Genomic DNA, 125,319 nt, shown 5'->3' with positions numbered 1-125,319 from the left:
CAGACCTGCTGTTTTTCAACTCTTAATGATCGGCTATGAAAAGCCAACTGAGATTTATTCCTGATTATTATTTGACCATGCTTGTCACTTAAGAACATTTTTGAACATCTTGGCATGGTTCTGTTATAATCTCCACCCGGCACAGCCAGAAGAGGACTGGCCACCCCTCATAGCCTGGTTCCTCTCTAGGTTTCTTCCTAGGTTTTCGCCTTTCTAGGGAGTTTTTCCTAGCCACCGTGCTTCTACACCTGCATTACTAGCTGTTTGGGGTTTTAGGCTGGGTTTCTGTACAGCACTTCGAGATATTAGCTGATGTAAGAAGGGCTATATAAAATAAAATTGATTGATTGATTGATCCAGCCAACTTGACACAACTGTGGGAAATATTGGAGTCAACATGGGCCAGCATCCCTGTGAAACGCTTTCGACACCATATAGAGTACATGCCCCGACGAATTGAGGCTGTTCTGATGGCAAAAGGGGGTGCAACTCAATATTAGGAAGGTGTTCCTAATGTTTTGTACCCTCAGTAGAGTCTATATAGAGTCTTCAACATGTGTCAGGTTACAATAACATGATATTAGGCCTACATGTTACATGATACACCACAGTCCTGTAGTAACAGCAGAGTGAAAGCTGTGTGTGTGTGTGTGTGTGTGTAACTCCCTGTCCTTCTCGGTCCTGTCTCTCCCAGGTTGGAGAGGCGTAACGAGGCCCTCCAGGGGGAGGTGGTGGGACTGCGGACCAGCCTGGAGCAGCAGCGCCGCTGGTACAGCGTGGCCGAGATCAAGATCCGCAACGTGGAGCGTGCCCGGGCCGACGCCGACCGCCGCAACGCCACTCTACAGAGGGAGATGGAGCAGTTCTTTGACACCTTCGGAGAGCTGAGCGCTGAGGCCCTGAAGAGCGAGGGTTAGGGTTAGCACCTTCGGAGAGCTGAGCACTGAGGCCCAGAAGAGCGAAGGTTAGGGTTAGCACCTTCGAAGAGCTGAGCGCTAAAGACAGGAAGAGCAAGCACATTTTACAGAGCTTCTGATGGCCAGTCAGATTAGAGAAAGATGACACTAACAGAGCACTAAAACAGCAGTATCAGGAGCAAACACCATCCATCTGAATGGAAAATAGAGAGAACTGTCTGTCGCCATGATTAATCCATATTGGATTTGTCTCATAATGAGTAGTACATGTTTGAGGATGGTTCTAAGAAAGCTTTGCGATGGAACCAGCTGGGATGGACAGCTCTGCTCTGATGCCTTGGGCATTGTTCAACCAGACATATTGACAACCAGACCAGACCAGAACAGAATGAGGTGGACTGGAGACGATGGAGACAGATGAGAAACACAAGCTACTGAGCTCACTAAATGTTTATATGACTGAAATGAGCCCTATAATATACAGAATCAAAGCTTGGAGACTTAATGTATGGCTGGCAGCTGGCCTGACCGTTGGGATAACAGACAGGCCCAGACCCAGCCAGTCTGTCCTGAGCCACACAGGAAAAGTTCTGAAAGAGATCTGGGAAGTAACATAACAGTCCCATAGAATCTGACCCTATGAGATCCGGAGTACTGCTGGTTTTCAGTTCTACCTGATAATGAATTAGACCCACCTGGTGTCCCAGGTCTAAATATGTCCCTGCTTAGAAGGGAAGAGTGGGGTAAAAAGCATTGGAACTGGCTTCAAGGTCCAGATTTGAATGTGAAGCCCAAAGAAGGTGTTGAAACGCAGAGAAGATGTACTATTCCCAGTCTGTGACAAGATCCCACATCCATTTAGACACCGTGTGAAAGCTGATCTTAAATAGGATTTGATTTAGTGCTTCCAAGTATTGAGGTCATGTTCTGAGTTTGTCTATGGGGGTGTCTAAGGACAGACTCATATTACTGATGCAGGTATTTCACACCGTAATAAATATGAAGGATTATAATGTGGGACCCATCTGAACACTATTTCACCTCGTTATGACAGCGCGGTGTGAGTAACAGCTTTTAACAGTACACGACTTAAAAATACAATGTAGCTTTTCCACGAAACCAATATGTATAGCGCAATATTAATGTTCTGAATTCTCATTATAAAACATACTTTTACTAAATAATTTAGCAGAGGAACGTGCGCGCACACGCACAGAAACACGCACGCACGCAAACACACACCCACACACACTTGTATGAAATAAAATAACCAAAGACTTAAGCAATAGATCCTGTCTACTGTTCAAGCATTTTATTTAGCAGAATTAATTTTGTCCTCCTTTGATGTCAAATGATAATCATCTCTTGAGTTTTTGCATATTTTTCAGACAGGATGAATATTGTCGAACATATTAAAGGTGCTACACATAGGATTTATTTTTGCATTTTTGCATTGTAATTTCAGAAAAATGTCCATAATATATCCGGCACTAGTGGAATGATGGTGTTTCACAATATTACTGACCCGCCAGTGTTTTGATTGGCTGTGATATTCGCCTATTGATTTCTCCTGCTGGAGCGGCATCTGTTTTCAAACTGGGAAAGCTGTTCTGACTTTGTGGCTGGGTTATCTAGTGGAACTAGCTCTGTCATTTTCTAGTTGCTAAAATTCTACACTGTTCGCTCAATTTCAGTTTATGTGAGAAAACAAGCACTGAACAGTGTATGGATCATTGTACCATCAAAATCACTGTGAAATATATTTTCAAAAACAAAAAATATCATTTTTACAGCTGTTTGAAGCTGGTGGACCAAAACATAAGCTACTTTTGGTTTTGGTCCAAAGGTTTTGGTCACTATTCAGTGCTTGTAATTTCACATCAACTTAAATTGAGCGAACAGTGTAGAATTTTCGCAACGAGCGAGTTCCACTAGATAACCCAGCCACAAAGTCAGAACAGTTTTCCCAGTTTGACAACAGATGCCGCTCCAGCAGGAGAAATCAATAAGGGCGAATATCACAGCCAATCACAACACTGGCGGGTAAGTAATACTGTGAAACACCATCATTCCACTATTACCGCCAGATATATTATAGACATTTTCTGAAATTACAATGCAAAAAATGTAGGAAAAAAATCCTATGTGTAGCACCTTTAAGGAGTCATCAGAGTGATGCATCTCTGAATAAGACCACCGGTAGACGCCCATACATGGCATTGCACAGCAGAGAACACACAAGCAGTACAGACAGGCCCATCTAACATATTCTACCTAGAGTTTATAGCCCTGACTATGTATCTATGTATTGAAAAAATGTATTAAACAAGTTTGATTGCGTTAAACAGCAAACCAGACAAAGTGTCTGTATTGATTGTTTGATAACAAAATGAGCGATAAAGATAAAGACATAAGGTAACATAGACCAGATCAGTATGACTGGGACATAGACCAGATCAGTATGACTGGGACATAGACCAGATCAGTATGACTGGGACATAGACCAGATCAGTATGACTGGGACATAGACCAGATCAGTGTGACTGGGACATAGACCAGATCAGTGTGACTGGGACATAGACCAGATCAGTGTGACTGGGACATAGACCAGATCAGTATGACTGGGACATAGACCAGATCAGTATGACTGGGACATAGACCAGATCAGTATGACTGGGACATAGACCAGATCAGTATGACTGGGACATAGACCAGATCAGTGTGACTGGGACATAGACCAGATCAGTATGACTGGGACATAGACCAGATCAGTATGACTGGGACATAGACCAGATCAGTATGACTGGGACATAGACCAGTAGGGTTTGGTCAGTATGACTGGGACATAGACCAGTAGGGTTTGGTCAGTATGACTGGGACATAGACCAGTAGGGTTTGGTCAGTATGACTGGGACATAGACCAGTAGGGTTTGGTCAGTATGACTGGGACATAGACCAGTAGGGTTTGGTCAGTATGACTGGGACATAGACCAGTAGGGTTTGGTCAGTATGACTGGGACCAGTGGACTGTAAACACAGTAAACACAGTTTACCCACCTTTTGCGGAAAAATGCATTGAAAGGGAGCATTACTTTTTTCACCGCGGCCGGCGATCAGAGTTTCAGATTTTCAGCCTTGTAGATAGTACACTAGATAGATAGTACACTGCACAAACCACAGAGACACACAACCCCACTCAATGTCCCTCACACATTAGATTCACTCACTGAAAAACAATAACACAGAGAAAAAAGCCCTTCGGAGGTTGGGAGGTATTGTTGTGTGCTCCATGGCGTTTATCTAGATATCTTTCTCAGATTGTTTTATTGAAAAAAAAAACCCAACCTGTTTTCGCTTTGTCATTATGGGGTATTGTGTGTAGATTGATGAGGGAAAAAATGGTATTTCATCCATTTTAGAATAAGGCTGTAACGTAACAACATTTTGAAAAAGTGAAGGGGTCTGAATACTTTCCAAATGCACTGTATCTTTCTCAGGGCTACTGTGAACACTGCTCCAGTCCAGTCTGTCCCCAGCAGGCCTGAGGCAAAGACATCAGCATGGATCTGTCGGTCCAATTCTCTCTGGTCAAATAAGAAAAGCCAACAGGGTCAAATAAGAGAGGAGTAAAACAGACAGAGTAGACAGTGTGCTTTACTATTCAGAGAGGAGAAGCACCTTCAGACAGTTATCCTCCTTCTTTACTTTACTATTGGATGAAAAAGCAGAATAAACTTAAAGGCCAATATGGTTGAATCTGAGTTTGTTCTGAAACGGCACACAAAAGAACAGGACAGGTAGACGGGCATAAAACCAACAAATCAACAGCAGTCACTCAAAGTAAAACACTGATCGCTGCACCTTAGTTGTGAAGATGAAGTTCATGACACGCAGGGTGGATTGCTTAAGGCAAGATGAGTACATATTGAGTAAGGTCGGATGGTTTCCCGTAAATCTGCCCCCAGCAGAGTTCCACTGTGAACACCGCTCCAGTCCAGTTTGTCCCCAGCAGATCTGTCAGTCAGGTACAAGGCTCTTTCTCAGGACATCAAGGTCCAGAATTATCAAGATTCCCAAGTCAATGTGGGTGTTGCCAGTGTTGATTTTCAAGTCCCAAGGACCATGTCCACTGTACTCTCAAAAAATACATGACGTACTGTATCAGCCGAGGAGCGTTGCTCTGAGTTACACACACATGTTCAGTTAATGGTCCAGCACTGAGAGTGCTCTGGACACCAGTAATGGGGTGGAAAAAAAACAAAATGAAAGAAAGCTACCTATCAGTGGTGAGACCTGTCTTTGGTTTCCCCTTGAACATTTCTCCTGTCACCACACTGAGGTTCGACAGAGGTTCCAAACAGACGTATCGGTATAACGTCAATCAACACACAGTAAAGCATTAGAGGATAGATTCAACATTGCCCCATTGAAGGATTGAGAATGAGCGGGTATCTTAAATGTTTCTTGAGTACAGAGACTCAAGACTGATGGGAAGATTACACAGTTGCATGTTGCTTGTGTTTAGGGGTAGTTTGGATAGTCATACGATTTTTAGAAACAATCTGAAAAAGAACTGAATGCATGATTGTATCCCTCTTTTATCAATATTATTATTGGAATGACTTTAAGGTGAAATTGTCTAGAAAGTGCAATGTATCCACCGTTTGTCTTTTCCCCTTAAGTTTCATCATAATTCATAATACATCTTTCAACACCAACACATTTCTGAAATGTTTCCCATTGCATTTCAACAATAGTTTGTTCCAAAATAAATGGATGTATTTTGTACAGTTTTTATGCCTCAGCATATTTGGAGCAGCTGTAAAACCCAGTCTCAGCGTCACAACAATCAATACATTTAAACACACAATATCAGTATAGATAGATACTTATGTACATGAACACACATAACATGCATAAAATGTATCACTCTTTACCCTCCTTTGGAACGACCCTAACCAGAGAGCCAAGTACTGTTTCTTCACACAGAGGAGGTTAATGTCCTCTGGATGGAAATACATGAAGATCTTGCATCACAGTTGTTTCTATGTGTAATCAAGTATTCATTTCTAGTAACATGCAGCAATGTCTTTTGTTCATCATTAGATATTTCTGATGACAAAATAGTCATAAGACATTATAACCTAGCCCTAGTTTAATACATATACAGTACTTTATACTGACACTGTAGGTGGTCAAGCTACACATTGAACAGTATGTGCTCTTGGCTTGGACAACAAGTGGTGCATGACTTAGCTATGTGATCCATGGTACATTATGAATTTGCTATTTACAAGAGAGATAGGGAAAGAGTGACAGAGAAAGAGAGATCAATTTAAAAGTGAATCATTTTCAGTTTACAAAAAAAAGTGGTTGTATGATTTACTATCCAGGGGGACACAAAGTAAAAATAGACAGTATTAATTCATACGAAAAGTGCTACCTAAGAAGATGGAGAGTTAGTGATGATTGAAAAAGAAACAGAGATGTCAGGTTGGAAAGAGGCTCACAGTCACTCCTCTAGCGCCCCCGTGAGGGTGTCAACACAGCTGCTGTCTGTGTCAGAGGCCAAGGTCTGCTCAGTGGACATGGAGGAGAAGTCACTCGTAGAGGACGACTGGGAAGCTGTAGCACTGTGGTTCACCACTTCATCTACAGCACAGAGAGAGAGAGAGAGAGAGAGAGAGAGAGAGAGAGAGAGAGAGAGAGAGAGAGAGAGAGAGAGAGAGAGAGAGAGAGAGAGAGAGAGAGAGAGAGAGAGAGAGAGAGAGACAGAGAGAGACAGAGAGAGAGAGAGAGAGAGAGAGAGAGAGAGAGAGACAGAGAGAGAGAGAGACAGAGAGAGAGAGAGAGAGATAGAGACAGAGACAGAGAGAGAGAGAGAGACAGAGAGAGAGACAGAGAGAGAGAGAGAGAGAGAGAGAGAGAGAGAGAGAGAGAGAGAGAGAGAGAGAGAGACAGAGAGAGACAGAGAGACAGAGAGAGGGAGAGAGAGAGAGAGAGAGACAGAGACAGAGAGAGAGAGAGAGAGAGAGAGAGAGATAGAGAGACAGATAGAGAGAGAGAGACAGAGAGAGAGAGAGAGAGAGAGAGAGAGAGAGAGAGAGAGAGAGAGAGAGAGAGAGAGAGATTATGGCCCATATAATGATACACAGTATGACATCATCAAAACATGACAGTATGACATCATCAAAACATATGAAAGTATGACGCACCCTGACTTGAGCTCACTTGAGAACAAAAACATGTGTCTTAATTTTGGGGCTTAGAGAAAGTGAGTAAGGATTATGAGTCACTGTACAAGGAAGGACAAAGATGATCTCACCACCAGTGAACATCGGGAAGGTATACTGTAAATGTCATTTCTAAAGCCCCTCAAGAACAGGCAGTGCAGCAAGGGAGATACTTTAAAAACAAAAGTGTCAGAAGCACATAGTATCCATGGTCATTCACCTGCGCAGTCCTCCTTTGTCACTCCATTCTGGTTCCTCTCCTCCCAGTCCATCAACTCGTCATAGATCAGCTCTGGAAGAAATGAAACGAGAGGTGTCCTTGACTCACAGTGATGGAAGGCAGGCTATGGGCTAGGCAGGTTATGGGCTGATGGAAGGCAGACTATGGGCTGATGGAAGGCAGGTTATGGGCTGATAGAAGGCAGGTTATGGGCTGACGGAAGGCAGGCTATGGGCTGACGGAAGGCAGGCTATGGGCTGATGGAAGGCAGGTTATGGGCTGATGGAAGGCAGGATATGGGCTGATGGAAGGCAGGTTATGGGCTGATAGATGGCAGGCTATGGGCTGATGGAAGGCAGACTATGGGCTGATAGAAGGCAGGTTATGGGCTGATGGAAGGCAGGCTATGGGCTTATGGAAGGCAGACTATGGGCTGATGGAAGGCAGGCTATGGGCTTATGGAAGGCAGACTATGGGCTGATGGAAGGCAGGCTATGGGCTGATGGAAGGCAGACTATGGGCTGATAGAAGGCAGGCTATGGGCTGATGGAAGGCAGGCTATGGGCTGATGGAAGGCAGGCTATGGGCTGATGGAAGGCAGACTATCAGCTGCCAGAACAAGTACTGTATTCTTTGCCACACATAAACCATCCTTGTAGCTCAATTGGTAGAGCGCGGCGCTTGTAACGCCAGGGTAGTGGGTTCGATCCCCGGGACCACCCATACGTAAAAAATGTATGCACACATGACTGTAAGTCGCTTTGGATAAAAGCGTCTGCGAAATGGCATATTATTATTATTATTATTATTATTATTATTATAGATAGCAGAAGCTCTATAATGGCTGTGGGGGAAGGGACAGTAAGGTAAAAAAGTAACAACAGAGTTGTCATACCTTTCCACTGTTCGATGCTGTGTTCTCGCTCCTCCAGCTGTTTATCAGATATCTGTGGTGGTGGCTACAGATGGAATCACAGCATACGCAGACAGTTATAGACAGTTGGACCGTGTGAGCCCAAACAAGTGTTACATTTGTGAAGCAGTTGACACAAACAGAGGGATAGCAAATCAAATTGTACATAAACAACAGGTGTAGACTAACAGTGAAATGCTTCCCAACAATGCAGATAACTTTTGTTGTTGTTGTTGAAATAATAGAAAAATAAAAATAGAATAACACAAGGAATAAATACACAATGAGTAAGGATGTGCAGGGGTACGAGGTAATTGAGGTAGATGTGTACATATAGGTAGAGATAAAGTGACTAGGCAACAGGATAGATAATAAACAGTAGCAGCAGCGTATGTGATGAGTCAAAAGAGTTAGTGCAAAAAGGGTAAATGCAGATAGTTAAATAGTTAACCAAATAGCTATCCAGACTAAATATTTAGCAGTCTTATGGCTTGGGGGTAAAAGCTGTTCAGGGTCCTGTTGGTTCCCGACTTGGTGCATCGGTACCGCTTGCCGTGTGGTAGCAGAGGGAACAGTCTATGACTTGGGTGGCTGGAGTCTTTGACAATTTTTAGGGCCTTCCTCTGACACCGCCTGGTATAGAAGTCTTGGATGGCAGGTAACTTGGCCCCAGTGATGTACTAGGCCGTACACACTACCCTCTGTAGCACCTTGCAGTCGGATGTCAAGCAGTTGCCATTCCAAGCGGTGATGCAGCCAGTCAAGATACTGTCAATTGTACAGCTGTAGAACTTCTTGAGGATCTGAGTGCCCATGCCAAATCTTTTCAGCCTCCTGACGGGGAAGAGGCGTTGTCGTGCCCTCTTCACGACTGTGTTGGTGTGTTTGGACCATGATAGATCCTTAGTGATGTGGACACCGAGGAACTTGAAGCTCTCGACCCGCTCCACTGCTCGGCCCTCCATTTCCTGTAGTCCACAATTAGCTCATTTTCCTTGCTTACGGTGAGGGAGAGGTTGTTGTCCTGGCACCACACTGCCAGGTCTCTGACCTCCTCCCTGTAGGCTGTCTCATCATCGTCTGTGATCAGGCCTACCACCGTCGTGTCACCTGCAAACATAAATGATGGTGTTGGAGTAGTGCTTGGCCACGCAGTCGTGGGTGATCAGGGAGTACAGGAGGGGACTAAGCACGCACCCGAGGGGCCCTGTGTTGAGGGTCAGCGTGGCGGAGGGGTTGTTTCCTACCCTTACCACCTGGGGGCCCGTCAGGAAGTCCAGGATCCAGTTGCAGAGGGATGTGTTAAATCTCAGGGTCTTTAGTTTAGTGATGAGCTTGGAGAGCACTATGGTGTTGAACGCTGTGTTGTAGTTAGTGAACAGAATTCTCACGTTGATGTTCCTTTTGTCCAAGTGGGAAAGAGCAGTGTGGAGTGCAATAGAGATTGCGTCATCTGTGGATCTGTTGGGGCGGTATATGAATTGGAGTGGGTCCAGTGTGTCTGGGATGATGGTGTTGATGTGAGCCATAACCAGCCTTTCAAAGCATTCCATGGCTACAGATGTGAGTGCTACGGGCGATAGTCATTTAGACAGGTTACCTTGGCGTTCTTGGGCACAGGGACTATGGTGGTCAGCTTGAAACATGTAGGTATTACAGACTGGGTCAGGGAGAGTTTGACAATGTCAGTGAAGACACTTGCCAGCAGGTCAGCGCATGCTCTGAGTACGCGTCCTGCTAATCCGTCTGGCCCTGCGGTTGTGATTGTTAACTTGTTTAAAAGTCTTACTCACATCGGCTACGGAGAGCGTGATCACACAGTCAGCTGGTGCTCTCATGCATGGTTCAGTGTTGCTAGCCTTGAAGCGAGCATAGAAGGTATTTAGTTCGTCACTGGACAGCTCGCGACTGGGTTTCCCTTTGTAATCTGTGATGGTTTGCAAGCACTGGAACATCCGACGAGTGTAAGAGCCGGTGTAGTTGGATTCGATCTTGGTCCTGTATTGATGCTTTGCCTGTTTGATGGTTCGTCTGAGGGCATAGAGGGATTTGTTATAAACGTCCGAATTATTGTCCTGCTCCTTGAAAGCGGCATCTCTAGCCTTTATCTCAGTGTGGATGTTGCCAGTAATCCATGGCGTCTGGTTGGGATATGTACGTACGGTCACTGTGGGGACAACGTCATCGATGCACTTATCGATGAAGCTTGGTGACTGATGTGGTATACTCCTCAATGCCATCGGATGAATCCCGGAACATATTCCAGTCTGTGGTAGCAAAACACTCCTGTAGCTTAGCATCCGCTTCTTATATACGTCTCTGTGTGTGGAGTAAAGATCATCTAGAGTTTTTTCGCCTCTAGTTGCACAGGTGACATGCTGGTAGAACGGATTTCAGTTTTCCTGCCATTTCGCAGACCACTACTCGGAGAAACATAGGATATTACATTTCTTCAGATCACATTGATAGGATATTACAGTTCTTCAGATCACGTTGATAGGATAGTCTCTCTCTCTCTTCTCTCTCTCTCTCTCTCTCTCTCTCTCTCTCTCTCTCTCTCTCTCTCTCTCTCTCTCTCTCTCTCTCTCTCTCTCTCTCTCTCTCTCTCTCTCTCTCTCTCTCTCTCTCAATATTTTAACTTTTCAGTGATGAGCACCTTCCTATCTTATATGCTTCTGACTGAAGTATGTTGATATGCGCTGTAGCTCAGTTGGTAAAGCATGGCTCTTGCCATGCCAGGATAGTGGGTTTGATTCCCAGGACCACCCATACATAACAAATGTACGCATGCATGATAGTCTGTTAAATGGCATATCTTATTATTATATTACAGCCAGACTCACCGCATCAGCCTCTCCTGGGTCATACCACATGTGGATGTAGGGGTGGTCCAGGGCGTCCTCCACTGAAATACGGCTCTCTGGGTCAATCACCAGCATCTTGGACAGCAGGTCCCGCGCTTGACTGGCTGCAGTGATAAGAAGGCAGAAAAGCTGCCAATGTCATGTCCACATCAGATAGGAAGGTGCTCATCAATGAAAAGTGAGCGAGAGAGAGAGAGAGAGAGAGAGAGAGAGAGAGAGAGAGAGAGAGAGAGAGAGAGAGAGAGAGAGAGAGAGCGAGAGAGAGAGAGAGAGAGAGAGAGATCTGTGTAGACATCTGTAGGTGGTATAAGTCTTACTCTTGAGTTGATCCTGCTCTGTCTCTGCCGGGAAGGCCCAGTCAGGGAAGAGTTGAGAGAAGCTGACCCCTGGGTACTGGGGCTTGTTCATCACATAGTTCCTCACAGTCTCCATCAAACGGTTCATAAACTCCATGGGGGGCGTGCCCAGAACCTCAATCACCTTGTTCCACTGGTCAATGTCTGATACGGAGCTGGTTCAGGACACACATACAAACTAATGCAAAACACCTAGTTATACCTCATGGGAGGTTCAGGAACATATGGGATATTGAATATTGCACCATACACAGCAGTAGCAAGAGGCTTTAGCAGTTAGGATCCAGACTTTTCGAGTCTATTTCCAGTTAGTACGGACCATCAATTCATCACTTTGAATTAAATGCATGTAAGCTAAGGAAGTAGCTAGCTGATGTTGTTGTTTCAATTGAATGTGGAAAGAAAGGAAGGACATCCTGACATGCCTGACCTTGTGATGGGGAGGTCAACCTGGCAGACACATTATACAACATCTCTAATAGTGACCCAAATACAGTTTAAACACACAGACACATTACATTTACATTTTAGTCATTTAGCAGATGCTCTTATCCAGAGCGACTTACACAATGGTCATATTATAGATGTAAAGACAGCATATAGGGAGTTATAGATTGACTGGGTAAGGATACGATCCGTGCCCTGGAATATAACGCTACCCTTCACCATCTCTCCCATGATGCATCCCACTGACCAGATGTCCACTTGGAGGAAAACAAACATAGAGGTTACACACACATCACACACATTCATCTCACACACACATTCATCTCACACAGCATCATAACCAGCCATATGTGGACCCTTGCTGCTGGTAAAAGGAGAACAGCCATAGATTATCAACAGTGCAAGATAGACATGTATAATCAAGTAACTAATAGTGTTTTATCCTGTTGGTGAGATTGAGAATAGAAGGTAACATCCTTGAGCATTTCTTACCATTCTCTTTGTACTTCATGCCCAGGATGACTTCTGGTGCTCTGTAGTATCGGGTCACAACGTAAGGGGTCATCATGAAGTTAGTGCAGGCTGTTCTGGCCAGCCCAAAGTCCAGGATCTTCAGAGTACAGTCAGACTTCACCACTATGTTACTGGGCTTCAGGTCCTGGAGAAGATACAAACAAAGTGAATAAGTTGATGGTGTTGATGATGATGATGATGATGATGGTTATGATGGTGATGGTGGTGGTGATGATGATGGTGGTGATGGTTATGATGGTGGTGGTGATGATGATGATGGTGGTCATGGTTATGATGGTGATGGTGGTGATGATGGGGCGGCAGGTAGCTTAGTGGGTAAGAGCGTTGTGCCAGTAACCGAAAAGTCGCTGGTTCTAATCCCCGAGCCGACTAGGTGAAAAATCTGTCGATGTGCCCTTAAGCAAGGCACTTAACCCTAATTGCTCCTGTAAGTCGCTCTGGATAAGAGCGTCTGCTAAATGACTAAAATGTAAATGTGGTGGTGATGATGGTTATGATGGTGGTGATGATGGTTATGATGGTAGTGATGGTGATGATGGATTACACACTCAAATCAACATGTTAGGAAAGTACAGTAGATGTCCATAAATGTAATGTCCTACATGGCTTATGTTATCACTCTGCATACAACACATATTCACGATCAGCCAATGACTGACCCTGTGGATGATGCCAGCAGAGTGCAGGTGTCTGATGCCACAGAGGATCTGGTAGAGCAGGTAGGACATCCTCTCATGGTCCAGGTCCATGTGGATGACCTGGCACAGACTGGCATCCATCAGTTCCATCACCAGGTAGCTGGCAGACAGACAGAGGGGACCACCCATAGAGTTAGATCGACCTCCCCATTAGGGCTGTCCCGACTAAACAAAAATGTTGGTTGACCAAGAGTCGTCTTTTCTAATCTTTTCAATCGATTGGTCGAAATTGTAAAACGTGTATTTTTCCATATATACACACCATATGTGTTTTAATAAAATCAACTACTGTATATGTACTGAACTTGCTTTAAGCACACAGTTTGATTAAATAATTAAGATACACAAATGACTCAAGAGGGAGCCAGAGATCACGATAGCCTAAAAATAAGAAAATAACTGGTTCCCGACCCTCCTCCTGCTGGCCTTTGCAGATTCTGCCGTTATGCTCCTGAAGTTTCCGGTAATAGGCTACACCAGCGGTCCATTTGGAGTGCCAATTTATCTTACCATTTCTACCGATCTGCGTGCCAGTTATGATTTTCATATGCACATTTTCGTGGAACAGTTTAATTTCATTTATAATAGTCTTTGTATCTCAAAATCATTGTCTGTGGTTAATCTACATACTAACTCAATCTAAATGAAAATTATACAAATCTAAAAGTTACTTTTATTGCCATTGCCAACTATGTAAAAAATAGCCTACATAAAGCCAACAAATAAAGACTTTGCAGCCTGCAGTTAGAAAATATCCTGATAAAAATAAATATCCTATAAATCACATTGGCTACGCATGACCTGTTTGCAACAAACGTACAAATTTACAACTATCAACTTGGTCAGCCCGAAACTCGCGCTAGCAAACTTGCAACATTAGATAAAATATTCTGGACCCTCAAGAGTTTCCCCCGCCAGTGAGCTCGGGCTAGACACAGTTGTACACTATTTGTGCAAGGAATAAGAAGTAAACATGTATTTAATGACGTTTCCACTGGATAAGAGCATTACATTTTTCGCTTTCATGCCGAGTGGTTATCGAAAGGGAGAGAGCTGGAATTAAACTAATCAGACCAATCAGGCCAGGTAGCCTAGGCCTACTTCTGTATGCGTAATCAGGTATGTGTCCTTACTCAACATTGACAGTAGTGTTGCAAACAAAAGACAATCAATACATTTACAAAACTCCTATATGGAATGTAATAAACAAAAACTTGTTTCTCACAAGAGTAGCATAGGTCGTGAGCTCTGCAATGAGAACAGTAAATGACTGTAATAATAATATGTTGAATGCATTAGCCTAACAGAAATTACCGTAACCAAACAAACATTACAGATTAGAAATTATGGGAATTAACGGTAAACGTAGGCTACTACTGGTGATATATGTAATGGGGAATTGATAGACACAGCAAACAATGCACACAATGAAGTTATGAAACAATAAATACGCACGAAATGGTGGGAGAGTGCATTCTGGAGAGAGAGACGTGCCTTGTGCATCTTAGCCACACTCCCCTTATTCTTGGACCGTGGCATCCCTGCCGCCTCCTCAATGGATTAGTCCACTGAGACACAGGCTTAAATCAGACAGGTGTCTCGTGTGCTCGACTAAAAAAATGTTGGTCGACCAACAGCCTATCAACTAAACAATCGACCAGTCGACTAAATGGGGTCAGCCCCACTCCCCATCAAAGTCCATGCTAAAACCACTTATATCCACCTAGAGTCCTCTTTCTAACTCCATGGGACAACCACTCCTTAGATCCTAGTACTTACATCTGGTCCAGCCAACCATGACCCCCCTATTATGTAGCCCCGCCCACTGACATCTAGAGTTTTCTAACATATACAGTACCAGTCAAAAGTTTTAGAACACCTACTCATTCAAGGGTTTTTCTTTATATTTTAAACTATTTTCTACATTGTAGAATAATAGTGAAGACATCAAAACTATGAAATAACACATATGGAATCATGTAGTAACCAAAAAAGTGTTGAACAAATCAAAATACATATTATATTTGAGATTCTTCAAAGTAGCCCTCTTTGCCTTGATGACAGCTTTGCACACTCTTGGCATTCTCTCAACCAGCTTAATGAGGAATGCTTTTCCAACAGTCTTGAAGGAGTTCCCACATATGCTAAGCACTTGTTGGCTGCTTTTCCTTCACTCTGCGGTCCAACTCATCCCAAACCATCTCAATACGGTTGAGGTCAGGGGATTGTGGAGGCAAGGTCATCTGATGCGGCACTCCATCACTCTCCTTCTTGGTCAAATAGCCCTTACACAGCCTATAGGTTTGTTTTGGGCCATTGTCCTGTTGAAAAACAAATGATAGTTCCACTAAGCCCAAACCAGATGGGATGGCGTATCGCTACAGAATGCTGTGGTAGCCATGCTGGTTAAGTGTGCCTTGAATTCTAAATAAATCACAGACAGTGTCACCAGCAAAGCACCCCCACACCATCACACCTCCTCCTCCATGCTTCACGGTGGGAACCACACATGCGGAGATCATCCGTTCACCTATTTTGCGTCTCACAAAGACACAGCGGTTGGAACCAAAAATCTCTAATTTGGACCAAAGGACAGATTTCCACCGGTCTAATGTCCATTGCTCGTGTTTCTTGGCCCAAGCAAGTCTCTTCTTCTTATTGGTGTCCTTTAGTAGTGGTTTCTTTGTAGCAATTTGACCATGAAGGCCTGATTCACGCAGTCTCCTCTGAACAGTTGATGTTGAGATGTTTCTGTTACTTGAATTCTGTGAAGCATTTATTTGGGCTGCAATCTGAGGTGCAGTTAACTCTAATGAATTTATCCTCTGCAGCAGAGGTAACTCTGGGTCTTCCTTTCCTGTGGCGGTCCTCATGAGAGCCAGTTTCATCATAGTGCTTGATGGTTTTTGCGACTGCACTTGAAGAAACTTTTAAAGTTCTTGAAAATTTCCAGATTGACTGACCTTCATGTCTTAATGTAATGATGGACTGTCGTTTCTCTTTGCTTATTTGAGCTGTTCTTGCCATAATACGGACTTGGTCTTTCACCAAATAGGGCTATCTTCTGTATACCCCCCTACCTTGTCACAACACAACTGACTGGCTCAAATGCATTAAGAAGGAAATAAATTCCACAAATTAACTTTTAACAAGGCACACCTGTTAATTGAAATGCTTTTTTGGTTACTACATGGTTCCATAAGTGTTATTTCATCGTTTTGATGTCTTCACTATTATTCTACAATGTAGAAAATAGTAAAATAAAGAAAAACCCTGTGTCCAAACCTTTGACTGGTCCTGTACATAATGGAGGTCGTAATATGAGCTCTTTTATTCCGAAAAACTATTTCAACTTTCATTTTAAGGTATCCCTCTATATATTACTCTGAGCTTATTTCTCTGTTATTTCCTGTCTCCTGCTATAGGGTAATGTAGATCTTTTTTATGTATAATAATGTGATGAAATGTGTATGCGCTTTGAAGGTCACTACTAAGCTTGTGATTACATTGCATCCTCTCTCTCAAGCAACAGACCCTCATAGGAAGGAGCCAGTGCAGCCCCGCAGCAGTCATGAGGAGAATACTGCTTACCATAGAAGGATAAGCAAAAACGTATGAGCCTGCAGCAGACTTACAGGTCCTGGAACTCCTCCAGTGAATTCTGTGGTGTGAAGACATTCAGCAGCCTAATAATCTAGAAAGGAGAAGAAACTCAGTATATCAGGAGACTGAAACATGACACTCATTTGGTGAAATAAGACTAAATCAATCATTTCACACACGCAGTATAGTGAGTCGATGATGTCACACACAAAGGAATTCGCCAAAATGATGAGGGCTAAAAGATCCACATACGTGGACAGCTGAGCATGTCCACAGTGACGTACATTTTTGTGATTGACGCACTTGAGCAGCACCAGCTCCCTGTAGGCCCGCTTGGCATGGGTCTGATTCTGGAAGGGCCGGCTCAGTTTCTTCACCGCCACAGGGACCCCAAGGACACTGTCCAGGGCCGAGCTACATAGACAGACACACAGAGGAGTGGGAGGAGAGGAGACGCCATCATATTTATCACTGTTATTACTGTTTTCCATGAAAATAGGACACCACACCTTTGATTACAGAGGAACAAAGTATTCCATCGTCTATTGAAGAAATGACTCATCATGTTCACAGTCAATGCAACAGCAGGATGAATGTGAGGAGTTTAAATAACAGTGTGGCAGCGCCATGCCCACTCACCAGACAATGCCCTGGGCACCAGACCCGATGGCGCGGAGCTGCTGATAGCGGGTCAGCACAGTGAAGGTGGAGTCACCCACCTGCACGCTGTGGAAGAGCCCCTCCCCCTCACTCATGGCTCCTCCCACCAGGCTGCCACTAACGAATAGGATACAACCTGAGGAGAGAGAAAACAGAGGAATTTGAATATCATGATAATATCATCCAATATCATATCAGATTATGTTGTTGGGCCCATGTTATAGCACTACTGTGATTACAACTACTTCTAGAGTAGAGAGGGAAAGAACTATACATTAGGAAAGATTCACAAATAACAGACCAATTCATGTGGAACCATTATTTCATTATAGTTGCATGACTGCGTGTAATAAATGATAATGTAGTCATGGGACATACTGTCTGTTATTAGCTGGCAAACACACACACACACACACACACACACACATACACACACACACGCACACACATAGACCCACACACACAGGCACACACACACGCACACACACACAACAAACACAACGCTGTTCCAGGGCCCACACAATCTCTCTTCGGAGTGCCTGAAGGCCATAACAGTAATCTCTATGATGCTGGATGACATAGAGGAACCTTGGGCGATACGACGCTATCTTGTTTCCTCCCTTAGCATGGTTCCCAGAACCGGTCAGCCATAACATGGACAGGGCAGGGGCATGCTGAATGTGACTCAGGGTGAGCAGTACCCTCTTAGTGGGCTGCAGCAGAACTCTACCCAGAGCAGCAGATGTATTGCTTGGGCATACAGCACCACATCTGCATAAGAATCTTAAATGCAAGTTATAAAGCTGTGCTGTTCTGGGTGAATAAAACAAAGAAGAAAACAGCAACGTCACCATGATTAATCTCCCCTGGAACATTCACAGTTAAATTAGCTTATTTCTTGTTGTGACTGAAGGACAAGGCTGTTTTTCACCTGATCCTTGTCAGGTAGAGCTCAGATCGGCAGCAACTAACAGCATGCAGACCTGTTACAGTTTTTTTTCAATTGCTAACATCCATTGGTCAAAACTGAAGTCAAATGGTCAAAACTCTTCACAGAGTCAGCAAAACAGAAGTGTATGTGGACCAAACTGTGAATCATTTTTCATTGCTTTCACACAATATGCATTCAATGACCACATTCTCCGAAATCCATGAACTATTTTCTCATTCATACTCCACCACCTGCAAAACTATATATTTGCAGCACATGTTTTCAAATGCTAAGTTTCCAAAACTGTTAAAAACACATTCAAAACAGAATGATGGCAAATGTTGTGCATTTCTGCAGTAACCAGATTGAAACATATAGAAAATGTCAGCAGAATATTTCATCATTCCAAACACAGCTGATTGCAATTTCAGCTGAAAGCCTACCCAAGTGTCCTGTTTTTAGTCTCGTTACCAAACAGACGAAAGAGGACGGCTTCGGAATGATTTAGTTTGGAAACATGGATCAAGGAAGACAGGTTGGTGGGGAAAGAAGAGTGGCAGGGAGAGGGAGAGGGAGAAGGAGAATGCGTGGAGGACAAAGGAGAGGAAGACCAAGAGCGGTGGTCTCTGATGAGATAAGGGCCACAATTATTGACCATGTTGTAAACCATGGTCTCTCTTTGAGAGAGGCCGGTTTAAGGATGCAACCAAATCTTCAGTGTTCAACAGTTGCACCAATAGTACGAATTTTCCAGAAAATCAACAGGTGAGATGTGCACAGGGGCGGCCTGTTCAATAGGGCGATATGGGCGACGCACTGCCAAACGGGAAAAGGAAGGGATTTTTTTTCTAATCAATTATATCACGGCAACAGTAGTTATCAGTGTTGTAATCTATACGTCTGATCTGCCACAGTGCCACACTGCCACTAAATGTCGAATCAGGCTAAAGTCGTGCTTCAAATGGCTCCCCCCCCTTTTGGGGCGATTTCAGTCAGGTTGAAAATCGCCCAGAAGTCTGTAATAGACTCCCATGTAAAATCTATTTTTTTCAAATTTCAGAGCCTTCAATACAATCTCAATGGGTGTCTGTGGGCTTGCACTTACGCGCTTCGTCATACGTTACGTAACCATGAACGTAACTGAGAAAAGAGTGGATTGTTTGAAAGAAGTTCCTTTTTGTCGGCGAACAAATGGAGATAAATTGGCAACGAAACAATTAGGACCTCCCAGACCAAATTTAATAATTCAACAGGTTTCTACTAAAGGCGGAAAGTCCTACACCCGAGGATTTTCCAAAAATTGGTACGAACGAAAAAGACATTGCCACTCACTCAACTGGATGACGAGGGATACAGGCTAGCTGTCCGCCGCCACAACGATGAGGTTAGTGTTGATAATCACAAGTTTACTGGATGTGGATATGGTGTAATAAAGGCAGTTTATTCAGAGGTAAATATATCTGGAATCGCGTTCACGGACCCGTTCGTCAAACTCTTAGGGAGCTATAAATTAAGCCCCATTACTTACCATATCAGATAAGAGAAATTGCTGCAGCTACATATATTTTACATCCTGGCCCTACATAGTTCACTATTTGCATCACTTACCAAAATATTACATGTGGTCATATATGCTTGGAAAGTGGAGATGCCATAGAACGTCAAAAAAGTAAACATTGCTGGAGACACATTGCCGTTTTGGAGAAGACATCGCGTTTGCTAGCGAAGAGATTTGTTGTGGCAAATGAACTTGGGCTGGGAATTGCCAGGAACCTCACGATAAGATATATGCATCAGCATTGCGAGTCTCATGATTCTATAGTTATTGCAATTCGATACTGTGATTTTATTGCGCACCATATGTCTGTTGCAGAGGGATCAGAAAGCCATGAGAACGAGTTTTGATCAGTCATGGAAATAAAAGTGCTGAAAACAAATTTGCTCCCAATGTGAAAAGATTGAGAACAAGCTATGAAGGAACAATAATGGTGTTTTGGTGCAGGTACAGCCAACTAGCGCTAAAATATTGCGATATTGTCAATACAGTATATCGTAAAGTATCACTATGTAACTCGATTTCTTTCACCCCAATCCCTCAAATTAACGGTAAATAACTGAATTGTTTGCCCCACATTTAGCTAAGATGATTAGCTAGCCAGCTAAAATGTTTTATTTAGTTAGCAGTCGCATCTACAATAGTTTACTGTCAATAACATGTCTCCAAAAATGACGTGGTGTCTCCAATTGTGTTGACATTTTACAATTGCAATGCGCATCCATGAGTATCCACTTTCTGTAGCTCAGCTGGTAGAGCATGGTGCTTGTAACGCCAAGGTAGTGGGTTCGATCCCGGGACCACCCATACACAAAAATGTATGCACGCATGACTGTAAGTCGCTGGATAAAAGCGTCTGCTAAATGGCATATTATTATTATTATTATCTGAAGAGAGCCCCGAAACATTGTGTGCAGACATTTTATGCAATAAATGAAGTAGGTTCAATCTAGTAGTTCTGATCTTCTGATTGGTCCTGATGAGTTGGGCGAGGTCCCCTGCAGGCTACTGTCACTGTTGCATTGGCTCTGAGTCGGGTTCTCTGTCTTCAAATGTTCAGCCTAAGAGAGGGGATTTTTGTGTGTGTGTGTGTGTGTGTGTTTAACAGTGATGATGTGTGTGTGTGTGTGTGTGTTTAACAGTGATGATGTGTGTGTGTGTGTGTTTGTGTGTGTGTGTGTCCTCAGAGCAAGAACTCGTGAGTTGGAAGAACTGAGAGGCCTATGGCGTGGGTGTTGTCCTTGGCCACCTGCTGACAAGGCTGACAAGATAGGACCCTTTTGTCCATTGTTATTGGATAGGAACAGAACTTATAACCAGCTCCTGACCTAAATAGATCTTAGCACAACATTTTACTCAACATATCATATTCCATATTCACTATAACAAATATATTTACTACGACATTAGCAAGAACCGCCACATCCTCAGCCGGCTAATCCAGTGTGTGAAGTTTTGCGGAGTGTTTGAGTTAGCTTTGCGAGGCAAAGATGAAACTGAGGGCTCCACCAACCCTGGTAAGCCAACACTTTTGAGATCAGTCAATAAATGCTTCTGGTATTGACTTATATGCTGCCCCTGTCTTCATGTTGTTGCTGGACATATCTTTTTTTAAATGTGTGTAGGTCACCTAAATCATCAGAAAAATTGCCCCTCCTGAGAATTTTTTCAGGAGCCGCCACTGGATGTGCATCCTTCAATGATAATTGAACTACAAATTACAGTACAATACAGTATGTTCACATTTTTACATGTACTGACATTTTGAAACATATTGATTGTTTTGTGTTTTTCAGTAGGATCCAAAGGTTGCCTCCCACAGGAGGGAGAGACAGAATATTATCAGATGTGCAGGAAATTGCCATTGTTGACATGGTAATTGGCAACAATGCAATAGAACTGCGGGAAATTCGGGAAAGAGTGGTGGCAGACAATATCACTTTTGGGAATGTGAATACGGTCAGCACAACGACAATTGCCAGAGAAACATAAAATAAGGATGAAGCAGGGGAAGAAATGTGATTGGACAGAGAGCAACCGTGGATGTCCCAGGCCAGAGAGGAGCTAACATCACAATGTGTGCAGCACTGTCCAATGATGGTTTGCTGTTACACAAACCACTCATTGGCCCCTACAATACAGAGAGGCTCATTTCTTTTCTGGATGACCTGCATAATCGACTTGTGCCAGCGGAGGAGAGAGGGGCAAGAAACTCCCCTACCTTCGTTGCTGTGTGGGATAATGTGGAATTCCACCACTCTGCTGCAGTCATAGACTGGTTTGCTGCACATCCCAGGATGTCAGTACTATTCCTGCCTCCATACTCCGCCTTCCTAAACCCCATAGAGGAGTTTTTCTCTGCGTGGAGGTGGAAGGTTTATGACCACCATCCACATGACCAGACGTCCTTACTGGATGCCATGAATGTGGGGTGTGGAGACACTTCTCCTGAAGACTGCCAGGACTGGATTAGACATTCCAGAAGATACTTTCCAAGATGCATCGCCAGAGAAGAAATAAGATGTGATGTTGATGAGAACTTGTGGCCAAATGCAGGAGAGGGGGAGAACTAGAACCCCCACAGTACTGTACAGTATGAGTGATTATACTATACATGTTGTTGATGGGGTTTTTGTAATTATTATTGCAGCCCTGGAATTTCAGGAATTTGTTTTTTGTTTCAACTTTTTATTTTTCACAAGTAAATTACTATATGCAAAGATATAGAAAGAATAAAGGCTAATGAAGCAAATTGCTGCATTTCTGAATCATTCTTGTTACATATACTTTAGTACACTCAATAAAGTGAAATGGTGTCATTTTTATTCTATAATGAAATACTGATTTATGTGAAAAATCATTCAAACTTCAAAGAGGAAAGTTCATCATTTATGTAATGCTCCCTGTTGTTAGTGTTTTTAGGTCAGTGTGTTATGAGTGACAATGTATGCTTTCTGAGTGAGAATTGTTGCCAGTGTTATGGTCGAACAAGCTTATTTTGAGACATGTTTGAAGTGTTTTGGTGGTTTTAGTGTATTTTGGAGGTGAGATTAACTGTTTGGCCAAGATGCATGTTGGTAATGCAGACTGTGTGAAGAGTTTTGAAAAAGTGGCTTCAGTATTGACCGATGCTTGTTAGCAATTGAAAAAAACTGTAAGAGATGCGTACATACAGGAATAATATTGCAGTCAACCCTATGTTAGACACGCGAATGCATGCACTCCTCTCTCTCTCTCTCTCTCTCTCTCTCTCTCTCTCTCTCTCTCTCTCTCTCTCTCTCTCTCACACACACACATTGGTAAGGGCAGACAGCTCCACTGGTATGCCGAGAGTCTTGTGGCTAGTTAGTAGATAGATGGTGACCTACAAACGCCTCATGGTCCCTCAGCAATGGCGCAATGGGCAGCTGCCAACTGTAACCCACAGGTTCATTCCACGGGTCAGATATGACCCCGCAGTGGCCAACTGCGTAAATAATACGATCTAGTGGTCAGAACTGATTATAGGGCATCTGTGTTGTGGAAGATGACATGGGTGAGCTAAACAACTGTAGGCCTAGCTCGGATTGGTCAGGCTTTTCAGTAGGCCTAATAACCAAATATTATTTGAAGCTGAACGTCATAATGCTTTACTTTCTCGCATTTACATAATGCAAATATTTAAAATATTTTGCTAATTAGCTACAAAACATTCGAGCACACATTACTGTACACCAGACCACTGTAGTAATAATAATAACCTATGTAATAACTCTGTAGTTACAATTTAGCCTACTTTGGACTATAACTATGATTCTACCTGAATTTGTAGACAAAGTATTCTACACCCTACTAATAATTACCCTAGGACAAAATCTGTGTAAGTGTTGCCAAACATTTTATACCTCAGGCACACAGTCACTGTACATTGAGGAATTTGACTTCGTCCTCAATAGGCTACCTGGATGCATTGCACAGACTGATTGTAGTCTAATGAATGACTCAGTATGCGTGCTTTACCGACATCATGACACGTCCAACCCAGGTAGCCAGCTACAAAGGCCAAACCTATTCAGATGTACAGTATTCTCTATAAGTTAGACTAACAGGTTTTGTATCTTATTCACATATTCAATGCTATCGGTATCAGAATTTTGTATTTCATTCCTGTAATTTCTTTCTCGATAGAAAAGCTAAAGTGACAGTAAATGTACCAGTCACAGGAGACAGTGCGCCAAAGAACAATCTGGATGAAAACGATATCCTGATTTACCTTCTGCCTTTGCTTTTGCCGGATCACTCCCATGCGTACACCCGCTAACCAGCGGAAATGTCGCGCCACCAGATGTGTCTAGAAGAAGAATCGTTCAACTTGGTATGTTCAGTGAAATTGGCGACTTTGCGTTTATGTTTCCTTGTAGTTTGGCTGAAAATGTTGCAGCCCTGTCCGTAGCATGACTTGTGGGCGGAGGCAGACGGAGTGGTGCTGCTGGGACAATTCCACCCAGTACCACGAGTGGCCACGATCGAGCGTGCATGACGTAATCGCGTAGCAGTAAACACGTTAATTGATACAATGTAGCTACAGTAGTTTGTTATATTGTAACTACAAATCGCGACAGACGGTTCACAAACTCACACAAACAACAGTGCCAAAATAGATGATGCTGTCTGCGAGTACGAACCAATGATTTATATATACACTAGAAGACTAATAGGGGGTGCTGTGTTGAAGCCACCGCGCGTCCATCTTAGCACTCCCTCACCTTTGTAAAACATATTTTGGAAGCTATAGAAATGCATTTATCAATGTCTACATTCGTTTTTGCCACGTTTGTTCTATTACAGACACTTTAATGCATACTTTTAAATTATATTATGTGAGCTAAACATAAAAAAAGTACAATATTAAAATGTTCCTTAATATATTTTTTGAGATTACTAATGTTTCTGTCCCCACTACATCAAGAAAATACTAAATACATGTAATTTTTCCCTTAAAACATTTAATTGAAATACTGTATAATTTCATTAATACCTATGGAGGTCTGCTCCTACTGGGGAGTGACAATATGGCCGACAGGTGGGTTCAAAGCCTCTCAATGGCCAATCCATAGCATTTGCAATCCAGGGTTTATATACATCATTGGTGCAAACACTTCATGTTGCATACTAAAGATTTCAAAATAAAACACATTAACAAAAATAATGTGAATAATTGTTTATTTTTTTATAAATATTTGTTACATATTATTCATGGGGATATCCACTACCAGTCAAAAGTTTGGACACACCTACTCATTCAAGGGTTTTTCTTTATTTTTACTATGTTTACATTGTAGAATAATAGTGAAGACATCAAAACTATGAAATAACACATATGGAATCATGTAGTAACCAAAAAAGTGTTAAACTAATCAAATTATATTTTATATTTGAGATTCTTCAAATAGCCAACCTTTGCCTTGATGACAACTTTGCACACTGTTGGCATTCTCTCAACCAGCTTCATGAGGTAGTCACCTGGAATGCATTTAAATTAACAGGTGTGCCTTCTTAAAAGTTAATTTGTGGAATGTCTTTCCTTCTTAATGCGTTTGAGCAAATCATTTTTTAAAAAGTTTTTCTATTTTTTAGTCATTTAGCAGACGCTCTTATCCAGTGCGACTTACAGTTAATGAGCACATACATGTTTTTGTTTTGTTTATCATACTGGCCCCCCGTGGGAATCAAACCCACAACCCTGGCGTTGCAAGCACCATGCTCTACCAACTGAGCTACACAGGGCCCGTTGTGTTGTGACAAGGTAGGAGGGGGTATACAGAAAATAGCCCTATTTGGTAAAAGACCAAGTCCATATTATGGCAAGAACAGCTCAAATAAGCAAAGAGAAACGACAGTCCATCATTACTTTAAGACATGAAGGTCAGTCAATTACGGAACATTTCAAGAACTTTTAAAGTTTCTTCAAGTGCAGTCGCAAAAACCATCAAGCGCTATGATGAAACTGGCACTCATGAGGACTGCCACAGAAATAGAAGACCCAGAGTTACCTCTGCTACCGAGGATAAGTTCATTAGAGTTACCAGCCTCAGAAATTGCATCCCCCAAAAATTATTCACAGAGTTCAAGTCACAGACACATCTCAACATCAACTGTTCAGAATGGACTGTGTAAATCAGGCCTTCATGGTCGAATTGCTGCAAAGAAACCACTACTAAAGGACACCAATAAGAAGAAGATACCTGCTTGGGCAAAAAAAACAAGAGCAATGGATATTAGACCGGTGGAAATGTGTCCTTTGGTCTGGAGTCGAAATGTGAGATTTTTGGTTCCAACCGCCGTGTCTTTGTGAGACGCGGTGTTGGTGAACGGATGATCTCCACATGTGTAGTTCCCACCGTAAAGCATGGAGGAGGAGGTGTTATGGTGTGAGGGTGCTTTGCCGGTGACATTGTCTGTGTCTGGGCGGCAGGTAGCTTAGTGGTTAAGAGCGTTGTGCCAGTAATCAAAAGGTTGCTGGTTCTAATCCCCGAGCCGACTAGGTGAAAAATCTGTTGATGTGCCCTTGAGCAAGGCACTTAACCCTAATTTATTGTGTAAGTTGCTCTGGATAAGAGCGTCTGCTAAATGACTAGAATGTTATTTATTTAGAATTCAAGGGACACTTAACCAGCATGGCTACCACAGCATTCTGCAGCGATATGCCATCCCATCTGGTTTGGGCTTAGTGGGACTATCATTTGTTTTTCAACAGGACAATGACCCAACACACCTCCAGGCTGTTTAAGGGCTATTTTACCAAAAAGGAGTGTGATGGAGTGCTGCATCAGATGACCTGGCCTCCACAATCCCCCGACCTCAACCAAATTGAGTTTGTTTGGGATGATTCGGACCGCAGAGTGAAGGAAAAGCAGCCAACAAGTGCTCAGCATATGTGGGAACTCCTTCAAGACTGTTGGAAAAGTATTCCAGGTGAAGCTAGTTGAGAGAATGCCAAGTGTGCAAAGCTGTCATCAAGGCAAAGGGTAGCTATTTGAAGAATCTCAAATCTCAAATACATTTTTATTTGTTTAACACTTTTTTGGTTACTACATTATTCCATATGTGTTATTTAATAGTTGTGATGTTATTCTACAATGTAGAAAATAGTAAAAATAAAGAAAACCCTTGAATGAGTAGGTGTGTCCAAATATTTTGACTGGTACTGTATATATAGATGAAATCAAATCAAGAGTATATCGGACTTAATTCAGCTAGCACTATCTGAGGTGGAATCCATCACACAACATAAAGGGTAAAAAATAATTGTATTTAAAAAAGTAATATACATAGCGAAAGATTAGGGGACAGATTCTGGCCTATTCAAAATTAGACAAGTAAGACTTCACCTAAATAATCAGATATAAAATACAATAAATATCTACAATTTTAAAAAATATATTGCAATGTACATGTCCAAGTGATTGGTCTAACATAGTTTGCATATGATAAGGGTGTTATACAGTAACAGCCTCAAAAGTACTCAGATATTTTCCCGTTGTAAAGAGAACTTCTAATGACAACTTGTCCATGTAGCCAACAGCAGTCTGTGTATTATCTCTCTACCTTCTGTAATGTTAAGAGTCATTGTTCCTTCACTGTTTAAAAAGGTATAGTAAGCTTCATGCAAATTAAAATGATGTGGGCGCTATCACAAACAAACACCAAGTCCCTGTCAGTCTACATATTGCACAACTATAAACATTTCTAGACAAAATGTTAACAATAGGCTCTGACATTGTTCCTTTGGTTCAGTGCAGAGCAGTAAACAGAATATAATATAGATGTCCCTTCCTTATGTATATAAAAAAAAAAAAAAAAAAAAAAAACATTCACAAGGCACTTATTGAGTAAACGTCATTGAATTTAACTCACTGATAGAACTCCAACATACCACTTTAGTCACGACAAATTTCATCTTCAGAGTTTAACATCTATCATAAATACCAGGGTTGGGGTCAATTCAAATTGAAGTCAGTAAATTCAGGATTTGAATTTAAAATCCCCAAATGTTAAAACTTTTGACATAAATAGCTCTTCCTTTTAAGTTGATTGAAAAGTCATTGAAAATAGATGCAACATTTTCTCTCATTTAATTGGAATTTCAGTTGACTGCCTTCAATTCAAATTGACCCCAACCCTGATAAATACGGCGCGAAAAGTACAAATTCAGTACCTGCCAACACACAGACACACACACAGTACAGAGAAAGACGTGTGACTGCACTACGGTATTTTGACTGGTTTGAAACTAGTAGTTGCAGTAGTTACTCCACTGTCACAGACTTGGCTAGGTTCCTGGGGCAGTCCACCTGAGAAGAAGACGGAAAGAAAATCAACATTAGTGTTAAGGTCTCACACACACACACACAGCATGCACACAGCTTTTTTTAAAACACCCTCAGACACAACACATGCTATGATTGCTGTCGGCTGTAACAGAGGACAATTGGGGCCTGGTGACTTACATCGTATCCTCGAAGCACAGCCAAGTGGAAGGACATGAGCTGGAGAGGTATGACACTGAGGATGCCCTGAAGGCAGTCCACTGTCTGTGGCAACTCAATGGTCTTGTAAGCATTCTTAGTGATCTCAGGGTCGTCCTGGCAACACAGGATAATGGGCCGCCCCTGAGAGGAAAGGGGAAAATAGCATCAATAATGATATAATCATTAAACTATTTCTGTCCATTGTGATATTCCGTCAGGTGAATTATTTTTGAATAGCAGGGGTACAAAAGCTACTTTAATGTCAAAGTCAGAGAGAGGGAGAGAGTCCCCCCCCCCCCCTCTCTGTGTGTATACTCTATGTGTTTGTCTCACCTGGCGTGCAGTGACCTGCTGCAGAGCGTTGTGACACTTGGTGTAGCAGGCGTCTTTCATGATGATCATGATGACAGGCATGTGTTTGTCAATGAGAGCCAGGGGACCGTGCTTCAGCTCCCCAGCCAGGATGCCCTCTGAGTGCATGTACGTGATCTCTTTGATTTTCTGTAACAGGAAGATATAAACGATAGTTGATGAAGCCATCTGATTCCCCGAGAGTTATTTGAAATGTGAAAGCCATCTCCCTACCCCGAGGCTCCCCAACCCTGTTCCTGGAGAGCTACCCTCCTGTAGGTTTTAACTCCAACCCTGTTCCTGGACAGCTACCCTCCTGTAGGTTTGAACTCCAACCCTGTTCCTGGACAGCTACCCTCCTGTAGGTTTTAACTCCAACCCTGTTCCTGGAGAGATACCCTGTAGGTTTTAACTCCAACCCAGTTCCTGGAGAGATACCCTGTAGGTTTTAACTCCAACCCTGTTCCTGGAGAGATACCCTGTAGGTTTTAACTCCAACCCTGTTCCTGGAGAGATACCCTGTAGGTTTTAACTCCAACCCTGTTCCTGGAGAGATGCCCTGTAGGTTTTCACTCCAACCCTGTTCCTGGAGAGATACCCTGTAGGTTTTAACTCCAACCCAGTTCCTGGAGAGATACCCTGTAGGTTTTAACTCCAACCCTGTTCCTGGAGAGATACCCTGTAGGTTTTAACTCCAACCCTGTTCCTGGAGAGATACCCTGTAGGTTTTAACTCCAACCCTGTTCCTGGAGAGATACCCTGTAGGTTTTAACTCCAACCCTGTTCCTGGAGAGATACCCTGTAGGTTTTAACTCCAACCCAGTTCCTGGAGAGATACCCTGTAGGTTTTAATTCCAACCCTGTTCCTGGAGAGATACCCTGTAGGTTTTAACTCCAACCCAGTTCCTGGAGAGATACCCTGTAGGTTTTAACTCCAACCCTGTTCCTGGAGAGATACCCTCCTGTAGGTTTTAACTCCAACCCTGTTCCTGGAGAGATACCCTCCTGTAGGTTTTAACTCCAACCCTGTTCCTGGAGAGCTACCCTCCTGTAGGTTTTAACTCCAACCCTGTTCCTGGAGAGCTACTGTACTGTAGGTTTTCACTCCAACCCTAATCTAGCGCACCTGATTCTAATAATTAGCTGGGTGCAGCGGTCTAAGGCACTGCCTCTCAGTGCTAGAGGCGTCACTACAGACCCTGGTTCGATTCCAGGCTGTATCACATGATTGGAAGTCCCATAGGGCGGCGCACAATTGGCCCAGCGTCGTCCGGGTTTGGCCAGGGTAGGCCATCATTGTTCTTAACTGACTTGCCTAGTTAAATAAAGGTTAAATAAAATCTGGTTAAGCTGGCGTACACTACATGATTTTGGCCCCGATTTAGCTGTCCCAGACAAGTTTTAGAGATCGGAGACAAAATCCCCATGTGGTTGGCTACTCGTGGCACCCGGCCGTCACCGACGCTTGTTTAATGTGAATGGGTCAGAGACGCAATCTGAGAGGTACCGATCACGTCTTTGAGCCGTCCCGATATTTTCAAATAATAATAAAATAAATCTGCAATGCGCTTGTAGTGTAAGATGTGCAAGGACACGTTTTGAGAACAGTGATCAGCTATAGACAATGAGAGCTCGCCAGAGAAGAAACCAAAGAGGATGACGTATCGCATCACACAGACTGTGTAGAGTCTCCAGCCGGAGAGATGACTACTACTAGTGTGCGTTTGTACTTGTCCTTAGCCAAAGCATCAAATCGTTACAGCTCTGAAGTTCACAAGCAATATTATTCAATTCAAAATGTCTTGGCTAGATATTTAAACTCTGTATGGCAAGTGTGAATGTCTGACTGAAGACGTTTATGAGGCTGCTTTGAGCCACAGCTCATTCTAGCTACGTAAACAATCTGTTCACATCATCACATCATTGTTTTGGCGAGACAGCGTTGTATGGAGAATCCTCACGACCAAGTGAAGAATCTTACAGTGTGTGACTACATCGTTTAGCGTGTAGTCAGAAAACTACAGGAAAGACGGTTGTTTAATGTGAGAGGCTCAGCAATGTTAGGATTTTCAAAGTCATGTGGCGCACGCCCGGCATAAGTTACAACTGGGGTTGGAGTTAAAACCTACAGGAGGGTGCTCTCCAGGAACAGGGTTGGAGTGAAAACCCACAGGAGGGTAGCTCTCCAGGAACAGGGTTGGAGAGAAAACCTACAGGAGGGTCGCTCTCCAGGAACAGGGTTGGAGTTAAAACCTACAGGAGGGTAGCTCTCCAGAAACAGGGTTGGAGTTAAAACCTACAGGAGGGTCGCTCTCCAGGAACAGGGTTGGAGTTAAAACCTACAGGAGGGTAGCTCTCCAGAAACAGGGTTGGAGTTAAAACCTACAGGAGGGTAGCTCTCCAGGAACAGGGTTGGAGTTAAAACCTACAGGAGGGTTGCTCTCCAGGAACAGGGTTGGAGTTAAAACCTACAGGAGGGTTGCTCTCCAGGAACAGGGTTGGAGTGAAAACCTACAGGAGGGTATCTCTCCAGGAACAGGGTTGGAGAGAAAACCTACAGGAGTGTTGCTCTCCAGGAACAGGGTTGGAGTTAAAACCTACAGGAGGGTAGCTCTCCAGGAACAGGGTTGGAGTGAAAACCTACAGGAGGGTAGCTCTCCAGGAACAGGGTTGGAGAGAAAACCTACAGGAGGGTTGCTCTCCAGGAACAGGGTTGGAGTGAAAACCTACAGGAGGGTAGCTCTCCAGGAACAGGGTTGGAGAGAAAACCTACAGGAGTGTTGCTCTCCAGGAACAGGGTTGGAGTTAAAACCTACAGGAGGGTAGCTCTCCAGGAACAGGGTTGGAGAGAAAACCTACAGGAGGGTTGCTCTCCAGGAACAGGGTTGGAGTTAAAACCTACAGGAGGGTAGCTGTCCAGGAACAGGGTTGGAGTTAAAACCTACAGGAGGGTAGCTCTCCAGGAACAGGGTTGGAGTGAAAACCTACAGGAGGGTAGCTGTCCAGGAACAGGGTTGGAGTTAAAACCTACAGGAGGGTGCTCTCCAGGAACAGGGTTGGAGTGAAAACCCACAGGAGGGTATCTCTCCAGGAACAGGGTTGGAGAGAAAACCTACAGGAGGGTCGCTCTCCAGGAACAGGGTTGGAGTTAAAACCTACAGGAGGGTAGCTCTCCAGAAACAGGGTTGGAGTTAAAACCTACAGGAGGGTCGCTCTCCAGGAACAGGGTTGGAGTTAAAACCTACAGGAGGGTAGCTCTCCAGAAACAGGGTTGGAGTTAAAACCTACAGGAGGGTAGCTCTCCAGGAACAGGGTTGGAGTTAAAACCTACAGGAGGGTAGCTCTCCAGGAACAGGGTTGGAGAGAAAACCTACAGGAGTGTTGCTCTCCAGGAACAGGGTTGGAGTTAAAACCTACAGGAGGGTAGCTCTCCAGGAACAGGGTTGGAGTGAAAACCTACAGGAGGGTAGCTCTCCAGGAACAGGGTTGGAGAGAAAACCTACAGGAGGGTTGCTCTCCAGGAACAGGGTTGGAGTTAAAACCTACAGGAGGGTAGCTGTCCAGGAACAGGGTTGGAGTTAAAACCTACAGGAGGGTAGCTCTCCAGGAACAGGGTTGGAGTGAAAACCTACAGGAGGGTAGCTCTCCAGGAACAGGGTTGGAGTTAAAACCTACAGGAGGGTAGCTCTCCAGGAACAGGGTTGGAGAGCCCTGCTCTACCCTGCTGAAGAGTGCAGTGCTCACCAGTGCCCCTTCCATACAAGTGGCATAGTTGTATCCCCGGCCCATAACCAGCAGGGACCTCTGCTGGTACAGCTCGTTTGCAATGCTTCTGATCTGGTCGTCCAGAGTCAGAACCTCCTTAATCAACCCTAAGGAGATGAACATAACGCACATGAATAATATAATATATGCACTTTAACCCAAACCATAAGGAGAGGAACACAATACACATTAATAATATAATATATGCACTTTAACCCGAACCCTAACGAGAGGAACACAATACACATGAATAATATAATATATGCACTTTAACCCGAACCCTAACGAGAGGAACACAATACACATGAATAATATAATATATGCACTTTAACCCGAACCCTAACGAGAGGAACACAATACACATGAATAATATAATATATGCACTTTAACCTGAACCCTAACGAGAGGAACACAATACACATTCTGCATTAGCTCACAAGAATGTCACAGTGAGGGAATTCATTGGAGATAGACAGATAAGGAGTGTAAAATGAGAGGGGTCGCTAGAGGTTATAGACAGACAGACAGACAGACAGACAGACAGATAGGAGAGTTGAAAATGAGAGGGGTGGATAGAGGTTGATAGATAAGGAGTTGACAGGGGCTATGAGAGGGGTGGAGGTTATAAGTGGGGTAACTAGAGGCACAGAGAGTGAGGCTGACCTGGCAGCATCCTCATGCCATTGATGATCTCCAGTCTCCTCTTCTGCAGGGAGATCCTGTCCTCACTCATCATCAGACCAAACATGGTGAGGGCCACAAACTGACTAGTGTACGCCTGGAGAACGTATGGGGCACTGTGAGCAGTCATACACAAACTCTAGTCTACCAGGCACTCACATAAACACAGTACACCATCTCCTAGGTACACATGTGAATCATTATATCAATATAGTCGCCGTGCTCAGTCCAACACCACTGAGCTCACATTAACTGAGGCTATCCTGTGTGGTGGTGGTGTTGTACCTTGGTGCTGGCCACGCCGATCTCAGGGCCGGCGTTGATGTGAACGCCACAGTCTGTCTCCCTGGAGATGGAGCTGCCCACTGTGTTGGTGACGCCCACCGTCAGAGCCCCGCGGCCCTGACAGTAACGCAGCGCCATCAGGGTGTCTGCTGTCTCACCTGGAGGGGGTGGAGTCGTAGCATCTTGTGAAATAAAGCACAATCGATCGCAGCAAGCACCATATCTGACCAGATAATGTGCAGTCTCACGTACCAGACTGGCTGATGAAGAAGCAGACGTCATCTCTAAAGACAGGAGTGATGCGGTCCAGGAAGTCAGAGGCCAGTTCCACCATCACAGGCAGTTCAGTCAGCTCCTCCAGAATCTGTCTGGTCTAGAGGCATTAAGGAAGGGTTTCATTTATCCACAGTGGGTATCATCAATCACTCTATTTTAATCTAAGAAGAACCAACTGTTCAGCCTGGAGTCTGGATAATTTTTGGAGTCCTTTGTCTTAATATAAGCCATTTAGCAGATGCTTTTATCCAAAATGACCCAAAGTTAAGTGTGCGTACATTTTTTACGTATGGGTGGGCTCGGGAATCGAACCCACAATCGTGACGTTGCAAGCGCCATGCTCTACCAAATAAAATGAAACATTTATTTGTCACATGCTTGGTAAACAACAGGTGTAGACTAACAGTGAAATGCTTAATTACGGCCCCTACCAACAATGCTGAGAGAAAAATATAGAAAAATAATAACACAAGGAATAAATACACAATGAGTAACGATAACTTGGCTATATACACATGGTACCAGTACTGACTCGATGTGCAGGGGTACGAGGTAATTGAGGTAGATACAATATATATATACACAAAAGTATGTGGACATTCAAATGAGTGGATTCGGCTATTTCAGCCACACCTGTTGCTGACAGGTGTATAAAATCGAGCACACAGCCATGCAATCTCCAGAGACAAACATTGTCAGTAGAATGGCCTTACTGAAGAGCTCAGTGACTTTCAACGTGGCACCGTCATAGGATGCCACGTTTCGTACAAGTCAGTTCGTCAACTGTAAGTGTTGTTATTGTGAAGTGGAAACGTCTAGGAGCAACAACGGCTCAGCCGCAAAGTGGTAGGCCACACAAGCTCACAGAACGGGACCGCCGGGTGCTGAAGTATGTACGGCATAAAAATTGTCTGTCCTCGGTTGCAACACTCACTACCGAGTTCCAAACTGCCTCTGGAAGCAACGTCAGCACCATCTGGCAGTCAGACGGACAAATCTGGGTTTGGCGGATGCAAAGACAACGCTAACTGCCACAATGCATAGTGCCAACTGTAAAGTTTGGTGGAGGAGGAATAATGGTCTGGAGCTGTTTATCATGGCCCCTTAGTTCCAGGGAAGGGAAATATTAACACTACAGCATACAATGACATTCTAGATGATTCTGTGCTTCCAACTTTGTGGCAACCGTTTGGGGAACGCCCTTTCCTGTTTCAGCATGACAATGCCCCTGTGTACAAAGCGAGGTCTGTACAGGAATGGTTTGTCGAGATCAGTGTGAAAGAACTTGACTAGCCTGCACAGAGCCCTGACCTCCACCCCATCGAACACCTTTGGGATGAATTGGAATGTGGACTGCGAGCCAGGCCTAATCGCCCAACATTAAGTGCCCGACCTCACTAATGCTCTTGTGGCTGAATGGAAGCAAGTCCCCGCAGCGTCATTTCAACATCTAGTTGAAAGCCTTGCCAGAAGAGTGGAGGCTGTTATAGCAGCAAAGGGGGGACCAACCCCATATTAATGTCCATGATTTTAGAATGAGATGTTCGACGAGTAAGTGTCCACATATCTTTGGTCATGTAGTGTATGTAGGGGTAAAGTGACTAGGCAACAGGATAGATAATAAACAGTAGCAGCAGCGTAAAAAGAGTTAGTGCAAAAAGGGTGAATGCAGATAGTCCGGGTAGCTATTTGGTTAACTATTTCTAGTCTTATGGCTTGGGGGTAGAAGCCGTTCAGGGTCCTGTTGGTTCCAGACTTGGTGCATCGGTACCGCTTGCTGTGCGGTAGCAGAGAGAACAGTCTATGACTTGGGTGGCTGGAGTCTTTGACAATTTTTAGGGCCTTCCTGACACCGCCTGGTATATATGTCCTGGATGGCAGGGAGCTTGACCCCAGTGATTTACTTATGCACTACCCTCTGTAGCGGTCGAATACCAAGCAGTGATGAAATCAAATCAAATCAAATTATTTTTGTCACATGCGCCAAATACAACAGGTGTAGACCTTACAGTGAAATGCTTACTTACAAGCCCTTAACTAACAATGCAGTTTTAAGAAAGAATATAACAAAAATTAAAAAATTAAAAAATAAAAAATAAAATAATGAGAAATAAAAGTAAAAAATACTTAAAGAGCAGCAGTAAAATAACAACAGCGAGGCTATATACAGGGGGTACCGGTACCGAGTCAATGTATTTGTTACTTCTAGGTTAGACTACTGCAATGCTCTATTTTCCGGCTACCCGGATAAAGCACTAAATAAACTTCAGTTAGTGCTAAATACGGCTGCTAGAATCCTGACTAGAACCAAGAAATTTGATCATATTACTCCAGTGCTAGCTTCCCTACACTGGCTTCCTGTTAAGGCAAGGGCTGATTTCAAGGTTTTACTGTTAACCTATAAAGCGTTACATGGGCTTGCTCCTACCTATCTTTCCGAGTTGGTCCTGCCGTACATACCAATACGTACGCTACGGTCACAAGACGCAGGCCTCCTAATTGTCCCTAGAATTTCTAAGCAAACAGCGGGAGGCAGGGCTTTCTCCTATAGATCTCCATTTTTATGGAACAGTCTGCCTACCCATGTGAGAGACGCAGACTCGGTCTCAACCTTTAAGTCTTTACTGAAGACTTATCTCTTCAGTAGGTCATATGATTGAGTGTAGTCTGGCCCAGGAGTGTGAAGGTGAACGGAAAGGCTGGAGCAACGAACAGCCCTTGCTGTCTCTGCCGGGCCGGTTCCCCTCTCCACTGGGGTTCTCTGCCTCTAACCCTGTTGCAGGGGCTGAGTCACTGGCTTGCTGGTGCTCTTTCATGCCGTCCCTGGGAGGGGTGCGTCACTTGAGTGGGTTGAGTTACTGACGTGATCTTCCTGTCTGGGTTGGCGCCCCCCCTTGGTTTGTGCTGTGGTGGAGACCTCTGTGGGCTATACTCGGCCTTGTCTCAGGATTGTAAGTTGGTGGTTGGGGATATCCCTCTAGTGGTGCGGGGGCTGTGCTTTGGCGGAGTGGGTGGGGTTATATCCTTCCTGTTTGGCCCTGTCCGGGGTTTCTTCGGATGGGGCCACAGTGTCTCCGGACCGCTCCTGTCTCAGCCTCCAGTATTTATGCTGCAGTAGTTTATGTGTCGGGGGGCTGGGGTTAGTTGGTTATACCTGGAGTACTTCTCCTGTCTTATCCAGTGTCCTGTGTGAATTTAAGTATGCTCTCTCTAATTCTCTCGTTCTCTCTTTCTCTCTGAGAACCTGAGCCCTAGGACCATACGTCAGGACTACCGGGCATGATGACACCTTGCTGTCCCCAGTCCGCCTGGCCTTGCTGCTATTCCAGTTTCAACTGTTCTGCCTGCGGCTACGAAACCCCTACCTGTCCCAGACCTGCTGTTTTCAACTCTTTAATGATCGGCTATGAAAAGCCAACTGAGAGACCTGAGCCCTAGGACCATACGTCGGGACTACCGGCCGTGGTGACTCCTTGCTGTCCCCAGTCCGCCTGGCCTTGCTGCTATTCCAGTTTCAACTGTTCTGCCTGCGGTTATGGAACCCCTACCTGTCCCAGACCTGCTGTTTTCAACTCTTAATGATCGGCTATGAAAAGCCAACTGAGATTTATTCCTGATTATTATTTGACCATGCTTGTCACTTATGAACATTTTTGAACATCTTGGCATGGTTCTGTTATAATCTCCACCCGGCACAGCCAGAAGAGGACTGGCCACCCCTCATAGCCTGGTTCCTCTCTAGGTTTCTTCCTAGGCTTTCGCCTTTCTAGGGAGTTTTTCCTAGCCACCGTGCTTCTACACCTGCATTACTAGCTGTTTGGGGTTTTAGGCTGGGTTTCTGTACAGCACTTCGAGATATTAGCTGATGTAAGAAGGGCTATATAAAATAAAATTGATTGATTGATTGATGTGCGGGGGCACCGGTTAGTAGAGGTAATTGAGGTAATATGTACATGTAGGTAGAGTTATTAAAGTGAGGGGGGGGTAATGCAAATAGTCTGAGTACCAATTTGATTAGATGTTCAAGAATCTTATGGCTTGGGGGTAGAAGCTGTTTAGAAGCCTCTTGGACCTAGACTTGGCGCTCCGGTACCGCTTGCCGTGCGGTAGCAGAGAGAACAGTCTATGACTAGGGTGGCTGGAGTCTTTGACAATTTCTAGGGCCTTCCTCTGACACCGCCTGGTAAAGAGGTCCTGGATGGCAGGAAGCTTGGCCCCAGTGATGTACTGGGCCGTACGCACTACCCTCTGTAGTGCCTTACGGTCGGAAGTCAAGCAGTTGCCATACCAGGCGGTGATGCAACCAGTCAGGATGCTCTCGATGGTACAGCTCTAGAACCTTTTGAGGATCTGAGGACCCATGCCAAATCTTTTCAGTCTCCTTAGGGGGAATAGGTTTTGTCGTGCCCTCTTCACGACTGTCTTGGTGTGCTTGGACCATGTTAGTTTGTTGGTGATGTGGACACCAAGGAACTTGAAGCTCTCAACCTGCTCCACTACAGCCCTGTCGATGAGAATGGGGTCGTGCTCGGTCCTCTTCTTTTTCCTGTAGTCCACAATCATCTCCTTTGTCTTGATCACGTTGAGGGAGAGGTTGTTGTCCTGGCACCACACGGCCAGGTCTCTGACATTCTCCCTATAGGCTGTCTCGTCGTTGTCGGTGATCAGGCCTACCACAGTTGTGTCATTGGCAAACATGATGGTGTTGGAGTCGTGCCTGGTCATGCAGTCATGAGTGAACAGGGAGTACAGGAGGGGACTGAGCACGCACCCCTGAGGGCCCCCGTGTTGAGGATCAGTGTGGCTTATTGTTCTTGGGCACAGGGACTATGGTGGTCTGCTTGAAACATGTTGGTTTACAGACTCAGACAGGGAGAGGATGAAAATGTCAGTGAAGACACTTGCCAGTTGGTCAGCGCATGCTCGGAGTACACATCCTGTTAATCCGTCTGGCCCTGCGGCCTTGTGAATGTTGACCTGTTTAAAGGTCTTACTCACATCGGCTACGGAGAGAATGATCACACAGTCGTCAGGAACAGCTAATGCTCTCATGCATGTTTCAGTGTTACTTGCCTCGAAGAGAGCATAGAAGTAATTTAGCTCGTCTGGTAGGCTTGTGTCACTGGGCAGCTCGCGGCTGTGCTTCCCTTTGTAGTCTGTAATAGTTTGCAAGCCCTGCTACATCCGACGAGCGTGTAGTGGTGCGGTCTGCCGAACGCATTACCGGGGGCAAACTACCCGCCCTCCAAGACACATACAGCACTCGATGTCACAGGAAGGCCAAAAAGATCATCAAGGACATCAACCACCCGAGCCACTGCCTGTTCACCCCGCTATCATCCAGAAGGCGAGGTCAGTACAGGTGCATCAAAGCTGGGACCGAGAGAATGAAAAACAGCTTCTATCTCAAGGCCATCAGACTGTTAAATAGCCATCACTAGCACATTAGAGGCTGCTGCTGCCTATTGAAATCACTGGCCACTTTAAGAAAGGGAACACTAGTCACTTTAATATTGTTTACATATCTTGCAATACTCATCTCATATGTATATACTGCATTCTATTCTATAATATTATTCTGTATCTTAGTCCATGCCGCTCTGTCATTGCTTGTCCATATATGTATATATTCTTAAATCCCATTCCTTACTTTTTTGTGTGTATTGGGTATATGTTGTGAAATTGTTAGATATTACTGCACTGTCGGAGCTAGAAGCACAAGCATTTCGCTACACCCGCTATAACATCTGCTAAACACATGTATGTGACAAATAAAATTTTATTTTATTTTATTTGATAGTACGATTCGATCTTAGTCCTGTATTGACTCTTTGCCTGTTTGATGGTTCGTCGGAGGGCATAGCGGGATTTCTTAAAAGCTTCCGGGTTAGAGTCCCGCTCCTTGAAAGCGGCAGCTCTACCCTTTAGCTCAGTGTGGATGTTGCCTGTAATCCATGGCTTCTGGTTGGGATATGTACGTACAGTCACTGTGGGGACGACGTCATCAATGCACTTATTGATGAAGCCAGTGACTGATGTGGTGTACTCCTCAATGCTATCGGAAGAATCCCGGAACATATTCCAGTCTGTGCTGGCAAAACAGTCCTATAGCTTAGCATCTGCTTCATCTGACCACTTTTTTTATTGGTGCTTCCTGCTTTAGTTTTTGCTTGTAAGCAGGAATCAGGAGGATAGAATGATGGTCAGATTTGCCAAATGGAGTGTGAGGGAGAGCGTTGTACGCGTCTTTGTGTGTGGAGTGAAGGTGGTCTAGAGTTTTTTCGCCTCTGGTTGCACATTTAACATGCTGGTAGAAATGAGGTAAAACTGATTTAAGTTTCCCTGTATTGAAGTCCCCAGCCACTAGGAGCGCCGCCTCTGGATGAGCGTTTTCCTGTTTGCTTATGGCCGTATACAGTTCATTGAGTACGGTCTTAGTGCAAGCATCGGTTTGTGGTGGTAAATAGACAGCTACGAAGAATATAGATGAAACCTCTCTTGGTAGATCGTGTGGTACAGCTTATAAAGAGATACTCTACCTCAGGCGAGCAAAACCTTGAGACTTCCTTAGATATCATGCACCAGCTGTTGTTTACAAATATACATAGACCGCCACCCCTTGTCTTACCAGAGGCTGCTGTTATATCCTGCCGATACAGTGTATAACCCGCCAGCTGTATGTTATTCATGTCGTCGTTCAGCCACGACTCGTGAAACATAAGATATTACAGTTTTGAATGTCCCGTTGGTAGGATATACGTGCTTTTAGTTCGTCCACTTTATTATCAAGCGATTGTTTGTTGGCCAATAGTACCGATGGCAAAGGTAGATTAGCCACTCGTCGCCGGCTCCTTACCAAGCACCCCGATCTCCTTCCGCGATATCTCCTTTTCTTTCTACTGTGAATGACGGGGATGAGGGCCCTGTCGGATGTCTGGAGCAAATCCCTCTCGTCCGACTCATTAAAGAAAAATTATTTGTCCAGTTCAAGGTGAGTAATCGCTGTTCTGATGTCCAGAAGCTCTTTTCGGTCATAAGAGACGGTAGCAGCAACATTATGTACAAAATAACTTACAAACAATGTGAAAAAACAAACAAAATAGCACGGTTGGTTAAGAGTCCATAAAACGGCAGCCGTCCCCTCCGGCGCCATTGGAAGCAAGTCAAGATGCTGTCAATGGTGCAGCTGTGGAACTTTTTGAGGATCTGAGTGCCCATGCCAAATCTTTTCAGCCTCCTGAGAGGGAAGAGACGTTGTCGTGCCTTTTTCATGACTGTGTTGTTGTGTGTGGACCATGTTAATTCCTTAGTGATGTGGACACAGAGGAACTTGAAGCTCTTGATCCGCTCCACTACATCCCTGTCGATGTGGATGGAAGCGTGCTCGGCCCTTTGTTTCATGTAGTCCACGATCAGCTCCTTTGTCTAGCCATTGGCTGCTAACAGCTGAGAACTGCTAGCTAATTGGCAAGCACAAAAACAGTCAACAACTTTGGGAGTACAGATCCCCAGAAATCGATCGATCACCCTCTAGTGGCGAAAGTAAGAACTGCCAAAAATGCACAGTCAAAGGGGAGAATAATTATTATGTCAAGGAAACGTTTTTTGTTGTTGTCTGAAATAGAGGCATACTAAAACAAAAGAAACGTGACACAGTGTGTAAATGATAACACATTATTGCAGAAATTGATAAAAATGCTGGAAGTGAATGCTGGAATTAACTATGCGAATGAGCAAAAGCTGTGTGCATTAAGGAAATAGACACCTGGCTCAAATAGAAGCCCGTCTCTAATAAGCACCTGTTGTGTTCAGTGATTTAAGCAAATAAACGCCCAGGCTATTAATTGAAGTTTTATGGGTGCTCACATCGGCTATGGAGAGCGAGATCACACAGTCGTCCGGAACTGCTGGTGCTCTCATGCATGGTTCAGTGTTGCTTGCCTCGAAGCGAGCATAGAAGGCATTTAGCTAGTCTGCTAGGCTCACGTCACTGGGCAGTTCGCGGCTGGTTTTCCTTTTGTAATCCATGATAGTTTGCGAGTCCTGTCACATCTGACGAGCATCAGAGCCGGCATAGTAGGATTCGATCTTAGTCCTGTATTGACGCTTTCCCTGTTTGATGGCTCGTCGGAGGTCGTAGTGGTTTTCTTTTATGCATCCGGATTAGTGTCCCGCTCCAACTGAGCCATACAGAACCAGGACCCATACAGGATCTTGTTACACCCACACAAGCGTCAATTAGTGAATCTTCTACTCAGTCTACAGCAAAATGTCCATCAATCGCCCCCTGACCCGTTTAGCACTCACCGCCACTCCAGCATGGAAACTGGTCCCACAGCCAATCAGGATGAGGCGTCTGCAGCGCCTGATCTCCTTCAGATGGTCTTTCAGGCCCCCCAGCACCACTGTGGATCAAAATCACATCTCTGACACAAAACGACAAGATGCCTTTCTGATCTTCAGCTACTGATCTATTTCTAAACATATCCGTTTGGTGTACTGTGTGTGCCATACTTAGCCTGGGTACCAGTCTGTTTGAGTTATCAATCCACTCCTTGCCACTCGTCGTCATGTTTAGCATCACACAGGAGTACATGGAGTGGAATGTTAGCAAAACAGGTTCTGGATTTCAGGCTATGCCATACCTGTATTGGTGTCAAAACAGATCCTTCCTCTCATGGTGTTGAAGACAGACTCTGGCTGCTCAAAGATCTCCTTCTGCATGAAGGCCTTGAAGTTCCCTGTGAGTCAACATCCATGTTATGTATCAATACCAACCACAATAACAGATCACCCAGGAATACAGACAGACCCTGAGTGAAAGAAGACTGCATCAGGCTCTCACTCATTTCTGAAAACTGCACATAGCTACTAACTGCTAAACAATTCAAACTATCCCAGCACCTCTGCATTACCCTGTCCGTATCTACTGTACACTGATTGGTTATCAGCAGAGTCATGTATTTAGAGGGGTGGGTCTAACTTTTAGAATTTCTAATATTGTTCTAATTCTAGACATTCCATTACAAAGCATAGTTTAAATATTACCCATGTAATGTTAATGGGGTGCTAAAATGGCTGCCATATAATTTCGTAGTGTCATGTAAATGCATCAGAAACCTCAAAGTTCCAACTCTCTAAATACATGGCTCTTGTTATCCGTGTGTGACTATGTGTTGTGATGACCCCTGACCTTTCATGATCTGCTGCAGCTCCATCTGTAGGGTCTGGATGGCCCTGTTAGGGTCCTCCCCGGCACAGCGGCTCATACGGTGCAGGGACAGCTTGCCCTCGGCCACCGCTGCTATGTCATCATCCTGCAGGTAGATCACCTTGTTGGTGTGTTCAATGATGGCACTGAGGGTGAGGCAGGAAGGACAAATATATGTTTTTCATTTTTTCATGAGTGTGTAAGGAACATGGCAGTAATCTACAGTAAATAGGTTACAATATGAATAAGAACTGAATATTTTTTGTATCATGTAATGACAGTTTTCGGCCAGTAGATAGAAGTGTAGAACACACTCAGTATTTAACTCTAAGAGCTACATTAATTACATCTGGGGTTAGTTTTCCAGTTGGGGGGAGATTTATCTTCTCGTGGCTCTCACCTGGCATCAGAAGCAAAGTAGAACTCCACTGCCTTCCTGTCACTGACTGAGTGCAAGGCTACGGTGCTGTCCACCCTGTTCCTGAAATTCCTCTGCTGGATGCCTTCTATAAAGTGCCCTGGAAAGTAGACACGGTCAAGCAGACAGAACAGAATAGAACATTATTTTTTTAAATTCCAGAAGGAACTTCAGTTGTATAACAGCTTATGACAAAGTCCTTACTAAACCTTTTGAAATGTAATTGACACTAAACATTACAGACAGATATTATTTAGGCTCACTCAAAAGGGTGTTCTTAACATTTTGTCTTTGGTAAGTTTTCCTATCCCCTCCTTAATATAACACTTCATTTCAATCAGTCATGTTTATTTTCAGCTAAATGAAAACATATTAATCAAAAGCATGGTTATGAGCACAAGAACGTTGACAGCTAAAGTTGACATAAATTCATTAAGTGCTCTGCTTGATGACAAACAGCAGTTTACCTATACAGCAGGGATTGCACCAGCAACTCCAGTCACAAATCCCAACCTACAGCTCCACATGCTCATTACAGCGACAGTACACAACAGGGGTATTACAAATTATAAGGACAATATTTAAAAACACCAGTACTAAAAGTATCAGTTCGCCGCTGCCAACAGCTGGCCTAGTTTACAGAGGCACCCAGAGAGACTAGGCGTAGTGTCCTAAGGCAAGGAGGGACTCACCAGTACTGTTGTACTGAATAGGGATATGTTCCATAGACAGCTCGTACTTGCTCCTCACGCCGATAAGCAGAGGACTTCCTCTCCTAAGGTAGGACGACAGTGACAGAGACCATTAGAGAGGCTGAGGCTGGAATGAGACATTGTGAAAGAGAGAAACTGGTATGACCAAGATCATTTTTTGGCCCAAATCAAACCGCTGTCTGAGACAAGCCCTCTTAGAATATACAAAGGCAGTCATAACACACCCTCCACTTTCTCCCACACAGAGTACACCACATCCCTTCACTCAGCTATAAAGACAAGCCAACAGAATCCCACACACACACACCACAAACATCACTCAATCTGGTCTTGTGCAATCACTTGCTTTGTGCATTATAATACCCTGAGATCTTTATGGTTAGACCAGTGGCGTGGGCCTAAAGAAATTTGGGCCATTGGGCAAAGAGAAACATTTGCAGTTTTTTAGCTAATCTCATGATATTCTACACATTTTGCCATGAGGCAGAGAGAAAATGTTGCTGTTTTAAAGCAAAGTTCCTGCAATTCTACACATTTTGCCAAGAGGCTATGAGAGAATTTTGCAGTTTTAAAGATAATTAAAGCTTAAATAAAGGTGTGTTGACTGTGATAAAGGCACTGGAATATCAGCTGTCTTATTTGCTAAATGAACAAATGAAATAGGCAGTGGCATGGTGTATATACTGTATAGCCATAGAAACACTGTCATATGCCTCAATGCAGTCATATTTGTGGCTTATTGGGGGTGTCGCTTTCAGTTAGCTATTTTTGGCAACCCATCCCGTGAGAGTGAATGTCATTCCAGTTAATCTGTTCGGTTATATTTAATCAAATCTGACTTACTCAGTGTACTGCTTGCTATGAATTCTATCTGATGGTGTTTGAATGTTTAGGTTAAAATATAAATTATGTCCCATTTGGAACACTGACAAGAGCTTTATTTATTTGTATTTTCTATCTGATTGGATGGGCCTGGGCTCCCCAGTGGGGCCCACCTGTGCCTACGCCCCTTGGTTAGAAAATGATCAATTATTAATGTATTGAAATAAGGGGAACATGTCTCAAATTTGTAAGCTATTTCCCCTTTCCTGCCACTACAAAATATCAAGCAACAATACAATGAAGGAGGGCATTGTTGAATGCAGGGGGTGAGGAACTACAAACACATGTAGAATGACTTAATTGTAACCATTCTTTCCCCTGGGAAGCAACTCTGACAAAAGACAGTAAACTACACTCAGTGCATAAGAGCCCTCTCTGGAAAAGCTCCATTCTGGTCCCTAGCCCACTCAGGCTGAAAGAGGCATAAGAGCCCTTTCTGGAAACGCTCTTCTCTGCTCCCAAGCCCATTGAGCTCTCTCACTGGGAAAACTGAGAGGGCGAGGAGAAATCTTAACTAACGCAAACACACACACACACACACTAGTTTGCACACAGACACAGACACACACAGAGACACACACAGACACACACACACACACACACACACACACACACACACACACACACACACACACACACACACACACACACACACACACACACACACACACAGAGACACACACAGAGACACACACAGAGACACACACAGAGACACACACAGACACAGACACACACAGACACACCCAGACACAGAGACACACAGACCCAGACACACACAGAGACACAGACACACACACACAGAGAGACACACAGAGACACAGACACACACATACACAGACACACACACAGACACAGACACACACAGACACATAGACACAGAGACACACACACACACACACACACACACACACAGACACAGACACACACACACAGACACAGACACAGACACAGACACAGACACAGACACAGACACAGACACAGACACAGTGAACAAACAGTGATGCTTACCGTGCATAATGTGTAATCTTTACTGGTATACAATTTACATGATGCTTATAAAAAGAATGACAAAACCTCTATAGGTTTCTTACATAACCGTCATGCCTTTTTCATACCTGGCTTTACCGTTTCACCTAAACTAGAACATTGCATTATAGTGGGCATGTGGTGACCGAACTCTTTGAAACAGGATCAGATTCCCTGATTCAGGGGCTTCCACTTGAACCTCCACAGAACTTTGTGCTTAGTGAGAGTTCTACAGGACATTACGCAACCCTTTGAGGTCAGGAACAGGGTTAGAGGTCAGGCTGGGGGTAAATCTATAATGGATGGTAAAGTGTTATGGTAGGCAGGGCGTACGTGTGAGATAGAAGTGACGGGCCGAGAAGAGGAGAGAAATGAGACGGATCATACTGACCTGGTGGCTATAGCTTCCCCCGGGAAGTGGATGCTTTTGAAAACAAGAGCAAAAGCACCTTCCTTAGAGAGAAGAGACAAAAAGAGTACAACAAGTTAGTGGTGTCAGAAAGGACATCCTGTAGGCCTCAGTGAATTCACAGCCAATATGATCTCATTTAGGACAGGATGATATTGACACAATGAGTCATCAACAACAGTCAGATGCACTATAACGTTTAAACTTCATAGCCTGCACTCATGTCCAACACCAGTCCCTAGACGGGCTAAACCCAATAGACACCAGTCCCTAGACGGGCTAAACCCAATAGACACCAGTCCCTAGACGGGCTAAACCCAATAGACACCAGTCCCTAGACGGGCTAAACCCAATAGACACCAGTCCCTAGACGGGCTAAACCCAATAGACACCAGTCCCTAGACGGGCTAAACCCAATAGACACCAGTCCCTAGACGGGCTAAACCCAATAGACACCAGTCCCTAGACGGGCTAAACCCAATAGACACCAGTCCCTAGACGGGCTAAACCCAATAGACACCAGTCCCTAGACGGGCTAAACCCAATAGACACCAGTCCCTAGACGGGCTAAACCCAATAGACACCAGTCAAAGGAAAGTGATAGAAGACAAAATGATAGGAAATTATGGCAAATCAGCGGAACCCTTTATCCCCTGCCTAAACACCAGCCCAGCGGCCCAGTAAGGTGGGGAGATAGATGGGGTACGCTGTGAGGCAGGGAGATAGATGGGGTACGCTGGGAGGAAACAGAGCTCCACACACTCAGGCTGTACGAGGAATAAGAGCCCTCTCTGTGAAAGCACTACTCTGCTCCCTAGCCCTGAGCTCTCTCATTGGCCAAACTGAGAGGGGAGGAGAATTGTAAAACAAATAAACACAAAGTAACACACACACACACACACACACACACAGCTTATGATTCAGTCTGTTTTCAATTAGGCCAAGAGCAAATTTCGTTCAACTTTCCCCTTCTTTTATTGAAGCTACAGAGTGAGGTCTTAGTTTTCTCCTGGGGTAGTGGGTTGGGGTGGGGTGATATACAGGATATTAGGTCATCTTCCAGAGCCACTTCTAAAACTAGACGCAACCAGATCCCAGCACACTGAGCACAGCAGGACTCTTATAACCTAAAAACCTTTTCCTTTCAGGTTGCGGAGGGCATTAAGTTAGCTGCTACATACGGACGACTGCTTTGCATTATGCAATGTGTTTCAAGGGAAACAGTAAAACAAGCCAGACAGGGGGGAGAAAGAGAGAGACGTTGCAACACACAACCCCAGCTGACACATCCTAAATGAATTCAGTTCGTCACAACAGAATCAACTACACTACCACATGCAGCTACATCAAAGGTCCCATTTCATTGAGACAGGACAGTTAATTGTGTGTGGTCATATACTGAGATTTTCCCAGAAGCCCCCACACCCCTCCATGACGCCTACCAGCTGCTGAATGACGCGCTCCACCAGGGTGGAGAAGGACACGTAATCGTTCTCGCTGTTGTCATAGACGTATTTAATCAGCTTGGGGATGACCTCGGTGTCCGTCTCCGACTCAAACTTGTAGCCCTTGGAGTTCTGACGGCAGTATACAAAACACTACTGTTAGTTACAGACACAACAACCTTCAAAACAGACAATGTTTCTCTCTAAATGGACGTAGAGATATAGCCTAACTGTCAGTCTCAGTTATTAGCTCAGTCTGGCTAATGAAACAGCAATGCAGACCATGACAGACCGCATCCATGAATGGCAAAGACAGGAGAATCTGTTCAGGAATCTACGGTCTGACCCATCAACACCCATAGAAACAGAGTCCATAGAAAGGGCTTGGTAACTCTAATCCTGGTCATTTCACTGGTAAACTAATGGGTACACTCGCAATGGCTGCCAGTCCACCCAATATGCCACCATTGACTTGAATGGGGAGGCCCGTTCTATTGATTGTATTTCTACGTCAACACCTTTATACATCCATGCTCCAGAAATAGAATACTGTAATGTCCTTTCATTAAATAACATTTGCTAACGTCTACAAACAAACCCCACATATATGATCTCTATTGGGTCTACTGACCAATGGCCTAAGGGCGTCTGTGTGGTCTTCACACTGTTGTAAAACTCCACTTCTTTTGGTTATGACGTCTGTACAGAGCAGGGTACCCGTGTACAAAGGGCTAGTAGCAATAATGTGTTCAAGGTGTGTAAATGTATGTCCATATTGGAATGTGTTGTCACAACTTACCAGGTACTTCCTGAGCTCCTTGTAGTTAGTGATGATGCCATTGTGGATCACAACAAATTCTAAGGTGAAGAACAGAGATCACAATATTTAGCATTCACAGTATACGTCTTCCTCTGTGACAGCGTAACATTACCTTGTGTCAAACATGGGCTAATGGCTACAGTGTAAGTGTAATTATTGTAAGTAAATATCTACTCCGCTTTAATTAGTCTTTCAAACAATCAATCCATTTTATTTTATTATTATTATTATTATTATTTTATAAAGCTTTTTACGTCAGCAGTTGTCACAAAGTGCTTTACAGATAACCAGACTAAAACTTCAAAGAGCAAGCAATGTACGGGCAGAAGCACAAATGTTTTTGTATTTAAGGTCAGTCTCTCTTGTTTTATGTCCTAGGCCAGGGTTCCCCAACTGACGGGCCACGGGTGGGCCAGAAATATATACATATATATTATTATTTATTTTTTGTATTATTGTTGGACATAAACAACTGTAAAAACACCAGGAAATCAGCTCCAAGTGATTTTAATTTTGGAAATCGCATTATAGAGAGACACGTGATCGTTTACAAATATAAGCAAGGTTTCAAATGATTATGTTTTAGTCTAATATTATATCTGTTTGGGCTTCTTGCGGTCAATTTGCAGTCTACAAATTATTATGTTCTGGCCACCCGACCATCCGCTCAAGAAAAAAAGAATCGGCCAGCGGCTGAATCTAAAGTTGATGACCCCTGTCATAGGAGAACATCCTGGTCTCTTTATGATTTACTATCATGATGGAGCTACGGAGAGTCCCACTCTCTAAGGTGAACTCAAGCACATCTGCATAGGCCTAAGGAGAAAGCCCAGGCAGGCCAGGACACCGGGCAATACATCAGACAGCACGGAGTTAAGCCATCTCATTATCTTTCAAAAATGACCCCTGACCCCTTTCTCTTTAAAGTTTTCATCTGCTCTCCGGTGTTTCTCTTCCTTGAGGAAACCAGGGCACATTAAATGAAGGCAACAACAGGGGTCGGTTAACAACCTCTAAATGGTCAACCAGATGACTGTTTTTAAGATGCTCTTTTAGGGGCTTCAATGTAAAGCCAATGGGGACACATTATACTGTACCCCAGTTTTCTTGTATTGAGTGAATGACTGCATTATAGTGTGTTTACAAACTGCTTAATACTGCACTAACATTGCTTCAGCAATTCTCACCATTTAATGTGGGACCCTACAGTATGTGTGTTCGTACCGTTGTTCTTGTCAGAGCGGTGTGGATGGCAGTTGACAGCGTTGGGCTCTCCATGTGTCGCCCAGCGGGTGTGAGCAATGCCAAAGTGTGTGTCCAGCTCAATGTCCAGGTCAATGGAGTCGTTCTCTGATCACACACACAATCAACGATCAGGCTACAACATCAATATGTAACAGCACTGACAGTTCATTCTCAACAGGATAGAACACACACCAAAGCAGTGAGAAACATACTAAGCATTAGCTAATACGTAGTACCTTCTTACATTTAGCCTGTGAACAGGGAGAAATTAGTGGAGTTGACTCAAGTAGAGTGGTATGGAGTTGAGTAAGAGAGGGAGAGTAGAGAGTTCAGCTTAATGTAGGAGAGTAGAGAGGGAGAGTAGAGAGTTCAGCTTAATGTAGGAGAGTAGAGAGGGGGAGTAGAGAGTTCAGCTTAATGTAGGAGAGTAGAGAGGGAGAGTAGAGAGTTCAGCTTAATGTAGGAGAGTAGAGAGTTCAGCTTAATGTAGGAGAGTAGAGAGGGAGAGTAGAGAGGTCAGCTTAATGTAGGAGAGTAGAGAGGGGGAGTAGAGAGTTCAGCTTAATGTAGGAGAGTAGAGAGGGAGAGTAGAGAGTTCAGTTTAATGTAACAGAGTAGAGAGGGAGAGTAGAGATTTCAGCTTAATGTAGGAGAGTAGAGAGGGAGAGTAGAGAGTTCAGCTTAATGTAGGAGAGTAGAGAGGGGGAGTAGAGAGTTCAGCTTAATGTAGGAGAGTAGAGAGTTCAGCTTAATGTAGGAGAGTAGAGAGGGAGAGTAGAGAGGTCAGCTTAATGTAGGAGAGTAGAGAGGGGGAGTAGAGAGTTCAGCTTAATGTAGGAGAGTAGAGAGGGAGAGTAGAGAGTTCAGTTTAATGTAACAGAGTAGAGAGGGAGAGTAGAGATTTCAGCTTAATGTAGGAGAGTAGAGAGGGAGAGTAGAGAGTTCAGCTTAATGTAGGAGAGTAGAGAGGGGGAGTAGAGAGTTCAGCTTAATGTAGGAGAGTAGAGAGGGAGAGTAGAGAGTTCAGCTTAATGTAGGAGAGTAGAGAGTTCATCTTAATGTAGCACAGTAGAGGGAGAGTAGAGAGTTCAGCTTAATGTAGGAGAGTAGAGAGGGAGAGTAGAGAGTTCAGCTTAATGTAGGAGAGTAGAGAGGGAGAGTAGAGAGTGCAGCTTAATGTAGGAGAGTAGAGAGTTCAGCTTAATGTAGCAGAGTAGAGAGTTCAGCTTAATGTAGGAGAGTAGAGAGTTCAGCTTAATGTAGCAGAGTAGAGAGTTCAGCTTAATGTAGGAGAGTAGAGAGTTCAGCTTAATGTAGCAGAGTAGACTGGGAGAGTAGAGAGTTCAGCTTAATGTAGATGAGTAGAGAGTTCAGCGTAATGTACCAGAGTAGAGTGGGAGAGTAGAGAGTTCATCTTAATGTAGGTGAGTAGAGAGTTCAGCTAACTGTAGCAGAGTAGAGAGTTCATCTTACTGTAGCAGAGTAGGGAGTTCAGCTGAATGTAGCAGAGTAGAGAGGGAGAGTAGAGAGTTCAGCTTAATGTAGGAGATTAGAGAGGGAGAGTAGAGAGTTCAGCTTACTGTAGGAGAGTAGAGAGGGAGTAGAGAGTTCAACTTAATGTAGGAGAGTAGAGAGTTCAGCTTAATGTAGGAGAGTAGAGAGGGGGAGTAGAGAGTTCAGCTTAATGTAACAGAGTAGAGAGGGAGAGTAGAGAGTTCAGCTTAATGTAGGAGAGTAGAGAGGGGGAGTAGACAGTTCAGCTTAATGTAGGAGAGTAGAGAGTTCAGCTTAATGTAGCAGAGTAGAGAGTTCAGCTTAATGTAGGAGAGTAGAGAGGGGGAGTAGACAGTTCAGCTTAATGTAGGAGAGTAGAGAGTTCAGCTTAATGTAGCAGAGTAGAGAGTTCAGCTTAATGTAGGAGAGTAGAGAGTTCAGCTTAATGTAGCAGAGTAGACTGGGAGAGTAGAGAGTTCAGCTTAATGTAGATGAGTAGAGAGTTCAGCGTAATGTACCAGAGTAGAGTGGGAGAGTAGAGAGTTCATCTTAATGTAGGTGAGTAGAGAGTTCAGCTAACTGTAGCAGAGTAGAGAGTTCATCTTACTGTAGCAGAGTAGGGAGTTCAGCTGAATGTAGCAGAGTAGAGAGGGAGAGTAGAGAGTTCAGCTTAATGTAGGAGATTAGAGAGGGAGAGTAGAGAGTTCAGCTTACTGTAGGAGAGTAGAGAGGGAGTAGAGAGTTCAACTTAATGTAGGAGAGTAGAGAGTTCAGCTTAATGTAGGAGAGTAGAGAGGGGGAGTAGAGAGTTCAGCTTAATGTAACAGAGTAGAGAGGGAGAGTAGAGAGTTCAGCTTAATGTAGGAGAGTAGAGAGGGGGAGTAGACAGTTCAGCTTAATGTAGGAGAGTAGAGAGTTCAGCTTAATGTAGCAGAGTAGAGAGTTCAGCTTAATGTAGGAGAGTAGAGAGGGGGAGTAGAGAGTTCAGCTTAATGTAGGAGAGTAGAGAGGGGGAGTAGAGAGTTCAGCTTAATGTAGCAGAGTAGAGAGGGAGAGTAGAGAGTTCAGCTTAATGTAGGAGAGTAGAGAGGGGGAGTAGAGAGTTCAGCTTAATGTAGCAGAATAGAGAGGGAGAGTAGAGAGTTCAGTTTAATGTAACAGAGTAGAGAGGGAGAGTAGAGAGTTCAGCTTAATGTAGCAGAGTAGAGAGTTCAGCTTAATGTAGGAGAGTAGAGTTCAGCTTAATGTAGCAGAGTAGACTGGGAGAGTAGAGAGTTCAGCTTAATGTAGATGAGTAGAGAGTTCAGCTTAATGTACCAGAGTAGAGTGGGAGAGTAGAGAGTTCATCTTAATGTAGGTGAGTAGAGAGTTCAGCTAACTGTAGCAGAGTAGAGAGTTCATCTTACTGTAGCAGAGTAGGGAGTTAATCTTACTGTAGCAGAGTAGAGAGGGAGAGTAGAGAGTTCATCTTAATGTAGGTGAGTAGAGAGTTCAGCTAACTGTAGCAGAGTAGAGTTCAGCTTACTGTAGCAGAGTAGAGAGGGGGAGTAGAGAGTTCATCTTAATGTAGGTGAGTAGAGAGTTCAGCTAACTGTAGCAGAGTAGAGTTCAGCTAACTGTAGCAGAGTAGAGTTCATCTTAATGTAGGTGAGTAGAGAGTTCAGCTAACTGTAGCAGAGTAGAGTTCAGCTAACTGTAGCAGAGTAGAGTTCAGCTAACTGTAGCAGAGTAGAGAGTTCAGCTTAATGTAGCAGAGTAGAGAGGGGGAGTAGAGAATTCAGTTTACTGTAGGAGAGTAGAGAGGGAGAGTAGAGAGTTCATCTTACTGTAGGAGAGTAGAGAGTTCAGCTTAATGTAGGAGAGTAGAGAGGGAGAGTAGAGAGTTCATCTTAATGTAGGTGAGTAGAGAGTTCAGCTAACTGTAGCAGAGTAGAGTTCAGCTTACTGTAGCAGAGTAGAGAGGGGGAGTAGAGAGTTCATCTTACTGTAGGAGAGTAGAGAGGGAGAGTAGAGAGTTCATCTTACTGTAGGAGAGTAGAGAGGGAGAGTAGAGAGTTCATCTTACTGTAGGAGAGTAGAGAGTTCAGCTAACTGTAGCAGAGTAGAGAGGGGGAGTAGAGAGTTCATCTTATTGTAGGAGACTAGGGAGGGTGAGTAGAGAGGGAGAGTAGAGAGTTCATCTTACTGTAGGAGACTAGGGAGGGAGAGTAGAGAGTTCAGTTTAGTGTAGCAGAGTAGAGAGTTCATCTTACTGTAGAGCTCCTCTTCCAGAGCCTTGACCTTCCCCCTCTTCTTGATCAGGCAAATGTTGACGTTGTCACCGTTATCATTTTTCCTAGGGCCATCCACTCCGACACCTGAAAGCCAAACGCAGCAAAAACATGAATCTAGTACAACCATAATCTCTTGTGGACAGCAGTGTTGTAGTATAGACCACATATTGAGTGTCTCGGTCTTGACTCTGTCTCGGACAATGAGGACTCACCATTTCTTCTCCAGACCAGCTGAGTAAGAAACCTCATAATTATCAGCACCCATTCAGTCAGCCCATAAAACTGCTTTGCCAGGTCAAATATCCACACTCCCTCATGACACATTCATAACTTATTGCATATTGAAATCTGGGCTTCCTATTTCACTCGTAACATTACTGTCCTTTACTTTAATTGAAAAATATCTTCAAACTTTGTCGCGCTTGTCAGAATTTCGCTTTAGATGGTCTCGAACACAACACTGGTGGACAGACTATGTAAACACGAGCATCTCACCAAATTACGCAATAATTTAGTTCTGGGTTAACTAGATTATTACAACCCTGAACCATGGTGTCATGTTGGACTTCATCAAGAGGCTATTTGGAGACTAGATATCTTCATTGGCCTAAGGGAGACTGTCTCTTGTCTATGACTGAGATCAAATAAGACCACAACATGATGTTTTTTACCTGCCGAGTCATATCCCCTGTACTCAAGTCTCTGCAGTCCCTTTACCAGTGTGTCAAATATCTCCTTCCTTGTCCGTGGCACTCTGTAGTTCAGGTAGGCAAATATTCCTGCAAGAAATAAAAGGGACACAAGTTATTTTATTCGTCAACAAGCACAAAAGTGTTATATTCAAAAAATAACAAACTGACATGATTCACAACGGCCAGCATCCTACATTACATGTCTTAGACTCAAACCCTTATATTATACATGGGGTTGCCTCATTGCTACATTCAATGTGTTGGAATGAAGAGTCAGTGTGCTGGATCTACAGTGAGCTCCAAAAATATTGGGACAGTGACACATTTTGTGTTGTTTTGGTTCTGTACTCCAGCACTTGGATTTGAAATGATACAATGACAATGAGGTTAAAGTGCAGACTGTCAGCTTTAATTTTAGGGTATTTTCATCCATTTTGGGTTGACCTGTACGCTCTTGTTGGCTGGCCCTCACTACATATTCGTCGCCAAACCCACTGGCTCCAGGCCATCTATAAATCACTGCTAGGCAAATCTCTGCCTTATCTTAGCTCATTGGTAGCAACACCCACCCGTAGTATGCGCTCCAGCAGGTATATCTCACTGGTCATCCCCAAAGCCAACACCTCCTTTGGCCGCCATTCCTTCCAGTTCTCTGCTGCCAATGACTGGAACGAACTGCAAAAATCTCTGAAGCTGGAGACTCTTATCTCCCTCACTAACTTTAAGCATCAGTTGTCAGAGCACCTTACCGATCACTGCACCTGTACACAGCCCTTCTGAAATTAGCCCACTCAACTACCTCATCCCCATATTGTTATTTCTTTTGATCATTTGTACCCCAGTATCTCTATTTGCACATCATCTCTTGCACATCTATCATTCCAGTGTTAATACTAATTGTAATTATTTTGCACTATGGCCTATTTATTGCCTTACCTCCATAATTTACTACATTTGCACACACTGTATATATATTTTCTGTGGTATTTTTGGCTTTATGTTTTGTTTTCCCCATATGTAACTCTGTGTTGTTGTTTTTATCGCACTGCTTTTCTTTATCTTGGCCAGGCCGCAGTTGTAAATGAGAACTTGTTCTCAACTGGCTTACCTGGTTAAATAAAGGTGAAATTAAAAAAATTAAAAAACCTAGTTTTTAGTTGTTTCAGATTATTTTGTGTCTAATAGAAATGAATGGTAAATAACATATTGTGTCATTGGAGTCACTTTTATTGTGATTAAGAATATAATATGTTTCTAAACACTTCTATATTAATGTGGATGCTACCATGATTATGGATAATCCTGAATGAATTGTGAATAATGATGTGTGAGAAAGTTAGATGCACAAATATCATCCCCCCCAAAAAATGCTAACCTCCCCTGTTATTGTAATGGTGAGAGATTATGTCTTGGGGTATGATATTTGTGCGTCTAACTTTCTCACTCATCATTATTCACGATTAATTCAGGATTATCCGTAATCATGGTAGCATCCACATTATTTACCATTCATTTCTATTGGGCACAAAATAATCTGAAACACAACCAAAACAAACAGCAAATGTATCCAACAAGTTTGTAGAGTCACAAGCTTGATGTAATCATAATGTGCTAGGAATATGGGACCAAATACTAATATTTTGACTACTTTAATACACATACAGTATAAATGAATTTGTCCCAATACTTTTGGTCCCCTAAAATGGGGGGCCAATGTACAAAAAGTGCAGTAATTTGGAAATCGTTCACCCTATATGGATAAAAAATTAATCATTTCAAATCCAAAGTGCTGAAGTACAGAGCCAAATCAACACAAAATGTGTCAGTGTCCCAATACTTTTGGAGCTCACTGTATTTCCCACGCCTGGAGCAGTTTGACTGCAGCTGTTTCATCCTTTCAGAGTCCCAGGTCTTTACCAGCGCGTCTTTAGGTCAGCTCTGAGTTTAACAGAGCAGTCCAGATGTGGTCTGAAGAGTTTACATACGGGATGCCAAGCTGTATTTTTTAACTTTCAATAGCCAAACAGTAATTAGTGAATTAGCAAATTATTAGTTAGTAATGTTGAGGTTAGTAATGTAAAGGTTAGTATGACATAAAACTACATAGCTAGGCCAGTAATGCAAATGCATGCAGAAACTTACACAAATATCAATGAATATGCATTTTAATGGCAGTAAAATGATAAAGACCTATTATATACGTTATGAGGTCATGGGCGTAATGTGACCACGGTCTGTATCCTGAAGAGAATGTCGGCAGGTAGCTTAGTGGTTAAGAGCGTTGCCAGTAACCGAAAGGTCGCTGGTTCTAATCCTTGAGCCGACTAGGTGAAAAATCTGTCGATGTGCCATTGAGCAAGGCACTTAACCCTAATTGCTCCTAAAAATCGCTCTGGATAAGAGCGTCTGCTAAATGACAAAAATGAAATAAAATACTCCGCGAGGGTTTTGAATAGATACAGTTTACGTCAGAATTGATCATAATTTACTTTTCATATCAGGTTAGGAGAATTTACGCAGCAGGTTAGGATAATTAACGTAGCAGGTTATAAGAATTAGGTTAAGGTTAGGAAAAGGGTTAGGGTTAGATAAAATAAAATAATAAAAGAAAGAACTTTAGACGTCAAATTGACCTAAACTGTTTCGCATCTAGCCCGACCCTCTGCGAGCTAGCCAGCTGTGCTAGCTACTGCTATGTGCTACGAAGTTAACGTTAGCTAGCTAATAATCATAATAGTCACGAAATAGTAAATATGTGCCTTACCACACATGGTCCAACAGAATACCGTAGTCTTTCAAGTGAAAACTGTCTTGGATGTGGTGGAAGAAGATATTAAGAGAACTTTTAAAGCAAGGGCGTATAGGAACCCAGTACCCCGCCCCCTGTTTCCTTGACAACTTGTTTAGGGGGTTTGGGGGTGGATGGTTCCATTGACTCTTTTACTGCATCCATGGCTGTGAATTGTCTGCATTGTTTGAATGCAGATCCTATTCAATTACTAGAGAGACCATGTCATCAAACCTCAAAGTTCCAGAATGGGGTGAAAATGGCAGCCATATTGGTCAGGGAGAAATCCATTACTTAAAGATGCACTATGCATAAATCACTCTGCCATTTTCTGGTTGCTAAAACTCTTAATAGTTCGCCTAATTTCAGTTTATGTGACAAAATAAAATAGTATAGTGTAGAGAATCATTGTACCATCTAAGCCACTGTAAAATATATTTTCCATAACCAAAAATATTGTATTTTCAGCTGTTTGAAGCTGGTGTACAAAACCAAAAGTAAAAGACACAAAAACAAAACGTAATAACGGGAAGCATAGAAATAGTGCACATAGAACAGATCTACCACTTCTTAGACTTGTTTCAAGTAGAATGATAGATCTATAACTCACAAGTCCATGTGAATTTGGGTCACCCAAAAAGTTACATATTGCCACTTTAAGCTTTATTTTGACAAGGAGTCATGCTGAGACAAAGGTCTCTTTTACAGATGAGCCTTGTAATTACAAAAATATACCCATCAAATACAAATATGCAATGCAAAACAGAAATACAAAACACGATCATAGAAAACAAACACATTCATCAGTAATAAGGTCTGAATTGCCCTATAGGCACCAAAACATCCAATTGGACACTCAGTTTTCGTGACATTTCTGGACTATCTGGAGGGTAAACATGTATGACCATTAAAATTTCAAAAAAGTTATTGTTTTCCTAACTTTTCACAACATTCGGGTGAAATGTGAGGACATTGGGTTCCTGATTATGTAGGAAAACAAGTACACACACACAAACACACGTTAGTTTTACTATCCTTGTGGGGACCGAAAAATTTATTCCCATTCAAAATCCTATTTTCCCTAACCCCTAACCCTAACCCTTAACTTAACCCTAATCTTAACCCCGAACACTAAACCTGAAACTAAATCTAACCCTTAACCCTAACCTTAATTCTAACCCTAAACCTAACCCATAAGCCTAAAATAGCCCTTTTCCTTGTGGGGACCAGCAAAATGAATTTTCTTTGTTTTACTATCCTTGTGAAGACTTCTGGTCCCCACAAGGATAGTAAACCCAAACCACACACACAGGATACAGGATACTTTAGACAAATGATGGGATGATGGACCTGCCACAGAGTTTAGGACATCAAAGCACAACAATACTGCAATATTTATCTTTTGTTTCTTCCTCATTTACTCAGAGAAAACGATACATAGCTTTCAAGGATGGACCATTTGTTTTTAATTGATCGTTTTATTTATTTTCAAACCCCTGACCTTCCCTGTGGTAGACATTATTCTAATGGTTTTAAATGTTTCATGAGTTTCGTGGTAATGCATAGTCATCCGTGTGTTGCAAGCTTCAGGCATTGACACAGATTTTATTTTCCAAAAACATTTTAATGTGGTCCAGGAGGATATAGCATAGAGTTGTCATTGTCTGATTTTGCACACAGCTCCCCACCCTAGTCCAGGGGACACACCCCTGTCCTCAGTAGTCATGCAAAAGAGGACCTCTGCCCCTTGTTGACACGTCTGTGTGGGGTGGTGTGGCCAGCTAGACAAACTCATGCTGTGTCTGTGAGTAGACCCTGTACATGTGTTCATCTTTATGTGTGTGTGTGTGTGTTGTGTATTGTTGTGTGTGTGTTGTTGAGTGTGCGCGCTTGCGTGTGTGTATTTATATTGTATTTGATAAAGTAATTTCATCACTGACAATAAATATACGAATGAAACATGACTGTAAGTCCTTTGGATAAAAGCTGCTAAAGAGCATATTATATTATTATTATTATGAATGGGAAACCCTTCCGATGAATGTTCCCATGGTGATTTCAGAGTATTCCATCAACTATCTCAGTGGTGAGCTGACGTGGACTACCAAAACACATCTAAACTTACAATTACAACTATTGCTTAACACTGTACTAGAGTGGGTGGTCTAGAATAGATATTTGAAGATAAAGATAATAGCCACCGCGTCATAAAAGCCTTTGAATCCAAGTGACAGTCAATAGAAAAATGTGACTTGTTGCGTCAAGAAAGAAGCGTCAAGTGTGAGGGCAAGAGTCCCTTCGTGTAACTTTTACTGTGCTCGGCTTCTCCCCCATTTCTCTTGGTGTGGCCCACAGAGCTTTTGCTCCATAACAAACTGAGTCAGAGAGCAGAGTGCTCAGTCACTGGCTGGGTGCCAGGCCAAGGCGAGGGTGGACCGCTGTCTCCAGATTAACACCAGACATCCCATAGGGACCACCACGTAGGTGTAGGAAATGACATGCTATGCTGTCACTCTGGGAGAGATTTGGTGGGGGCGGGGGGGATGATTACTGGAAAGCATGGGCTGTGCCTGTGGCAATGAGACGGGGGGGCTTTGAATGAAGCAGTGGGGGACTGAGGAAACCCATTATGTTAAAGCATTGGGGAGGAGATCAGCTGACTGGCTCTGTTTATGCCTATATGTTTTACATGAACTGAGCTATCGATATTCACCGGCTTCATTAACAAGTAGTAAACATAAGTGAATCTCACAGTGCAGTATATCAGTCAGGAGCATCCATATAGGCTAACATAGCAATAACGGACAAGGTTAAATGAAATCCCAGCATTGCAGCCCGTGAGTTGTCCAGCCACAGTGCAGATGGTGTTACAAAGAGGGTGATGCCATCTACTGGTGATCCTTAGTATCTGCTGAAGACGTGACCATCACCTCATATCAGGTGCAAGAGTTGCAGATTTCTATTCCTGTCAATCAGTAACTGATCTTGCCCTGGGTACGGTTATGAAATTTACCAACAGTTACATTTCTAAATCACAATGAAAATCCATTCTTCCCCGCCAGGTTCTTTGACCTCTGCAGTGCTGACTATCTTTCCACTGTTTCTGGAAGGTTGATGGATCAGTCAAATTCTGGAAGATTGAACCAGACTTTGTTGTTAGCATTGTTTTTTAATCAGATATTTACAACGAAGACTACAGAAGACGTATATATGGATTTTGTTCTATAAAAAAAATGTGAAAACACCTGAACAGGGTCAGTCAGATAATAACATAGTTCTCTGATTAATATGCAACATGTCATTAACATTTACATTTTAGTCATTTAGCAGACACTCTTATCCAGAGCGACTTACAGTTAGTGAATAAATGTTTTTTTTTTTATACTGGCCCCCCGTGGGAATCGAACCCACAACCCTGGCGTTGCAAACGCCATGCTCTATCAACTGAGCTACATCCCTGCCGGCCATTCCCTCCCCTACCCTGGACGACGCTGGGCCAATTGTGCGCCGCCCATGAGTCTCCCGGTCGCGGCCGGCTGCGACAGAGCCTGGATTTGAACCAGGATCTCTAGTGGCACAGTTAGCACTGCGATGCAGTGCCTTAGACCACTGCGCCACTCAGGCAGTGTTTTAGTGCCTGAGCAGTTACTGAGTGTTTCAACTCCAAAACGGTCGACTTGACAGGAGGAATGCGGATACACAAAAAAACCACACTTCCTCGAGGGTGAACAATAATCACCACAATGTTCTTGGAGACATGACAAATGTGAATCATTACATCTTACAGAAATCTGCACACAAAGTACATGCTGATTCACAAGCCAACTGATTGATCAAACCATGAACACAGTGTGGCTTTTACAGACTCTGTCAAACAGTGAGAGTTACACGTTGCACACCATCATGTATCAGAACATCTTCACAGTCGGACCCTACATACATACATACAAAGTAAAAATACACGATTCTCTTAAAGGCAAAAGGCTGAGGCAAAACAAGGGTGTCAACTAATAGAAGTGGGGAGAGAATAGACTAGACCAGGGTTCTCCAACCCTGTTCCTGGAGAGCTACCATCCTGATTCTAATAATTAGCTGGTTGTTAAGCTGAATCAGGTTAGATACAACTAGGGTTGGAGTGAAAACCTACAGGAACGTAGCTCTCCAGGAACAGGGTTGGAGAGCCCTGGACTAGAGGGTAGACCAGCTACAACATGAAAGAGTAAGTGACAACATGGTACATCTCAGAAACCTGAGGGTGTGAGGATATTAATGTCTCGAGGTTTGAGTTTGTGCGGCCGTGCTGATGGTCTACTGCCCTCCGTGGTGGGGATCTCCATCTTGGGAGGGGCCTGTTGGTTAACAGCAGGGTCATGAGCCAGCCGAGTGGCCTGGGCCTTCATCACCTCCATGGGGGTTGGCTTCTGGGCCCCGCGGTACGACTGGAGAGCAAAACCCCCTGGAGAGAAAACACGGGACTGGTCTTAGATAGGAGGACAATGACAATATGACTGAAACTCAACCTTGACTCTATGAACACCTCATAAAATAATAATTTGTTAAATGCATAAATTCACTATAAATAAGGATGTCTGATACACAAGGAAAAATCAAGTGTACTGATCTAGTACACGACCATGTAAAAACAATCTTATTCATGTGTAATTCACATCAAAGAACATTGAGCCAATCTATCAACAGGATTACAGTTTAGAGGAACCAAAATGAAAACATGTAAAATATCACCCTCCCCAAAACCCATTTATCATGTGGTCAGGACCTGGGTCGGTAGTGGATTTCTGAACAACTGGACGTGGTCCAAAGATACCCCAGCGTTCGACTGCTCCTCCCCCCTCACAAGCACCCATGTCCACACTGGTGTTAGAGCTGGTACTGAGGTCTGAGCTACTGACAGACGCCGTCGAGCTCTGGCTGGTCAACCAGCCCCTGCCAGGAACACAGAGAAAAACCAGACAGTCAACCACTTCACAGTCACAGCTGAACAAACAATACACCCATGCTCATATAGATAAGGTGGGAACGGGCACATGCATTTGGTGTCCTGGGTCAAAGTACAGCATGTTTGCATTAACAGCTGGTAATGAGGACGTGGTTGCACTTACCTGCGGTTCTGTTTAGGTGAGCTCTGAGGAGTGCTATTTGGGGTGGACTGAGCAGATGATGTTTGCTTGTCCTCATGTCCTTCCTTATGTCCTGCTCCCATGTCCACACTTTGAACGTTCATTTTCTACAGGCAATACAACAAGGAAAAAATAAACATGGTGTGATTAATATTATTAACAGTAAAATATCATGAATCACTCCTCTTTGACATAGATTGTTAACTGAGCTTTTGAGCATTCATTGATTTCACTTTGTCGATGCTTTATCAAACCAATCATCGAGGAAAATACAGTTAATAAAAATATGATGTATATTTTTCTGTTCATAATTATCTGACTCCCTGATAATAAAAGACTCACATGGAATGAGTCAGGCATGCGGTGGTGGTGGCGGGTCTCCTCAGCAGTGAGGCCCTTATGGGGCGTGTAGCCAGTGTCTCTCAGCCCAGCCTGCTGCTCAAACCTGTACATGCTGTCCTGGGTTTGCTCTGGAAAAACAGACAACATACTGTATTAAATAAAGGAGGACGTGTTTCTCCGCTGAGGAGACAGACAGCCTAGCATTTCCCAATACGAGCTTAATTACAATTAAAATAAAAGCTAATCAGTGTTCCATTAATGAGCAGCAGGATTTGAAGAGGTCATGCTGAGGTTAATACACTCAAATAACATAGTAACCATCATTCATGATCACGGTAGTCTTACTGGTCATCAGAGAGTTGATGATGATGGAGGAGGCTTTGGCCTTCACCACGACTGGCATATGTCGCCTGTGGCCAGGGTCAAAAGTGGCAGCGTGGGTCAGGGCATTTCCAGATTCATCCTCCTTTAAAACAAGAAATAAACAAATAAACACACCAATGGATCACTGCACTCCCCCACTTTTGCTCTCAGAACAGCCTCAAATTGTCGGGGCATGGACTCTACAAGGTGTCAAAAGCATTTCACAGGGACGCTGGCCCATGTTGACTCCAATGCTACCCACAGTTGGCTGGATGTCCTTTGAGTGGTGGACCATTCTTGATACCCACGGGAAACTGTTGAGCGTGAAAAACCCAGCAAAGTTGCAGTCCTTGGTGGGGGTGGGGGGGGGGCAGTGCAAATAGTCCGGGTAGCCATGATTAGCTGTTTAAGAGTCTTATGGCTTGGGGGTAGAAGCTGTTTAGAAGTCTTTTGGACCTAGACTTGGCACTCCGGTACCGCTTGCCGTGCGGTAGCAGAGAGAACAGTCTATGACTAGGGTGGCTGGAGTCTTTGACAATTTTGAGGGCCTTCCTCTGACACCGCCTGGTATAGAGGTCCTGGATGGCAGGAAGCTTGGCCCCAGTGATGTACTGGGCCGTACGCACTACCCTCTGTAGTGCCTTACGGTCGGAGGCCAAGCAGTTGCCATACCAGGCGGTGATGCAACCAGTCAGGATGCTCTCGATGGTGCAGCTGTATAATTTTTTGAGGATCTGAGGACCCATGCCAAATCTTTTCAGTCTCCTGAGGGGGAATAGGCTTTGTCGTGCCCTCTTCACGACTGTCTTGATGTGTTTGGACCATGATAGTTAGTTGGTGATGTGGACACCAAGGAACTTGAAACTCTCAACCTGTTCCACTACAGCCCCGTCGATGAGAATGGGGGCGTGCTCAGTCCTCTTTTTTTTCCCTGTAGTCCACAATCATCTCCTTTGTCTTGGTCACGTTGAGGGAGAGGTTGTTATCCTGGCACCACATGGCCAGGTCTCTGACCTCCTCCCTATAGGCTGTCTCATCGTTGTCTGTGATCAGGCCTACAACAGGACAACGACCCTAAGCACACAGCCAAGACAACGCAGGAGTGGCTTCGAGACAAGTCTCTGAATGTCCTTGAGTGGCCCAGCCAGAGCCCGGACTTGAACCCGATCGAACATCTCTGAAGAGACCTGAAAATAGCTGTGCAGCGATGCTCCCCATCCAACCTGACAGAGCTTGAGAGGATCTGCAGAGAAGAATGGGAGAAACTCCCCAAATACAGGTGTGCCAAGCTTGTAGCGTCATACCCAAGAAGACTCGAGGCTGTGATCGCTGCCAAAGGTGCTTCAACAAAGTACTGAGTAAAGGGTCTGAATACTTATGTAAATGTGATATTATGTAAATACTGTATATCCATAAAGCGTGTCAGAGTAGGAGGGCTGATCTAGGATCAGTTTCGCCTTTTAGATCATAATGGATAAGATTACATGGATGGGGGGACTCCAAGACGCTTTATGAATACTGACGGCACAGGAGTTTGGTGGCACCTTAATTGGGGAGAACGGGCTCGTGGTAATGGCCGGAGCAGAATAGGTAGAATGGTAACAAATACATCTAACACGTGGTTTCCATGTGTTTAATACCATTCCATTTGCTCTGTTCCACCCATTATTATGAGCTGTCATCCCCTCAGCAGCCTTCCCTGATGGACGGACACAGCACCATCTGAACTGTGAGGCTGGAGAGCAGTGGAAGAGTGTGATATCTACCTCAGCCTGATGACGGAACCTCCTGGCTGGGATGACGGGCTTCCTTGCCCACAGGTTGTTGATGTTGATGTCAGAGGGAGGCGGCGACATAGGCGCCTCCATGTTGTCATCATAGTTCATGGCACGGCGGGTCATGCCAATGGGTAGGGACATGCCTCCCAGGAGCTCCTCTGAGGTCCCAGACTCCAGGGCTGAGGGGGGAATGTTGAAGCATTAGTCTTAAAACAAGCATTAAAACTCTAAAATCACCCAAAATGGACTCAAAATACATGAAAATATGAGTTATATGTGTTGGAAGCACATGTTTACATATACCATCACCATTTAAAACAAGTGCACAAAACTATAATGCCCACTCTCACTGCCCCCCAGCCTTACCTGGTATATCTCCTGACCTGGACATTGTTGCAGAAGGCCGTCTCTGTTACGGCTGACAATGGGGTAATGTTCAGATTAATCCAACCTGACTGGAAAGATTGGACTGGACCTTCAGGGGAGGAAGAGAATATGTTGAATATCGGATTTCGACAACACAGAACAACCTATTTTATTTGTAATTAAAATGTACAGTATACATGCTCATTTCAGAGAACTAATATCAGATGATCATGGGAAAACTTCCAGGTGCATGCTTGAGTCAGTGGCCAATGACAGCAAGCAACCTTAGTCAAAACAAGAGTAACAGATGATTTATTGAAAGCATTGTGCCGCTGGGGTGAGTCAATGTTTCGCTACTTGGAAGCTGATATGGTGTTGTGTTCTGTTTTAGTGCTCTATTCTCTCGTGCTATTTGAGAAAGGAGTCTGGACAAATGTGCCAGTCTGAACTGTAGGCTGTGTTCGATTCTATAGAGCAGAGATGGGCAACTGGCGGTCCAACCCCCTTTAGGCCCGATGATCAACTTCCCCCTTATGGCAAAATGTGTGGGATTGCAGGATATTAGCTGTAAAACTGCAAATATTTATCTCTGCCCAATGCCAAAATGAGTAGAATTGCATGAAATTAGTTATGAAATTGCAAGATCTTCTCTATACATGGCGCCATGGCAAAAATGTGTAGAAGGAGGTCCGCTAAAATGGGGGGTAGAGCTGAATGAAGTTAATGACCACTAAAATATGCTGGGTTTATCTGGCTCACTCTCAGACATTGAGGCCCATTGACAAAGCATTGTGGGACAGGCATAGGAGTACAGGCCTGGAAAGGAACCAAAATACAGCAATAAGCAGAGGAAATGCCAGTCAGGTGGTCTGTGGCTGAGGCCATGTTCAGAACAACAGCTCTAAACTAGAACAGATAATAGCCTACATCATCAGAACAGCACAGTATATGGCTGTATAGTTCTGTGTGGCAGGTAGCCTAGCGGTTAGAGAGTTGGGACAGAAACTGAAAGGTTGCTTGTTCGAATCCCCGAGCCGGCAAGGTTCTACCGTTCTGCCCTTGAGCAAGGCAGTTAATCCCCCCCAACAACTGCTCCCCGGGCGCCGTTCAAAATGTCGATTAAGGCAGCCTCTCTGATTGGGTTAAATGCGGAAGACACATTTCGGTAATTGACACCGGTCTACGCGGTTCTGAGCGACCAAAAACTGCTTGTAAAGCCTGAATACAACAATATACACTTTCAATTGCATTATACGAAGCAGACAGCAAGCTAGTGAGTAGCTGAGAATTCTCAAATTCGTGGGGTTGACAATTCCCAGCTAGCTAGCGAGCGATCATGATGCCTGGGTAATGGTGATGATAGAATGAAAAACACGATCTAACACGTAAAATTTAGTTTAAACTTACCAGATAAAAATGTCCCACGCCGCTTACAATAGACACGGTAAAGATGAATACTGTCGTAACCTTACAATGTCAATGAGAAAGGTTACAGAACAACGAAGACACATCTCGGCCATGATATCCAGTTCCCTATGTGAAGCTGAACAGAGGAAATTCCGCACAGTAGTTTTGTGTAGTCTCGCGACAATAGAACCACCCCAGCGGACTGTAAGATCTACACGGTCTGCTGTATTCGACGCATGTGACAAATACAATTTAATTTACAGTTTTTCTCCATTGGTTTGGCTCATTTCTTGAAACAGAAATTACATTCTCAAAACTCTAAGATCATTTGGCAAAACAGTCTTACAGTTCAGCACAACACTATAGCTCACTTGCAAAAGCTCATATCTCTCCTAAAACTGTTCACTCATGCTTCAAAACTAAATTCCTTTCCCATATAAGGAGTCAGTGCCACGAAAATGGCAAAGATCCTTCTCAATTGCTTTGGCTCATTTCTTGAAACAGACCGGACGTTCTCAACACTCTTGGTGCTTTAGCCAAAATAACGTGGATGGTTCGGCACAACACCATGGTTCACCTGCAAAAGCTCATACCTCTCCCAAAACAGTTCACGCATGTGTCAAAACTAAATTTCCTTCTCATTTAAACAGTCAGTGCCCCCAAAATGCTTCGTCCCTTTGGCATTGTGTAAGCACTGCAAGTCAAAATGTTTAGATGTTTTGTCACTATGGCAGAGGACCATTGAAATATCCCTCATGTCCACCTTTCAGTCTTAGCCCAGTCCTTCATTGACAATGGTTACTGTACTGTTTTTTGTCTAGCTAACAGAATACAATTGTGTATAAAACTGAAAAAAAATAAATAGGATTTTAGGGTAAGAGTAGCCTCCAAGGTTTGACATCACACATTGCACTCATACTGCCAAGGAAATTGTAACCATTATCATTCACACACATAAAGTAACTTCCATACATCAGAGTAAAAGAAAATGTATACAGCATAATATACTGTAATATAAACACACAAACAAAAAACAATGAAAATTATATGCAGCCTACAGTGCTGTAAATAAAGCTGGAGTTTCACAACTAACAGTTCTTCACTGGTCGCTGTCCTCACCCTCCTGGCCATCCACACGCTGCTGTCTGTCTGGCCACAGATTCTCGTCCACATCACAGCGTATATTCTCCCTTGCGATGCAACGAGGGAAGAAACGGCGTGCATGTCGCAACCATCCCCTACACTGATCTCCTGTAATATCCTCACACGCAGCGTCCATTGCATGGAGCAGGGACCTCTGATCTTGAGCCCGATGCTCATACACTCTCCACCTCCAAGCGGAGAAATACTCCTCAATAGGATTGAGGAAAGGAGAGTAAGGTGGTAGGAACACCATGACCATCCTTGGATGAGTAGTGAACCAGGCCCTGATGAGCGGGCCACGGTGGAAATTCACATTGTCCCATACAATGACATATTGTGGTAGGTGAGGCCCTACGAGACCGCTCTCATTTTCAGGGATCAAATCAACATGAAGGCGGTCCAAGAAGATGAGGAGCTTCTGTGTATTGTATGGGCCAAGACTGGGGATGTGAGTGCCCACACCATTCTCCGATATGGCAGCACACATAGTTATATTGCCCCCTCGCTGGCCTGGGACATCCACCATGGCCCGGTGGCCAATAATATTACGGCCACGTCTTCGGCCCTTGGCCAGGTTGAAGCCAGCTTCATCCACAAACACGAGGATGTGATGGGTCTCGTTTCCTTCCAATGCCATTATTCTCTACAATAGCGTAAAAAAGAAAACATCAAATCAGTCATACAGAAGAGTCATACACTACAGTTACAGACAATTACATAGGAATGTTCTATGTTCTCCACAAGTTCAATATACTACTGGCCACTACTCCAGTGGTTCCAAACCTGGGGTACATGTACCCCTATGCAGAGGTACTACAGGGGGTATTTGACAGAAAGGGGAGGGGGGGAAATCATCAATGACTAGACTTACTGAAATGTTACAGTAAAACCCACAGTATTAGATAGATTTACATGGGAGGCACTAATTGCAGCTCTTTGACCCCTTTTCTTATTGTATGTTATATTCTTCAAAATAAGGATTATAATGATAATTGCATCATACAGTAAGCTGCAGTTTTTAGGCGAAATGTTGAAGTCAGATAAATCAAATACTTCCATACCTGGATTACCTGGATACACAAATCAGGTAAAGTGGGTACTGAAGCCAAAAAAGTTTGGGAACCACTGCTTAATTGTAAAAATGTTATAATGATGGACAACCAGTAACTGACTTACATGTACATACTGGTACCGCAGCTCTTTCACTCTATCAGAGTTCCTCTCAAATGGTACCCTGTAAATTTGCTTCATTGTCATCTGATGCTTCTTCAATATCCGGTCTATTGTGGAGATGCTTATAGAGTTGACATTTTGGAATATGGCATTGTCTTGTAGGATTGCAGCGCGGATCTGTCTCAATGTGATGGCATTATTTGCCATCACCATGTTACAGATCTCTTGTTCTTGTTGTTCATTGAGAAGTTTTCCTCTGCCACCTGTGCAAGGTTGTCGTCCAATCCTAGATATAGAAGTCAAAGGACAACACTCCATTCGTAATGTATACCTTATGTATTCCTTACAGAATGAGTTACCTATGTAATTGTATTGTTGTTTTACTTACAGTAACTTTACCACAATTCTAATGCATCACTGCACAGTGACTGGAATACTACTGTAAACTGTATCATCAATACTGTAGAAAATAAACTATTCCATAGTTTATTTTCTCCAATGTTTTTCTTGTCATTTTTAGTATCATAACATCCCATTGAGGTAAGATATTACTGTAGGCCTATCACACACACACACTAAATGAATAGGTAAATATGTAAATGAATATATTTCTTGCTCTATGCACAGTGTCCTGTCCTATACAACATATAATTCCATCATTGACTGACTACATACCTGTTTTCCCTGCGAAAGGTTTGGATGATGGAGGAGACTGTTGAGCGAGGCACATTAGGCTGCACTCGGCGACCTGCCTCCGCCATTGTGAGGCCATGGTTGATGACATGGTCTATAATTGTGGCCCGAATTTCATCCGGGACAGCATGGTGTCTTCGTGCTCCTCGGCCTCTTCCCCCTATTCCACCACCACGCACCCTTACTCCTCCTCCTCCTCTTCTTCTTCTTCCTCTTCCTCGAGCAGGCAGTTGCCCTTGTTCATTTACTTGGCCAGGTGCCTCCATGTTCAGAAATTGTACTGGTCCTGCATGGTCAAGCTCTTTACATACATGTTTGGCAGCATTCACAGTCATGGACAGCACCTGTCAGGTAACTAAACATACTGTTTGATTGGTCATCTGAGATGTGTGAAACTCCTCCTTCGTTAGTCAAGTTCTAGTTTCACCTGACTGTCAATTGCTGTAATAAATTTATCAAATGTTCCAAGGGATTCATATATGGTATTCATGGTATTATGTTCTTGACCAGGGGCGGCCTGTTCAATAGGGCGATATGGGCGACGCACTGCCAAACGGGAAAAGGAAGGGATTTTTTTTCTAATCAATTATATCACGGCAACAGTAGTTATCAGTGTTGTAATCTATACGTCTGATCTGCCACAGTGCCACACTGCCACTAAATGTCGAATCAGGCTAAAGTCGTGCTTCAAATGGCTCCCCCCCCTTTTGGGGCGATTTCAGTCAGGTTGAAAATCGCCCAGAAGTCTGTAATAGACTCCCATGTAAAATCTATTTTTTTCAAATTTCAGAGCCTTCAATACAATCTCAATGGGTGTCTGTGGGCTTGCACTTACGCGCTTTCGTCATACGTTACGTAACCATGAACGTAACTGAGAAAAGAGTGGATTGTTTGAAAGAAGTTCCTTTTTGTCGGCGATTCGGCGAACAAATGAAGATAAATTGGCAACGAAACAATTAGGACCTCCCAGACCAAATTTAATAATTCAACAGGTTTCTACTAAAGGCGGAAAGTCCTACACCCGAGGATTTTCCAAAAATTGGTACGAACGAAAAAAGACATTGCCACTCACTCAACTGGATGACGAGGGATACAGGCTAGCTGTCCGCCGCCACAACGATGAGGTTAGTGTTGATAATCACAAGTTTACTGGATGTGGATATGGTGTAATAAAGGCAGTTTATTCAGAGGTAAATATATCTGGAATCGCGTTCACGGACCCGTTCGTCAAACTCTTAGGGAGCTATAAATTAAGCCCCATTACTTACCATATCAGATAAGAGAAATTGCTGCAGCTACATATATTTTACATCCTGGCCCTACATAGTTCACTATTTGCATCACTTACCAAAATATTACATGTGGTCATATATGCTTGGAAAGTGGAGATGCCATAGAACGTCAAAAAAGTAAACATTGCTGGAGACACATTGCCGTTTTGGAGAAGACATCGCGTTTGCTAGCGAAGAGATTTGTTGTGGCAAATGAACTTGGGCTGGGAATTGCCAGGAACCTCACGATAAGATATATGCATCAGCATTGCGAGTCTCATGATTCTATACGTATTGCGATTCGATACTGTGATTTTATTGCGCACCATATGTCTGTTGCAGAGGGATCAGAAAGCCATGAGAACGAGTTTTGATCAGTCATGGAAATAAAAGTGCTGAAAACAAATTTGCTCCCAATGTGAAAAGATTGAGAACAAGCTATGAAGGAACAATAATGGTGTTTTGGTGCAGGTACAGCCAACTAGCGCTAAAATATTGCGATATTGTCAATACAGTATATCGTAAAGTATCACTATGTAACTCGATTTCTTTCACCCCAATCCCTCAAATTAACGGTAAATAACTGAATTGTTTGCCCCACATTTAGCTAAGATGATTAGCTAGCCAGCTAAAATGTTTTATTTAGTTAGCAGTCGCATCTACAATAGTTTACTGTCAATAACATGTCTCCAAAAATGACGTGGTGTCTCCAATTGTGTTGACATTTTACAATTGCAATGCGCATCCATGAGTATCCACTTTCTGTAGCTCAGCTGGTAGAGCATGGTGCTTGTAACGCCAAGGTAGTGGGTTCGATCCCCGGGACCACCCATACACAAAAATGTATGCACGCATGACTGTAAGTCGCTTTGGATAAAAGCGTCTGCTAAATGGCATATTATTATTATTATTATCTGAAGAGAGCCCCGAAACATTGTGTGCAGACATTTTATGCAATAAATGAAGTAGGTTCAATCTAGTAGTTCTGATCTTCTGATTGGTCCTGATGAGTTGGGCGAGGTCCCCTGCAGGCTACTGTCACTGTTGCATTGGCTCTGAGTCGGGTTCTCTGTCTTCAAATGTTCAGCCTAAGAGAGGGGATTTGTGTGTGTGTGTGTGTGTGTGTGTGTGTGTGTTTAACAGTGATGATGTGTGTGTGTGTGTGTGTGTTTAACAGTGATGATGTGTGTGTGTGTGTGTTTGTGTGTGTGTGTGTCCTCAGAGCAAGAACTCGTGAGTTGGAAGAACTGAGAGGCCTATGGCGTGGGTGTTGTCCTTGGCCACCTGCTGACAAGGCTGACAAGATAGGACCCTTTTGTCCATTGTTATTGGATAGGAACAGAACTTATAACCAGCTCCTGACCTAAATAGATCTTAGCACAACATTTTACTCAACATATCATATTCCATATTCACTATAACAAATATATTTACTACGACATTAGCAAGAACCGCCACATCCTCAGCCGGCTAATCCAGTGTGTGAAGTTTTGCGGAGTGTTTGAGTTAGCTTTGCGAGGCAAAGATGAAACTGAGGGCTCCACCAACCCTGGTAAGCCAACACTTTTGAGATCAGTCAATAAATGCTTCTGGTATTGACTTATATGCTGCCCCTGTCTTCATGTTGTTGCTGGACATATCTTTTTTTAAATGTGTGTAGGTCACCTAAATCATCAGAAAAATTGCCCCTCCTGAGAATTTTTTCAGGAGCCGCCACTGTTCTTGACTAATTTTGACAATTGAACAGACTATTGTGCATGTGATGACTTATACAATGAAATGACGCTGACACGTTTTGGAGCGAACAACCATTAGACTGAGAATCAACAATCAGTTTAGATCAACAAGATCTATTCACTTGGAAATTGTGCTAAATGTAGGCTACCTGTACTTAATCATTTGCAAAGATGTACTGAGACATTGAGACATGTACTTAGACATTTGCAATTTGATGAAATGAATGAGAAATTCAATTCTGTTGTGAACAATTGCCAAGTGGTTTGGAGGTTTGTCCATGTAGTTTTGAGAATGTAATTTCTGTTTCAAGAAATGAGCCAAACCAATGGAGAAAAACTGTAATTTGATTCTTATGTCCTGACTCCTGTCACTGGGGGGCACTGTGTGACATGTTTGCACACATCTACCGTTGGACTGATACCGTTGTTGTTCAGATAGCAATGTCCATAACAAGGCTTGCATATACAAGGTCTTGAAACTCTGATTTATATACATTGTAATCTAATTACTTTTCTATATAAATAACATTTACATTACATTTTAGTCATTTAGCAGACGCTCTTATCCAGAGCGACTTACAGTTAGTGAGTGCATACATTATTTTATTTTTATATACTGGCCCCTCGTGGGAATCGAACACACAACCTTGGCGTTGCAAACGCCATGCTCTACCAACTGAGCTACATCCCTGCCGGCCATTCCCTCCCCTATCCTGGATGACGATGGGCCAATTGTGTGCCGCCCCATGGGTCTCCCGGTCGCGGCTGGCTGCGACAGAGCCTGGATACGAACCAGGATCTCTAGTGGCACAGCTAGCACTGCGATGCAGTGCCTTAGACCACTGCGCCACTCGGGAGACACCATGCTATAAATCTCACTGAAGATACTGGACAGGACTACCACCCATTATGAAGATACTGGACAGGACTACCACCCATTATGAAGATACTGGACAGGACTACCACCCATTATGAAGATACTGGACAGGACTGCCACCCATTATGAAGATACTGGACAGGACTACCACCCATTATGAAGATTCTGGACAGGACTGCCACCCATTATGAAGACCCTGGACAGGACTACCACCCATTATGAAGATACTAGACAGGACCGCCACCCATTATGAAGATACTGGACAGGACTATCACCCATTATGAAGACACTAGACAGGACTGCCACCCATTATGAAGATACTGGACAGGACTGCCACCCATAATGAAGATACTGGACAGGACTACCACCCATTATGAAGATACTGGACAGGACTACCACCCATTATGAAGACCCTGGACAGGACTGCCACCCATTATGAAGACTCTGGACAGGACTGCCACCCATAATGAAGATACTGGACAGGACTGCCACCCATTATGAAGATACTAGACAGGACTACCACCCATTATGAAGACCCTGGACAGGACTGCCACCCATTATGAAGAGTCTGGACAGGACTGCCACCCATAATGAAGATACTGGACAGGACTGCCACCCATTATGAAGATACTGGACAGGACTGCCACCCATTATGAAGACACTAGACAGGACTGCCACCCATTATGAAGACCCTGGACAGGACTGCCACCCATTATGAAGATACTAGACAGGACTACCACCCATTATGAAGACCCTGGACAGGACTGCCACCCATTATGAAGACTCTGGACAGGACTGCCACCCATTATGAAGATACTAGACAGGACTGCCACCCATTATGAAGACCCTGGACAGGACTGCCATCCATTATGAAGATACTAGACAGGACTGCCACCCATTATGAAGACTCTGGACAGGACTGCCACCCATTATGAAGATACTAGACAGGACTGCCACCCATTATGAAGACTCTGGACAGGACTGCCACCCATTATGAAGATACTGGACAGGACTGCCACCCATTATGAAGATACTAGACAGGACTTTATGGTATCCAGAAAGATTACTTCAGTTTTATTATCTCCCCATCACAGAAGGGTTTAGGATAACTAATTTATCTTGCAGTATAACGCTAGAAGCACAATAAGCATTCAAAGAAAACAACACCCTCCCTACAATCAAACATGGGGGAGGTTTGATAATGCTTTGGGTTTGCTTTCCTGCCTCTGGTATTGGGGCCTTAAACGTGTGCAAGACATTATGAAATCAGCAGATTATCAAGGTGTTTTGGAGTGCGATTTTCAATCCAGTGTGCAAAATCTGTGTCTGTGTTGAAGTTTGTGGGTCTTCCAGCAGGACAACAACCCAAACACACATCTAAAAGCGATGTGGCCAGCGATGAGTCCAGATCTGAATCCCATCATAAACCTACGGCGAGATCTGAAAACAGCAGCTAGTGGAAGGCCCCACTCAACATTGAAGAAACAGTTTGCAGCTGAAGAGTGGGCCAAATTGCCAGTAGAAAGGTGCAGCAAGTTAATCGTCGCTAATGACTGTTAAATCAAGTATTAGCTCCTTGGTGCCAATAATTTTGTCCTTTGCGCCAATAATTTTGTCTTTGCCATTTGTTTTAATGTTCTTAATTAACATTGAAAACTTACGTTTCCCCCAAAAGCATTTTTTTTGTTGCAATGTTTACAATCCAATAACAAATTTCAACTTCTTTTAGGATGAAATAAAGAATTATTTAAGAAACGTACAAGGGTGGCAATATATTTGGCATCAACTGTATCTCCTAGTGCAACAGGTCTATGTTTTGGAGCATATTGATTGACAATCACAGGCAGGGTAAAACACATAATTTATTAGATTACAGGCCAACAATGGACAGATGTACAAAAGCCATACTATACATTATCAAATGATTGAATTCTCAAACATTTACAAGTCAAGGAGGATATTGTTGTCTTTCCATTGATGTTTTGTTGACAGACATTGTACCGACATGGAGGACCATTAGAACACGCAATCAAAAAGTCAAATACAACAATCTCACATGCTGTTTCACTCAGTGGGAATTACATGATATGATTGAAAATATCTGTACTATTTCATCATGGCTTTACTAAGCGGAAGATTGAAATGGACTGATCATTTTTGCACACACCTACATTGTCATTGCATAACTCATACATCAGACAGGGGAAAGGAAATCACAAGAGACGTTTTCAGAATCACTAGGAATAATCTGAGTTTAAATGCTCTGCTGTAGGGAGCCTGAACTAGCTATAGGATCACATCTTCTTCAGTTCTGATTCTAACACTGTCCCATTCCACTTGTTATGAAACACTCAAAGTAGAATGTTTTGCTGTTTTAGCTGCCAATGGGATTTGACCAGAGTTATCATTAGTAAAGAACTCACTCGCTACACAGGAAAGATTATGATCTGTCATGTTTCTTAATCATAGGTCTTTGTACATAATCGTTTTACAAATTCAGCATCTTTTCCACATATCTTTATTCACCCTAATACTAGTCTTCCAAAATCCTGTCTCGTTCAACTACTGTAAGAAGCCTGGATTCAAGAGGCTACTCTAACACTGATGTGCTCTATGGGCATTATCAACAGTCCACCTACTGTGATATGTGTGAGGCATACGCTAGTCTACAATATGTCTTAAACTACAAAAAGGTCAGGCATGAAAACTCAATGCATCGTCCAAACGTACCAATCAAGCGGGACGCATAGTACATCAAGGATCCATTATGTACAATACTCAGCAGGGCTTAACAGGGTTATACCTGATCTATGTGTCTACATCTCCGCGATGGCAGGAAGCATGCACGCCCTGGCTCTGGCTTCTCTCCAGGCCGAGCGACAGTCAGCGATCCAGTGTGATACCATTGTGTGTTTGTCAATGTAGCGAGTGCACTTCCCCCTTCCACCAGCAGGGGCCCTGTCTGAGTCGTTCTGGAACCTCCAGGAGAGTGGGCTGGAGGCGTCAGGTTTCTGCTGGTCTGATAAAGATGTCTGTGGTGGAGCAGGGTCAGGGTTTGGCTTCTCTTGGTCAGTGGGGTCCATCAGGCAGAGCTCAGGGCAGCTGCCTTTGCGCTGGGTCAGGGGCGAGGAACACATGCGTGGGAAGCTGTCAGCACGTAGCGGGGGTTGTGGTCGACGCTGGGTCACACTCTCTCTCCCCTTACCCTGACAGCCCTGTGAGTCAGGGGCGCGACAGGCGGCTGAGAGGAGTGCCTCCCCATGACCGTAGAGGAACTCCAGGGGGTCAGAGACACTGGGGTCAACCCTACTGGAGGTCTGACCTGAGCTGACATCCACCACTCTCTCTGGGCCACTACACTCACCCTGACTCTCCTCCTGCTCTAACTGTGTGTGGTGGCTGACCTTGGAGATCAGAGGCTGACAGGGTGGCACAGGGTCCCTCAGTCTGTGCAGCCTCAGACAGGGCCTCAGGGAGGCCAGCGAGCCCACAGTGAGGATGTCACAGTCGGGTTGGGCCAGGGGGAAGGTTGGGCGGGCAAGCTGACAGATGGACAGGAAGTAGTCCTGGGTAGACAGAGAGGAGTGGACCTGGCCATGGGGAGGGAGGTGGAGGCTGTTGGCCTGGTTCATGTCCTGGACTAGTTCCTCATATCCCTCCCTGATTGTGGGCAGGCCCCTCTTAGCCAGGAGTCTGGAGCGGGGACGCATGCCTGGGAGGGAGAGAAAGGGTGGTCAGGTCAGTCTCTGGGAAGAGCCTCTGAATGACTGAGAGATTTTGTTTTTGCAAAGCTTGGATTGTGTAAAATGTAAACATTGCCATGATAATTATGGCATGAATGATCAATTAGCATCTAGTTAATTGAATAGAGGCAACATTTTATTACAGGCAAAGTCTAACATGCGTTTTGAAAGTGCGTATGTGCAATCGTTTACAGGAAGATGTGCTAAGCCTGTCTCCATGGTAACCCCCCCCCACCCCCACCCCCACCCCACACACAACATCCACCCACCTAACAACGAAAATATATTCCCACATACATATAAATATGTAAGAACAAACATTTTTTTTAAATAACTTTGAATGGGCTTACGCTACCACCTTTCCTTTTGTTTTTTTGAGGGCAACATGGCACAGCTCTCCATTTTAGGACACCGTGTAAACAACCCATTATGCCCTCTCCCTCCCTATCCTCCTAATGTTGTCTCAGGAACAACCCATTATGTCTCAGGAACAGTGGTGTAGAAGACAGACTGGCAAATGAACAGCCATCCAGTGTTACTAACCTACATGAGGCATGGGGACTGAGTGCATAACAAACCAAATCCCTATTACATAACCTCATCTCCCATCCTAAAAATATATTCATTTTATGCAGAATCTTAAAAACAAATATTGATGTAAATCTGCTTTACACATCCCACATACTTGAATTAATGACATTTTAAGCATATCTTTTAAAAAATCCATAGAGCATCAGTGCATCTATTTTAACAGAAGAAGCCAGTGTAGTTATTGCTTGGCCATGCATGCTCTGATGTAACCATTTAATTTCCTCAGGGCACGTACCATCTATTTGTATAGCTATCAGTCCAGGTGTCTGGCTTTGCCTGTTCTGTGTAGAATGTAGCAGAGCTTCTTACCTGTGTCTTATCTGTCTTTCAGGTGGTGTCGTTCGCTCGTCTCAGTTGCCTCCTCTCATCCCTTTCTCCGCCTCTAGCCAAGCTGCCTCCAACCAACTGGTCATCTCCAATGTCTCTCCAGCTCTAGCTCCAGCACGAAAACCTTTTCTCTCTCACCTCCCTGCTCTCCCTCTCCTCCGTAGCCGGCTAAAAATAGCACCTCCATCCCATTCTGTGGCTGAGCATAATCATGTGCAAAATGGATGTACAGAGTGTAGGAGAAACAAGGAGTGAGTGGAGAGGGATAGAGAGGAGAGGAGGAGGTTAGACAAGGGAGGAAAGGGGCAGCATTTAGAGAGGAGGAGAGATATTGTGAGGTGGAGGGAATGAGAGGAGGCTGAGTAGGAGAAGTTAATGGCCCCTAGGATTCAACACAGGGCAGAGATGCAATATGGCTCATCCCTGTTCTACTGGTTCTCTACTCCATCTAGGAACATTTACATTACAGTCATTTAGAAGATGCTCTGATCCAGAGCGACTTCATACACTTTCATACTGGCCCCCATGGGTATCTAACCCACAACCCTGGCTTTGAAAGCACCATGCTCTACCAACTGAGCCACAGCCATATATTATTATTACACATAACTGTTTACATTAAGGCAAATCATTAGAACACCTCCCTAAGCACCCATAGTTGCCATAGTTTCCTTATGATAAAGATGTCATAACAGAAACATTATTGGACATCTACTGAGCATTTACTGAACGTCTACTGAACATGTACCGAACCATCTACTGAACATGTACTGAACATCTACTGAACCAGCTACTGACCATCTACTGAACCATCTACTGAACATCTACTGAACCATTTACTTGGGACTATCCAATTAAAGGGTTACCAAACATCCCTCAAAGGGAATGTAACAGGTAAAATAAATATAGCAGTGAGACTCATCATAAACATTAATACAAGTATTTTAGACTCCACAAAACAGTAGACAGCGGGTAGACAGACAGCATAGGGCTGAAGATTAAGATTAAAAGAACATCTGCTGGATATCATGCTTTCAACAAACACAACACAATTCTATCAAAATTCTATACATAATTATATTATATTATTGCTAAGGGGTTACTTTGCAGTTCCACAGCACTTCATGATACTGTATTTGGAAAACAATCAATCTTGTAAACAGTCCTTGTCGTTGGCCTTGTCAATTAATGAAAATGTCTCAGAAGTTACATTGTCAGTAGCTAGTGTAGTTTTTCAAATGTATCCTCTTATCAGCCGAGTTACAATTATATATTAGCTCCTCTCCCAACGGTGACCCATCTTGGAGTATCATCTTGTTTATACAGTGCATTTGGAAAGTATTCAGACCCCTTGACTTTTCCACATTTTGTTACGTTCCAACCTTATTCTAAAATGGATTAAAAAATATAGATATATATATATCATCAATCTACACACAATACCCCATAATGAGGAAGTAAAAACAGGTTTTTAGAAATGTTTGCAAATTTATAAAACAGAAAAACCTTATTTACATAAGTATTGAGACCCTTTGCTATGAGACTCAAAATTGAGCTCAGGTGCATCCTGTTTCCATTGATCATCCTTGAGATGTTTCTACAACTTGATTGGAGTCCACCTGTGGTAAATTCAAGTGATTGGAGATGATTTGGAAAGGCACACAGCTGTCTATATAAGGTCCCACAGTTGACAGTGCATGTCAGAGCAAAAACCAAGCCATGAGGTCGAAGACAGGATTGTGTCGAGGCACAGATCTGGGGAAGGGTACCAAAACACTTCTGCAGCATTGAAGGTCCCCAAGAACACAGTGTCCTTCATCATTCTTAAATGGAAGAAGTTTGGAACCACCAAGACTCTTCCTAGAGCTGGCCACCCGGCCAAACTAAGCAATCAGGGGATAAGGGCCTTGACCAAGAACCCGATGGCCACTCTGACAGAGCTCCAGAGTTCCTCTGGGGAGATAGGAGAACTTTCCAGAAGGACAACCATCTCTGCAGCACTCCACCAATCAAGCCTTTATGGTAGAGTGGCCAGATGGAAGCCACTCCTCAATAAAAGGCACATGACAGCCTACTTGGAGTTTGCCAAAAGGCACCTAAAGGACTCTCAGACCATGAGAAACAAGATTCTCTGGTCTGATGAAACCAAGATTGAACTATTTGGCCTGAATGCCAAGCATCACGTCTGGAGGAAAACTGGCACCATCCCTAAGGTGAAACATGGTGATGGCAGCATCATGCTGTGGGGATGTCTTTCAGCGGCAGGGACTGGGTTGACTAGTCAGGATTGAGGGGGAAAATGAACGGAGCAAAGCACAGAGAGACCTCAGGACCTCAGACTGGGGCGAAGGTTCACCTTCTAACAGGACAACGACCCTAAGCACACAGCCAAGACAACGCAGGAGTGTCTTCGGGACAAGTCTCTGAATGTCCTTGAGTGGCCCAGCCAGAGCCCGGACTTGAACCCGATCAAACATCTCTGGAGAGACCTGAAAATAGCTGTGCAGCGACACCCCCATCCAACCTGACAGAGCTTGAGAGGATCTGCAAAGAAGAACGGGAGAAACTTCCCAAATACAGGTGTGCCAAGCTTGTAGCATCATACCGAAGAAGACTCGAGGCTGTAATCACTGCCAAAGGTGCTTCAACAAAGTACTGAGTAAAGGATCTGAATACTTATGTAAATGTGATATTTATGTTTTGTATTTTTTGTTATACATTTGCAAACATTTCTAAAACCTGTTTTTGCTTTGTCATTATGGGGTATTGTGTGTAGATTGATGAGGGGAAAAAACAATTGAATCAATTTTAGACTAAGGCTGTAAAGTAATAAAATGTGGAAAAAGTCAAGGGGTCTGAATACTTTCCGAATGCGCTGTACAACAGCTCTGTTGGGATATCAAACCCAGAATGACCTTTTGTTGAGTTTGTATTGATAGGGTGTTTGGTGATATGATGGCAAACCTAGGAGTGCCTGTCTGCATCACAAACCCAACCATCCTCCCAACTGATTGCCATCTGACAACTTAAAAGAGAGAGTGAGAGAGAGAGAGAGAGAGAGAGAGAGAGAGAGAGAGAGAGAGAGAGAGAGAGAGAGAGAGGTGGATGAGATAATGGCTTGAATAGAAGGTGAAATAGGAGGGATCTCAGAAATAATGTCCTACCTTAGAAAGGGTAAGGTGATAATATCCTGGCTCTTTTCAAGGACTTCCTGTCCAGGACTCAGGCATTACCAGAGGAACAGAGTTAGAGTGTGAGGTTATATCTCCCAGAAATGGGGAGAGAGTGGGGGGGGAATGACTTTGTACTGTATACTCATATCCTACACTTACAAACACCTATCTCACGCTGATAAAGTTTCCTCAGGCTCCACCCAGCTCAGTTTAATCTACAGGTTGCCCTGGAAGGTTAATATTGTCATTTCACTTTTTGGGGTCAACATTTGGGGCCAAACCTCTAATGGTATTTCATAGTCTTTTACAACTTTTGGTGTCTGTGTAAGTAGGTCAGTGGCATGTACCAAATAAGAAACGGACTTGTTAACAGTATCACACTGTCACTGTTGGCCTGAATTTAGTTGATGGGTGGACGGTCAGAGGCCCAGTCTCATTAAACAGCTTTGTATAGCAGGAAATAACTATAGTTACAGAACATCCAAGACAAGAGTTGGGGACCACTATCTTATGAGCACAGTTTGTGATACATTCTTATCTCTGTAGCTCAGCTGGTAGAGCACGGCGCTTGTAACGCCAAGGTAGTGGGTTCGATCCCCGGGACGACCCATACACAAAAAATGTATGCACGTATGACTGTAAGTCGCTTTGGATAAAAGCGTCTGCTAAATGGCATATTATTTATTATTTTAGCTTCAGTGAAGGAGAGGATTTGAACACTTGAGGGCATTTAAGAGTCTGTTAGTTCATTATTGAACGCACCAACAACTGAGAGCCTGAAATGGCAGAGCACATACAGTATGTCCCCAGTACCATGTTCACATATAGTTTATTCATAGTAATGTGCGGTATGTTGGGGGTTGGGGGGCACCAGTGTGCAAAACGACAGTAGAGATTGAGTTGTGAGTTACAGTGGCTGTGGGAAATGGTCCACCCACACAGACAGTGTGGTAAAGAAGGCAGACGATGCAATCCACAGACGATGCAATCGCCATCACACTGCACACTGCCCAATCCCATCTGGACAAGAGGAATACCTATGTAAGAATGCTGTTCATTGACTACAGTTCAGCCTTCAACACCATAGTACCCTCCAAGCTCATCATTATGCACGGAGTGGTGCCAGGTAAATAACCTCTCCCTCAATGTCAACAAAACGAAGCAGCTGATCATACGACTTCAGGACACAGCAGAGGGAGCACGCCACCATCCACATCAACAGGACCGCAGTGGAGAAGGTGAAAAGCTTCAAGTTCCTTGGCGTACACATCACTGACAATCTGAAATGGTCCACCCACACAGACAGTGTGGTGAAGAAGGCACAACAGCGCCTCTTCAACCTCAGGAGGCTGAAGAAATTTGGCTTGGCCCCTAAGACCCTCAAAAACGTTTACAGCTGCACCATTGAGAGCAGCCTGTCGGGCTGTATCACCACCTGGTACGGCAACTGCACCGCCCGCAACCGTACGGCTCTCCAGAGGATGGTGCGGTCTGCCCAACGTATCACCGGAGGCACACTGCCTGCCCTCCAGGACACCTACAGCACCCGATGTCACAGGAAGGCCAAAAAGATAATCAAGGACATCAACCACCCGAGCCACGGCCTGTTCACCCCGCTATCGTCCAGAAGGCGAGGTCAGTACAGGTGCATCAAAGCTGGGACAGAGAGACTGAAAAACAGCTTCAATCTCAAGGCCATCAGACTGTTAAATAGCCATCACTAGCCTGCCTCCACCCAGTACCCTCCACTGAACTTAGTCACTAGCCGCCTACCACCCGGTCACTCAACCCTGCACCTTAGAGGCTGCTGCCCTATGTATATAGACATCGAATCAATGGTCCCTTTAATAATGGAAAACTGGTCTCTTTAATACTGTTTACATACTGTTTTACTCATTTCATATGTACAGTATATACTGTATTCTACCGTATTCTAGTTAATGCCACTACGATATTATTCGTCCTATTTATATATTTCTTAATTCCATTCTTTTACTTTTAGACGTGTGTGTATTGTTGTGAATTGTTAGATACTACTGCACTGTTGGAGCTAGGAACACAAGCATTTCACTACACCCGCAAAAACATCTGTTAAATATGTGTATGCGACCAATAACATTTGATTTGATTTGTATTACTGCCTGTCCATCCATGTTTTGTAAATCTTCCCCAAAATAAAATTATTGATTACTTGTATGAACCTCTGATCGTTCCACAGGGTTCATGGGTGATGTCCCTATCTCACTGGTCTGCTCATCATGGTTCATTTGACTGGTCGGAGCCTACGTGTGTCCTTTGGCTTAGCTAACACATAGGGAGAATATAATACTAAATAATGACCTAACTATGATGTAGAGAAAAGAATGTGTGCCGTAAATATGCTAAAAAAATAAATAAATAAAAAAACATGAATTGCACTACGACCCACTGTGTTGTGGCACAAAAAGAGTGTTTCTGAATTTTGCATAAAATCTATACAAAAGCCTTCTTGATTAGTTTTGCTGTTAAGCACAGCAACGGGTCCTCAACAACACGTGTGGTTGCTAGAGCCCCGGTTTTCTTCCATGAATGTGTCTCGATAACAAAGAGCAGTCCTCTCACATCAATCCACTCTACAGCCTGTTCAAATCACCAATCCACTCTACAGCCTGTTCAAATCACCAATCCACTCTACAGCCTGTTTAAATCACCAATCAACTCTACAGCCTGTTTAAATCACCAATCCACTCTACAGCCTGTTTAAATCACCAATCAACTCTCTCTCTCTCTCTCTCTCTCTTTTGCGCTCTCTCTCTCGCGCTCGCGCTCTCTCTCGCTCTCCTCCCCCCCCCCGCTCTATCTCTCGCTATTTATCTCTCTCTATATATCTCTCCCTCTCTCTCTCTTTCTACACATAAGGAGTACGTTTGAAGAACACACTGGCCCTGTTGAAGAACACAATGGCTGAGTCAATGCAAGGTGCATTATAACTGACTTTTAAAGGTAATTTCATGTATAACAATTGAACAGAACCAAAATAACAAGGCCATGAAGCAGGTATGCTACAATAGGACTGGGTCATTCTTGTATTGCGGTGGCATTTGCGTCACAACCATGAAAACACTTGGAAAGAGTACACACATCAGTCATACATGTTTTTGTATACAGTATATTGAACTGTTTATCAATGATAAAACATAATGCAAGTCCTTCATATGAAAAAAAAACTACAACTTTACCTTAAAGATGTTACTTTACTTTTACTGTTGAAAAGCGATATCCTAAGTGTATAAATACAGTAAAGTATTTGTATTTATTAGGGATCCGCATTAGCTGCTGCCAAGGCAACAGCTACTCTTCCTTGGGTCCAAACACATTAAGGCACTTACATTACATATAAAACAAAAGATAAAACAGTACATCATATAGCATTATTACACCACTACATATCTACAATACATAATGTATAATACCACCATACAACAATATCACAATGTATGTGTGTGTAGAGTGCATGGGGCTAGCGCTTGTGTGCATGTGCATGTGTCTGTGCCTTTGTGTCTCTTCACAGACCCCGTTGTCCCATAAGGTATATTTTTATATATTTTTTAAATCTGATTTTACTGCTTGCATCAGTTACCTGTGGAATAGAGTTCCATGTAGTCATGGCTCTATGTACTGGTCAAGGCGTCAGTGTAATGCGGTAGGCGAAGTCAGGCGCAGGACACAGAGCTAATCAGAAGGAGTACTTTACTCGAAGGTAAAAGAATGAACAACAACCTCCACGCAGGGAGGGAACAAACCCGCACACTAACGACAGCCAAAACATGAACAAACACACACAACACACAGTATGAGACTGAGGGTTAAATAGGGAAGACATAACTACATAATGGGAAACAGGTGTGACCAATAAAGACAAAACAAGTCGAACATAGATACATGGATCGGTAGCAGCTAGTACTCCGGTGACGACGAACACCGAAGCCTGCCCGAGCAAGGGAGGAGGGGCAGCCTCGACTGAATCCATGACAGTAGTACTGTGCGCCTCCCATAGTCTGTTCTGTACTTGGGGATTGTGAAGAGACCTCTGGTGGCATGTGTTGTGGGGTATGCATGGGTGTCTGAGCCATGTGCTAGTAGTTTAAACAGATAGTTTGGTGCATTCAGCTAGTCAACACTTCTTACAAAAACAAGTAGTGATGAAGTCAATCTCTCCTCCACTTTGAGCCATGAGAGACTGACATGCATATAATTAATGTTAGCTCCCCGTGTACTTTTAAGGGCCAGCCGTGCTGCCCTGTTCTGAGCCAATTGTAAGTCCCTCTTTGTGGCACCTGACCACGCTACTGAACAGGACTAACTTATTCCTTGCCACCCATTCTGAAATGAACTGCAGCTCTTTGTTAAGTGTTGCAGTCATTTCAGTTGCTGTAGTAGCTGACGTGTATAGTATTGAGTCATACGCATACATAGACACACTGGCTTTACTCAAAGCCAGTGGCATGTCGTTAGTAAAGATTGAAAAAAGTAAGGGGCCTAGACAGCTGCCCTGGGGAATTCCTAATTCTACCTGGATTATGTTGGAGAGGCTTCCATTTAAGAACACCTTCTGTGTTCTGTTAGACAGGTAACTCTTTATCCACAATATAGCAGGGGGTGTAAAGCCATAACACATACGTTTTTCTAGCAGCAGACTATGATTGATAATGTCAAAAGCCACACTGAAATTTAACAAAACAGTCCCAACAATATTTTTAGCATCAATTTCTCTCAGCCAATCATCAGTCATTTGTGTAAGTGCTGTGCTTGTTGAATATCCTTCCCTATAAGCGTGCTAAAAGTCTGTTGTCAATTTCTTTACTGTAAAATAGCATTGTATCTGGTCAAACACAATTTTTCCCAAAAGTTTACTAAGGGTTGGTAACAGGCTGATTGGTCGGCTATTTGAGCCAGTAAAGGGGGCTTTACTATTCTTAGGTAGCGGAATGACTTTTGCTTCCCTCCAGGCCTGAGGGCACACACTTTCTAGTAGGCTTAAATTGAAGATATTTACATTTTTACATTTACATTTTAGTCATTTAGCAGACGCTCTTATCCAGAGCGACTTACAGTTAGTGAATACATATTTTTTTATACTGGCCCCCCGTGGGAATCGAACCCACAACCCTGGCGTTGCAAACACCATGCTCTATCAACTGAGCTACATCCCTGCCGGCCATTCCCTCCCCTACCCTGGACGACGCTGGGCCAATTGTGCGCCGCCCATGAATCTCCCGGTCGCGGCCGGCTGCGACAGAGCCTGGATTCGAACCAGGATCTCTAGTGGCACAGTAAGCACTGCGATGCAGTGCCTTAGACCACTGCGCCACTCAGGAGTATGAGATATGATATGGCAAATAGGAGTGGCAATATCGTCCGCTATTATCCAGATATACTTGGATGTGTAGTGTCAGCGTTTGTTGCTGGCATGTCATGCCTAAGTTTGCTAATCTTCCAATGAAAAAATCATTAAAGTAGCTGGCAATATCAGTGGGTTTTGTGATAAATGAGCTATCTGATTCAATGAATGATGGAGCCAAGTTTGGCTTTTTGCCCAAAATTTCATTTAAGGTGGTCCAAAGCTTTTTACTCTCATTCTTTATAGAATTTATTTTTGTTTCATAGTATAGTTTCTTCTTCTTTTTATTTAGTTTAGTCATATGATTTCTCAATTTGCAGTACGTTTGCCAATCGGTTGTGCTGACAGACTTGTTTGCCATACCTTTTGCCTCATCCCTCTCAACCATACCATTTTTCAATTCCTCTTCAATCCAAGGGGATTTAACTGTTTTTACAGTCACATTCTTGATGGCTGCATGCTTATTAGTAACTGGAATAAGCAATTTCATAAATGTGTCAAGTGCAGTGTCTGGTTGCTCCTCATTACACACCACAGACCAGCAAATATTATTTACATCATCAACATAAGAATCACTACAAAACTTATTGTATGACCTCTTATACACTATATTAGGCCCAGTCTTTGGAACTTTGGTTTTCCTAGACATGGCTACTTTATTGTGATCACTACATCCTATGGCTTTGCATACTGCTTTAAAGCAATTTCTGCAGCATTAGTAAAGATGTGATCAATACATGTTGCTGATTTCATTCCTGTGCTGTTTGTAACAACCCAGGTTGGTTGACTGATAACCTGAACCAGGTTGCAGGCACTGGGTACAGTTTGAAGCATTTTCTTGAGTGGACAGCTTGATGAAAGACAGTCAATATTGAAATCACCCAGAAAATATACCTATCTGTTGTTATCACATACATTATCAAGCCTTTCACACATACAGTGGGGAAAAAAGTATTTAGTCAGCCACCAATTGTGCAAGTTCTCCCACTTAAAAAGATGAGAGAGGCCTGTAATTTTCATCATAGGTACACGTCAACTATGACAGACAAAATGAGATTTTCTTTTCCAGAAAATCACATTGTAGGATTTTTAATGAATTGATTTGCTAATTATGGTGGAAAATAAGTATTTGGTCAATAACAAAAGTTTCTCAAAACTTTGTTATATACCCTTTGTTGGCAACGACACAAGTCAAACGTTTTCTGTAAGTCTTCACAAGGTTTTCACACACTGTTGCTGGTATTTTGGCCCATTCCTCCATGCAGATCTCCTCTAGAGCAGTGATGTTTTGGGGCTGTCGCTGGGCAACACGGACTTTCAACTCCATCCAAAGATTTTCTATGGGGTTGAGATCTGGAGACTGGCTAGGCCACTCCAGGACCTTGAAATGCTTCTTATGAAGCCACTCCTTCGTTGCCCGGGCGGTGTGTTTGGGATCATTGTCATGCTGAAAGACCCAGCCACGTTTCATCTTCAATGCCCTTGCTGATGGAAGGAGGTTTTCACTCAAAATCTCACAATACATGGCCCCATTCATTCTTTCCTTTACACGGATCAGTCGTCCTGGTCCCTTTGCAGAAAAACAGCCCCAAAGCATGATGTTTCCACCCCCATGCTTCACAGTAGGTATGGTGTTCTTTGGATGCAACTCAGCATTCTTTGTCCTCCAAACACGACGAGTTGAGTTTTTACCAAAAAGTTATATTTTGGTTTCATCTGACCATATGACATTCTCCCAATCCTCTTTTGGATCATCCAAATGCACTCTAGCAAACTTCAGACGGGCCTGGACATGTACTGGCTTAAGCAGGGGGACACGTCTGGCACTGCTGGATTTGAGTCCCTGGCGGCGTAGTGTGTTACTGATGGTAGGCTTTGTTACTTTGGTCCCAGCTCTCTGCAGGTCATTCACTAGGTCCCCCCCGGTGGCTACAGTTAGAGATGCATATGATGTTGAGTAAAGCTTAAACCATGTATTTAGATTGTAGGTAGTGTGACGTCACGAGAGGCTACACAGCTTTCAGCGGGATTGCTCAAGTAGTGCAAGGAGACAAGGTTCAAACAAAACAAGGAATTTATTATAGGTCTTGGGAAATTAACGAAAATATAACAAAATTCTGTTCTCTTGTGGCTCTTTAAGGGTTAACAGTTCAGGGATGTCTCTTCCACATCCAAAATCATAATTCTCACTCGCTCAGATAACTTTTCCCCAGCCTTACTGTAGTCCACGTTGCAGCTAGTGGCCAACCCAGCAAAAAGTCCTTCCAAATGTCTCTCACGTATTTCCACAGGTGCATATATCCAAAGGTGAGTATTTCCCAAAGGTAAGTATCTCCAAATCCTTATATTCCTCATGGAAGTGGACGTGCAGCACTCTTGTCCTCCAGAGAGCCCAGGTTGGAGACTGTGTCTCTTCACTTCCCCAACCTTCAGCTCATCAGCTCCTCATTTGTTTCAGCTGCGTGGGAAGATTGGCCATAGAGGGGTGGAGTTCCCCGACCATACCAGCAGATGGAGCCATAGCTGTCTGGGTTTGCAGCCACCTCAGGGGGATGTAACGTCCCTCCAGGACACAGCCTCTCGTGACATCACACATCCCCCTCCTCGGGACCGACGTCCTCGTCGGGGTAAAGGCAGCGAAGAAGGCATCACGCCGGGAGAGGGCGTCCGCATTGCCGTGGTGCTTGCCAGCCTGCTCTCTCTTCAACTCCTCCACCTCTAGGACCAGGGACTCAGCCTCCTGTTGTCTCTCCTTGAGTTTCTTACTGAACGCATCAGCCTTGGTTTTAGCAGAGTTTAGCTTCTGTTGAGCAGCTTTCAGTTCCTTCTCTCTCTCTGCCTCCGCATTCTTCATCTTGTTCTCCAACACCTTGTACTTCTCCTCTGCCTTCTTCTGGACCTCCTTACTACTGCGCAGGGTCTCCTCACACTCCTCGATGGTCCTGCGCAGCCTCTCCAGCTCCTCCTGTTGCTTATGGAAGGAGCTCTGTTGGAGTTTAGCCTGGAGGATATCTAACTCTTCTGTCTTCATGTCTAACTGTTGCTTTAACAAACGATACCTCTCAGCGGTCCCCTTCAGACCAGACAGTTCTTTGTCCAGATTCTGTAGCTCCGTCTCTGTGTCGGTCTGGGCACCTGCCATCCCTATCAGAGCCCGGGCGGGAGTGAGTAACTCGGAGGATTGCACCGGAGCCTTCCCAGGATGAGTCTTGCCTCTCCGTTTCCGAGGTGCTCGGGTTATCCTCTCCTGAGACTCTCTCCAGAGTGGGTAAAAGGCTGTGCAGTCTCGTCCAATTAGGACAGGGACGGGGAGGGAATCAACCACCCCCGCCGTCGTGTGTATGGTTCCCCGTGTGCTGGTCATTGTAAGTTCAGTAATGGGGTATTCTCTGGTGTCCCCATGGACACAGGAAACTGGGAGGACTTTCCCCGGGGTCAGACACGTTGGGCCCACCAAATCCTTACGCACCAGGGTGGCCCGGCTACCAGAATCCAGTAAGGCCTCCACATCATGGTGATTCACAGTTACCGGGCAGGTGGGGGGTCGATCTGGGCCGCCATCTACGACTCCCAAGAGCGAGGCAAAACGGTGTGTGGGTGCTGAGCTGGAGGACTCCGCAGTGGGCATAGGTTCATCGGCTGGTTTCCCACACTGCCAGGAGATATGTCCCATCTCCCCACACCGGTAACACTGTCGAGTTTCCCCCTCCTGGTGTACTCTTCTTGGACCCGCCTGGTTTCTGGCTCCCCCTGGAGCCGGGATAAGTCCTGACGTGGCTGGGTTCGAGACCTTGGGGTCCTTTGGACGGGTTCTTCCCATTTGTGGTGGGGCCGCACTCCTGGGGTCTTTTCGGGAAGCATTCAGCATCTCCGCTGTGGCCTGGTACTTTTCCACAGCTTCCACGGTCAGATCAGCCGTGGTCAAGGCCTGTTGACTGATGAACCGTTTTGCCTCATAAGGCAGGGCGCGTAGGTAACGATCCACCACAACGGCCTCCACCACCGCCGCTGCTGTATTCCTCTGCGGATCCAGCCATTTCCTTGCGATTCGGACAAGTTCATGCATCTGCGCCCGAGGAGGTTGGTCTGGTTGGAAGGTCCAACTGTGAAAGCGCTGGGCCATACCAAACTTTGTGAGTCCATATCTGCTGAGGATCTCAGACTTCAGGGCATCATAGTCAGTAACCTGGTCAGGGCCCAGGTCCCGGACAGCATTCAGCGCTTCCCCGGTTAGAAAGGGGGCTAACAGACCAACCCACTGTTGCTTGGGCCAGGCTTCCCTAGTGGCCGTGGCCTCAAATGCATGCAGGTATGCCTCAATGTCATCGGTAGCTCCCATCTTAGATATAAAGTCACTTGCCTTTATTGGGCGGGTATTTTGGACCACCCTCTGTCTCTGCAACTGCAATTCCTCTGCCTTCAGAAGGTTGGCTTTCTTTTGCTCCTCCAAGAGAGCCACGTTTGCTTGCATCTGGGCTTGCTGGCCAGCAACAAGGGCTTTCAATATGTCCTCCATTTCAGTCGGGCGGGGAGCCTACGGCCAACTTGGAAAACTGGGTGATCAAACCTTCGGTATCCTCCTCTGACATGCACTATTAACGCTTGAGCGTGCCCGTATTCTCCACCATCTGTGACGTCACGAGAGGCTACACAGCTTTCAGCGGGATTGCTCAAGTAGTGCAAGGAGACAAGGTTCAAACAAAACAAGGAATTTATTATAGGTCTTGGGAAATTAACGAAAATATAACAAAATTCTGTTCTCTTGTGGCTCTTTAAGGGTTAACAGTTCAGGGATGTCTCTTCCACATCCAAAATCATAATTCTCACTCGCTCAGATAACTTTTCCCCAGCCTTACTGTAGTCCACGTTGCAGCTAGTGGCCAACCCAGCAAAAAGTCCTTCCAAATGTCTCTCACGTATTTCCACAGGTGCATATATCCAAAGGTGAGTATTTCCCAAAGGTAAGTATCTCCAAATCCTTATATTCCTCATGGAAGTGGACGTGCAGCACTCTTGTCCTCCAGAGAGCCCAGGTTGGAGACTGTGTCTCTTCACTTCCCCAACCTTCAGCTCATCAGCTCCTCATTTGTTTCAGCTGCGTGGGAAGATTGGCCATAGAGGGGTGGAGTTCCCGACCATACCAGCAGATGGAGCCATAGCTGTCTGGGTTTGCAGCCACCTCAGGGGGATGTAACGTCCCTCCAGGACACAGCCTCTCGTGACATCACAGTAGGTATTGTAGTCAGGTATTATAGGTAGTTTACTTAGGTAGTTATTGTAGGTTATTGTAGGTTATTGTAGGTAATTATTGTAGGTAAGTATTGTATTCGGCGGACCCCGGCGAAGCACGAGTGCTAGCTAACCCACTACTTGGACCAACAAAGCTAGCTAGCTAGCGGGTAGCTACTGGTAACTTTTAGCAACTGTGGTTAGTTGTTTCCAATGTTATTTCACGCTTAAGAGTACCTGTAATTGAGCCAGCTAGCTACCTACCATTCAGCTGTTTTTCTAACCTCATTATCCGAGGCATTAACGTTAGGTGGTTGGTAGCTGCTGTACTTAATTACAGCTACCGATTGCAGTCTGCCACCCAGGTAGCTGGCGTTGGGTAAGTTTGGCTTTATACATAGCTTGGACTCTGTCGAGTAAGGCTTAAACTATGTATTTAGATTGTAGTTAGGTATTATAGCTAGGCATCGTGGGCTGTATATTATTAGGTATTATAGCTAGGCATCGTGGGCTGTTGTGGGTAGTTGTTGTATGTAGTTATTGTAAGTTATTTTTGTATTCGGCGGTGCCGGGTGTAGCACGAAGCTAGCTAGCTAACTCACCTCCTGGACTAGCTGGCTAGTAGCTATTAGCAACGGTAGCAACTAAATACAATATCCTTTTAGCCAGCTACATTCGTTCGCAGCGACGCCGTTTTTCAAACAAAGTCAACACAGCAGCCATTGCTAGCTAGCCAACACTACCAGCTGGCTGTACTGTGGTAGCTAAATACAATATCTTTGTGCTAGCTAGCCAACGTTTAATCATTGCTGCGTTATGAAAGAACTAGACACGGACACAAATTATCTGTTTAGTGTGTTAACACACTATTGGTAGTTTGTTGTAACCAAGTATTGGTGCTAAACTGTGTGTTATTGGATGCTAGCATGCTAGTTAGCTATGGCGTCATAGTTAGCTAGCTGAATAAAGTAAGTTGAGTCTAGTCCTTGAAACATTGAACCGCTGTAGTTTACAACAATTCTAATTTCTAAAGTGGAAGTTGGGAGAGTTTTATTCGGGTGGTTCAGTGAAACAATTATAGTTTCTGAGGTGGAAGTTGGGAGAGTTATATTTTTTTGGTGAGGGAGGCCTTGCTCTCTCCTTTCCCAGATGTTTAGTTCATTTCATTCCGATCTCCTCTGCATTATTGTAGCCATCTGCTACAGCCTGTCAACTATGCCTCTGCCTATCCCTGTTCTCTCCTCTCCGCACAGGCTACACAAACGCCTCACACCGCGTGGCTGCTGCCTCTCTAACCTGGTGGTCCCTGCACGCACCACACACCTGGAGTTCCAGGTCTCAGGCAGCCTCTGGAACTGCCGTTCTGCTGCCAACAAGGCTGACTTCATCCCAGCCTATGCTACCCTCCAGTCCCTCGACTTCCTGGCGCTGACGGAAACATGGATTACCACTGAAAACACTGCTACTCCTACTGCTCTCTCCTCGTCTGACCATGTGTTCTCGCATACCCCGAGAGCATCTGGTCAGAGGGGTGGTGGCACAGGAATCCTCATCTCTCCCAAGTGGTCATTCTCAATTTTTCCCCTAACCCATCTGTCTATCTCCTCATTTGAATTCCACGCTGTCACAGTCACTAGCCCATTTAAGCTTAATATCCTTGTCATCTATCGCCCTCCAGGTTCCCTTGGAGAGTTCATCAATGAGCTTGACGCCTTGATAAGTTCCTTTCCTGAGGATGGCTCACCCTTCACAGTTTTGGGGGATTTCAACCTCCCTACGTCTACATTTGACTCATTTCTCTCTGCCTCCTTCTTTCCACTCCTCTCCTCTTTTGACCTCACCCTCTCACCGTCCCCCCTACTCACAAGGCAGGCAATACGCTTGACTTCATCTTTACTAGATGTTGCTCTTCTACTAATCTCACTGCAACTCCCCTCCATGTCTCCGACCACTACTTTGTATCCTTTTCTCTCTCGCTCTCCTCCAACACTACTCACTCTGCCCCTACACAGATGGTAACGCGCCGCCGCAACCTTCGCTCTCTCTTTCCCACTACTCTCTCCTCTTCCATACTATCATCTCTTCCCTCTGCTCAATCCTTCTCCCTCCAATCTCCTGATTCTGACTCCTCAACCCTCCTCTCCTCCCTTTCTGCATCCTTTGACTCCCTGTGTCCCCTATCCTCCCGGCCGGCTCGGTCCTCCCCCTCCAGCTCCGTGGCTTGACGACTCATTGCGAGCTCACAGAACAGAGCTCCGGGCAGCTGAGCGGAAATGGAAGAAAACTAAACTCCCTGCCGACCTGGCATCTTTTCCTCCCTCCTCTCTACATTTTCTTCATCTGTTTCTGCTGCTAAGGCCACTTTCTACCACTCTAAATTCCAAGCATCTGCCTCTAACCCTAGGGAAGCTCTTTGCCACATTCTCCTCACTGCTGAATCCTCCCCCCCCACCACCCCCCTCCTCCCTCTCTGTGGATGACTTCGTCAACCACTTTGAAAAGAAGGTTGACGACATCCGATCCTCGTTTGTTAAGTCTAATGACACTGCTGGTCCTGCTCACACTGCCCTACCCTATGCTTTGACTTCTTTCTCCCCTCTCTCTCCAGATAAAATCTTGCGACTAGTGACTGCAGGCCGCCCAACAACCTGCCCGCTTGACCCCATCCCCTCCTCTCTTCTCCAGACCATCTCCGGTGACCTTCTCCCCCTACCTCACCTCGCTGATCAACTCATCCCTGACCGCTGGCTATGTCCCTTCCGTCTTCAAGAGAGCGAGAGTTGCACCCCTTCTCAAAAAACCAACACTCGATCCCACTGATGTCAACAACTACAGACCAGTATCCCTTCTTTCTTTTCTTTCCAAAACTATTGAGCGTGCCGTCTTTAGCCAACTCTCTTGCTATCTCTCTCAGAATGACCTTCTTGATCCAAACCAGTCAGGTTTCAGGACTGGTCATTCAACTGAGACTGCTCTTCTCTGTGTCACGGAGGCTCTCCGCACTGCTAAAGCTAACTCTCTCTCCTCTGCTCTTGTCCTTCTAGACCTGTCTGCTGCCTTTGATACTGTGAACCATCAGATCCTCCTCTCCACCCTCTCCGAGCTGGGCATCTCCAGCGTGGCTCACTCCTGGATTGCGTCCTACCTGACCGGTCGCTCCTACCAAGTGGCGTGGCGAGAAGCTGTCTCCGCACCACGTGCTCTCACCACTGGTGTCCCCCAGGGCTCAGTTCTAGGCCCTCTCCTTTTCTCCCTATACACCAAGTCACTTGGCTCTGTCATATCCTCACATGGCCTCTCCTATCATTGCTATGCTGACGATACACAACTAATCTTCTCCTTTCCCCCTTCTGATAACCAGGTGGCGAATCGCATCTCTGCATGTCTGGCAGACATATCAGTATGGATGACGGATCACCACCTCAACCTGGCAAGACGGAGCTGCTCTTCCTCCCGGGGAAGGACTGCCCGTTCCATGATCTCGCCATCACGGTTGACAACTCCGTTGTGTCCTCCTCCCAGAGTGCGAAGAGCCTTGGCGTGACCCTGGACAACACCCTGTCGTTCTCCGCTAACATCAAGGCGGTGACCCGATCCTGCAGGTTCATGCTCTACAACATTCGGAGAGTACGACCCTGCCTTACACAGGAAGCGGCACAGGTCCTAATCCAGGCACTTGTTATCTCCCGTCTGGATTACTGCAACTCGCTGTTGGCTGGGCTCCCTGCCTGTGCCATTAAACCCCTACAACTCATCCAGAATGCCGCAGCCCGTCTGGTGTTCAACCTTCCCAAGTTCTCTCACGTCACCCCCTCCTCCGCACACTCCACTGGCTTCCAGTTGAAGCTCGCATCCGTTACAAGACCATGGTGCTTGCCTATGGAGCAGTGAGGGGAACGGCACCTCCGTACCTTCAGGCTCTGATCAGTCCCTACACCCAAACGAGGGCATTGCGTTCATCCACCTCTGGCCTGCTGGCTCCCCTTCCTTTGCGGAAGCATAGTTCCCGCTCAGCCCAGTCAAAACTGTTCGCTGCTCTGGCACCCCAATGGTGGAACAAGCTCCCTCACGACGCCAGGACAGCGGAGTCACTCACCACCTTCCGGAGACATTTGAAACCCCACCTCTTTAAGGAATACCTGGGATAGGATAAAGTAATCCTTCTTACCCCCCTTGAGCAAAGCACTTAACCCTAATTGCTCCTGTAAGTCGCTCTGGATAAGAGCGTCTGCTAAATGACTAAAATGTAAATGTAAATGTAATGTGGTTCTGGGATTTTTGCTCACTGTTCTTGTGATCATTTTGACCCCACAGGGTGAGATCTTGCGTGGAGCCCCAGATCGAGGGAGATTATCAGTGGTCTTGTATGTCTTCCATTTCCATAATAATTGCTCCCACAGTTGATTTCTTCAAACCAAGCTGCTTACCTATTGCAGATTCAGTCTTCCCAGTCTGGTGCAGGTCTACAATTTTGTTTCTGGTGTCCTTTGACAGCTCTTTGGTCTTGGCCATAGTGGAGTTTGGAGTGTGACTGTTTGAGGTTGTGGACAGGTGTCTTTTATACTGATAACAAGTTCAAACAGGTGCCATTACAGGTCTGTGAGAGCCAGAAATCTTGCTTGTTTGTAGGTGACCAAATACTTATTTTCCACCATCATTTGCAAATAAATTCATAAAAAATCCTACAATGTGATTTTCTGGATTTTTTTTCTCAATTTGTCTGTCATAGTTGACATGTACCTATGATGAAAATTACAGGCCTCTCTCATCTTTTTAAGTGGGAGAACTTGCACAATTGGTGGCTGACTAAATACTTTTTTCCCCCACTGTATTGTCCAGATACTGACTGTTAGCACTTGGTGGTCTTAGCAGCTTCCAGTCTTCCAGTAAAGCACACACGTTAAAGGGTAAAAAATAAAATAATTCGCAAACTTCAAGGAGTAGGGCATTCAAATAGTTGGTCTGATGTGAAGTCGTGATGTCATCGGCCTCCCCCTTACTTCAGGAACAGTAGATGAGCAATAGAGAACAAAAGAGGAAAGCCCCCCGCTACACTTGTGCTATGTCAAGACTTACCTGGACCACCTAATGCTTTTTGTTAAGTAAATCAGGTGTTAAATGAGGTGAAAAGGAGGCTGAAGTGTCTCCCGAGTGTCTCCCGAGTGGCGCAGTGGTCTAAGGCACTGCATCACAGTGCTAGCTGTGCCACTAGAGATCCTGGTTCGAATACAGGCTCTGTCGTCGTCCAGGGTAGGGGAGGGAATGGCCGGCAGGGATGTAGCTCAGTTGATAGAGCATGTCGTTTGCAACGCCAGGGTTGTGGGTTTGATTCCCACGGGGGGGCCAGTGTGAAAAAAAAATAAATCATAAAATGTATGCACTCACTAACTGTAAGAGCATCTGCTAAATGACTAAAATGTAAATGAAGTGTCACTTTTAAAGTTGGGCTCCCGAGTGGCACAGCGTTCTAAGGCACTGCATCTCAGTGCTTGAGGCGTCACTATAGACCCCCTGGTTTGATTCCAGGCTGTATCACAACCGGCCGTGATTAGGAGTCCTATTGGCCCAGCGTCGTCCGGGTTTGGCCGGTGTAGGCCATCATTGTAAATAAGAATTTGTTCTTAACTAACTTGCCTAGTTAAATAAAATAAAAATAAAAGCAGATTGACTTTAATGCACCTTTGATTGAATCCCGGCCATTGTTTTCTCCAAGCTCTGTGAATGTGTGTCTGCCGAGGGCCGTGTAAACACCTACATAGATGTCAACACAGCCTCCCAATGTGTCCTGTCTGCCTGGTGTGATAATGACTGCAACAACCACAACCACAAAGCATTTCACCTCCAGTATATATGCCATTCATTTGTGTTTTTAAACATTGGTCTGGCCGTTCCTATTTTCTGGATAAAGTCAGTGTCATTTTAGCTCAAAGGGCTTCTTTCTCTTATCTGTGAGTGCCACACAGAGGCTGCTGGTGGCTAATGTTATTTAGGAGATGATTGCTGAGATGTCACTGGTTTTGTTTTGGGCAGACACAATCAACATTACATGACCCAGACAGCACGTAACTAGATACTCACTCTACCTTGATTCAAGTATGTGGCTGTATTCATAATATGTATGCCGTGTTGAGGAAGCTACACTGAAAATGTAGTTAACCAAGCTACCAATTACTTCAAACTGGAAGAAGTGAAGCTACACTAAAGCTACCCTTAAGAAACATATATTTTAATTAACTAAAGTTACCTTGAAAAAGTAGTTCACTACTTAGTGAAAAATGATGATATCTTAATCTGTCAAAGATTACAAATTGCAAGAACAGATCACTCTGGAGTCAGATGTTGACAGAACGTGTAATTTAGTCTAATAAACACAAAAACAATGTTTCAAGTGACAATTAGGCAGGTCTGATGCCAAAAAAAAAGAAATTTCTTGCCTACTTTACCCATATTTTATTTTTGCCAAAAAAGCAGCGTGTAGTTCCAGTAGTTAGCTACACCGCTACATGGCAGAAAAATAATGAACTACTGAAAACACTACCTAGATTAGAATGTAGTTAAACTACCACCAAGCTACTGCAAAATGTAGTTACATTACTAGTTGAACTACATGTCGTTCACTACTCCCCAACACAGTATGTAGGGCATTCTATTGTGACATTACTGATACAGTGACTCAAGCAGCCATACCCTGGTTCACAGGTCAGGCTGAAAATATCTACAATCGCTTCAAAGTTTTAAAGGGACAGTGCATTCAAAAACTTGTTTTAAATGTTGTTTCCACACTACGAGGTTGAAATAACACTCTGAAAATGTGAAAATGATGATAATGCCCTTTTATTTGCATCCTCCTACTTTGAAGGGGACAGCGGGGTAGGCTTTAGAGTAGACAATCCTATTCGCCAATCAGGGCTGTGTATGTAAATATATTTACATTTGTATCAACACGCCCACACGATCAGCCTGAGCATTTCAACGGCAAAAGGAGGCTCAGGGAAATTATTATAAATATATTTGGGGTTATTTTATTTAAATAAAACACTCACAGGGATTTATTAGACATAAAGTGATGATAACATTTTTTTTGTTTTTTTACTGCATAGTCATTAAGTCATTCTGTCAGAAATAATCTCTTTGTCCTGAATGACCCATCCAGGTCCACTCCTCTCCCTGATCCCAAACTCCCATACACTGACTCTCTACAGCTTATCTCTCTACAGCATGTGGGCTGTGATAACCAGATAGCGTCAGACATGCAGGAGGACAAGTGTGGGATCTGTGGTGGAGACAACTCCAGCTGTAAGATCATCAAGGGAACGTCGCTAGGAACCCTCTGCCTCAGCACTGCTGCATTCCTCCATCTCCCATTCCTCTCACGCTTCAAGAGACTCCTCACATGATGTTCTCAGGTGAATTAAAAAGCTGTCCAGATGCATTTTCCAAACAAAAACATAAGCCAGCTAGCTTCCTAGCTAGCTAAGCCAAAAATAGTTGACCTGTCAGTCAATCTGTAAATCAGTGGCTCAAAAGCACCAGATATATGCAATGAAAACTAATTGTTATCAAAAACAAAAATGTTGGTTCCAAAAACAATGAAAAAAAACCCACTTTCAAATAACTAAATATGTACAAATTTATAGGAGCTCTCCGTCTAGGCTGCTACCAGGGCGCCATGGCAACTATCAAGAAGGCAGTATATGTCACATAAACAGTAGATGACCATTGGCCTTTGTTGGCCCACTATGGTATGTGCATGGTCATCTGGCATGATGACAGTGCCTTTGTCTCCATGATTCATGCCCTTTCTTTTGTGTTTTCAAGTCTGGCTTTTCAGTAAACAATTTGTCTTCATTTTGGTTAATTTTTTTTAAGCATTACAGGCTAATTGCATGGGGAATGGGTTTATAATGCATATGTTACCAGGGTTCCTTGGTTGTTTTTGTGATGTGAGAGTGCATACACAATGGTCCCTCGTATGCTCTAAATAGGTACTGAATGTATCGTATTAATTGGAGAAACTTTTCATATGATTTGGTGGTGACTTCACCAGAATCAATGACAACCAGAGAAGTTATTCAACGATCACCACAGCAAAAAAACTATTAGAAAATATAAAATATCCTCATATACAATAATATATAGGCTTTTCCAAAACACAGACGTCTGAAAATAGGACAGACACATTTGAGAAAATACTGTCTCAAAGGAGAGAGTTAAAACACATTTAACAACATAGGTTCCATCTGATCGGTCAGATATGGTGAGGTTAGATCATCTATACATGGGGTGTAGGACATGAACATATACAGTTGAAGTCGAACGTTTACATACACCTTTGCCAAATATATTTAAACTCAGTTTTTCACAATTCCTGACATTTAATCCTAGTAAAAAATCCCTGTCTTAGGTCAATTAGGATCACCACTTTATTTTAAGAATGTGAAATGCCAGAATAATAGTAGAAAGAATGATTTATTTCTGATTTTTATTTCTTTCATCACGTTCCCAGTGGGTCAGAAGTTTATATACACTCAATTAGTTTTTGGTAGCATTGCCTTTAAAATTGTTTAACTTGGGTCAAACGTTTTGGGTGAATTTTGGCACATTCCTCCTGACAGAGCTGGTGTAACTGAGTCAGGTTTGTAGGCCTCCTTGCTCGCACACACTTTTTCAGTTCTGCCCACAAATGTTCTATAGGATTGAGGTTAGGGCTTTGTGATGGCCACTCCAATACCTTGACTTTGTTGTCCTTAAGCCATTTTGCCACAACTTTGGAAGTATGCTTGGGGTCATTGTCCATTTGGAAGACCCATTTGCGACCAAGCTTTAACTTCCTGACTGATGTCTTGAGATGTTGCTTCAATATATCCACATAATTTTCCTTCCTCATGATTCCATCTGTTTTGTGAAGTGCACCAGCCCTCCTGCAGCAAAGCACCCCCACGGCATGATGCAGCCACCCCTGTGCTTCACGGTTGGGATGGTGTTCTTCGGCTTGCAAGCAACCCCCTTTTTCCTCCAAACATAACGATGGTCATTATGGCCAAACAGTTATTTTTTGTTTCATCAGACCAGAGGACATTTCTCCAAAAAGTACGATATTTGTCCCCATGTGCAGTTGCCTAGTCTGGCTTTTTTATGGCGGTTTTGGAGCAGTGGCTTCTTCCTTGCTGAGCGGCCTTTCAGGTTATGTCGATATAAGACTTGTTTTACTGTGGATATAGATACTTTTGTACCTGTTTCCTCCAGCATCTTCACAAGGTCCTTTGCTGTTGTTCTGGGATTGATTTGCACTTTTCTCACCAAAGTACGTTCATCTCTAGGAGACAGAACACGTCTCCTTCCTGAGCGGTATGACGGCTGCGTGGTCCCATGGTGTTTATACTTCCGTACTATTGTTTTTACAGATGAACGTGGTACCTTCATGCGTTTGGAAATTGCTCCCAAGGATGAACCAGACTTGTGGAGGTCTACAATTGTTTTTCTGAGGTCTTGGCTGATTTCTTTTGATTTTCCCATGATGTCAAGCAAAGAGGCACTGAGTTTGAAGGTAGGCCTTGAAATACATCCACAGGTACACCTCCAATTGACTCAAATGATGTCAATTAGCCTATCAGAAGCTTCTAAAGCCATGACATCATTTTCTGGAATTTACCAAGCTGTTTAAAGGCACAGTCAACTTAGTGTATGTAAACTTCTGATTACTTTATCCTATCCCAGGTATTCCTTAAAGAGGTGGGGTTTCAAATGTCTCCGGAAGGTGGTGAGTGACTCCGCTGTCCTGGCGTCGTGAGGGAGCTTGTTCCACCATTGGGGTGCCAGAGCAACGAACAGTTTTGACTGGGCTGAGCGGGAACTATGCTTCCGCAGAGGAAGGGGAGCCAGCAGGCCAGAGGTGGATGAACGCAATGCCCTCGTTTGGGTGTAGGGACTGATCAGAGCCTGAAGGTACGGAGGTGCCATTCCCCTCACAGCTCCATAGGCAAGCACCATGGTCTTGTAACAGATGCGAGCTTCAACTGGAAGCCAGTGGAGTGTGCGGAGGAGCGGGGTGACGTGAGAGAACTTGGGAAGGTTGAACACCAGACGGGCTGCGGCATTGTTAATAAACAATGTAAATGTAAACAAACAGTGTATAGCCTCAAAACACTGTTACAACTATAACGTTGATATCATGGATGGTCAGTCTTTGCATCCATAGCTCGGTCTATGAATTTGAGAGTGGTTATATTTCTCTAGGGCAATCCCTGAGCTTTTTACCAAAACCAAAGGAGGGGTGAACCGCTTTGTTATTGTTTAAAACTAAGGATTATAGCTTTAACACCTGCACATGATTCACTTCCGAAAGTCTCCTTGCTTTATATATAGTATACATATTCAAAAACATCAATTTCCATGTTAAATTATTTGTGGGTTTGTTCTAAAAACAGGTGAGAACAGTCAGTCTGAGAATAGGAAGCAAAGACAGGAGATCATTAAAGTTGCAGTACTGCTTCCTGTCCAAAGACAGGAGATCATTAAAGTTGCAGTACTGCTTCCTGTCCAAAGAAAGGAGATCATTAAAGTTGCAGTACTGCTTCCTGTCCAAAGACAGGAGATCATTAAAGTTGCAGTACTGCTTCCTGTCCAAAGACAAGAGATCATTAAAGTTGCAGTACTGCTTCCTGTCCAAAGACAGGAGATCATTAAAGTTGCAGTACTGCTTCCTGTCCAAAGACAGGAGATCATTAAAGTTGCAGTACTGCTTCCTGTCCAAAGAAAGGAGATCATTAAAGTTGCAGTACTGCTTCCTGTCCAAAGACAGGAGATCATTAAAGTTGCAGTACTGCTTCCTGTCCAAAGACAAGAGATCATTAAAGTTGCAGTACTGCTTCGTGTCCAAAGACAGGAGATCATTAAAGTTGCAGTACTGCTTCCTGTCCAAAGTGGGAACACATCCTCAATTATTCAAGTTATGATTCTACTGATTAATCATAACTTGACGTATATTCCACAATGTTTTGTGGATACATATTGGGACACACCATAAACACTTTCCTTACTCATCAACAACTATAAAGAATATTCCGCAGAAAAAAAGGAAGCCATTATTGACAATGAAATTAATGTGAGGATGTAACATAATATAGATCTAGGCCACTGTGATCCTTCAGTCCCTATTTCACAGACAGTCTGGTAGATGAATACCTTGGCCTGCACAGTGTCTTGTAGAAGAAGGATGAACAGGTCAACCAGTTGTAACCCTTACAAACAACAACGCAAAAAACAACACAAACAACAACACAAACAACAACGCAAACATCAACACAAACAACAACACAAACAATAACGCAAACAACAACACAAACAACAGCACAAACAACAACACAAACAACAACCACCACAAACACATGGCTAGTCCAGGCTGGAACAACCCACACAAAACATTCCACATAATAGCCCATACATACAAAAACTTTTAAAACAAATTCTTCACATTCTCTTCAGAAAGGGAAAAGTGAATGCGAAGTTCAAAATAATTATAGTGACAGGGGGTTCATGTTCATCTGGTGAAAGTAAGGCTATAAAAAATAACTGAAACTTTCCATATGTAGCCCATATTATTATTATTATTATTATTATATTTATTATTACTATATATTATTACAATATATTATAATAATAATATGTGTTATTATATGTATTATAATTATATATATTATTATTATTATATTTATCATCATTATTATATTTATATTTATTATATTTATAATAATAATAATAATAATAATAATAATAATATGTATTATTATTATACTATACATTATTGCACCTAAATCTTGAAATATCTACTACTAGATGAACGGACAGGCATTTAGTGCCACCCTGTGGACACCATGTTGCTCAACATCATTGACAGCCTAATTCTCTAATGCACATCATTACCACTGAGGGAGCTAGAGATTGATTGCTGTTGCAGGCCTACCCTTCATATTACTGAAAATATATTTAATTTAGTTCATAATGCAATCTTCATTATGTGTACATTACTTTTTTTGTGTACATTCTCAACACAGTTCAAAAGTCGAAGGAGGACAACAGTAGTATATTTAAATTGCAGTTTTATTAAATGATCAGATTTTCAGGTATGCAAACGTACAGTTTATGTTGTGGTTTCCATTCACCAATGTGTTCGAATACTACACAGTGATTGTATGGCTCTACTAGTCCTATGAGCACATGCCTCATACACCTGCGTGTGAAAAGCAGAAATCATTTAACAGACACGTCAATAAATATTACAAATACAATTTGAATCATATATACATTTAGCCTTGGACATGATGTGCTATGTGTTGATATTATAAGGGTGGAATGTGCAGATAGTGTAAGGTAGCCTTATACCGTTTGGATATGATTCTGGTCTCAACTATAGGGTGTATAGCATTACTATAATAGTATTAAAAGTTCTATTAAAAAATATATATAAAACATGTATTCATAAACCACCATTTTTTTACCTACTAGTGACAACAGCAGCTTCCTTCCTTATCACAAGTGCTGCTAAATAAGTCTTTGTTATGTATTAATTGTTTACAATCTAAACCAAAAAAACTATATGTATTGACATCAAAGCATAACAAACTATTCAATTTCTCTTTATTACCAAGCAGCGAGTACAAATGTGCAATTAACGCTCAAGAGAGTGGATTTACAGGAAAGTCACTGTAGAGTTAGTATTGTGTCGGTTTTCTACATTTTCCATCATTTCTATCCCCTTTCCTCGTTGGATAAAAAAGCAAAGCCAAAATCCCATCTTTAAGCTTCAGATAGACATTTTAAATTTTTACATGACCGACAGGCTCTGAACTGGAATGAGTGGTTTTATTATAGCAGGATTATGTCACACAAGTGTGGCAGGTAGTCTAGCGGTTAAGCGCGTTGGGCTAGTAACCGCAAGGTTGCTGGTTTGAATCCCCTGGGCCGACTAGGTGAAAAATCTGTCGATGTGTCCTTGAGCAAAGCACTTAACCCTAATTGCTCCTGTAAGTAACTCTGGATAAGAGTGTCTAATGCAATGTTCAACAGGAAAATCTCTGTAGCATAGCTTTGGGATGTGCTAAAGACTAAGGGAAACAAAGATCACCTGACTATCAAGATCCTGGTGCTTGTTTGAGGAGTAAGTCTTGCCTCCTTTTCTCAGCTAGGAGCTCTTGTATTCTTTTGTTCCGTGTCATTTCTCGGAATGGAGGCCGTCTTCTAGGAACAAAGTAGTTTTGAGAGACATCATTGTCTACACCAACGATCTTGTACGGCACCTCCAGCCAGTTGTTCTCTCTCTTGTCCTCTGTCCTGTGGGGGGGTATGGTGGAGGGCACGCGTATCACACTGACCCTACGCTGTGTTGGGATGGTTTTCCATCTCTTGTCTACTTTAGGTCTGGAAGTGGATGGAGCCAGGGTTGTCCAGGACTTCCCCTTAATAACATCAACCCAAACTGTGGTGGACTTGGGGACATTTGTAGTTCTGAGAGTCGATGGGCCCTGACTGGTGGGGACTGTGGTGGGTTCTGTGGTGGGTTCTGTGGTGGGTTGAGTGGTGGTGACGGTGGTGCTGGGATCTGTAGTCTCCTCATTGGTGGTAGGGAGAGATGTAAGACTCCTGGAGGTAACCGAAGGGGTGGTTGTTCTTCTGGGGCTTCTGGTGGTTAATACAGGGGTGGTGGTAGGACTATATTTTTTCGCTGTGCTGTGCTCGTTGGTTTTGGTTGTATACTCCTCATAATCGTCGTAGTCGACATAAGCAAAGTCAGTGGTATAAAGCTCAGTGGAGGGTTTGGGTGTGTGGGTTGTTGTGGGGGTTGTTGAGCAGGAGCCGTTGGTGAGGGTTGGACCAGGTAGTGTGGTGTACCTCCAGGGCCCAGTGGTGAAGGTCTGGCCCGTAGTGGTGGTCTGGCCCGTACTGGTGAAGGTCTGGCCCGTACTGGTGAAGGTCTGGCCCGTACTGGAGAAGGTCTGGCCCCTACTGGTGAAGGTCTGGCCCGTAGTGGTGAAGTTTACCTCGCTGCAGGACTTGCAGCACATCTGTCTGTACCCAGGGTTGGAGCAGTACATGCTGAGAATCTCCATACGACAGAATACTGACCTATCTCCCTTACACAGCCCTGAAACACAAAGCAGCACACATCTCAGAAACACAACACAACCTCAACCAGAAAACTATCCCAAAGAAAGGAACAGCGAGGGATTCACAGGAAAGCCTACAGTGACTGAGAAAGCAGAAAAGGCAAAGATGCTGAATCAGATGTAAAGATGTCAAGGGTAAGATAGCTGTATAATCTGTCAGGCAAAAAGTTGACCGTTTTATTTGTTGGGTTTGAGCTTTACTGCTGGAACGAATGAGACACCAAAGTCACATGATACACTCTCCCTGTCATATATGTGAAAGCTGTCTATTCAGTAGAGACAGTTGACAGTTTGGTCAACAGTTTGGTTAAGATCTGCATAACACTGGTAAGCCAAAACAGATGAACAATAACTGATATACTGTACACACTGGTGATCAAGTGAAACAATAAATATGTCCTGTTTGTGTAAAAGGAACAGCACATTTAGTGTCTCATGATATGCTTAAAAACTCTTAACCCAGTCCCTCTAATAAAAAAATCATTTTTGGCCAATATATAGTAAGGAACACATATTTCCAGGCCTTAGCTACAAGTTGGCTGATGAAAGCACACAATTCATTGTTGTCACCAAGTTGAGAAACTTAAAGTCATAAATGCTACTGAATACAGGCAAAATGATTTTATATATTGTAAATACTCTCAAGTCGCCGTTTAAATCTTGTTGACACATTGTTTTCCCCACAGCTGCCAGAATTTAGCTTGCTACATTGCCACAATCATGATACAATGACCATAAATGACGATCTCTGTTTTGTCCATGAAAGTGCTGTGAATACATGTGGTTGTAAACATCAAGTAATTTTTTCTTCCTCAGGAAGCTTCTCCTGTTCCTTATCACAAGAAAAAAAGACATTATTTCTTAATTTCTCCCTACAGCCTAATATAAGACAAAGCTATTTCCAGATGTTTATGACAAAATTACGGCATGAGGTATCAGAGCTAACTAGGTATTTTTGACTAACTAACGCCTTACAATGTTACACAAACACACAAGCATATTTAGATAAATAAGGATACATTTTAGTGTCCTCTGTCTACCGCACAAAATGTATTGACAGTAAAATTCACAGTGGAAGTGAGAATAAACCATACTCACCTCCGCGTAAACATTCTGCTCTGCTTACTTATATTAATTTCCATATTATTTAATGCTCATTAGATGTTTCACTTTAAATATTTAGGTAGAATTGATACAACAATACACATACGGTAACAGCCAGTAATAGAGAGGCATAGTAACTCACACCTTATTTCTGTGGAACTATTTACGTTGATCATTGTGTATGCATACTGTATAACAATACAACTTTATTGTCCATGTTACAGCGAACGATGGAGTTGTGTCTTCTGCTCTGTTCTCAACGCCCCTCAGACACCAGTTACGGAGTCAGCTTCACCTTTGTGTTAACAGTCATGGAAGAAATGTCTCTCCCAAAACAACTACCCTGCTTCTTGTTATCAAATCCACTGCGTACCTCCATATTCACTTCCGTTGAGTTTCCCAGATTCAAACCCAATAACACGTAACCAGTGAGCAACTCCATATACAGAGGCTAGGCCACGATTATAGTCTCACAGGCAGGACTTAATAGAGCCTTATCAGAGATGGAACTTCCATTTCTCTCTTCAGTGAGGATTTCAAGGCCAGCTTTGCAGCCTACAGCACAGTCAGACCCCTGAAGGAGAGAGCGTGTGCTGTGCGTGTGAGAGAAAGAGCCAGAGAAACAGAGACCACAGCACAGGAAGTCTCCCTTTCTCAGCCAGACAGAGAAGCCACAGACAGGCAGGCAGGAGCCATCCTCCAGTGTAGAGGAGAAGAGGAGAAGAGGAGAGAGACAATGTCAGGGCATTCTGCCCCGCAGAGAGAGGCAGAGAGAGAAGGGTAAAGTCCAGGTGAGCAGAGGCATGCAGCGGACTCCTCGCTCCGAGCTATAGAGGGGATGTTTACTTGAGGAGATCTTGGGAGCAGGGAACTCTGGGTTGGCCCGCGACAGCCACTGGATCAAAAAGTTTCTTCCGTCACCTGAGAACAAAACAAACAGAATATGATGATGTGAAAATCTATTAATATTGTTTCAGTAATAAATTGTTTCAGTACTTGTGTTCAATAAGTTAAGCCTTCTGATTGGACAGTCACCTGTGCAGGGGACTAGCTGGCAGGTTCTGAGTGTGATGGGTTTGGCCTCCATGCAGAGTCCCACTGAGTTATCAGAAGTGTTGCACAGAGCCTGGCGCTCCTGGGTCCCGTTGCCACACGTCACCGAACACTAAAAAATACACACGCATGCACGCACACACACGCACACACACACACACACCTCTGAGTTCAAGATTCCATGGAAACAAGTGTTTGCATAGAATGCTGTCAGTAATAGTGGAGAAATATTCACGTGGCTTTCAACACATACTCACCTGGGACCAGGGTCCTGCACCCCACTTGGCAGAGCACAGCTGGCGGTTGCAGGGTCGTCTTCCCACTGGCCTGTCATCATTACAGTACTTGCTGTGGATGGTACGTTGGCCACCGCCGGAGAGGGGCTGCAGACAGAAGACAGAGCGGGTCTGGTAGCCAGTCTTCCCACAGGATGAACTACACTCCTCCCAGTCCCCAGTGATCCAACTGGAGATTAGAGCAGACACACACACATCACCGTACAGGAGGAGTGGGAACAGAATGACTTACTGAGACACAACAGGAATATTAATAGCTTATTTACAGAATTGGTAATACAATAGTTACATAGAACATTCACAGCGCACGGCCCACACACAGACACAGACACAAACACAGACACACACACACACACACACACACAGACGCACACACACACACTAATGCATTCACATACACTGGCTGGGAGCACTCTTTCTGGCTGCAGTCCCTGCTGATAGCTCGGGGCTTGTCGATGTTCACACAGAGGGTGCGGTGGACCATCTTCCCATCTGACTTTCTCCTGCAGCCAAACCTTGTGTACTGCTTACCTAGAGAGGGCACAGAGTGTACACACTACCACTCACAACAACAAATCAATCAATCAATCAAATGTATTTTATAAAGCCCTTTTTACATCAACAGTTTTCACAAAGTGCTTTACAGATAACCATCCTAAAACCTCTTTAAGCAAGCAATGCAGAGGCAGAAGCACCAACAACGTTGGTCAACATCCAAGGTTATTTGGCAGTTGAAGACAGGAGGAGGTTATGTTGTTACCTCCACAGGGCCTCGAGCAGTGAGACCACTTCTTCAGAGCCCACTCAAAGTAGGCTGTGTCCTCCTGCACCAGGTTACTTTCTATGGACGACTGCAGCTCTTCGTGGAGAAAGTACTTGTAGGAGAGAGTAACTTTGGAGTCACCGTGGGAACGGATCTGTGGGATGGAAAAGATAATGTAAATTCCAAAACGATACACTTGTTCACAGCTGAACTCTGATACAATTGAAAAAGAACAACCAAATCACCTAGTGATTGCTGACATCAACATCCGAACAAAACAGACGATCGATGAGCCGAATCATGGACGCTACACTAACCAATCAGTGTTGAACACAACACAACAGCCATTAACGACTAATAGTAAGTTGTAGAGCAACTTGAGATGTGGCAAACATTACAGCAACAATGATATGCACCGGTACCCCCCTGTATATATAGCCTCCCTACTGTTATTTTATTTTACTTCTGCTCTTTTTTTCTCAACACTTTTTTTGTTGTTGTTTTATTTTTACTTTTTTGTTAAAAATAAATGCACTGTTGGTTAAGGGCTGTAAGTAAGCATTTCACTGTAATGTCTGCACCTGTTGTATTCGGCGCATGTGGCCAATACAATTTGATTTGATTTGATTTGATATGGTCCATTTTCTGTAACTACTGTGGATTTTCTGTAACTAACTCTTCATGAGGCAAACAGATGCGCTGAGGTTTTAGCCAACAATATGGCTGGATAGTGAATACTCATTACACAGAGAACATTTCAGGTTGAATTATTTCCTGAAGCTACTGCTATATTTCTGTTGGTGGGGTGGTTTTTAACTTTAAGTGGATAAAGACTAAACCATGATACCAAAAACATTACTCTGTGGCATAATGTAATGGGCGGGATCTAAACCCAGGACACCTACATCTTGACCGTTAGACGATGAGGACATTTCCTCTTGGGTTGATGGTGACACTTATTTTGAAGTCGCAGGAATGTCTACCTCATCCCGAGACCATGAGCCTGACTCATGTTCGCTACACATGTGCACATCAATACAGGTCATCTCAGTCATTTGTACTGGCCAGGGACCTGAGTGTAAAGAAATGACTCACCATGACCAGAACAGTGTATCTGAGAGGTCCTGTGGTCTGGACGGTCTCCATGTCGTCATCGTTGTGGTACTCCCACTCCACCCCCTTCTCTATCACCGTACGGGACTCTGGGAAATCGTCCTCATCGTTCAGGAACAGATGACCTGTGGCCTGGTTCTTCACCGCTGAGGCATGTACAACAAGGAGAACAGCATGTACTGATTTGGCTGAGCTCGGATTTTCTCAGCTTCGTCATCATGGCAGGGACAAACCAGAGACATTTGGCAGGATTATGATAATGAGCACCAGGGCCTGAATTGACTCAACCTAATCAAGAAGAAAGTTAAAGTTGGTATTCCTCAAAAAGGTTATTGGAAATGTTCTTAAATTATTTCTTAATTTTCTCCATGATTAAAAAGTTAAAGATGAAATTAGATTCTTGAGCCAGTATAAATGAGTATCCGCACTGGATCTCTTCCCAGCAGTCCAGATGCACTATGGGCAGCCGACTAAAGTATTCTGTACTCTCAAACCCAACGCAGCCAAAACTTGACTGAAACAGCAATTAATAACAAACTTCCTTAACCAAGCCACAGACTACTGATTTATAGAGGCCAACATCCTGGATATTAACGAGCCACTCTGATATTCACAGAAGCAACATAAATAAACCTACCAAGGATGTGAGGGGTCGCCTTGAACTCCTGAATCAACAGATGTCTGGCCCCTCGAGGGATTTCAAGTATCTTTAGGAAACCTGAAACAAATCACAAACAAAATACAATAGATGAACAACAGTCTCGTCTTGGTATTAAAACAGCTTCAGATACTGAGAAAAGCATCCCTGTGGATGTTGACACAATGTCTCATATCTGAGATTGTAAATGTGTATGTGTGTGTTGGGGGTAGGTGTCATGTTACTGGAAGTGAGGGTAGAAGAAGTTGAGGAAGGGCTCACCTTCCTTTTTAGCGCTCCTAGTGAAGTTCCCCTTGATGATCTTACAGCTGGAGTTGTCTCCACCACAGATCCCACACTTGTCCTCCTGCATGTCTGACGCTATCTGGTTATCACAGCCCACATGCTGTAGAGAGATAAGCTGAGTCAGTGTATGGGAATATGGGATCAGGGAGAGGAGTGGACCTGGATTGGTCATTCAGGACAAAGAGATTATTTCTGACAGAATACAAAATCCTCATTGACTTAAAACCTCCCCCCATTACAGTCAACATAAAAGAGTGAGAGAGAGAGTGAGAGAGAGAGCGAGGAGAGAGCGAGAGAGAGTGTGAGTGAGGGTGAGAGAGAGAGAGAGAGAGGGAGAGAGAGGAGAGAGTGAGAGAGGAGAGATAGGAGAGAGAGGAGAGGGAGGAGAGAGAGAGTTGAGAGAGAGGAGAGAGAGGGAGAGAGGAGAGAGGGAGAGGAGAGAGAGAGTGAGAGAGAGGAGAGAGAGAGTGAAAGAAAGAGAGAGAGAGAGAGAGAGAGGAGAGAGAGAGGGGATAGAGAGAGTGAGAGAGCGAGAGAGTGAGAGAGAGAGGAGAAAGAGAGAGGAGAGAGAGAGAGAGTGAGAGAGAGAGGAGAGGAGAGAGAGAGAGAAGAGAGAGAGAGGAGAGAGAGAGAGGAGAGAGAGAGAGAGAGAGAGAGAGAGAGAGAGAGAACCCATTGCCCTTTATGGCTGTGAGGTCTGGTGTTCGCTCACCAACCAAGAATTCACAAAATGGGACAAACACCAAATTGAGACTCTGCATGCAGAATTTTGCAAAAATATCCTCTGTGTACAACGAAAAACACCAACTAATGCATGCAGATCAGAATTTGGACGATAACCGCTAATGATCAAAATCCAGAAAAGAGCCGTTAAATTCTATAACCACTTAAAAGGAAGCGATTCCCAAACCTTCCATAACAAAGCCATCACCTACAGAGAGATGAACTTGGATAAGAGTCCCCTAAGTAAGCTGGTCCTGGGGCTCTGTTCACAAACACAAACAGACCCCACAGAGCCCCAGGACAACAACAACAACACAATTAGACCCAACCAAATCATGTGAAAACAAAAAGAGAATTACTTCACACATTGGAAATAATTAACAAAACAACAGAGCAAACTAGAATGCTATTTGTCTCTAAACAGAGAGTACACAGTGGCAGAATACCTGACCAGTGTGACTGACCCAAATTTAAGGAAAGCTTTGACTATGTACAGACTCAGTGAGCATTGCTATTGAGAAAGGCCGCCGTAGGCAGACCTGGCTCTCAAGAGAAGACAGGCTATGTGCACACTGCCCACAAAATGAGGTGGAAACTGAGCTGCACGTCCTAACCTCCTGCCAAATGTATGACCATATTAGAGACACATATTTCCCTCAGATTACAGAGATCCACAAAGGATTAGAAAACAAACCCCATTTTGATAAACTCCCTTATCTACTGGGTGAAAACCACAGTGTGCCATCACAGCAGCAAGATTTGTGACCTGTTGCCACAAGAAAAGGGCAACCAGTGAAGAACAAACACCATTGTAAATATAACCCATATTTATGTTTATTTATTTACCCTTTTGTACTTTAACTATTTGCACATTGTTACAACACTGTATATATACATAATATGACATTTGAAATGTCTTTATTCTTTTGGAACTTCTGAGTGTAATGTTTACTGTTAATATTTATTGTTTATTTCACTTTTGTTTACTATCTACTTCACTTGCTTTGGCAATGTTAACATACGTTTCCCATGCCAATAAAGCCATTCAATTGACATTTTAATTTAATTTAATTGAGAGAGAGAGAGAGAGTGCGTGACTGAATATGCATGTGGGTGCAGGGGTTCTCATCAGTATGATAAACAGTTTATCAAACCTATATGGAAAACAGGCCTAACTACCAGAGGAACTAGCCAGTAGCAGCAGATTGTATAAGACAATGTAATGTTTATGGTAATATTTAATGAGGAGGATAATGTTCCTTCATGCCTTCATGCATGACTTCTGGATACAGGCCATAAGACCTGGGCGATGCCTACCTCACAGTCTCCCCGCACACAGATACTGTAGGAGTCTTTGTAGGAGCAGCGTGTGCCATCGTGAACCATCCTGTTCATGGCCACCACGTCTCCTGTCTCCTTGGACTGGCAGTAGAGTTGGCATCTCTCATCAACTACAGTACAGAGAGCAGAGGAGCGGGGGAGGGGGGTCATACAGTACAGTAGCCTTCAGCTTTCTTTGACACCTGTGTTAACCTTTCGAACAGGCTTTCATTAAGGTAGTAACGGTATGTCTTGTTCTAGAGAGAGATGCATGACTTCACTTGAGTCCCTTGCATGGTAAACTGTGGAAACAGTTGTGGCCGTATTCCTGTCCATTCCCCACTAGCACAAATGAAACCATCTGAACAAACAGTATTTTGAATTCTATATTATAAACTGGGTGGTTCGAACCCTGAATGCTGATTGTTCTGAAAGCCGTGGTTTACCACGGGTATGACAAAACATTTATTTCTACTGCTCTAATTACGTTGGTAACCAGTTTATAACAGCAATAAGTCACCTCTGGGTTTGTGGTATATGGCCAATATACCACGGGTAAGGGCTGTATCCAGGTACTCCGCGTTGCGTCGTCCATAAAAACAGCCCTTCGCCGTGGTATATTGGCCATATACCACACCCCCTCGTGCTTTATCGATTAATTATACTATGTCTGCATTCTTTAGTCATGATGATACACATGTATGACTATAACAACACAGTAGTGGAAGAGGCAGTGTCAGGGAGTAAAGAGAACCTTCATTAATAAAGCGAATCAAAAAAAGCAATAATCTTCCCCCGTGGAGGAAAGCAGGAGATTCCTGAGTAATGACATTTCCATGTGTCCTTCTTCAAACCAACGTTCCCTCGACATGTGGCGTTGGCCTGCCTGTGTGTGTGTGTGTACCAGCAGTGCTGTCTGTGTGTCTGTTTGAGCCGGGCCTCTCAGATTTCCCAGTAAACCAATCAGTCCCCAAAACCCAGGTTTACTCTTCTGATCCAACTCAGAAAAATCATTATGGTAATGAGACTTGAGCTACTGGTTAATACACTGTGAAGCCATGTGAAGTAGTGTGGATGTCAGTACAGCCAGATGCCTATGCTCCTCCTCCTCCTCCTCCTCCTCCTCCTCCTCCTCCTCCTCTTCCTCTACCTCCCCCTCCTCCAAACCCTCCTCCTCCTCGTCCTCCTCCTCATCCTCATCCTCCTCTTCCTCCTCCCCCTACTTTCCTCCTCCCCCCCTACTCTCCTCCTCCTCCTCCCCCTACTCTCCTCCTCCTCCTCCCCCTACTCTCCTCCTCCTCCTCCCCCCTACTCTCCTCCTCCTGCTCCCCCTACTCTCCTCCTCCTTCTCCCCCTACTCTCCTCCTCCTCCTCCTCCCCCTACTCTCCTCCTCCTCCTCCTCCCCCTACTCTCCTCCTCCTCCCCCTACTCTCCACCTAAAGCTAAGCTGTCTGTTTTGCTTATGTAACTTCAGAGTTTTATAATGGTTTGGCATGGAAGTCCTGGCCTCACAACGGAAAAATGAGAGCAGTGGTCTACACTTTTTCCTCTCTCTGCCTCAACAGAACCTCCAAGCCAACTTCTGAGTAAAAAACACATCTGGCCTGAGTGGTAACAGCTGCTGTGAGGGCATTATAAACCTCCTATCCTTACTGGTCCAATCTCTGGACAGTCCATAGGGAACAGCATGCACAAAAAGTACTAATCAAAGTGGAGAGGTGATAGGATGGAGAATATCCAACTCTTATTATATTCAGCTTCTAAGTGTAAAAATATGGCAAATAGTTGGGTCTTATGTTTTGCATGTCGAACATATTGTGTCAATTTTGTGAGTGTACTTGCTTAAACGATGCTATTCACAATGTATTTAACGTATGGGACAGTCAAGACAGTGGTAGTTATGCTATAACACAGTCCCCATTTTTAAGAATAGGGCTAACGTCAGTCTGAATGAACGTTTCTCTGGTCCCTCTGTCTTTTTCAATGCATTTTGACTCCCAGCCAGTCAGCGCTGTGGACTTACTGTCAGGATGCTCATAGGGCAGCCAGTGGTGCTTGGTGTTGTCATACTCAAAGTAGGGCTCCCACATCTTGCACTGCTCCTCCCTGAAGTCAACCAAGGGCTTGGAGCACTCCTCTAGGTTGCACAGCTGGAACTCATAGCTGTTGCCATAGCAGGTGCGTCCTCCATTGGCAGGGCTGAGTTAGGGCAAAGGAGAGAGACAGCGGGAGTTCCTTTACATTTGAGACATTACAGATGCCTTCCTATCGTCTTGTGCTGTACTCACATTGGGTTGTCACACTGACGGGTCCGGAAGCGCACACCACCCCCACAGGTGCGAGAGCAGGAGCCAAAGTTACTCCACTGGCCCCAGGCACCATCCTGCCTCAGAATGTCTGGGGTCAACTTGATGCAGTAACCCTTGAAGCAGTGCTGAAAGAGAGGGAAAGAGAGGAAGAGAGAGAGAGAGAGAGAGAGAGAGAGAGAGAGAGAGAGAGAGAGAGAGAGAGAGAGAGAAGGGAGAGAGAGGGAGAGAGAGAGAGAGAAAGGAAGAGAGTTGTCACTGCATATGTTGACACAACATTGTAGCAAAGCACTAGCATGTAAAGAGGAACCTTTCTTACTTTCCCTGGTGCACACTTAGTGCCGTCGATGGGCGGACCCTTCTTGGTTTTGCAGAAGAATGGGTTGTCTGGGTGACTGCACCAGAGCTGCTTGCAGGGGTCGTAGGTGCCGTACTAAAAGAAACAGATTCATGCTCTCTCTCAGATGCAGATAACATGTCAACCAAGAAAACATAAACTATAGTGTATGTACACAACCGTCCAACATTGCCGTTGGTGGAATTCCCTGAATACTATACCTGTCCAATGTATCTCTAATATTGTGAATAGTTGTAAGCTTACCTGTCCAATGTATCTCTAATATTGTGAATAGTTGTAAGCTTAAACAAGATATGGTTTACTCAGAACAATAATTCATACTGTCATTAAGGACGTCTATGTTAATATTTACATTTTGTGAAGTACAAACATTACCAAGGCCATTCAACAAGACATTAAACATGTGGTCAAATCTGATGCACCAAGACATTGAACGTGGTCAAATCTGATGCACCAAGACATTGAACGTGGTCAAATCTGATGCACCAAGACATTGAACGTGTCAAATCTGATGCACCAAGACATTGAACATGTCAAATCTGATACACAAAGACATTGAACATGAGGTCAAATCTGATGCACCAAGACACTGAACATCTGGTCAAATCTGATGCAACAAGACATTGAACATGTGGTCAAATCTGATGCACCAAGACATTGAACATGTGGTCAAATCTGATGCACCAAGACATTGAACATGTCAAATCTGATGCACCAAAACCACCATTTTTTTTTTACATAGTGTCACGATCGTCATAATGATTGGACCAAGGCGCAGCGTGATATGCGTACATCTTTTTAATAGTGTACTGGCAACACGATACAAAACAACCAAACGAAACGTGAAGTCCTCGGTTAACAACACAAACCAACACGGAACAAGATCCCACAAAACACAAGTGCACAACAGGCTGCCTAAGTATGGTTCCCAATCAGAGACAACAAGCAACAGCTGATTCTCGTTGCCTCTGATTGAGAACCACCCCGGCCAACATAGAAAACACATGAACTAGAAACTGAACATAGAACACAAAACATAGACTCTACACACCCTGGCTCAACATATAAGAGTCCCCAGAGCCAGGGCGTGACAGTACCCCCAAAGGTGCGGACTGCGACCGCGCCAACATAAACCCAACAGGGGAGGGGCCGGGTGGGCATTCCTCCTCGGAGGCGGATCCGGCTCCGGGCGTGACCACCTCCCTCTAACAACCCCCCCGTAGCGCCCCTGGTCTGGTCTGGCCCCGCTAGCTGGAGCTGGACTGGACATCGGTGGAGCGGATTGCTTAGGCTCCGGTGTGGAGCAGCTGACCGGTACCTGACCAGGCACCGGTGAAACAGGCACGGGCTGTGCCGGACTGACGACGCGCACCACAGGCTTGGTGCGGAGAGCAGGAACGGGCCGGACCGGGCTGGCGACGCGCACCACTGGCTTGGTGCGGGGAGCAGGAACGGGCCGGACCGGGCTGACGTCGCGCACCACTGGCTTGGTGCAGGGAGCAGGAACGGGCCGGACCGGGCTGACGTCGCGCACCACTGGCTTGGTGCGGGGAGCAGGAACGGGCCGGACCGGGCTGCCGACGCGCACCACAGGCTTGGTGCGGGGAGCAGGAACAGGCCGGACCGGGCTGACGAAGCGCACCACTGGCTTGGTGCGGGGAGCAGGAACAGGCCGGGCCGGGCTGACGACGCGCACCATAGGCTTGGTGCGGGGAGCAGGAACGGGCCGGACCGGGCTGACGAAGCGCACCACTGGCTTGGTGCGGGGAGCAGGAACAGGCCGGGCCGGGCTGGCGACGCGCACCATTGGCTTGGTGCGAGGGGAAGGAACAGGCGGGGCCGGGCTGGCGACGCGCACCATTGGCTTGGTGCGAGGGGCAGGAACAGGCCGGGCTGGCGACGCGCACCATTGGCTTGGTGCGAGGGGCAGGAACAGGCCGGGTCGGGCTGGCGATGCGCACCATTGGCTTGGTGCGAGGGGCAGGAACAGGCCGGACCGGGCTGGCGACACGCACCATTGGCTTGGTGCGAGGGGCAGGAACAGGCGGGGCCGGGCTGGCGACGCGCACCATTGGCTTGGTGCGAGGGGCAGGAACAGGCCGGGCCGGGCTGGCGACGCGCACCATTGGCTTGGTGCGAGGGGAAGGAACAGGCCGGGCCGGGCTGGCGACGCGCATCACAGGCTTGGTGCGAAGGGCAGGAACAGGCCGGACCGGGCTGGCGACGTGCATCACAGGCTTGGTGCGAGGGACAGGAACAGGCCGGACCGTACTGGGAACACACACCACTGGCCTTGTGCAGGGATCAGGAACGGGCCGGACCGGACTGGTAACACACCTCAGTACCTCTCGCCGTGCCTCTACACTCTCCTTCCCTCCAATGACCAATGGCCCCCGTAACCTGGTGGCCTTCTCTCCTAGTCCACAATCTCGCCCTGTAGCTGCCTCCAGCAGCCCCGTCGTCCATGCCATGTGCCCCCCCAAAAAAATGTATTGGGGTTGCCTCTCGCCTGTCCGACGACGACACTGTTGGCGACGTACCTCCTCTATCGCCAGGGCTTTAACTTTAGCCCATGGCCCTTTGCCCGCGAACATATCCTCCAAGGACCACCATTGGCCCACCTGGGCCATCGCCAACCTCTCCAGCTCCTTACCCGGCATTTGCTCCTGGAAACGCTGCTTGGTCCTGTTTTGGTGGGATCTTCTGTCACAATCGTCATAATGATTGGACCAAGGCGCAGCGTGATATGCGTACATCTTTTTAATAGTGTACTGGCAACACGATACAAAATACAAAACAACCAAACGAAACGTGATGTCCTCGGTTAACAACACAAACCAACACGGAACAAGATCCCACAAAACACAAGTGCACAACAGGCTGCCTAAGTATGGTTCCCAATCAGAGACAACAAGCAACAGCTGATTCTCGTTGCCTCTGATTGAGAACCACCCCGGCCAACATAGAAAACACATGAACTAGAAACTGAACATAGAACACAAAACATAGACCCTACACACCCTGGCTCAACATATAAGAGTCCCCAGAGCCAGGGCGTGACACATAGTCTGTCCACGAGAGATTACTCACAGCACAGTACAGTCAGATACATTCGCAGGAGTATGTTTCACGAGTCACGTCTTAACTACAGTGATTTAGACTATGTTAAAATCACCCCATCTTTGCTAACTCCAATACCATCAATCAAAATAACAACCTGTGTGAGAACATACATGTTACCTGACCCTAAGGACATGGAAAACATCATGGAGGCATGTTTACGTGTGTGTGTGTGTGTGTGTGTGTGTGTGTGTGTGTGTGTGTGTGTGTGTGTGTGTGTGTGTGTGTGTGTGTGTGTGTGTGTGTGTGTGTGTGTGTGACGTGTGTGTGTGACGTGTGTGTGTGTGTGTGTGTGTGTGTGTGTGTGTATACACATGAAGACAGATCTGTAAAATACGTCACCTTACAGTCCACCAGATGCATAATATATTAGCCCTGATCGACACAAAATACATTAATGTCACAAAGACTAGACAGTGACATGGTTAAACACCCTGGCAGACACCTTAACAGCTACATGGTTTGTGGACAACATTCAACAAAGAAGTTATGGACACAGTCTTGTCTGACCTAGGTTGATCCCTTACCTGCTTTGCTGAACGGGCCGCCCTTCGCAGCTAAGGAAATAGTTTGACAAGAAAGTGAAGCAAAGTGTCCAATAGGCACTCCCTCCAATTTACTCCAGAATGTGATCCAGAAACCCGCTGTTACAGCTGTTTTCATTTTCTTCTTTCCACATCAAACAAAAACCATCTCTCCAAATAGTTCAGCCTTCTTGAAACTAAACAATGAAAAACATTTGAATATAACTGACTCTGAAATGTGGTTTTCCTCTTCAGAGAGGGACAATTAAACTTCAGCATTGTTTTGTATTTCTTCTTTTTCATCTAAAGAGGTCATACTGCACCAACATATCTGCTTTTAACTCAGGTCATACTGCACCAACAGATCGAGTCAGCCTGCTTTGAACTCAGGTCATACTGCACCAACAGATCAAGTCAGCCTGCTTTGAACTCAGGTCATACTGCACCAACAGATCAAGTCAGCCTGCTTTGAACTCAGGTCATACTGCACCAACAGATCAAGACAGCCTGCCTTTAACTCATGAGTTCATAAAAATCATATTTGTTCCCCTGGATGCCTTAAAAGCTAAGATGGTCAGACTCTGACCTAGTCAAAGTGGTGAAGGAGGAAGTCGTCAAGGAGGATGGTCATTAGAGAGACGCTTGGGTGACGCTCAGGCTCTGTTGGATTGGGCCCAGATGGTGGCCTTTCTAAGGGATGGATATTCAATTCAATTGGTAGCAGCACTAGACACTGCTGGTGTGGCGACTGGTCAGCTTGTTGGGCATACGGGTACATATGGCTGTGAGGTTGAGGAAGGACTCACCGCCTTGCACATGGTGTAGCCGGCGCCAAAGTCAAAGCGACACTGCTCGTCCATGGAGTAGTGGATCCCTGGTAACTGTGGCAACGCCGGCCAGTCATGGTCGAAGGGGTCGTCACGGAGACAGTCATACGAGCTGTGGGAGGAAAACATATTAATTGGAGTTGAAGGGTTTGGTTTAGATTTCAGTGTTTCACACTGTAATCCCATAAGGCAGGGGTGTCAGAAATTGTCAAATTTGCAAAAAACTGTTCTCTATCCATCTTTTTTTGTTTTTTAATTTTCGATGCTCTTTGACTGTCTAGTGATTATTGGCGAGCTGGACAATCAAGAAACTCTATGAATGTAGGTCCATTGACTGTGCACAGTGATTACTAGCGAGCTGAACAGTCAAGATCTGTATGAACATAGGTCCATTATCATTTCTACACAGTTTCGATTGGGTTTTAGTCATTTTAAAGTATATGAATTACAATTTACTCAAACCACCCACAGGCCGTATGTTTGAAACCCCTGCCATAAGGGATGAGCCACACGGCTGCAATACACACACAGAAACCTCCCTCCCTCCCTAATTAACCTCATCTAATCTGTAGAAAACCATTAGACAACATAAAGACATTTTATCTGGGGGTAGAGATGTGTATGTCCTGACTGTGGGACCAGAGAGAGGTGAGAGATCAGGATTGATCTGGACTCACTTCAGGTACTTGTTGAGCTCCGCCTGACTGCATCGGGACCAGTGGAAGCGATGGAAAGCAGCCTGCACCAGAGGGGCCATGATGCTGCCCATGGGCACCTCGTCACCACACTCATTACCAGGGGGGCCATCATGCTCCATTCCCAGCCTGACAGGGGAGGACAGGATTGCGTCAAATAAACAGTAGTCTGGGAGTATGCATGCATGTGTACTGTGTGCTGTATTCATTTTCAATAGAGTTTCTTGTTAACCTACAAAATGTAAATGCATCTAACTGTAGTAAGACATGTGTTTGGGTATACTGTGTGTTGAACGGTGTGTGTATAAGTGTCTCACACGTGTCCAGTCTCGTGTGCCACCACGAAGGCAGAGGAGAAGCCGTCCTCGTGGTTGAGAGTGCAGCTCCGCACTGGGTGGCACATACCCGTCACGGGAGCGTAACCTATGCAACGAGAGAGAGAAAGAGAACGAGAAAGAGAAAGAATAATGTTTACTCTTAATGTCTGATTGTGTTTGTCTTTGTTCTGTTTAATTCGCTTTGTTTGTCGTTGTTGTTTTGTTTTAGTTTTTTCACTTGCTTTGGCAATGTAAACATGTTTCCCATGCCAATTAAGCCCCTTGAATTGAACTGAGAGAGAGAGAGAAAGTGAGAGAAAGAAATAGAGAGAGAGAGAGAGCGCGAGAGAGAGAGTGAAAGAGAGAGAAAAAGTGAGAGAGAGAGAGAGAGAGAGAGAAAGTGAGAGAGAGAGAGAGAGAGAGAAGAGAGAGAGAGAGAGAGAGAGAGAGAGAGAGAGAGAGAGAGAGAGAGAGAGAGAGAGAGAGAGAGAAAAGGAGGAAGGAGTGTGTATTCTGTATCCACACACCTGATGTGTATATTGTATGAGAGCACATTAATAAGTATGTCCAGTACCTTGCATGCCGGAGGGGCCAAACTCCTGTCTGGTGAGGAAGATGGCGTGGTCATGGTACTCTGCATCATTCCTGTCTTCCTTCTGCTGCAGGAAGGCCCAGCGACATACGTTCTCCAGACTCTGAGACGGGTTCCCCAGCTCTATCAGACTCATAGACTGGAGCCAATACAGGAAAGGACTAACTGTCACCACATCACCTTAGGAAACGACTAACTGTCACCACATCACCTTAGGAAAGGACCAACTGTCACCCCATCACCTCAGGAAAGGACTAACTGTCACCACATCACCTCAGGAAAGGACTAACTGTCACCACATCACCTTAGGAAAGGACCAACTGTCACCCCATCACCTGAGGAAAGGACCAACTGTCACCCCATCACCTCAGGAAAGGACTAACTGTCACCCCATCACCTCAGGAAAGGACTAACTGTCACCCCATCACCTCAGGAAAGGACTAACTGTCACCACATCACCTTAGGAAAGGACCAACTGTCACCCCATCACCTCAGGAAGGGACTAACTGTCACGACATCACCTCAGGAAAGGACTAACTGTCACCACATCACCTTAGGAAAGGACTAACTGTCACCACATCACCTCAGGAAAGGACTAACTGTCACCACATCACCTCAGGAAAGGACTAACTGTCACCACATCACCTTAGGAAAGGACTAACTGTCACCACATCACCTCAGGAAAGAACTAACTGTCACCACATCACCTCAGGAAAGGACTAACTGTCACCACATCACCTTAGGAAAGGACTAACTGTCACCACATCACCTCAGGAAAGAACTAACTGTCACCACATCACCGTAGGAAAGGACCAACTGTCCCCACATCACCTCAGGAAAGGACGAACTGTCCCCACATCACCTCAGGAAAGGACTAACTGTCACCACTTCGTGTCAGAAAAGGACTAACTGTCACCACATCACCTCAGGAAAGGACTAACTGTCACCACATCACCTCAGGAAAGGACGAACTGTCCCCACATCACCTCAGGAAAGGACTAACTGTCACCACATCACCTCAGGAAAGGACTAACTGTCACCACATCACCTCAGGAAAGGACTAACTGTCAACACATCACTTCAGGAAAGGACTAACTGTCACCACATCACCTCAGGAAAGGACTAACTGTCAACACATCACTTCAGGAAAGGACTAACTGTCACCACATCACCTCAGGAAAGGACTAACTGTCACCACATCACCTCAGTCCCTTCTTACAAACTCTATAAGTGGATGTTGACAACATATTTGTATATTTCCCAGTATGTCTGCAGTGCATTGAAAGGGCTTTTCCCCCAAAGTATTCCTGGCACATCCTGCTAGCAAGTAGGTGGTACTCTTAAATTCCCTCATTAAAATGCAAATCAATTTATAACATTTTTGACATGTGTTTTTCTGGATTTTTTTGTTGTTATTCTGTCTCTCACTGTTCAAATAAACCTACCATTAAAATTATAGACTGATCATGTCTTTGTCAGTGGGCAAACGTACAAAATCAGCAGGGGATCAAATACTGTTTTCCCTCACTGTAGTAACAGGGTTTTACAATTAAATGCACTGTTACCAAAAGTAGATATAGTATAGGTGGATTTTTTTTTTTTTTTATATATATAATTTTTTTGTTTAATTATTTGCCATTTTAAACGTTATACAGACAGACAAGGAGAGGGCACAACACAACAACACAAACTGACCTCCTACCACATCAACCCCCACACCAAACCCCTATGCTCCAACAGAGCCCCACCCCAATCCCAGAGTACAGGAGGATTCTGACATGGGGATCAGTCTATCTCCTACAGGTTACATCTGCTGACCATGTTAGTGAATGACTGAGGCCTACTGTGTCTTACCTTGGCAGGACACAACATGATGATCCGGACCAGAACCACATTGATGTGGGCACCCAGGGTACCATCTTGGTAAATCTCATTCACCTGCAGAGACAGACAGACAGACAAATAGACACATGTGGCCTGACAATACAGTACATGATCTTATACCACAGAATTGTTGAATACTCATTTCTGATTGGCTAGAAATACATTCTAGAGTTGGCATTAATACCAGAAACATGGACATTTGGAATGCATATCACCTGCCTGACGTATTTGAGAGAGGCCGGGGCGGCAGGTAGCTTAGAGGGTAAAAAAATCTGTCGATGTGCCCTTAAGCAAGGCACTTAACCCTAATTGCTCCTGTAAGTCGCTCTGGATAAGAGCGTCTGCTAAATGACTAAAATGTAAATGTAAAATATATAGTGCAGGAGAAGACGGTTAACGGGACCCTGGTACGTCTCCATCTGACATTGATATGTTGGAATTTTATCAATGCCTCATTAATTGGCACCCCAGAAAATGCACCTCTTCCACAGAAATGCTCCTCTTTCTAGAAAAGCACCTCTTCCCCAGAAATGCTCCTCTTTCTAGAAATGCACCTCTTCCCCAGAAATGCTCCTCTTTCTAGAAATACACCTCTTCCCCAGAAATGCTCCTCTTTCTAGAAATGCACCTCTTCCCCAGAAATGCACCTCTTCCCCAGAAAGGCTCTTCTTGTAATGTCATATAAATGTGTCTCTCTCTCTCTGAGAGGAGGTCCTATTCAAAACGTCTCCACACATACACTTAGGGTACAAAACATTAGGAACACTAATATTGAGTTGCACCTAGGGCTGTGGCGGTCACGAAATTTCGTCAGCCGGTGATTTCAAGCAAATAAGTGTCGGTCTCACAGTAATTTACCGTTAATTAACATAAACACATTGGGAATCTCCTAGCTTCCACACATAGCCTACAAGCCACTGATGCAGACTTTTGGAACATCCACATTTTAAAAAGTTTAATAAATCCATGTAATATAGCCTACACCTTCACAATAAATCCATTATGTATTTTAGACAGGTCTAAAGAAGCATGATATGAAGAAAATGTAGTCTATTTCAGAAGAACATAATAGATACTCTGAGTTGTCCTTTTGTTGCGGGTGTAGAATTTCGCTACACACGCAATAACATCTGCTAAATATGTGTATGTGATTTGATTTGATTGGATGTTAGGTCCTGATCTGGCTATGCCAAATGGCTGTGGGCTACACTAGTTCATTTAGCAGACAAGATTTGCTTAGAATAAAAAATAATGCCACGGAATTGAACAAAGC

The 125,319-nt window shown here is 44.2% G+C and overlaps 5 protein-coding genes across 6 annotated transcripts in view; all 5 read right to left on the bottom strand.

Annotated features, from left to right (window-relative positions):
* Positions 1 to 4,551: 4,551 nt before the first annotated feature.
* LOC121541973 (mitogen-activated protein kinase 9) lies at positions 4,552 to 24,398 on the bottom strand. The gene is made up of 12 exons (XM_041851384.2): positions 24,184 to 24,398; positions 17,425 to 17,581; positions 17,070 to 17,199; positions 16,818 to 16,876; positions 13,144 to 13,282; positions 12,443 to 12,608; positions 12,136 to 12,207; positions 11,465 to 11,647; positions 11,127 to 11,251; positions 8,266 to 8,329; positions 7,371 to 7,442; positions 4,552 to 6,569 (listed from the first exon to the last, which is right to left on the bottom strand). The coding sequence occupies exons 2-12, from the start codon at positions 17,538 to 17,540 to the stop codon at positions 6,430 to 6,432; spliced, it is 1,266 nt and encodes a 421-aa protein (XP_041707318.1). The 5' UTR covers positions 17,541 to 17,581; positions 24,184 to 24,398; the 3' UTR covers positions 4,552 to 6,429.
* Positions 24,399 to 27,203: 2,805 nt separating this feature from the next.
* LOC121541971 (glutamine--fructose-6-phosphate aminotransferase [isomerizing] 2) lies at positions 27,204 to 57,299 on the bottom strand. Of its 2 annotated transcripts, XM_041851382.2 has the most exons (19): positions 57,192 to 57,299; positions 54,407 to 54,514; positions 53,715 to 53,819; positions 49,948 to 50,073; positions 48,703 to 48,761; positions 47,901 to 48,035; positions 46,441 to 46,502; positions 44,121 to 44,203; positions 43,411 to 43,528; positions 42,993 to 43,156; positions 42,445 to 42,540; positions 42,107 to 42,204; positions 33,776 to 33,896; positions 33,524 to 33,681; positions 33,221 to 33,335; positions 32,537 to 32,664; positions 28,775 to 28,942; positions 28,421 to 28,582; positions 27,204 to 28,264 (listed from the first exon to the last, which is right to left on the bottom strand). In XM_041851382.2, exons 1-19 carry the CDS (start codon positions 57,196 to 57,198, stop codon positions 28,220 to 28,222), a joined length of 2,058 nt encoding a protein of 685 aa, XP_041707316.1. In that variant the 5' UTR covers positions 57,199 to 57,299; the 3' UTR covers positions 27,204 to 28,219. The 2 variants fall into 2 exon arrangements, with proteins under 2 accessions (XP_041707316.1, XP_041707317.1); XM_041851383.2 differs by lacking the exon at positions 47,901 to 48,035.
* A 4,033-nt stretch (positions 57,300 to 61,332) lies between these two features.
* LOC121541266 (putative monooxygenase p33MONOX) lies at positions 61,333 to 66,775 on the bottom strand. Its single transcript, XM_041850250.2, has 8 exons — positions 66,610 to 66,775; positions 65,203 to 65,311; positions 64,825 to 65,015; positions 63,041 to 63,161; positions 62,696 to 62,823; positions 62,336 to 62,460; positions 61,993 to 62,159; positions 61,333 to 61,671 (listed from the first exon to the last, which is right to left on the bottom strand). Exons 2-8 carry the CDS (start codon positions 65,225 to 65,227, stop codon positions 61,457 to 61,459), a joined length of 972 nt encoding a protein of 323 aa, XP_041706184.1. The 5' UTR covers positions 65,228 to 65,311; positions 66,610 to 66,775; the 3' UTR covers positions 61,333 to 61,456.
* An 8,576-nt stretch (positions 66,776 to 75,351) lies between these two features.
* Positions 75,352 to 78,487, bottom strand: LOC121541265. Its single transcript, XM_041850248.1, has 2 exons — positions 78,146 to 78,487; positions 75,352 to 77,214 (listed from the first exon to the last, which is right to left on the bottom strand). The coding sequence occupies exon 2, from the start codon at positions 77,210 to 77,212 to the stop codon at positions 76,319 to 76,321; it is 894 nt and encodes a 297-aa protein (XP_041706182.1). The 5' UTR covers positions 77,213 to 77,214; positions 78,146 to 78,487; the 3' UTR covers positions 75,352 to 76,318.
* Positions 78,488 to 104,918: 26,431 nt separating this feature from the next.
* The window catches only part of LOC121541970 (A disintegrin and metalloproteinase with thrombospondin motifs 2), a 59,170-nt gene continuing 38,769 nt past the window's right edge, over positions 104,919 to 125,319 (bottom strand). The window contains exons 5-22 of the mRNA XM_041851381.2: positions 124,017 to 124,100; positions 122,145 to 122,301; positions 121,571 to 121,676; positions 121,236 to 121,382; positions 120,538 to 120,670; positions 116,049 to 116,162; positions 115,712 to 115,857; positions 115,447 to 115,622; positions 113,420 to 113,553; positions 111,356 to 111,479; positions 111,074 to 111,154; positions 110,419 to 110,582; positions 109,321 to 109,477; positions 108,959 to 109,091; positions 108,522 to 108,729; positions 108,247 to 108,376; positions 108,058 to 108,132; positions 104,919 to 106,085 (exon numbers count right to left, since the gene is read on the bottom strand). Coding sequence (XP_041707315.1) covers positions 105,076 to 106,085; positions 108,058 to 108,132; positions 108,247 to 108,376; positions 108,522 to 108,729; positions 108,959 to 109,091; positions 109,321 to 109,477; positions 110,419 to 110,582; positions 111,074 to 111,154; positions 111,356 to 111,479; positions 113,420 to 113,553; positions 115,447 to 115,622; positions 115,712 to 115,857; positions 116,049 to 116,162; positions 120,538 to 120,670; positions 121,236 to 121,382; positions 121,571 to 121,676; positions 122,145 to 122,301; positions 124,017 to 124,100 — 3,279 coding nt within the window. The 3' untranslated portion in view covers positions 104,919 to 105,075. The remainder of the gene's footprint in view (positions 106,086 to 108,057; positions 108,133 to 108,246; positions 108,377 to 108,521; positions 108,730 to 108,958; positions 109,092 to 109,320; positions 109,478 to 110,418; positions 110,583 to 111,073; positions 111,155 to 111,355; positions 111,480 to 113,419; positions 113,554 to 115,446; positions 115,623 to 115,711; positions 115,858 to 116,048; positions 116,163 to 120,537; positions 120,671 to 121,235; positions 121,383 to 121,570; positions 121,677 to 122,144; positions 122,302 to 124,016; positions 124,101 to 125,319) is intronic.

This window comes from Coregonus clupeaformis, unplaced genomic scaffold (genome assembly GCF_020615455.1).
Source record: "Coregonus clupeaformis isolate EN_2021a unplaced genomic scaffold, ASM2061545v1 scaf0627, whole genome shotgun sequence".
NCBI classification, from domain to species: Eukaryota; Metazoa; Chordata; class Actinopteri; order Salmoniformes; family Salmonidae; genus Coregonus; species Coregonus clupeaformis.
The sequence above is the reverse complement of the archived record's forward strand: the minus strand, read 5'-3'. Positions and strand labels throughout refer to the sequence as shown.

What these genes read in the sequence shown, in the direction of transcription:
- LOC121541973 (XM_041851384.2), bottom strand. Translation starts at nt 17,540, where the DNA reads ATGAGTGAGGGGGAGGGGCTCTTCCACAGCGTGCAGGTGGGTGACTCC. An exon ending in CTGCTGGCATCATCCACAGG is followed by an intron (nt 12,609 to 13,143) that starts GTCAGTCATTGG and finishes TATCTTCTCCAG; the next exon opens with GACCTGAAGCCCAGTAACAT. An exon ending in TATATTCCAGGGCACGGATC is followed by an intron (nt 11,648 to 12,135) that starts GTATCCTTACCC and finishes GCTCCGTATCAG; the next exon opens with ACATTGACCAGTGGAACAAG.
- LOC121541971 (XM_041851382.2), bottom strand. An exon ending in GCTGCAGCAGATCATGAAAG is followed by an intron (nt 42,541 to 42,992) that starts GTCAGGGGTCAT and finishes GTTGACTCACAG; the next exon opens with GGAACTTCAAGGCCTTCATG. An exon ending in AGCAGGTCACTGCACGCCAG is followed by an intron (nt 28,583 to 28,774) that starts GTGAGACAAACA and finishes CTTTCCTCTCAG; the next exon opens with GGGCGGCCCATTATCCTGTG.
- LOC121541266 (XM_041850250.2), bottom strand. Translation starts at nt 65,227, where the DNA reads ATGTCCAGGTCAGGAGATATACCAG. An exon ending in TCACCTAAACAGAACCGCAG is followed by an intron (nt 62,160 to 62,335) that starts GTAAGTGCAACC and finishes TGTTCCTGGCAG; the next exon opens with GGGCTGGTTGACCAGCCAGA. An exon ending in GAAATCCACTACCGACCCAG is followed by an intron (nt 61,672 to 61,992) that starts GTCCTGACCACA and finishes TTTTCTCTCCAG; the next exon opens with GGGGTTTTGCTCTCCAGTCG.
- LOC121541265 (XM_041850248.1), bottom strand. Translation starts at nt 77,212, where the DNA reads ATGCGTCCCCGCTCCAGACTCCTGGCTAAGAGGGGCCTGCCCACAATC.